Source organism: Schistocerca nitens, chromosome 11, assembly GCF_023898315.1.
Source record: "Schistocerca nitens isolate TAMUIC-IGC-003100 chromosome 11, iqSchNite1.1, whole genome shotgun sequence".
Lineage (NCBI taxonomy): Eukaryota > Metazoa > Arthropoda > Insecta > Orthoptera > Acrididae > Schistocerca > Schistocerca nitens.
In genome coordinates, this window is record NC_064624.1 from 70,587,174 (window position 1) to 70,715,316 (window position 128,143).

A 128,143-nucleotide genomic window follows, 5' to 3' on the forward strand; every position below is an offset into this window, starting at 1 on the left:
TGGTCTATTACCGACTCTGTTAGCAGCGCAAATGCAACACTCAATGAACGTGCAAACTTCTATCCTCTTACCCATCAATGCGGTGGTGATACAGTAAAGCGCCAAAGAAACTGGTATAGACATGCGTATTCAAATGCAGAGACATGTAAACAGGCAGAATACGGCGCCTAAATAACACAACTAGTGTCTGGCGCAATTGCTTAGATTGGTTACTGCTGCTACAACGGCAGATTATCAAGATTTAAGCGAGTTTGAACGTCGTGTTATAGTCGGCGCACGAGCGATGGGACACAGAATCTCTGAGGTAGTGATCAAGTGGGGATTTTCCCGTACGACCATTTCACAGGTGTACTGTGAATATCAGGTATCTGGTAAAACATCAAATCTCCGATATCGCTGCGGCCGGAAAAAAGATCCTGCAAGAACGGGACCGATGACGACTGAAGAGAATCGTTGACCAATGACGACTGAAGAGAATCGTCGACGTGACAAAGGTGCAACTCTTGACAAATTGCTGCAGATCAATGCTGGGCCACCACAAGTATCAGCGTGCGAACCATTCAGCGAAACACCATCCATATGGGCTTTTGGAGCTGAAGGCCTACTCGTGTACCTTCGATGACTGCACAACACAAACCATTACCCCTCACCTGATCCCATCGACACCGACATTGAACTGTTGATGACTGAAAACTGTTGCCTGGTCGGACGAGTCTCTTTTAAAATTGTACCGAGCAGATGGATGTGTACGGGTATCGAGACGACCTCATGAATGCATGGACCTTCATGTCAGCAGGGGACTGTATAAGCTGGTGGAGGATGCTCTGTAATGGTGTGGGGGGTTTGGAATTGGAGTGATATGGGAGCCCCCTCCCCCCACCCCGATATGTCTTGACACAACTCTGACTGATGACATGTACGTATGCATCCTGTCTGTTCCACTGCATGCATTCATGTCCATTGTGCACTCCGACGAACTTGGGCAATTCCAGCAGGACAATTCTACACCCCATACGCCCAGAATTGCTAGATTGGCTCCGGGAACACTCTTATGAGTGTAAACACTTCCGCTGGCCACAAAACTGCCCAGACGTGAACATCATTGAGCATATTTGGGATGCCTTGTAAAGTGCTGTTCAGAAGAGATCTCCACCCCCTGGTACGTTTACGGATTTATGGACAGCCCTGCAGGATTCACGGTATCAGCTCCCTCCAGCAATACTTCAAACATTAGTGGGGTCCATGCCACGTCGTGTTGCGGCACCTTTGTGTGCTCGCGGGGGCGCTACACGATATTAGGCCGGTGTACCAGGTTTTTTGGTTCTGAAGTGCATGACGTCATAAACACCGAAATGCATGAAAAACATGCTTTTGGTTAATGTAGCGCTCAGATTCCCCTGGCTGTCTTACCTAGTGTTTCATAATGACGCGACGTATATACCTTGAGTATAATTTCAAATGTTTTCTAAATTTTTTTGTCACTTACGTGCTTACAGCCGGATATTTGACATATTAACTCACTTGCAATGTAATGGGAAGCTTAAAGCTGTTTTATACATGGATGTGGATTCTTTAAAGAATCGGAGGTTTGGTGGTTACACACTAAGACAGACAAACTGGGCTGAAGTGCCTCACAACACGTTTCACCCATACATGTGATCTCACGAGGTTGTCTATGTTCAGCTTGGAAAATGGACTCGATAAGCAACCTGAGGTATCAGTATTCAGTATCTAACCTGCATAACACTGTGTGCGTGTTGTATGAGTGTCGGTTTCACTGTCATTTAAGCCCTCAACAGATTGTTACATGGCAAACGTAAAACTAATAACATTTGGATGAGCTAACTGACTGCGTATTTGAATATGAAAAAGTACAGTAACAAATGAACCTGTAACAACGAATACCTAAGCTATCTGACTGCGTTTTTGAACAAGAATTTGCAAGTGATAGAGAATCTGGCTTTTGAAACGGAATTTACTGGATTAGAGTACATGACATGTTGAGGTGTGTCAGTGTCTCTGTTTGCGCCCTGAGTTTGATCTCACCCCTATAGATGACTGCCTTTTTCCATGTGGTTTACAGAAATTCGCAGCAGCAGTGGGTGCAGCTCATTGTCACTAAGAATCAATTTAATAAAACTGAGTTTGCTTGGGTTTTGTTAACTGCTAAATAACTTGCAAAAAGGGATTTCACAAATTAAGTCTATTTAAAAAGTTTAGAAATCATTGTGACCAATAACAGACAGTGACAACTAAATATCAATAATGGCTGAGTGCCAGATTAACGAATTATTTCGATTTCAAAGTTACATTAACATTTAATAATCACAGCATATTTATTAATTAGATGTGAAGAATAATTATTATTATTCGAGGGATAAGGAGGTTTCTTTTTAACTCACAGGAAAAACGTGGGATTATTGCAAACTCGGTCTAACAATCAGGAGCCTAGCCCTGCAATTATGCTTTACGCTATGCTTGTGAATTTTACCCTGAATTCCATCTTCAAGCGTAGTTAAGCCATCTAAATCTCTCCTGGCTATGTAAATGAAAGGGCAGCGTGACACGTCTTCTGTCTCCGAGCTCTCCACCGACACTACTACTTCCACTCCCGCAGACACACCTCGTCTCACAACAATGCTTAGAATCGCGCTCCCGTGTTTCGCCCTCACATTGTTACTATCGATATCTGAGTGCTTATTTATTTCCAATATTACACGACGCAAAGAATAGCGTTAAGTTGGCTATATTGTTTTCAATGTAATGGAGAGTTCTGACACACTTCTTACAGCTTGTGGTTGTTCTGGCATTTGGTTGTTTTGATGAGCACAGGTGGCTCAGTCGTCCAAGTATTGTGCATAATTTGGAAATAAATGGGCCGAAGACCCGAAAGCCCACCATTGTTTCACTAACAGTCACAACAAGGCCCACAGAACGGAAACTACATATCTATTGGCTCTAATGGTTCAAATGGCTCTGAGCACTATGGGACTTAACATCTTAGGTCATCAGTCCCGTAGAACTTAGAACTACTTAAACCTAACTAACCTAAGGACATCACACACATCCATACCCGAGGCAGGATTCGAACCTGCGACCGTAGCAGTCGCGCAGTTCCGGACTGAGCGCCTAGAACCGCGAGACCACTGCGGCCGGCACAGATCTATTCACTGAACACATATGTCATCAGTTGCTAAACGATATATTGACCACGAACTGTTTACAATTGCCGCAAAAGGGATCGACTTAGGAAACAAGAGCAGGTGGCATTTGCAGATGGACAGTCGTCTTGGACGTTGCTGTGGCCATCAGTACATGGCAGAAGATCATTAAAAAACGTCGCGTCTCTCCAAAGTTATGACTGAATGAACAGCTTTGTCATGTGCCCCATGGAAACGCCAGTAAAGACACACACACACACACACACACACACACAGGACGATCAAATGGTGAGTGGTCTGCTGTCCCACACTCGACCATGTCAGATTTGGGCTTCTCTGACTAATCAAAAGAATATGTACTGATTTGTAGCCCACACAGTGAGACTGGTAGGTGAATGTAGACAGAAAATACCGGAGACACAACAAAATTTTGGTCGAGACTGGAGCACTGTATTTCAGTGAATAATTCTGGTAAGACGGTAAAACCTGGAAGGCTGGTTGGACTGATTACATTGTAAGATGGCAAGAACTATGCCCCTTACATGAAGTCATTAAAGATCACCTAACTCACGTTGAGTACACAGTAGGGCTGAACAAAAATGACTGACAAGGCACAATGCAACTTGTAGAGGGTATAGTATTGATGTATTGGAATAATTAATGTCGGGTGATGGTTTTAAAGTAATTCACACGACATGAAAACTTTGTGGAAACGCGTCGATTTACTGGAGGCTAGTTTATCCCTGGGAAGTATAGAGAGTTGACCGTAGCCGGCTGGGGAGCAGTGAAGGGAAACGACAATAGGCAGCTTGGGGTGGCTCAAGCTCTGAGAAAGCTGTAATGGGGTGCAGCCGCCAGCTGCCTTAAGATGAGTGACAGTGAGTGGGTGGTTGATCCCATGCTGGTGTACTAGGAAGCAGACGTGGAACTTGTACGCCTGTTGATAAATGTCCGTCGTCCCGTTTTCAGTGAAACATGCAAGAAAGCAACGCAAAGCTATGGTGGAGCGGTCAACAGAGGCCAAAATATGCGTGTTCATGACTATAGCAACTTCACACTGAATTCACACTCTGCAGAGTCTGAAGTAAATCAGGTGAAGAGCGACAGAATGAAATACGCCGGCCTCCGATGGGAACATAGGACCAAGGAGTTTGAAGTACTCTTCTGGGAGTCAGAAGTCCGAAAAAATTGGTGTTTTGTGCAGACACTAACCTTGATGGGTGGCCTGGGAGGAGCTAAATAGCAGAAGTTGAGAGGAAGGGAAATTTTGTGGGCATTTGTTCACTTCCCAGAGCAGGCATTGGTTGGCGCTGGGAAGCGACGCATAATTAACGCGAGTTGCGCTGCAATTGGCGTAAGTGACTTTTCTGGGGGGGAAACAGAGGCGAAGAATGGACTGGGTGAAGTCTCTGTAGTGGTCCTCCGTTCCCAGCTTGCCTAGAGTGCGGACGTGGCGTGCTTTACTCAGCTTGCCTGAGAGAAAGTGAGCATCTCTGCAGTTAGCAAATAGAACGATTGAGCTTGGAGATAGAAAGTTTTGGTTCAGCTATGTACTCAGCAAGATAGCTAGGAGGGAATAGACGAGCACAGCCTTGCAGCACCACGATGCGAGCCGATGTCCTCACAACGACGCTTCCCCGCCACGCTGAATTCGGTGATATTTCACCCGCTCCGGCTTGAATTAGGCCACATTAATTTGTTGGATCACGTCGGCAAAGTTTCCATGAGGATTTCATGGGCCGTGTATTAGGGAATTCTTCTCGCACTTCGCATTACGCCTGCGTCAGTCGATAGGAATTAATTTTGATTTATCATGCTTTACTCCACGTAAATGCAATTTATTACCACTGCCTGATAGGAGGGTCATGTAATGTGATGATGGAAGATTGGGAGTTAAAATAAATTTGTGCTAATCGACTGCATCTGTTTTCAATCAAGTAGTTGAAATCCCAAGTCATTTCCTTAATTAATTTTATGTTCAACCTTTGCATCTGGTGTTCAATTGCTGAATATAACATCAATGTGCACCCCTTTTTAATTAAAAGTGATCAATTCTGAATCAATTAATAAACACTGCCACTGCAGTTCAATCTGGAGTCACAGGGCCTTATTACTTTCTTTACGTTATCCGATATTGCGGCAGTTTTGCACTCTCTGTTGATCTGTTAGTCAATTAGCTGGGGTGAACACACACCAAAACCAGATAAGTGACAGGTGGTGTGTTACATATGGCAGACCCATGCCAGGATACGATACTTCGGGTTTTGTTAGGAAGTAGTCTTGAAAAAGGAAATTTTTCCACATGATCCATTACTTAGCAAATTTTAATTGAAACACGAGTAGCACTAGTTACAATAAGTTACATTGTCTTCTTCATGTGCTATCCTTTCAAATTGATATTTATAGGTGCCTGTGCAATGTATTTGTGATTTGTTGGAGTACTTATGATGTGCAGTGCCGTAATCAGCCGATGCTGAGCACACAGAACACAATCATTGGTACTAGCCGCTTTGGGGGAATGCTTCTTCAACTGTTTGTCAGGTCACTGCTCACACCCAGTGTATCAATTTGTGTCCTGATATATGTTTTGCGTTACCTAATTATTGAGAGTTAGGGGTACCTTGGTTCTGAGTTTTCGTGTAACATAAAAGTGCAATTGATAACGAGGGGAAAAGCCAAGACAACGGCAGAATATAATCAGTTTGTTACTCGGGAGAACATGGGTGATAGTGGGGAAAGCTCTACCGATGAGCGTGACGAACGAGAGCTGCAACTTCGTGAAACTGTGTCTCACTACTGGTTTAGTCCGCTGAATAGCAAGGACGTTGATTCAGGCAGTGATACTGAGGGCTCGGGGAACGCAGGGAGTACAGGATTAATCCATAAGTATGGAAGATCCAGCCTAAGAAGCCAGAGTGTGTTGGAACAAAACGGTGTCCGACCATTATCATACGATTCATTCTCAAGTGATCCGACGGGGGCGCGGATATGATACTTGTCTAGGTATCGAAGGGTCCCTCAGAACAGAGGAGAAGAGTCGCATTTTCAACCACAAAAGGACGAGGATCAAAATGCGGCTACTCTCAAAATCATTACGGACCTGTTGCAACAGATGCAAACGGTGAACTTAGAGCAGAGCGCCAACCTTAATGCTGAAATTAAAAAGGCGAATACGGAGCTGAAAGAGCAGAGCGCCAACCTTAATACCGAAATTAAAAAGGCGAATTCGGAGCTGAAAGACAACCTTAATGCCGAAATTAAAAAGGCGAATTCGGAGCTGAACTATAGGCTCACAGAAGTTCATAGGGAAGTAAAAGAGGAGGTAAAGAATCTCGGCGTCAAAATAGAAAAAGAGATTGCCATCATCAAACGAATGGCAATTGAAGCCAAATTAATTGCGAAAGGTGCAAGGAAAATAGCGAGAGAAACTCGGGACTCCACGCAAAGCACGGCAAAAGTAGGAAAGGTCATGTTATCAAGGCTACAGAACCGGATAAAACGTGCTGAAGAAAAGCAACAAGAGCAACCGGACATAGGGTCTAACGAGATGTTGAAAGAGGAGGTGGCGATATTAAAAAGAAATTTAGAGGACGAGGTAAAACGTCTCATTACAGAGACATCAGGAAAGGAGAAGTGTGTAATTACTGCGTCGACTGAACCGTCACTTGTCGGAACACAGATAAGTGCTTCACGGTGTGACAAAGTTGACACTATAAGCAACGGGAGCCACGCCTTGATTCACAGCTCTGAGGCAACGACCGAGGTAAACACGGACGGCGCGCAGCAGTCCAGTGAGCACAATTGCTGTCGGCTGATTAGATGTACCGAACAACTGTCCAACATACAGTGGGGGAAGAGATGACGTTAGCGTGTCGGAACGAATTAGCCCACGTCCCGAAGTTCATACGAATCGTAACAACGGTCGAAATGATAACTGGAATGATGACTGGTTTGACTACAAGCATTTTGTATCAGTCCGAAAGTTCCATCACTACAAGTACGAAGGTAATAGGTTGCATCCAAACACCTTTATGGGACAATTCGAGATATCTTTGCCCCCACACTGGCCATCGATGTACCAGCTGGATTTTGTGTGCTCCCATATGGAGGGCGCGACGGCTGAGTACATGAGAAATGTAGCGAAGACGAGCGTCTCGTTCGAAGAATTCAAAAATTCCTTCTTGGGCAAGTATTGGTCTAAAGAAACCCAAGAAAGGATCAAACTAGAAATTATTATGTCCAGAGATATGGAAGGGGCAGGGTACCGGAGTCCGGTCAAATTTTTAGAAAATATGACAAAAAGGAACCAGTACCTAGACAACCCGTGTAGCAGTGCGGAAATCATCAGATTATACTACATGAAACTTCTCATCTCGTATCAACAATCATTTGCCGGTCGTTGTGGTAGCGATACTGAGGTATTTAAGGGCATTTTGCGCGAACTGGAATTCGCATTTCAAGAGGAACAGGCGTGGGAGAAACGCCGACAGCGTGAACAAAATAACAACCGCCGCAATAACGGACCCCAGTTGGATAGTAGCCCAGTACCGAACTACAACGGCCAGAATCAAGATAAGAGTAATGGAAACTCGAAAAGAGGGTACACGGAAGAAGAGCGACACTCTCCGGTGCAACACAATAAATCACAAAGGACTTGGGGCGGTAATCAGCAATCGGGAAGGAACAGGATTAATGGTTACCAAAATAACAACCAGGAAGAGGTCGAAGTGCGCCCTCCGAAGCCCGGTCCATCCCACCTTAACAGGCAGGATTACGAATGACTAGACCAGAGTGCGGACGTAGTAAATATAGGCTTAGAATAAGGATTTTTTCTTAAGTCTTGTTTGTTTGTGTATGTACTGATCTTAGTGGTAGAATGTCTCGTTTAAATGTGCCTATATTTTGTGTTTTTATTATTAATAATGATATCTCGCTTCTCGACGCTGAGAAAGTGAAGTGCACTAGATTATTTTGTAAAAACACATGATTAAGGAATGGAAAACAAGTATTTCTGGGCGTACCCTTAGAAAAAGATAGGTTAGGAACTCTGTAAATTACAGGAAGGTTCACCATAATTGTATTTCCGTCCTTGGAGAACATATTTAAGGTGGCCAGTCCCATAGGTCGTTACGAGGACGCACCGATGCATCTCGTATGACCCTGAATACGTAAGAGATGGACAGCTATGCGCAGTTGCGTGAATTAGCGCACCCAGTGAACAGGATGCAATTAATACGCCAGAACTACTTGTTGATACCAAGGTAATGTAACAACTGCGTGTGTGAGCAGTGAGTTATATTTGTGTTGTGTGATTATGACATTGCTAATCCAAAACATGTTCACAGGCATTATAAAGCCATTCGTGACAAAAGGAGAAAACGGGAAGAAAACAGAGGGAAGAAGAGGTGTCGCAATAGAACACAATAAAGGACGCTATCCAAACTTTCAACAAAAATCTTGATAAGACTGACACATGTCTAAGTTTGTTGTGTTTTATTCATGTTCGCTGGCACAATAAGAGGGACGTCTCCCAAATAGGGAATTCAGAAGAAAAAAAACAAGATTAGAGATAAAAAGTAGTAAATAGTAGATATATAGTCGGGTTGACCAACATCGTGTCAGTCGTAGGAATTGGTAGTTAGAAATGGTGGTGGGATCCTGTCCAGATAATCTTGATTCCGTATCCCTTGATTGTGTGTGTGTGTCAACGACTGTGAAGCAAGTTGTCATGTACATTTTTATGTTTATGTATAAAAAAGTTCTGTTACATTTCTATTTTAATTGATCCTGAAGTTGATTTACAAACAAGTAAAATTATTCCTTTTGTAATGAAATAAGTTCACTGTCTTCAATCAAACGTTAAAAAAATTATGGTACTGATGGTTAAACATGAGCACTTTCCATGTACTAAAACTAGCTGTCTTAGTGCGTTAAGGTGGCGTAACTGAGCAAGAGGGAGTTGAAGCTACGACGCCTGGCACACCACACACGAGCTGACAAGGAACGAGGACGACAGCAATGAGGGGACCACAGCTGACGGTGGTGATGGCATGCAGACCACGCCCTGAATCGACGGGGACGGTGGTCAACTCAGCAGCCAAGCTGTATTTGTTGCTCGCCACGTCAGGTGGAACGACAGCCCAGCTGACCTTTTGTGCCTAATGACACCAACTTTGAGGGCCTGAGCTAAAACGTCTATAGAAGGAGCAATGACCTGTGGCTGAGCAGCGAGAGGTCACCGATCATAGATGCACTGATGGGGTCTTGTGCCTGTCGGACAGGATGTCAACAACAAGCTCTTAGGTGAGAGCCATCCTGCCTCAAGAAGATGCGGGTGCATGTGGCGCCATTTCGGTAATCGACGTTGCTCTCTTCTCAGCTGTCAGCCATCCCCCAACTTGCTAGTCAGAATTAATGTCACTTCCGTTCCTGCAAGAAACTTGTGCCGTGTGTGTGTGTGTGTGTGTGTGTGTGTCAGTGTGGATTCAAATGAATAACATGCGCCTCAACGAACGTAAAGTACTCATTTGTTCTGTTTATGAATTATGTTATAAGAAGGTTATGATTTTATAAATGTACCATTTGTTAAAATGTCATATATTTGTCATGCCATGACTCTTTGTGTTACAATAAGATTTCATACTTACACCATGTTACAAATACACAACAGTGGTTGCTCAGTATGCAAAAGGTACATGTGTGTACACAATCCAGACACTGGACTAGGCCAGACCTTGTTGAATTTTGTAAAGATGACACTTACACCGTGCACTATATAAACGTCCAGAGACAGTGAGACATACAAAAAAAAAACTTTATTTATAAAATGTCAAACGGGCGTTCACATATATTAACAAAGGGACAAGGGAAATAAACTCCTCCATGATAATTGAACTACAAGGACGGGTCAATAGCATAGAGCAACACCTATTAAGCCCACACTTTATAATGATAATTGTATCTTCTCATGTACAAAGAAAGTAACAGAAGATTATAGATGTCAGCTGTTCACGAATTACTGGGCACTGGGATCGTTACAAAGACAATGGGATTTCCTAAACTGCATTGAAAGGCTCGTTCTCAAATGTCGTCGGATTACTGCCCAAGAAACTAGAAAGCCGAATTTCGTTTTCTACTTGGTGAAAGATGAACAGAAGATTCGTGTACGCAAAACATTTATGATAAACGCTTTGGAATAATTGAGAGGCCAATCCGTACCGTTATCGAAGTGAAAAGGACTGGGACTGGGGTGGCACCTGTGGACGAAAGGGGACAACGTGGAAAACACTGTAAGACTGATCGAGAAAACCGGCCGCTGTGGCCGAGCGGTTCTAGGCACTTCAGTCTTGAACCGCGCGACCACTACGGTCGCAGGTTCGAATCCTGCCTCGAGCATGGATGTATGTGATGTCGTTAGGTTCTAAGTTCTAAGGTGTTGATGACCTCAGATATTAAGTCCCACAGTGCTCAGAGCCATTTGAACCATTTTGATCCAGAAATCTTGGAGGCAGTTAGGAATAACATAAACTCAATTCCCCATGTTGTGAGTCACTATGCAAAAGAAGTGACACAACAAGAGTATTCAGATGGTGGCTTACCCACCGCAGAAATGCACAGAAATTACTCTTCAGAGCGATCATACCTAACCTGCCAGCTACAAATTATGACGCCTACACGCATATATTCGATACCGAATTTAACATCGGATTTTTTGTTCCGTGATTCGCAGAAATCATGTAACAAAATGTTTGTGTTGTAAAAATCACATTGATTAAAATGTCATTCTCTTCTATTTCAGATACATGATTGCAACGTACTTGTGTGCAGTACAAAGGCTGGATTCTGGTCACACCCAGAACGAGGGAGACGGAGTTCACAGCACCACTGAGAGAGCAGTTAAGAGTGCTAAGAAGTCAGAGCCAGTCTATGTATCCGATCAGTACATATCAGTCATCAGAAATGCAAAAAAGAATGGAAGTACGCTACATCTCAGAGAAATGGGTTTTTCAGAGTTCAGTGACATTAAAGCTTTGCAGCCGGCCGTTATGGCTGAGCGGTTCTAGGCGCTTCAGTCCGGAACCGCGCTGCTTCTATGGTCGAAGGTTCGAATTCTGCCTCAGGCATGGATGTGTGTGATGTCCTTTGGTTAGTTACGTTTAAGTAGTTCTAAGTGTAGGAGACTGGTGACCTCAGATGATGTCCCATAGTGCTCAGAGCCATTTGAACCATTTGAAGCTTTGCATGATGAGATAGCTCTTTACATGGCCAAGGACGTTGACGGGAGTATTTTCAAAGTGTCCGAAATTAAATTATTTCGACGAGAAAATGGAAGTGATGTGTTTCAATATAAGAACAGTTACAAACAGTCCGAGTGGGGACAAGTTCAGTTCAAAGGGAGAAACAGGCGTTTAACAGGGAATGTAGATGGGAGTAATCTGGATCTGAAACCTGCTTATACTACAAAAATGACCCTCTCGGGAAACAAAATTCAAGAGTTAGACAATTTGGTTAACAGCAACATCATTGCTAATTCTTACAAGGCCTACTATGATTCTTTTTCCACATAAATGTAATTTGTTGCTTGTATGACATTTGGAAGTTCTTCATTTCACTTAGTGTGTTATTTTATGTCGGTTATAAGATGCAAATAATAAAAATGATAATAAAACAGTGAAGCTGTTAACAGCACTTACAGCATGATTCTGCCGAACTGAAGGGACTTGTGCCGACTGAAAAATGGCGCACAACAATCCTGAATGAAATGCCGAGCAAATCCGAGTGACAAGACGATCCTTGGCTTACACGTGGCATGCACACACTGCACGTGTGAAGTTTGGCACGCCGCGGCCGGCCCTGCCCTAGATAAAAGCTTCCAGGTGACGGCTGTAGACGGCAGCACACTTCATACTCAGCTATTTAATGATGTGTACCACGTGCTACTCAGTTACGCTGTGTGGCAGCGGGTCTTTGGTTTATCAGATGCTTTTGACACTGAAAGAAAGGTGGTTAAGGAATACTTCAATGAAGACGACGCAAATACTAAAACTGTAAATTTTCAAAACTATTATGTTCAGTAACAAATACTATATTTACTATTTTAAGAGCACACTGAAAATCAGTAAGCATCGCTAAGTATGAAGAATTCAGACTACTCCGACACGAAAGAATAGTCATGTAACCAACTCTCACTTCAACAGAAACTAAGACACTGGTGATGTAGGCAATACTTTCGGTGGGGAATTAAAAGGCTTACACGGAACATTAAAATTAAAGAAATTGGTAAGCTGATTTGGGAAATTACTCCTGATAATTTCGGGAAGGTCCTCGCCTCTGACCGCTGAATACAAGTAGTGAAGCGATACTATCAGTAGCCATACCATTTTATTTGCCACTGAACAACAGAATCATTAGTATTATAAGAAGTCCACAACAAAACTATGTTTCATTTTTTAAATAAACGGCTTGACCAGCTCACATCTTGCTGTTGCCATTCATAAATGATAATTACGTACATTCCTCTCTAGAAGAACAAATGACTAACCTCCGACTGCGGTATTGGTTCCAATCAAGCACCTGCTTCCCATCTCCACAATAAGCTACTGTCTGCTAGTAATAGAAGACGTAAATGAGCAGTTTTTGAGAAATACAAGGTGTATCCTGAAAGTAAGCTCCGATACTGTCACAGAAAAACAAATCATCACTAAGCATAATATATTTACAAGAATATTTACAGTTTCACTGGTTATTTCTCACTATATTCATCACCACAGATGAGAGGTTTTCCTAACAGTTCCCCATCAGCTGTATACCCATGCCTCAGGATTCAGCCCCAAACTCCAGTCTGCACCTCAGCTTCGTTGTGGTGGAGGAGATTAAGATCACCGTGGGTGTGATCGGATCTATAGGGTGGATGGTAGAAGATCTCCAATCCGAAATGATTCAACACATTTCATGCGGTGTTGGCCCAAGCTTTGTGCCTCTTGTTAACATCACATATCTCTTGTTCTGGACCACGCACGTTTTCAATGCCTGACAATATCCATCAGCATTTAAGGTTACCCCTCGCTGTTTCTGGGTCTTCACAAGTGAACCTCTATGCCGCCAATCATTGGATTCTCGTATTGTTTCAGGTTTGGTATGCGACACCCATGTTTCATCTCCAGTGACAACATGGTGGAGAAACCAGTCAACTTTCGCTGAATAGTGTTGTAGGTATACCAATGCTCCGGCCTGTCTTTTATTTTTGTGTTTATCTTCCAGTGGCCTTGGCACCATCTTGCACACAGTCTACGAAAACCAATTCAGTGGGAGACAATTTCGTGCAACAGCGAGCGAGACGTTTTGGGTATTGACGAGAGAATTCAGTAAATTTGAAGCGCCGATTCTGTAAAATTCCTTGCCGCACACATTTCCACCTGCACTGGTGTCACCAGGCACAGCCGACCACCGACCACTGAGGTCTTCTTCATGAATACTGGTTCGTCCTTCCGCGAACTGCCTGCACCATTTTCTGACCACACTGTCGCTCATAGTGCCGTGTCTGCGCACGTAGCACAACTAGCGATCAATCTCTGCAGGAGTGTGCTTCCGAGAGTGCGGAAATCGGATAACTGCACGAACCTCGCACTTGGTGGGAGACGGTGTCAGGGCAGCCATTTTATCCTAGCACTGTGCGGTAACCACCGTCATCACAACAAAAAATCTACACTGCATTATTCCTACGCATTTCCTCTCTAGTCCATCCCCATAACATGACTCAAGCCATCTCAGGACGTGATTGGAGCTCACTTTATGTAAGCACCTCATAACATCTCTTACAATGGAGCCAGTCCCAGTTTGAATCTGACTGTGTCCACGTCTTCTCTTGTTGTTCTTCTTCCCGGTTCTTCCAGTTTTTTGTAGGGGACATATTAACTTTAAAAGACTAATACTGACACATCTACGACTTCACTCATTTTCTCATTTACTGCCATTATCAATTCTTAGTTTTAATTTCATTTTAATTTGTTTTAAAACAGCTTCTTATTCTGCTTTTTCAGCATCATTTGCCAAACACAAGAACATATGACCGTAGCAGCTTTCAAAGGCAAAGATTTAAATCTCTGCACCGTGTGGCTAATATCAAATCCCACTCATGTCATTCTGACTTCAGGAATGTACTTAGCCGCACTTCAGTACTTAATAAATGACCTGATATAGCTGACAGGCAACGCTGGACTTGATTTCTACTGTGAACTCAGACGAATCAAGAGATAACACACCACAGAGATGTCCTCAGTTGACAAATAATCTGACTTAGAGATAAGTTGGCAGTTTTTGAGGGTCTCTTAATTTTTGAACTTTCTATATTCTTTTATTGGTAATTGATGTTATGTATTCTTTCCCTTTCAGACAGCAAATATGCACTGTGGTTCTAAGTTTAATAGGGGTTAACGAATTACAGACCTTGGATGCAAGCGTGTACTGATTCAAATCAATGAGAAAAATGGAAAATTTGTGGCAGACTAGGATTTGTACCCGGCTCTGCAGCTTATAGGTAGATTCTCAGATCAGTAAACCTTCCTGATGCGCTGGTCATTGCTACTGCACGATTTAACCTATGCCTACTGTCCAACACAAATATTCAACTTAGCCACATACTATTAATGTAGTACCCCTTCCCCATTATCAACATTACTCGCGGCATTTGGCCGATTCCCGTAAGAGTTCCAGCGTATTGTGTGTCTACACTGAGGAGATTATTGGCCATCTCATCTTAATTACATATTTACTGAAGAGGCAAAGAAACAGGTACATCTACCTAATATAATGTAGGGCGAGCTCTCGAAAGTGCCGCAACACGACATGGCATGGACTCGACTGATGTGTGAAGTAGTTCTGGAGGGAACTGACACCGTGAGTCCTGCAGGGCTGTCCATAAATCCCTAAGAGTATCTGGGAGTGGAGATCTCTTCGGAACATCTTGTCTGGTGAGTTTGGTGGCCAGCGGAATCATTTAAACTCATAAGAGTGTCCCTGGAGCAACTCTGTAGCAATTCTCCACGTGTGGGGTGTCGCATTGTCCTGTTGGAATTGCCCAAGTCCGTCGGAATGCACAATGGACATGAATGGATGCAGGCGTTCAGATACAATGCTTAGCTACGTGTCGCCTGTCAGAATCGTATCTAGATGTATCAGGCGTCCCATATAACTCCAAGCGCACACGCCCCACCTTTACAGAGCCTTCACCAGCTTCAACATTCCCCTGGTGACAGGCAAAGGCCGGTGGTTGTGGCCGAGCGGTTCAAGAAGCTTCAGTCTGGAACCGCGAGACCGCTGCAATCGCTGGTTCGAATCCTGCCTCGGGCTTGGATGTGTGTGATGTCCTTAGGTTAGTTAGGTTTAAGTAGTTCTAGGGGACTGATTATCTCAGACGTGAAGTCCTATTGTGCTCAGAGCCATTTGAACCATCTTGACAGGCAGGGTCCATAGATTCATGAGGCTATCTTTATACCCGTACATGTCCATCCGCTCCATACAATTTGAAACTAGACTCGTCCAACCAGGTAATACGTTTCCACTCATCAACAGTGCAATGTCAGTGCTGATAGTTCCAGGTGAGGTGTGAAACTGTGTCGCACAGTCATCAAGAGTACACGACTGGGCCTTCGGCTCCAAAAGCTCATATCAAAAATGTTTTGTTGAATGGTTGGCACGCTGACACGTGCTGATGGCCCAGCATTGAAATCCGCAGCAATTTGCGCAAGAGCTGCACTTGTATCATATTCAACGATTCTCTTCAGTCGTTGTTGGTACCATTCTTGCGGGATCTTTTTCCGGCCACAGCGATGTCGGAGATTTGAAGTTTCACCGGATTCCTGATATTCACGATAAACTCGTGAAGTGGTCGCAAGGGGAATTGCCCACTTCATTACTACCTCAGAGGGCTGTGTCCCCATCGCTCGTGAGCCGACTATAGCTCCACGCTCAAACTCACTTAAATCTCGATAACCTGCCATTGTAGCAGCAGTAACCGATCTAACGACTGCATCAGACACTTGCTGCCTTATATTGCCGTTGCCGACCTCTGCTTGTTTACATATCTCTGCGTTTGAATACGCACGCCTATACCAACTGCTTTGTCGCTTCCGTGTATATGTGGTGTCTGTTCTGCCGGACATGTGCGAAAGAACAGGCACCATATGTCATTTAACAGGTGTTTCTGTCAAACTAACATAAATATTTCAAATAACGACGTGATACCAGCAAATTCGGTAATATGAGTTATGGTATTTCCCTCAGTAGTAGGCATGAAGTGAGTGATAAAGGCTCCTCCTATTAAATGCGTTTGTGCTTTCCATGTGGACTCTGTGGTTTTTATCAATGGCCACCCAGTCGTTCCTGTCTCGAGCGTCAATATGATCAGTGCCTTCCATTCCATATCTACGTGTGCACTTCGTAAGTCGCTTACGGTGTGTGGCGGAGGTTATCTCTGCTACCTCTATCATTGTTTGCTCCCGTCGCCTGTTCCATTCGTGAACGGTGCGTGGGCAGAATGGCTTTCTATAAACATTCGCATGAGCCCTGATGTCTCTGATTTTCTGGTCGTGCTAAGTTACATGTGGGAGGAAGTGATAAGTTTCCCGTCTCTTCTATGATCGCGCGCTCTCGGACTTCCAACAGGAGCCCTCTCCATGGAGCAAAGCTCCTGCCTTGTAACGACTGCCACTACTGTTTGCTGAGAATCTCTGTAAGATTCTCGCAGCGACTGAACAATCCCGTGGCAAAACGCGTAGCCCTTCATCGAATCTTCTCCGTCTCTTTCACTCATATTTGCCTGTGACTCTCGTACGCTTGGGTCGATGCTCCGCTGTCGCGCTCTGCGTGTTTGCGTTAGCCAAAACGAACAATAGTTAGTTGACTATAAGATTTCTTCCAGATTTCCTCTGTCAGCAGTTCATCGCACAACCCTTTTCCATTTCTTGATTAAAAAATGTTTGTCTATACAATTTATTATTAAATGTTTGATAAAAAATACCACTGAGATAGCTTTTAGTTTAGTAGTGGAAACTAATTAAAGAAAAACAGCACACTTCCAGTGGACTTGCAGATCTGAAAAAAGCGTCTGAGAGTGTAGAGTCAATACCTAAGGAAATTTAGGAACAGGGTGACTATATCAAACAAAGCCGTCACAACTTCTGAACAGATTATGCGGGGCAAGATGGGAATTAGTATGCGTATGCATGGTTTGGTTTAGCGAGTAAGCCCACATTTGATTGTGTTCGTCAACAAGAAAAACTGTGGATTTGTGGGGCTGAGAATCCGCATTGTCTGACACATGGCTTATGTAAGTCGAGAAAACTGGGGTCCTTCTGTAGTGTCTTCCGGCACCACACAGTGGGACATAGGTTTCTACTGAGCTGTCGCTCTCTGTATCAGGTCTGTTAAAAATTTTCCCGAACATTTGTAATTTAGGACCGATCCTGTGTTGGAGCGAATTGGGTTGTCATCCCTGAACACCCCTGCGTTTAACGTGTAACTGCTGGAAGTTTCATTGCTACATGTACGTTGGTTGTGGTTTAGTGCTGCAGTGAGTAGAAAGTTGTGCCGTACAGTGTGCGAATTTCGTGTTGGGAGAGTTAGAGGAGCCACGCGTCTGCATTAAGTTTTACGTGAAACTCAAAGAAACCTTTGAAGAGACACACGAAATGATTAGGGAAGGCAACGATGATGAGTAGTTAAGCCGTAATCGGCGTTACGAATGGTCCATAATGTTTAAAAACGGCTGGACGGAAGATGAGCCTCGTTCAGGACGCCCTTCGACGTCTACCGACGACGAACACTTCAGTGACGTGAACGAAATCGTACCTGTCAATAGAAGACTGATTGTCCGAGAGATTGCAGAAGAATGTAGCGTTTCAGTTGGATCGTGTCACGAAATCCTGATACAACATCTTGGAATGCTTCTTGTTGCCGCCAAGTTCGTCCCACGGCTCATGAGTGAAGAGAAAAACATGTGTACCTTGCAACCTTTGAAGAGCTTTTCTTTTTCACAGATGAGAACGAGGTGTGCTTTAAGAGAATCATGTGACAGGAGTTTATTGTTATGATGCTGAGACCAAGGGATGACTGGATGGTGTCGAAGGAAACATCAGGGTCCTACGAATCAGAGGATGGAGAAGGAAAGTAAACGAGAGGGCACGATGGAAGCAAATTGCTGAGAAGTCTAAGGCCCATGCAGCTTTCTGAAGGCACAAAAAGAATTTAAATGGTTTTGCAGCCTCATCAAATGCATGTCTCAGGTTTCTGTAGTTAAGAGTTTATGTAATGAGAACTGTGCTGATTTTTCAACAGACTCTGTTAATAAGTTATGTTGGTAAGTAATTAATTATTGATTCTTCTCTCAGAAGTGTAACTTGTATGTAAAAAGTGTGTTTGGAAGTATCCCTTACAAACTTCAAGGACTTGTAGAGGTGAGTGAGTTCATAATATCTTGAATAGGAAGCCACATCTGGAAAAATACAATTTCTCTTCTATTACAGTTTCATTTCAGATGTTTAACTTATCCACTTCTACTTGACGAATTGAATGATTCGTGACACTATATAGTTATCAAGTAACAATTCGAAATGAAACATAACGTGGCACGGATTTATTACTTAAGTACATTTATTTGTATCAGCACTTTAACATTAAATGTTTACGTTATACCGAAACAAGAAAGAACCCAGCATGCTGTACGCACAGAACACTGCTGATGGGTTACAACAGGGGCTTGATGTGGCGACCATCTACGTTGTTACAGATATTGTACCTATGTAGCATGTTCTGGTATGCACTCTCCTTCCCACCTAGTGTCTCTTTAATTTCTAGTGCAGTGACCAGAACTTGTGCCAGCATATCTTCCTCTGAACGTTTAGGCAAGGCTAACAGTTTTGTTCCACATATTGGTCTACTATGAATTTCTATGGTCAACCGAAATTTTATCAGGCTAGAACTGTTCCTATTGCATTACTGGACGAAATAGCCGCTGGAAATAAAGAATTGCAAGCTAGCGGAGCTATTGTTCCCATTGGTTTTTCTTCCAAACTTTCAGGTCGCATTCGCCTCTGCTTCGACTTCAAGTGCATGGTCAACCCACAAACTGTGATTCATACTTACTCCTTACCTCCCTCAGAGGATCTCTTTGATAGATTAGGCGCTGGTCGCTACTATTCAAAAATTGATTTGTGTGATGCGCGTCTTCAAATAACGCTCGATGAAGAATCTCGAAAAGTGTGTAAAGTGAACACTCATTTGGGCTTGTTTAAATATTTGCGTTTGCCTAATGGCAGTGCTTCCACACATGATGTTTTCCAATGTTATTAGGAACAGCAGACTGCTCAAGTGCCAAACTGTTGAAACTATTTGGACGATATTGTAGCAGGTCGTACACCTGAAGAACACACTGCAAATTTGCGTGCTTTGTGTGTTACCTGATGCAGGACTAAAGTGTAGACTGAACAAGTGTGATTCTTTTTTAAACAAAAGTTACAGTATGTTGGTCTTGTCATAAACAGTCAAGGTTTACATCCTCTTCAGTAGCATTTGTTAGTCATACGAGACCTGCCAGTTCCTCGCAATGTCACACAATTGCAGTCAGTTTAAGGGAAGATTAACTATTATTCTCGGTTAATACCGAATGCTGCAGAAATTGGAGCTCTATTAGACCGCTTGCGTCGCAAGAATGTCCCCTTTGTTTGAACAGATAAGCGCCAAGTAGCTTTTCGAGAACTTTAAGACGCGTTGCTCAGTGATCGATGCTTAGTTGACTTTGATCCTGACAAATAAACTGTATTGCTAGTTGACGCTTCCTCTTATGGACTCGGTGCAGTTCTTTCACATACATTTGGTGATAAAGACAGGCCTGTTGCATTCGCATCAAAAGTGTTTTCCAAAGCTCAGTGTAATTATTCACGAATAGAGAGAGGGGCACCGGCTATAGTGCATGGTGTCACCAAATTCCACCACTATTTGTATGGCATGAAATTCTACTTAGTAACATATCACAAGCCTTTGCAGTCGTTGTACCTACTGGCCAAAAATTGCAATGATGAGCTTTGTTGTTGTCTGAATATCAGTACGAGATTGTAAATCTTATGACAGATCAACATGGTAATGCGGACGTACTTTCATGTCTTACGATTGACCCTGATACAGACTTTGATGCTTCTGCAGCATTTTGTTGTCACATCGATGGTCAGGATTCTGAATTGCTTCAACCTTTGCCTCTGAACAGCAGGAAAATTGCACAGGCCACGGAAGCTGATTCAGATTTGGAGATTCTGCTAAACTACATTCGCACAATTTTGCCTCGCTCATTGTATAGCATTAAGACCTCCGTAGCGCGCCAATACTTTGCACGTCGGCATAGGCTCGCTAATAAGCGAGGGGTGATTCTTGTTCAGAATGATAGTGGACTGACACTGGGGGATAATTACGAAACAGAGCGTCGAGACTGTACTCGGGAGGGTATGGACAGCCAAATAGAACAGCGTCACGAATGTGGGGAAATTCGGTCCGCTCCACCATAAAAATTCTCTTCTTGGCCTAAGTCTCAATCACCATGGCAACGTGTGCACATAGATTTTGTGGGATCTTTTTGGTTGCTTGTGGTATACGCTTATAGCAACGGTTTCTCACCTCCTATCGTTCGCCTCCACAAGATGGACCATCGCTGGCGGACACTGCCCCACCTGCTCCACCATCCTCAATATCCGGCGTCGAAGTATGGACGCAGACGGTGGGCGCGAGGCGAGATCGTTCGTCGACTTGGTGCTTGCGTGTATCTCATTTCAGGCCCAGACGGATTGCAGCGCCGACATCTGGATCAAATTCGCCACTGTAATGTGCACAGTGATCGTTGTGTATCTCTTCCACCAGATTTATAGATCCCAAGGACAGTGTGGCCACAACAGCTGTCAAAGGGTGTCGTCACGACACCGCGGGACGACCGCATGGAGACGGAGGCGTCGCCTCCTCCTCTCGTCCTACCCATGGAGCTGGACCCGCAAACGCCGCAACAGATTGCGGCTTCTCCATCTAGTTATGGGTCTCAGGAGTTGGGTGCGTGCCCTTCTGTGCGTTTTCCGGGGGACGTTTGCACCTGAGCGCAGGCCAGATGGCGGGCTACAACTGGAAGCCTGACGTCCGCTGCAGCCACAGTTTCCAGTCCATCGCTGCCTCCACACTCCTGCCTTCCCTCCCGTTGTCGCGCTCCTTATACGACGACGGTCCGTCGTTTTGGGGGGAGGAATGTTATGGCGTAAAGTCGAGCGCCGGCACCCAGTCGGGAACGATAGAGCAGGCAGGGCTGTGAAGAGGACGTCACCCAATATCACGCTGACCGACCTCTGTCTAGGACGACAACGCGACAGCTGCGGCCTTCAGGGGAAGAGAACATGCGCACACTCCCAGCTTGACGCGGCCACTTCTACATCAAAGATTAGTCACATCAAGACCAGTGACTTGGGAATTGTGTATGCTGAAGAGATTTCTGTCTTACATGTCGCCCTTTGCTTGCAGCACTTCCTTGTTGTCAGAGTTAAGTAATGTCATTGATTCATTTCGTAATAAAACTCTTTATTACATTTGCTAGAAGTATTGTCTAGTGATCCGAGAAGGAGGCTTCCTAGGCCGCCGGTATTCGACGGCTTGACAGTTTACAACAAAATTCAGTCTGGAATCGGAACTAATGTGTCGTAAGTACTTTTAATAATACCAATTTTTAACTGCAGACACAAGTTGCTCGACTGTCAGCACATTAGGTACAGAAGTAAATTCAGTGAAAGATCTCAAATGAAGAAGTATTTTAAGTACAGAGGTTATGTGTCGGCAATCTAGACATAAGGAAATTCATCAGAGTTTTATATAAGTTCCACATAGCACCAAACATGCGCCTAAAAAGTATTTTTCAGTAAGAAAATATTGTTGAAAACTGGTGTTCATTAGTAATAGAGAATTATTCAGTTTGTTTTGAATTTTCAGCAAAAGGAGAGTCCCTCTTTGAACTTATGGTAGTCCATAAACACTCTTGGTGTTATGGTACTTGCGTCGTTGTATGTACTATGTAAATTAGGGTGCAAACCAAGACTGGAGGATAAACTTTTCTGTATTCTTTATTTTATAAGTAACAAAGATCACACAGAAGGCTTTTTTTATTTTACTCCAGAGTCGTTTGCACTATATTTAGCTTGATCCTAGGATGTCTATGAGCCACTCGTGGTTGTTCCACTCGGCTAGGTCCAGCGGCGTGTCCCCATCGTAATTCCAGACTTCCCTGTCGGCCCCTGCCTCCAGTAGCGCAATCGCCGCGTCTGCTTGTCCACGCTGTGCCGCATCGTGCAGTGGTGTGTTCCCAGTGTCATCCCTGGCGTTGCAGTCGGCAGAGGATGCCGCCAGCAGCCGCACCACAGCCGCATTGTCATTCCATGCAGCCTGATGCAGAGGTGTGTTCCGCCAGAGGTCCCTGGCGTTGACATCAGCTCCTTCCTCCAGCAGAAGCCTCACCACCTCCACGTGTCCCTTGGCTGCTGCTCCGTGCAGTGCGTTCTGCTGGTTCTCGTCCATCGCCTCCACGTCCGCCCCCACTGCCAGTAACGTTCGCACCTTGCTCACTGACCCCTCCTTAGCTGCCGCAACCAGCATCTTGCCCTTCTCTTCTCCAGAAAGATACCTGCAACAAAAGGAGAATACTTACAAATATCTCCAAACACGCACGTCTGGGGACGAAACACTATGGCAAAAGCAGAACTGTGATGAGTCCCTAAAAGTCAAGAAGGTTACCGCAATGCACTGGTGTCCAAAATTAAAGCAGCTAACTGCGATTTCCCGTCCTAATTCACGATGTAATCATGCAAACTGTCAACAGATGTCTGCACAACCGTGTTCTACACGGAAGTTAGCATTCCAGTCAACGGACAACCACGCCCACGACGAAGTCAGTGCAGCTAGCAATGGGGTAGTGTTTGCTGGGTACTTCCACATTCGCAATCGCTGTAGACACAGTAACAGATGGTGCAGTGTGGTACAGAGAAGGCGCATACCAGGCTCTTCGCAGTGAAAGGCCATTGGAAGAATGGGAGGAGGACAGTCACAATCCGATGTGGCCCGATGGGTTAATGTGAATCGCACTGTTGTTTATCAGATGTGGCGACTGTTTGTAGAGACGGAAACTGTATCTCGAAGACGAGGGTAGACCACGTATGATACGAGAAAGGGAGGACCATTATTTGGTTAAAAGGGCATCACAGTACTGCCTTACTACTGCACGGCACCTGGCACCTCACCTTGCAGGATGCACTGGTGTTGTATCTAGGCAAACGTTATACAGAAGATCTCACCAGAGTGCCACTTATTGTCAGGGGCCCTTTGTTTATGTACCTCTGACACTTCACAGAAATAAATGTATAGAGTGAAGTCGTCAACATCCCACCGAATGGCCGAACAGTGTGCCAATGTTATCTTCACACGTGAGTCCCAAAATGGTCTGGAGAGTGTTTCTCGACGGATTTTCATGTGGAGGGAACGTGGAACAGGATTTCGTTACCAAAATATCGTGCTAAAGGGACTGATATCAGGGAGGTTCTTTAATCGTGTGCTCAGCGATTACGTGGACTAGCTGAACACCTCTTCATGACATTGTATGGGTGAAATGGCAAGGCTTAACTCCTGTAAGGTATCGTGACGAGATCTTGTTACCTCATATGCCGTCGTTGCGAGGTGCTGTGGCCTACACTTCGTATTGATGGACGATACAGGTACGCCTCATAGAGATCAGCTGATTGAAGGTTTCTTGGAAATTGAAGATATTGCACACCTGGGATGGTATGCTCGACCTCCCAATTTGAATCCCATAGAGCATGTCGCGGATACACACCTCTACCATAAAACTTCAGTGAGTTTGTTTTTACTCTGCACGGCGGAGTATACGAGAGGATGTAGAAAAGCGTACATTCAAGGCTACAGCGAAGAGACAAAAGAGAAATACGAAACGTATTGTGGTCTCTATGACGCCAACCCATTCTCCCCATGAACAATGGAGAAGAAGTCATAACAAAAATGATTGAAAATAGAAGACAGAAGTGGTAACACACTGTAGAAAGCATTAACATAACTTACAGTAGTCGGAAAGTGTGGAGACTGCTCAAAAGTTAGATGGTATACCTACAGGTACACCAGGCTTTGTTGGCAGTACAGCAAACCAAATAGCCTTCCAGTAGCTGAAAAACAGTAAAGCGAAACACAGATTGAAGAAAGGGCATGCGAGTAGACTAGATGCTTTCCATGAAGAAAATAATGATACACTCGATCATACATTTGCAATATCAGAAGTGAAAGAAGCAGTCAAAAGTTTAAAGACTGGGAAGGCCGCAGGCCTAGATGATATTAAAAATGAACAGATGATACGTCTTGGTGTCGGCTCTAAATTGTGGCTGTTGGAGTTTATGAACTGCTGTTGGGCAACTGGATGAATTCTTGAAATCTGCAGACAGGCAAAAATAACTGCAGTTCTTAAGCCTGGTAAGGACCCTGAAGATCCTAAGAGTTATCGGCCAATCTCTCTGATGTGCACAACATACAAACTGTTTGATATTAAACAGAGTCAAAGAGCTGATTGAGGGCACCCTAATAAAAGAACAAGCAGGATTTTGGCCTGGCAAATCTTGTACCAGTCAAGCTCTCAGCCTAACCCACTATACTGGAGGTGGGTTTGAGAAAAGACGAACTACAGGAATGGTGTTTATAGATTTTATGGAAGCATATGATACCATCTGTCTCAGAAATCTCATTGCAAAAGTGCAAAAAACAACAAAAAGCCCTGAATTCACTTCTGTACTCAAATCAGTTCTATTTAACAGAAGGTATTTTGTTGAGTTCCAAGGTAACAAGAGCAGATGGTGACTACAAAAGATGGGCTTCCCCAGGGCAGTGTTCTTGCCCCCAGGTTATTCAATATTTATACAAATGATCAGCCTATTAGTCCCTGCTCAAGATCTTTTATTTATGCTGGTGATAGGGCAATAGCAGCTCAGGCATAAAACTACAAGGTTATTGAGGAAATACTAGCTGAGAACCTGGAAAATCTGACCAACTATTACAAAGAAAACCAGTTGAAACCCAATCCAAGTAGGACCCAAACTTGTCTATTCCATCTTAACATCAGAGAGACGAAGCAAGAACTGAATGTTTGGTGGAATGACAGAAGGTTAAAACACTGTCCTCTCCCAGTGTACGTGGGAGTTACTCTTGATAGGACACTGTCATTCAAGAGGCACATTGAGAAGAGCAAGGCAGAAATCCAATCACGGAATAACTTACTTGGCAAGCTAACATCAAAATGTCGAGCTAATCCAAAAGTTTTTCGCACCACCGCAATGGCACTCTGTTACTCTGTTGCTGAGTTTGCAAGTCCTGTTTGGGAGCAATGATGCCACACAAACAAGCAGGACACTGTCCTGAACCAGATGTGGAGACATATTACTGGATGTCTTAAGACAACAAGAGTAGAACACCTACAATCCTTGTCAGGAATTGCTCTGCCAAATGTCCGACGTTCAATACAGAGCAGAACTGAACGAACAAAACAGGTTCAAAATCAAGTCATCCGCTCCATGGGTACCAAATGTTACCTAAATGCCTTACGTCAAGAAGTAGTTTTCTCCACTCAACCCAACCACTCACAGGTTCACCAAAAACTTCTAGAAAAAGATTGTGGCAGGAACAACAAGAATATGCACACGATTCTGAGGAAGTGCTGCCTTCAGGTGCGGAACTTGAGTGGGAGAGATGGAAAACCGTGAACAGGCTTTGTTCAGGAATGGACAGATGTAACAGAAACCTGCACAAGTGGGGAATTAGTGAAAGTGCTTTGTGTCCGTGTGGGAACATCCAGACGATGTCCGTTAGTAAACCACCCTAGAGCATGCACGGCCCAGGACCTGATGGCGTGCACCAGAGTAGCAAGGCATATGTGGACTTCTGGAAGAATGACATGTGAAACAAAGACTGTATAAAATTTTATTATACTGTATATAGGTTTCCATGAATTTTATTTTATAAATTAGCATTGTAATATTGTAAATTTTATAGAGGACAAATTATTCTATAATGTGTGGATTTATTGTAAATTGTTTATAGTATGCATACGAAATATATGTAGTAGTGAGACGGGTTTCATCACTCAAGCATCCACCAACAATTCCATATGACTTGCGAGTAGCTCTGCAGGGGAAACGGTGTTATTGCCTCCACATGAGGTTGATGACATCATTCACAGCTTGCCTTGTCGATGTCAGGGTTCTATGAGCCAGAGGTGGTCACAGCCTATGCTGAGCACATTATCCAGTTGTTGGATTGTGTTTGCAAATCTGTTACCTTGGAAAAAACCAAGAACATTTTTCTCTACCTTTATGCATATTGTAGTTTTTTTATGTTCATTGTTCTTAACATTTTTCCTACTTCACTATCACCTGTTTGTACTTTTTTATGGCAAAATAAACGCAACCTCGCAATATTTCCGTTTGTTGCTTTAATTCTGGACACCAGTATACATCGAATTTAATGCGCTTTTCGTACCATTAAAATTTCTAGGCAGTCTGGATCTTGGCTTTGTGAACACACTAAAGACCTAACAGCATTTATATACAGTGTTAAGGTTCTTACGGTCTTCAGTCGAGAGACAGCTTTGATGCAACTCTCCATGCTACTCTACTGTGTGCTAGTTTCTTCGTCTCCAAGTAACCACTGCAAACTACATCCTTCTGAATCTGTTCTGTGTATTCATTTCTTGGTCTCTGACTACGATTTTTAGCATCCACACTGCAATCCAGTACTATATTTGATATCCCTTGATTCCTCAGAACATGTCCTAGCAACCGATCCCTGCTTCAAGTTGTGTCACAAATTCCTCTTCTCCCCAATTCTGTTCGGTACTTTCTCATCAGTTATATTAGCTACCCACATAATCCTCTGCAGTGTTCTGTAGCACCACATTTCGAAAGCTTCTATTCCCTTCTTGTGTAGACTATTTATCGCCCAAGTTTCACTTCCATTCATGGCTACACTGCATACAAATACTTTCAGAAACGACCTCCTGACACTTAAATCTGTACTCGCCGTTACAGAATTTCTCTTCATCAGAAACTCTTTCCTTGTGATTTCCATTCCACAGTTTATATCATCTCTGTTTCGTACATCAGTTACTTTGCTCCCTAAATAGCAAAATTCATTTACTACTTTAAGCGTTTCATTTCGTAATGTAATTCCCTCAGCATGAACTAATTTAACTTGTCTCTATTCCACTATCGTCGTTTTGCTTTTGTTGATGTTCATCTTATATCCTCCTTGCAAGACACTGTCCATTTTGTTCAGCTGCTATTCTAGGTCCTTTTCTGTCCCTGACAAAATTACAATGTCATCAGACAACGTCAATCTTTTCATTTCTTTTAATTCCTACTGCAAATATTTCTTTTGTTTCCTTTACCGCTTGCTCAAAATACGGATTGAATAACATTGGGGACAAGCTACACAACCGGATCAAAACTATCTAGACACCTTTATCTAATATGTGACTGACCAACAAATGTAATGAAAGGACGATCCGCCAGTATAAAAGGAGGCAGAGGCACATGTGTTGTCAGCAGAGAACCAGAAATAGCAGAATGGGTTCATCAGGGAGGTTCAGTAGTTTCGAATGTGCACTAAACACTGGATGTCACCTGAGTAACAAATGTACCAGTAATATTTCGACCATGGATGAGTGGAAACGAATGGTCCGGACATGTGAATCACCGATGGAAGGTTCTGTTTTTGGTTAATGACTGTTACCTGCCATTTTGTGTAATGCCAGAAGTGAAGGAGTGAGGAGATGGCGTTACATTATGGGGATATATCCATGCTGTTATTCCCCTATTGAGCTTAACACTAAATTCGGTAGCATGTAAATCACGTTTTCCAGCTTTATGTACTGCATACAATACAGTAACGTTGTTGGTATTAGCAAGACATTGCTCCTTGTAATAAATCATTAGCTATTACGCGAGAGTTTGTGGACAACATTCCATGACTGTACTATTCTGCCCTGAATTCCGAGCTGAATCCTATGTAACTGCTTTGGGGATGAGTTAGAAGCTGACTTCGCTGCAGATTGAAGAGTCCAACTTTGAGGAAGAATGGGTTCTCATTTCTCCACTGAAGTTCAGACCCATTACTGAAAGTTTCCTCAGCAGAGTCAAAGCCTTCATAGAGATGAAACTTTGACACATCCCTTATTAATGTTCACTAATGAGTGTCCAGATACTGCCGATGTAACTGAATGTCTACTGAGAAACAGGCCATGTTATTTGCATGTGACAGCAACACCTACATTTTGATGTTACAAACTGTGTGTTGCAGCCTCGGGAATAATATGTAGAACTTTCTTTGTGAACTAAAGGCAATTAAGTACAAATATATTCTATTAATCTGTCAAATGAGATTATTTTAACCAGTAGTTTTCTAATTGGTTTGATGTGGCCTGACACGAATTCCTCTCTTGCACCAACCTTCATCTCATATAGCACTTACACACTACATCCTCAATTAACTCCTCGACGTATTCCAACTGTCTTCCGACTGAAGAGAAAGACACTCTTCAGTCTTTACACTCTACATCTCCTTCGTCTTGTCAGTATTTCCCCATGTCACTGATTCTGCAGAGTACCCGCCTCATTCCATATCCAACAAGTCCACCTAATTTTCAACACTTTTCTCTAGCACCACATCTCAGACGCTCGAAGTCTCCTTAGTCACGGTGTTTTGCCACTGTCTACGATTCAGTATCATACAAAGTAGTTCTCCAAACATAGATTCTCATAAATTTCTTCCTCAAATTATGACCTATGTTTCATAGCAGTAGAATTATGTTGGCTAGTTGTACCAATTTTGCCTTTGCTAGTATGCTTTTTATGTCCTTCTTGTTATGTATATCATGGGTTATTTTCCTTACAGATTTCCTTAATATTGTCTACTTCATGACCACTAATTTAAATGTAAAAAATTCCGATATCTGCTGCTTCTCATTAGAAATTTATTTCCGTGGTTCATTCTCAATTAATATTCCTTACTCATCAGACTCTCCATTCATTTCAACAGATCCCATAATTCGTCACTTTCTCTGAGGACAGCAATGTCATCAACAAAAATTTCATTGGCATTCTTTCACCGTGAATTTGAATCCCATCCTAGAATCTTTATTACATTTCCATCATAGCTTCTTCGGTGAATATATTGAATAGTAGGGGCAAAAGACTGCACCCTGTTTTACACACTTTTAATCTGAGTACTTTATCTTTATTTTCGAGTCTTATTCTTCAATCTTGGTTCTTGTACATGTTGTAACCCACCTGTCTTTCCCTGTAACTTAGTTATATTTACGTAAGACTTTCGAAGCTCCTGCAGAATTTTATATTGTCGAACGCTTTTTCTAGGTAAAAAACTTTTGACTGTATTTTGACTTTTCGTCAGCATTGGTTCCATTATCAATTACAACTTACGAACTGCCTCTCTGGCGCCATTACCTTTCCTAAAGCTGACAGTTTTTTAATTTTCTGTTCCATTCTTATTTGCATCATTCTCATCAGCAGCTCGGATGTATGAGTTCCAAAGATGATTGTGCTGTTGTTTTCACAGTTATCTGCCATGGCTACCTTTGGAGATATGTGGATGATATTTTTTCTGAAAGTGTGACGGTACATTGCCACTCTCATAGGTTCTACACTCGAACTTGGATAGTCGTTGGGGTGACACTTTCCCCTATGAACTCAGTAGTCATGATGAAATTTTATGTATCCTTTTAGCTTTATTTGTTGTAAAATAGACCAGAGCTCTTTTAAATATTGCCTCTAATAGTACATCTTCTATATCTTCCACGCCAACACAGATTGCTTCCTCTACCATGTCATCAGAAAAGTTCCTCCTTCATAGAGGCTGTCAATGTAATCTTTCCATTTATTTGCTCTCTCTTCTGGCGTTGGGAATGGAATTCCCATGGTAATTATTGTTTTCACTTTTCTATATTCTGTGTCAGTCCTTCAAATGGCTCTGAGCACTATGGGACACAACATCTATGGTCATCAGTCTCCTAGAACTTAGAACTACTTAAACCTAACTAACCTAAGGACATCACACAACACCCAGCCATCACGAGGCAGAGAAAATCCCTGACCCCGCCGGGAATCGAACCCGTGAACCCGGGCGTGGGAAGCGAGAACGCTACCGCACGACCACGAGATGCGGGCGTCAGTCCTTCCTACGACTGTTTGTTTACAGTTTTGTCTTAAGTTTTCTACAGTTATTTGGCCTTGGCTACCTAGAACATCGTACATATGTCATTCCTAAATGAGTCACATCGAGGTGACAAGTTGTGCAAAAGCGATGTTAACATACACAGATAGCGGTAGTAATGTGTACACAAGATATAAAAGGGCAGTGCATTGGTGGAGCTATCATATGTAATCAGGTGATTCATGTGAAACGTTTCCGACACACAGCGAGAATTAACACTTTTCACACCGAACTGTAGTTTGAGCTAGAAGCATTAGACATTACATTTCGGAAATCGTTAAGGAATTCAATATTCCAAGATCCACAGTGGCAAGAGTGTGCCGAGAATACAAAATTTGAAGCATTGCCTTTCACCACGGTCAGTGCTGTGGCTGACAGCCTTCACATAACGACCTAAAGCAGTGGCGCCTGCATAAATGGGTCAGTGCTAAGGCAGAAGCAACACTGCGTGAAACAACCGCAGAAATCAATGCAGAATGTACTATCGACGTATCTTTTTGGAAGTGCGGCGAAATTTTGCGTCAATGGGCTGCGGCACAAGATGACCAGTGCAAGTGCATTTACTAACAGTATGTTATCACCAGCAGAAGGGCTATGAGCACTATGCGACTTGACTTCTAAGGTGATCAGTCGCCTATAACTCAGAACTAATTAAACCTAACTAATCTAAGGACATCACACACATACATGCCCGAGGCAGGATTCGAACCTGCGACCGTACCGGTTGCTCGGTTCCAGACTGTAGCGCCTAGAACCGCACGGCCACTCCGGCCGGCTATCACCTGCAGCTCCTGGTCTCATAACCATATTGGTTGAATCCTAGACGACTGGAAAAGGGTGGCCTGGTCAGATAAATCTCGGATTGAGTTAGTGAGAGCTGATGGTAGTATTCGAGTGTGGTGTTGACCGCGAGAGGCTACAGTCCCGAATTGCCAACAAGGCGCTGTGCAAAATGGTGTTGGCTCGATAATGGCGTGGGTTTTGTTTACACGGAATGGGCAGGGTCCTCTGGTCCAACTGAGCCTATCATTGAATGCAGACAGTTATCTTTTGCTACTTGGAGACCATTTTCAGCCATTTGTGGACTTCATGTTCTCAAATAACGATATCATGTCGGTGGGCCAGAACTGTTCGTGACTCGTTTGGCGAACATTGTGGACCACTCGAATAAATGATCTGACCAGTCAGATCGCGCAACATGAATCCCATGGAACATTTATGGGACATAATCGAGAGGTCAGTTCGTGCACAAAGTCCTGCACCAACAACGCTTTAGCAGTTGTGGGTGGCTACAGGGGCAGCATGGCATATTATTTGTACAGGGGACTTCCAACAACTTCTTGGGTCCCCACCACCTCGAGATCTTGCTCTAGGTTGGGCACAAGGAGATGTGACATGATATCAGCAGGTATCCCACGACTCTTGCCACCTCAGTGAATGTAGCTGTCTTCCTGTCTTTCTCTGAACACTTTTATACTTTCTTCTTTCATCGATCAGTTGTATTTTTGTTTCTTTGTTACCTAAAGTTTCTTTGAAGTTGGCTTCCCTTTATCTGTGTTAGTCTGTCCACAGTCTGTGATTTTAGGTTCTAGATATGTCCTCTCCTCCTGAACTGAACAGTCCACTGTGATATTCCTTCCCGCAATATCCATATCGTTGGTAAACTTTAAGTTTCATTTCTCAGTACTGCAATATGCTACATCCTTCTACTCTGATTCTTCTGGTCGACTCTCTTAAACCTCACTCTACTCTTCATAATTACTAAATCTATGTTCATCTGGGTACGCCTTACATTCCAATATCTGATTTCGGAATCTCTGTCTCACTATGATGGAATCCAGCTGGAATCTTCCAGTGTCTCTCGGTCTTTTCCAAGCTAATTTTTTCCTCACATGATTGCTGAACAGAGTATTTTGTTATTGCCATCTCAATTTCAATGCAGAAATCAATTAGACTTTCACCCCTCTCATCCCTATGCCAAGCCCATATACCCCATGACCCTTTCTTATTTTCTTTCCCCTGCAACTGCATTTCAATTGCATACCTCCTCTCTTTTCTCTTTTTGCTTGTGTCGTTACCATGTGTACCTGAACTATCGTTGTTGGCGTTCGTTTGATTTCGAATCTGGTGAGAAAAACTCTGCCATAGAGCTGTTCACAGTAGCCCACTCTCTCTCGTACTTCCTATGCATAATGAATCCTACTCCCATTACAGCATTTTCTGCTGCTGTTGATTTTATCCCAATGTGTCTTATGACAAATCCTTAGCCTTCTTCTGTTTCACTTCAATGACCCCCACCGTATCTAGACTGGGGCCTTTGCACTTCCGTTTTTATACTCCCTAGCTTTCTAATTACGATCAAACTTCTAAATTCAAAGCTCCAAGTCGCAGAAGGTTAGCCCTTCCTAAATTATTCCGTCTCTTTTCCATTGTCACTTCGACCTTGGTAGTCCACTCCCAGAGATCCCAAAGGGTAACTTGTCTGGAATCTTTTCTCACTGCAGATTGCATCAAGACAGTTTCCCTGTTAACGACGTATGTCCTATGGATACACGTTAGGTGGTTTTAATTTATTCGATTCCATTGCCTTCTGCATCCTCTCGTCATTGATCATTACTAACTCTTCTCCCTTTTAAGGGCAGTTTCCCACCCCAAGGGAAAGGGAGTGCCTTGAAGCTCTGTCGTTCCTCCACCCTATTTGACAAGGCCTTTGTCAGGAAAATGGCGACTTTTTATGCTGGACATCTTTGCTGACACTGCTGTTAATTTTTGTTCAGAGGTTAAGCAGTGCCTGTGCTGGAACCTGGGACACAGAAAATTTTGACCACTAGTCAATGGCGCACTCCTAAGCCATTGGTATATAAAAGCAGACACTGTCCCAACGTTTATAAGAATAACGTATAAAAAGTGAAGTATGCCGTTCAAGAACTTTTTGAGATTTTGGTAACATTGTTAACAACGTCTTTTACTTTCGAAATAGTACAGCACCAAGAAAAAGCAGTGCGACATAAACGAAAGTTGGTAGGTGTGTTTCTAAATCTGGAATATTATGTATTTTCAAATTTCAATGCAGTTGCTCAAGAGTGGCGATAGTAGCACCACTACGAGGAAGCCAATCAGGCTTGCTTTAAAAACACGCTGTAACGGGCTTGAGCGTTAGTTACCTTTGAGCCTGGACGCAGTGTGTTGATGTAGGGCAAAAATGCCTTTGAGGCGACAAAGACGCTGTTAATAACATCTCATAGAGACTAAGCGAAGTCTGTACTAGGGCTACGAGATTCTGGTTGTTCCTTCCGTGATGTAGAAATATTTCACAGTAATGTACCCACTATATATGCCTGTTGGCAGCGGTGATTAGAAGAATATCCGGTCGCAAGAAGACTTGGTTCCAGACGGCCACGTGGCACTACTGAGAGGGAAGACCATCCTGTTCTGCGTATTACTCTGGCGCATTGTAATACGTCTCCAGCAGCTGTTTGAGCAGCAGTTATCACCAGGTAACACAATGAACTCTTACAAATCGGTTACTTTAAAGACAGCTCCGAACCAGGTGCCGTGTAGCATGCGTTTCACTGATCCCAAACCACCAGCCTCGGTGCCAGTAATGGCCATGCTTTGATTAGGCCAGTTGGGGGCCTACAACCAGCCTTTCTGTGTGTTAACACACTGGACCTACACCTGGAGTTATGGTCTGTGGTGCGATTTCGTATGACAGCAGGAACATTCCCATGGCTATCCCACACACCTTGTCTGTTTCAATCTGGTGATTCGACCCGTTCTGCTGCCATTAACGAACAGGATTCCAGGGGTAGATTTTCAACAGGATAACGCTCGCTCACTTACCGCTCTTGTAACCCAACATGTTCTATAGAGTGTTGACAAGGCTCTTGGCATTCTCAATCATCAGGTCTTTTTCCAGTCGAGCAGATATCATCATACAGTAACTCCAGCATCATTCACCAACAGCATTAACCGTCCCTGTACTGACCAACCAGATGCATTAGGCATCGAACTCCATTTTAAATACTGATATCTGATACTTGAGCAACACAATCCATACATGTTTGCATGCCTGCATTCGACCTTTTGGAAGTGCTCCACAATTTCACGTGTCCAGTGGCTTATCTCGCACTTACATTAACTTGCGATCCTGCAATGTTAATCAGTTAAATATGTTACCCTGGCAAATCTATTCCCGACGTTTCACTGTTCCATATTAACAAATTTTTGGTTTTGTGATTCTTATAAATCCGTGTATTTATGACTGTAAACTATTTTTGATTAAAGCTGTTCTCGCTTTTAGTCTTCCAAAGCCTGTATTTATGTAGGACCTCTTACTAGTCACCACAGACGTCTGATGCCGAAGAAAAAAGGAAGCGTAGGCTCTCTTTCGCCCTGTACATTGTTATTCACATTACTACCATGTTACGCACGATCTGCTCTCCAGGCTGGTTTTCTTAACTCACTCTCGACAAACTTTTCACTCCATTATCGAGTATTGTCTTAATATGTTTCATTTCCTGCTCTTAATAGTTTATTTCCTCATGCTGATGTTTCTCTGTCGCTTTTTAGCCAGCTTTCTCCTCTTTTCGTATTAGTCTTTTTATGCAGAAATATTTTTCCCTTTCCATGTCTTGTCTCTTATTCAACAACAATAATTTATTTTCAAATTTTTTCAGGTCCTTTTCTACTGAGATTCTGCTAATTTTATATATAGTTCGTGTAACATAATTTACAGACTTTGCCTGAGATCATATACATTAATTATTTTTGATTATGCTGCATCATCTTACATTGATGAGTTTCTGGTTTATCTACAAAGTATTCTTCGTTGTGCTCTCTATCTTTAGTCTTTCCTGTTACACTTACTTCTCGTTGGTTGTCTTCTTATGTCAAATGGCTGATGCAATTTGTATACGACAAATTGGGTAAATACCTATCAGGCTCTCTATCTTATAAAATTTCAGCCTACATTCTCTGTAGCTTTCTATATTATCAGACCCATGGATGAAGTTTTGTTGACTGCCTGTGTGCATAAAGCTTTTAGACTGGGAAAAGTATTTTGAGAAGTATTTGCTCAATTTGTGGACCACTCGAGTAAATGATTTGACCACCTGGATCGCCAGACATCGTACATCTGTGGCTGACCATAATAGGTAATTAAAGCCCGAAATCCTTGAATCACTGGGAGAGAATAAGTTTTCTTAAGTCCACTGAAACATTACTGATCCCATTGTCATTGTTAAAATACCTGGTAGGGATCCCTGTTTTCTCTTGAATAGGTACAGACTCCTCTATTGCCCAATAACTTGTTGGATTCTGCTCCGATTAATTGTAAAGGCACATTGAATACTCTGAATTGCCACTTTTGGGCCTGTTGACTACAAGCATCAACTGAACTGTGTCTTGCAACAATATCAGTTCACTATCAGATAGGATTTCTATTTCACAAAGCGACAGTAAAACATCGGTGACTACCACTATAGATCAATGATTTCGAAGAAGAAAAGTGAAGTGATGACGAATTTACGCTGAAACTGGTCTGTGATGAATAAAAAGAAAAACTTCTGTCACTTCGCCTGTAAAACTCCCTGAGCTACAGAAGGTTTTACAGCTGTCGATATACGGCTACTGTGTCCATCTCCACTCAACCATGCCCACACAATAGGATTGACCTGATTTTTATTGATCCAAAATGGCCGCCTTTATCACTTGGACACCGACTGGTCCGACTTCCACTTTTGTAGAAGCTCATGTTGCCACGAATGATTTCCAAAAACTGCCAATACCCGTTGTCAAATACGTCTCTCGTATTGGGATAAGCCACGGATCTCAGCTCATTTAACTCCCCCAGCTGCGGTGTTACCACACACTCCGTGAGAGAATTTCTCATTATGCCGCTGGGACAATAATCGTGGAAATGAAAGTGAAGGGTTGTTCCCTACATGGGTAATTCATGAGATAGGAAACAATGTACGTCTACGTCTACGAGATTACTTTGCTATTCACAATAAAGCGCCTCGCGGAGGGTTCAATGAACCACCTTCAAGCTGTGTCTCTACCGTTCCGCTCTTAAACGGCGCGCGGGAACAATGAGTACTTAAATTTTTCAGTGCAAGATCTCTTATTTTATCGTGATGATCATTTCTCCCTATTTAGGTGGGTGCCAACAGAATGTTTTCGCAATCGGAGGAAGGAAACTGGTAGTTGAATTTAATGATAAGATCCCGTCGCAATTAAAATCGCGTTTGTTTTAATGATTGTCAATCCAATTCACGTATCATGTCCGTGGCACTATCTCCACTACTTCGCGGTAATAAAGAATGAGCTGCGCCTCTTTAAACTTTTTCGATGTCATCCGTCAGTGCCACCTGATACGGATCCTATACATCACAGCAATACTCCAGGATAGGATGGACAAGAGTGGTGTAAGCAGCCTCTTTAGCAGACCTGTTCCACCTTTTAAGTGTTCTGCCAATGATTCGCAGTCTTTCGTTTGCTCTACCCACAACAATATCTACGTGATCAGTCCAGTGTAGGTCATTTGTAATTGTAATCCCTAAGTATTTAATTGAATTTACAGCCTTCAGGTTCGTGACACTTATCACGTAATCGAAATTTTGTGGATTTCTTTTAGTACTCGTGTGAATAACTTCATACTTTTCTTTGTTCAGGGTCAATTGCCACTAATATAGACCAGGAACGATAGAGGGCCTGTAACAATTCCTTGGGGAACGCTGGATATTTCATCTGTTTTACTCGATGTCTTTCTGACAGTAAATCACGAATCCAGTCGCGCAACTGAGGCAATATTCAATAGGCACGCAGTTTAGCTAGGAGACGCTTTTGAGGAAATGTGTCGAAAGGCTTCTGTAAATCTAAAAATATAGAATCATTTTGGCATCCCCTGTCCATAGCAATCATGACTTCACAAGTATAAAGACCTAGTTATGTTCCACACGAACGATATAATTTAAGCCCTTGATGATAATGTGCCAATACACCGTTTTCTTCGAGGTAATTCATAATGTTCAGTCACAGCATATGTTCCAAAACCCTACTGTAAATCGACGTTAGTGATATGAGCCAGTAATTCAGCGGATTACTCGTATTTCCCTTTTTGGGTATTGGTGTGACAAGAATAATTTTCCAGTCTTTAGGTGCGGATATATCTGTGAGCGAGCTGATGTATGTAATTGCTAAATATGGAACTTTTGTGACAGCATATTCTGATAGGAATCTGACAGATATACAATCTGGATTGGAGGCCCTGCCTTTATTAAGTGATTTAAGCTACTTTGCTACACCGAGGATATCTGCTTCTATGTGTCTCACTTTGAAGTTATTCTTGATAGGAATTCAGGAATATTTATTTCTTCTAATTTGGTCAAGACATTTCGGAAAAATATGTATAATAACTCTGCTTTAGTGGCACTGTCACCAGTGACTTCACTATTGTTATCACACAGTGAAGGTTATTGACTGCTCCTTTCCACTAGTGTGCTTAATGTATTACCAGAATATCTTAGGGCTTTCTGAGAGATTACTAGGCAGAGATTTCGCTGAAAACTGAAATTGCTCCCAACACACCAGCACAGTCGTTGTTTTTGGGGAATTGTTTAGTGTTATCTTACACAAGTCAGCTGTGTTACGAAATGAAAACGAGTCATGCAACAAACCTGTAGAAGGGTGTATAGATTCCCTTATATCCTTTCCTCGTCAAACGTCACAATTAATGAAACGAAAAACTTTATACTAGACCTACAACTTCTGCTTCGTCAAAAACGTAAAATAGCGACATTGGATTTCTTGACTTTATCACTTGGCTAACTGCCCAACATGTCGAACTGTGATTGTGGACAGTCTACACGTAAAGTGACTGAACTCACCGCAGGAGAGAGACGGCGGCGTCATCAGGCTGTGGAGCGGCCTGGGGAGAGGTGGGGGGCGCAGGTGTGGCTGGCCTCCGGCCGTCGTCGCTGTGGCCACTGTGCGGCTGCGGGGAGGGGCCGGTCCTGCTCTCTCCAGCGCTTGGCGTGCTGCACAGGAGGAACACTGCTTCCAAAAGGGTTTTCACATCGAGTCCAGTGGTCAGATTACCACAGACTGTACAGCTGAGGTACTGTCCACACACAGATAATAGAACACACACTGCCAACGACAGTAGTGGCCCACATAAGACGAATGACAGCATTCAGGTAATCATATATCATCCTTCTCCTCATTTTCTCATACCTGTAGCCTAGCATATTACACAATATTTGGTAAAAATAAATATAAGATGTGTACAAAGCTCAACAACTGTGCTTACAACACCCATTGGTCAACATAATTTCAATAGACAACAGCGTAAATCACAAAGAAATTTGAATGACAGTAACCCTTAAATGCACTTAATGTGGTACTACCGACATGAGATGGTGTTTGTAGCTTGTATGTTAAGGGGGTTGGACGTCAAACGGACCGACTTGGAGCAGAAGAGGCACCACAAGATACTAAATTCTACTGTCTATATTTTTAGAAGTATATTCATAGAATTTTTGTGAGCATGACCAGTGGAAGTTCAAAAACATAACGAAATAAATTTTTTTTACATGTGAAATTTTATAATTTTTTCACTTACTATTGGCTGCATTTTTTTCTATAGGTACACTTTTCTTCATAAGTAAGAGAGATTCTTCGATGAATTTTGCACAGCATACAATCCATACATAAAGGTGTATGAAATTCTAGAATTTATTTAATTTTCAAGAAAATGAATGACCTGTTACATTTTGAACTTCATGTTTAGAAAAAAATCAAATTTTATAGTTAATTATCTCAAAATTTACCACAGTTTTTAATAGAGATGGAAAATTCTAGAGTTTTGCATTAAGGAGTTTGTGTTTAATAAGGATACCAAGTTGGAAAAGGAATGGCATATTTATTTTGGGTGTTACATGTATCTGAGAACAGAAATTTGTGTTTTGCAGAAAATGGCCATTAAAGTTTCTGGCTGCATTTGGCATCATTTAGAACTGTCCAGCACCACAAATAGGTTTTTTTCCATTTTTATATCTGTTTTCGTCTTTTCCACATTCCTATGATTCACTCTTTCCGAATTTATCACTTCCAAAAATGATTTATGTGCTTTCACTACATGCTGTCTGTTTATTGCATATAAAGCTTTGATGCAGTTCACTTTGCCCTTGATTCCCATTTTCTCTAAAATACATATCCGGCTTTACACACTATCATTAAAACATGTAACTGCATCATAAACACCAACAGCAAGTACATCTCTTCCACACAAAAATTGGTTTTTGGCATCTTTTCCATGCACATTCATTAAAGCTTTCATTGGGGTTTGGGTGCCGCCATCAAGACATTTCTTCTACGTCAATAGTCCCTTATTACACGTATGACCATCTCTGGCGCTAATATAAACATTCGAATTCAGCGAAATACACGTATGTATGACAGCAGACGTCTGTGGTAAGGGGTGTAGCGCTTAATCTTGGTACCCGCGGGACCAAATAGCGTGCCTTATAATCACTGAAATATATATGTTTTATACATCAAACTTTTCAGGAAGATGTACTCTACAAAACAGACATATTTTCGAAAAGTCGATTTTTTGTTAAATTTTTGACATCCTACCCGCTTAGGAGACAGGAATCCGACTATAGGGGGAAGAAATTGGAGATAGGTATCTAAAAATCTCTTTGGTTTCTCTTGTCGCTGTTGTCAGAATGATGCGAAAATAAACCCAGAACACGAAGAAATGGGATATAAATCAAGAAGGGGATGAATTATGCCAGTGATATGATGTTGTGCAAGGTTGTTAGGTTGTGGGATGTCGCTTCCGAACATTATTGATGGCCCAAAACAACACAGGGACCGCAACGCTCTCGTGACGCGATGGCACATGGGGAATGGCTCCAGTTCCGCCCTGGGGCCACGACGACGACAGCCTTCGTCAACCGCCCCAGGCAACGCGTCGCCCCCTGGGTGAACGGCAGACAGCCTGGCGGCTGCATCGGGGTCACCACTGGGTGAGGCGAATGCCGCGCCGAAAACTGGGGTCGACCTCAATGTCTGTGTACAGCGAGAGAAACTCGACAGCGCCGAACTGCGCCTTTGCCAAGCAGTCACAGGCAACTGAGGCGTAAGGTATTTATGGTATAATGAAAAACTTGATCTATGAATACTAGAAGTAGACATATAACATGTAGGGATTAATTCTTATCACTTTACGGTTCCATCAAGTCGTTAGAATTCCACGAGCCTTAGACAGAGTGCTCGTACGCCATTGCCGAGTAATAGCTGCTCTGCGGGTTTTTCTGTATGTTGGTATTTTAATGCCTCACAAGGAGGTGACAAAATAGCCAAATACAGTATGTCTCCAAGGCATAATGTCGTTGGTAAATGTTGCATAATATGAAACGAATGAGGTACGACAGAAGACAGTTACCGAATTTTCAGATGTTTAAGTGAATATTGCCCACGCATGGGGAATAGAAAGAAACGCTTGTTGCTTACTTTCATTTTCCTTGCATAAAATTGCACGATAGATCGTCATGTGGTCGAATGAGTCATTTTAGATGCAAATTGCCAGTTAATTTATACGACTATTTGTACTCTAAACATCACCATACAATTACTATTCTTTTTCCCTAAAATGGTAACAAGAAACACAGATTGAGTTATCAGTTCCCACCCATACCTTTTTACACATTACAAACATAGAAAGTCTTCTACAGAGTAGGAGTGCTCAAGCAGAAACTTTTTCAATTTATTTCCAAATTTTACCATACTGCCTGTTAAACATTTTATATCACAGGGTAAGTGGTCAAAAGTTTTTGTTCAAACCTTAATGGCAACCTAAAGAAAACCTTAATGTTCAGTAATGAATGTAATTTTTTCTTCTATTATTGTAATCATGTACCTCATGGTTCCTTTTGAACTGTAGTAGATTGATTACAACAAGCTTCATGAGGGAATAAATATACTGTGAAGCGGTAGTCAGTAGGCCCAACTCCTTAATCAGATGGCTACAAGACGATCGCGCGTGAGCGCCACATATTATTGTTACAACTCGTTTTTGGGCAATGAAGACCATCTTTCTTAAAGATGATTTACCCCAGAACATTATTCCATATGACATTGCTGAATGAAAAGAAGCAAAATATGTCAACTTACTGATTTATCTCTTTTCAAAATTTGCTGTGATTCTAAGTGCAGATGTAGCGAAACTAAGTTTTTTTACGAGTTCCCAAATTTATGTTTTTCCTATTAAAATTCTCATCAATATGGACACCTAAGAATTTTAAAAGTTTTCACCTTATGTATTACTTCACCACCATGTGTTACACTTATCACTGATGCAGTACCCCCAGAGGTGCAGAACTGTATATAATGTGTCTCTGTGAAATTCAGGGTGAGACACTTTGCAGAAAACCAAACAATGATACTTTTTGAGAACATTGTTTACCATTTCTTCCAGTTCTGTATTAATACTGAGAGTGATAACATTACTGTTGTCATCTGCAAAAAGAACTAATTCTGCTTGCTGTACATTAGATGGTAGATTATTAACATAAATGAGAAACAGTAGTATACCTAAGATTGAGCCTTGGGGAACCCCATATGTGATTTCCACCCTGTCATAATTATGTCCCTGAATTCTGTTGGTTGAGTTACTACTAAATACAGCTTTTTGCAACCTTTTAGTTAGATGTGATAAGATGCATTGGTTGACTACACCATCAACCCTACAAACTTTAGCTAGCAGTATATTATTATTTTCACCATCAAATGCCTTGGATAGGTCACAGAAAATACCCACCGGTGCTGTTTTGTTATTTAATGCTTGTACTATCTGGTGTGTGAACATTTAAATGGCATTCTCAGTAGAGCACCCCTTCTGAAAGGCAAACTGTGATTTGGTGACAATATTATTGTTGCCAAGGTGTGATAATCTTCTACAATACATCACCTTCTCAAAAATGTAGGTAAATGATAGAAGCAGTGAAACAGGTCGGTAGTTGCTGATGTCTCTCTTATCTGTGAAATAAAAGGTGTCACATTCAAATTCAAAGCTGAACACTATTCAGTCTGTGAATCCAAAGAAGAGTGAAGAGACCGATTGAAACAAGTGTACTATTACAAGTCACTGTTTCAGAATTAATAATGCGATACGTGACAGATAAATTGAAGCATACCGAAAAAGCGGTGAGATGTCAATCTGGCTTGTTACACAAACACGCCATCAGCTGCAGTGTAACTGATCAGGGCTTCAAATCTCCATGACAAGTAGACCGGACACCACAGCACGTTTATATAATGCCCGTGAACAGTGTCAGATGTTGTGTGATACTTGTGAAGGATACAGAGACACTTTCTATGCATGCGTTATCTGCAACTGAAATAATTTGGAAGCTGCTCCACTCTTGATCGCGAGTTGCATGGCTGGTCTAATTGTGCAGCAATAAGATTTTGGGGCATTTAGATGTTACAATGTAGCAGTGTTGAGTTGCACATGACCACGAGGGCAGGCATTATCGTTGTCAAGGTTACAGTCTATCACGTCTGGTCAAGACAAGGGAAGAATGCCATATTGCATACTGGGCTCACAGTGACCCCTTTACAACTATGCCTACCATCTGAGACCAAATAATGGTTTTTTATCAGCAATGTGTTATCCTGCACTTTGGTTCAGAGATTCATTTATTAGTTTATTTATTTATTTATGTCATTTTCTCAATACCCTCTCGGGTGGAACAGTGATCATTGCAATTTATAAATAACAGACTCAATAGCCAGAACATTATGATCACCTGCCTATCATCGATTAAACGTGTACTGGCAATAGCAGCGTCACTTCACGAGGAATGACTGCTAGTCAGACACATGCACAGTCGATGTAGGATCAGCAAATGTGCTGTCCATCTGTAGATGGGGAAGGTATGCTATACATCTCAGTTTGAGGGAGGGAATTTTATGATGACCTGAATGCTCATCACGAGCATTTCGGAATGCACGATTTGTTGAGTGTTCGAGGAGTGCTGTGGTGAGTGCCTTCGACATGTGGCGAAACCAAGGTGAAACTATGTGCAGACGTCATGGGGTTGGGTGGCCAGCCCTCATTACATTCTCGAATGTTGTAGGCCGGGCAGACTGGTAAACCGTGACAGATGGTGCAGGCTACAAGTGTGTCTGAACACACAGTGCCCTCAAGACTCCTAACAGTGTGCCTCTGCAGCTGACAACCCATACATTTGCCAATGTTAACACCATGACATCAGCAACTATGGCTGAAATGGGCACATTAGGATCTCCTGGGCACCTATGCTGTGGGACAGAGAGAAACTGGCGCTGGTTCCATTGTGCTCTAGGGAAATTCACCTTGACATTCAAAGGTCCAGTAGAGATTGTTCAAGGCACCATGATGGCCAACGAGCAATATACACTTGTTTCAGACCACATACTCCTCTTCATGAGGATCATGTTTCACGATGGCAGTGGCATTTTTCAACAAGGTAATGCACCATATCACAAGGAATGGAAGTGATGGAGTATTTCGAGGAACAGAGTGGCGAGTTTCAATTAATGTGCTGGTCCCACAACTCACCTGATGGGAATGCGAACGAACACATCTGGGATGTGCCTCGACGTGGCGTAAGAGCTCATTCATCCGGTGAGGAATTATTGGGAATTAGGTGCCTTGTGTGGGCAGTGTGGCGCCAATTCCCTTCCAGACCATGATGCGTCACTGCTGCTATCCGTTACAAAGGTGGACATACCAGGTATTACATAGGTGATTATAATGTTCTGGCTGATGAGTTTTTAGTCCTTAGTAGCAGTTTTCATTTAGTCTACTGGTTACTGGTTTTGGTACAGAGTACCACCTCAGGACATCCTCTGCCATGCTCTCGGGAAACTACTAGGTACCTCAAATATGTCAAGCTTGTTTTTCTCTTATTTCTTTCTTATTTTGAACATTATAATATGGTATGTCTAAAATATAAGATTTTCACTGTCCTTATTTCTGTCTACTAGTATGCTCCAACATTTATATGGATATCGATGTGGTGCTGTACATAGTGGCATTCGTTATTTCAAATCATCTTGCCTAATTTTACTATTTCATTTTACATATTGCTATTAACACTACAATGAGAACTGATACTGTAATTGCAGTAATAAACAATATAACTCTTACAACTATTGAAAGCCTCTATTAATACTATATCACCATGAATTTTCTCTAGAAGCTACAAATACTACTGTTACTGCTATGTTATTACTGGCATTTGTTACTAATATTAACACCAATACAAATACTTATACTGCAGTTACAAAATATAACATTATACAGTATTTACTGACTCAGAGAGAAAGGTTACTAGCTTACTGCCTTGTATAGCTTTGCTCTTTTCATGTACAGTAGTCTAAGGTGGACCCACATACACACGCAATTTATTAGAAGGTTGGCTCAAATAAAAGCAGCCAGAGATTAGAGTTCTATAGTACAAAGCAATACAACAGAGGAAAGTAAATGCAGCACTAAGATGACTATATCAGCTGTTGAAAATGACCACCATTCATCTCTTGATGCTTTTGGGCCCTGGTCGGTAGGTTGCTGAAGGCGGATCGAAGGTTGGATGCTTGAACTGCTGCAGTCTCATCTGGAGTGTTCTGCTGCTGTTCTTGATGACTGTGAGGGTTGTTGTGATTGACTCTGCTCTCGAGGGCTCTCGTGCACTATAATAACACACTGACAGATCAGGTGACAAAGGTGGCCAGGTAGGGCCCCAACCAGGCTGACCTCTGCTAACAACTGTGAATCATGAAATTGTGTATCTGTGATCAAAGGTTCGACTTGCTGTATGACCAGTTGCTCCATCTTCTTGGAAGTAACTGAACACCTTTCCCTCCTCCATTAATGCTGCCACAAATAGCTCCAAAATGTTGGCAATGTGATGGGCCAAAGTCAGCAGCTGATTGAAGAAGGTGAAACCAGTAATGCTGCGTGCAGACATTGCACACCAAAATCCAACCCTATGATCGTGCAAAGGTGTTTCGTGGAAGTTCTGCTGACTCTCTGCTATCCAGGACCTGTGATTCTGTTAGTTGACGTAACAACTCAGCTGAAATTAGTCTCCATCAGACATAAAGAAAAAATCCATGTCCAAGCCATTCATTGTTATCTCAGTGAATGGACATTCACAAATGTGGAGGTGCTTAGGAACATCTGCTGGTTTTAATGCGTGACCAACAGACATGCGATAGGGACATACAGGGTGTTCCATTGATAGTGATCAGGCCAAATATCTCACGAAATAAGCATCAAACGGAAACACTACAAAGAGAGATACTCGTCTAGCTTGAACAGGGGAAACCAGATGGCGCTATGGTTGGCCCGTTAGATGGCGCTGCCATAGGTCAAACGGATATCAACTGCGTATTTTTAAATAGTAATCCACATTTTTTATTACAAGTTAATGTAGTACGTAAAGAAATATCAATGTTTTAGGTGGGCCACTTTTTTCGTTTTGTGATAGATGGCGCTGTAATAGTCACAAACGTACAAGTACGAGGTATCACGTAACATTCCGCCAGTGCGGACGGTATTTGCTTCGTCATGCAGTACCCATCTTAAAATGGACCGTTTACGAATTGTGGGAATGGTCGATATCTTGTTGATATATGGCTATTGTGATCAAAATGCCAAATGGGCGAGTGCTATGAATGCTGCTCGGTATCCTGGACGAAATTATCCAAGTGTCTGGACCGTTCGCCGGATAGTTAGCCTACGTTATTTAAGGAAAGTGTTCAGCCACATGTGAAACGTCAACCACGACCTGCAACAAATGATGATGCCCAAGTAGGTGTTTTAGCTGCTGTCGCGGCTATTCCGCAAATCAGTAGCATACCAATTGCGCGAGAATCGGGAATCTCTAAAACGTCGGTGTTGAGAATGCTACATCAACATCGATTGCACCCGTTCCATATTTCTGTCCACCAGGAATTGCATGGCGACGACTTTGAACGTCTTGTACAGTTCTGCCACTGGGCACAAGAGAAATTACGGGATGATACTACAAGATGTTTCACTGCATTACAGAATGGCGATGTACTTCCAACATTATGGATGTCTGCCACATAGCTCGCGTACGGTTGAAGCGGTATTGAATAGCATACTTCATGACACCCCCCCATGAACCATAGACGTTGCCGTTGGTGGGGAGGCTTGCGTGCCTCAGCGATACAGATAGCCGTACCGTAGGTACAACCACAACGGAGGGGTATCTGTTGAGAGGCCAGACAAACATGTGGTTCCTGAAGAGGGGCAGCAGCCTTTTCAGTAGTTGCAAGGGCAACAGTCTGGATGATTGACTGATCTGGCCTTGTAACAATAACAAAAACGGCCTTGCTGTGCTGCTACTGCGAGCGGCTGAAAGCAAGTAGAAACTACGGCCGTAATTTTTCCCGAGGGCATGCAGCTTTACTATATGATTAAATGATGATGGCGTCCTCTTGGGTAAAATATTCCGGAGGTAAAATAGTCCCCCATTCGGATCTCCGGGCGGGGACTACTCAAGAGGATGTCGTTATCAGGAGAAAGAAAACTGGCGTTCTACGGATTGGAGCGTGGAATGTCAGATCCCTTAATCGGGCAGGTTGGTTAGAAAATTTGAAAAGGGAAATGGATAGGTTAAATTTAGATATAGTGGCAATTAGTGAAGTTCGGTGGCAGGAGGAACAAGACTTCTGGTCAGGTGACTACAGGGTTATAAACACAAAGTCAAATAGGGGTAATGCAGGAGTAGGCTTAATAATGAATAGGAAAATAGGAACGCGGGTAAGCTACTACAAACAGCATAGTGAACGCATTATTGTGGCCAAGATAGATACGAAGCCCACACCTACTACAGTAGTACAAGTTTATATGCCAACTAGCTCTGCAGATGACGAAGAAATTGAAGAAATGTATGATGAAATAAAAGAAATTATTCAGATAGTGAAGGGAGACGAAAATTCAATAGTGATTGGTGACTGGAATTCGAGTGTAGGAAAAGGGAGAGAAGGAAACGTAGTAGGTGAATATGGATTGGGGCTAAGAAATGAAAGAGGAAGCCGCCTGGTAGAATTTTGCACAGAGCACAACTTAATCATAGTTAACACTTGGTTTAAGAATCATGATAGAAGGTTGTATACATGGAAGAACCCTGGAGATACCAAAAGGTATCAGATAGATTATATAATGGTAAGACAGAGATTTAGGAACCAGGTTTTAAATTGTAAGACATTTCCAGGGGCAGATGTGGACTCTGACCACAATCTATTGGTTATGACCTGTAGATTAAAACCGAAGAAACTGCAAAAAGGTGGGAATTTAAGGAGATGGGACCTGGATAAACTGAAAGAACCAGAGGTTGTACAGAGTTTCAGGGAGAGCATAAGGGAACAATTAACAGGAATGGGGGAAAGAAATTCAGTAGAAGAAGAATGGGTAACTCTGAGGGATAAAATAGTGAAGGCAGCAGAGGATCAAATAGGTAAAAAAAAACGAGGGCTAGTAGAAACCCTTGGGTAACAGAAGAAATATTGAATTTAATTGATGAAAGGAGAAAATATAAAAATGCAGTAAATGAAGCAGGCAGAAAGGAATACAAACGTCTCAAAAATGAGATCGACAGGAAGTGTAAAATGGCTAAGCAGGGATGGCTAGAGGACAAATGTGTAGAGGCTTATCTCACTAGGGGTAAGATAGATACTGCCTACAGGAAAATTAAAGAGACCTTTGGAGATAAGAGAACCACTTGTATGAACATCAAGAGCTCAGATGGGAACCCAGTTCTAAGCAAAGAAGGGAAAGCAGAAATGTGGAAGGAGTATATAGAGGGTCTATACAAGGGCGATGTACTTGAGGACAATATTATGGAAACGGAAGAGGATGTAGGTGAAGATGAAATGGGAGATACGATACTGCCTGAAGAGTTTGACAGAGCACTGAAAGACCTAAGTCGAAACAAGGCCCCGGGAGTAGACAACATTCCATTAGAACTACTGATGGCCTTCGGAGAACCAGTCATGACAAAACTCTACCATCTGGTGAGCAAGATGTATGAAACAGGCGAAATACCCACAGACTTCAAGAAGAATATAATAGTTCCAATCCCAAAGAAAGTAGGTGTTGACAGATGTGAAAATTACCGAACTATCAGTTTAATAAGTCACAGCTGCAAAATACTAACGCGAATTCTTTACAGACGAATGGAAAGACTGGTGGAAGCCGACCTCGGGGAAGATCAGTTTGGATTCCGTAGAAATGTTGGAACACGTGAGGCAATACTAACCTTACGACTTATCTTAGAAGAAAGATTAAGAAAAGGCAAACCTACGTTTCTAGCATTTGTAGACTTAGAGAAAGCTTTTGACAATGTTAACTGGAATACTCTCTTTCAAATTCTGAATGTTTCAGGGGTAAAATACAGGGAGCGAAAGGCTATTTACAATTTGTACAGAAGCCAGATGGCAGTTATAAGAGTCGAGCGGCATGAAAGGGAAGCAGTGGTTGGGAAAGGAGTGAGACAGGGTTGTAGCCTCTCCCCGATGTTATTCAATCTGTATATTGAGCAAGCAGTAAAGGAAACAAAAGAAAAATTCGGAGTAGGTATTAAAATTCATGGAGAAGAAGTAAAAACTTTGAGGTTCGCCGATGACATTGTAATTCTGTCCGAGACAGCAAAGGACTTGGAAGAGCAGTTGAACGGAATGGACAGTGTCTTGAAAGGAGGGTATAAGATGAACATCAACAAAAGCAAAACGAGGATAATGGAATGTAGTCAAATTAAATCGGGTGATGCTGAGGGAATTAGATTAGGAAATGAGACAGTTAAAGTAGTAAAGGAGTTTTGCTATTTAGGGAGGAAAATAACTGATGATGGTCGAAGTAGAGAGGATATAAAATGTAGACTGGCAATGGCAAGGAAATCGTTTCTGAAGAAAAGAAATTTGTTAACATTGAGTATAGATTTAAGTGTCAGGAAGTCGTTTCTGAAAGTATTTGTATGGAGTGTAGCCATGTATGGAAGTGAAACATGGACGATAACTAGTTTGGACAAGAAGAGAATAGAAGCTTTCGAGATGTGGTGCTACAGAAGAATGCTGAAGATAAGGTGGGTAGATCACGTAACTAATGGAGAGGTATTGATTAGGTTGGGAAGAAGAGAAGTTTGTGGCACAACTTGACTAGAAGAAGGGATCGGTTGGTAGGACATGTTTTGAGGCATCAAAGAATCACAAATTTAGCATTGGAGAGCAGCGTGGAGGGTAAAAATCGTAGAGGGAGACCAAGAGATGAATACACTAAGCAGATTCCGAAGGATGTAGGTTGCAGTAAGTACTGGGAGATGAAGAAGCTTGCACAAGATAGAGTAGCATGGAGAGCTGCATCAAACCAGTCTCAGGACTGAAGACCTTAACAACAACAACTTCATGACAGGTGGATTGATCGTCGAAGCACTATCCCATGGCCCGCACGTTCACCGGATGTGACGTCCCCGGATTTCTTTCTGTGGGGAAAGTTGATAGATATTTGCTATCGTGATCCACCGACAACGCCTAACAACATGCGTCATCGCATTGTCAATGCATGCGCAAACATTACGGAAGGCGAACTACTCGCTGTTGAGAGGAATGTCGTTACACGTATTGTCAAATGCATTGAGGTTGACGGACATCATTTTGAGCATTTATTGCATTAATGTGGTATTTACAGGTAATCATGCTGTAACAGCATGCGTTTTCAGAAATGATGAGTTCACAAAGGTACATGTATCGCATTGGAGCAACCGCAATAAAATGTTTAAACGTACTTACGTTCTGTATTTTAATTTAAAAAAAAACACCTGTTGCGAACTGTTCAGCTAAAATTGTGAGCCATATGTCTGTGACCATTACAGCGCTATCACAAAGTGAAAAAAGTGGCCTAACTAAAACGTTCATATTGCTTTACGTACTACACGAATATGTAATAAAAAATGGGGGTTCCTATTTAAAAAACACGCAGTTGATATCCGTTTGACCTATGGCAGAGCCATCTAGCGGACCAACCATAGCGCCATCTGGTTTCCCCCTTCAAGCTAGACAAGTTTTTTTCATTTGACGCTTATTTTGTGAGATATTTGGCCCAGTAAATCAATGGACCACCCTGAATATGCAGGTCTGCGTAATCAGTGTGAAATCCTGGTCTCTTGTGACAGGTGTTGGAATGATTTGGTAGGTCTCTGAAACATTTTCTGGCGCACTGCAGCATTGTTCTGTGATGTGCAGGGGAGTTTAGGCATTTTTTTTTTACTGCTTCAAAACAGATCCTGTTTGACATCAATTTCGGATTAAGCGTTGCATGGTACTCGTTGCTCACACTTTATCACCACTAAATTTCGCAGAAAACAACTGACCATACCGTTTCCATGACTTCGTTCTCACATAACTTTTCACAACGAACGCCTGCTGCTCCACTGTGAGTACCATCGCCCCCTTTGCTCAGCTCTACTCACACTGGCACAGCCCGCACAACAATATGAACTGATGTGGATCACGTGGTGGATAACATGGCGTGCATGTCACAGGGTGTGGCTATATGCATATATTCACGTGCAATCGTATTCATTCTCCCAGGCCACTTTCATTTGCTCCACCCTGTACTAACAGAAGTATCTAAGGTCTCTCTAGGTTTGAAGCCAGATTGACCACGCTATCATGTCCGGAAATATCTTACAGCCTCGAAATAGCATTGCAACCAATCAAAGTGTATCACTTGTATTTCACTCATTTTTACAATCTTCTTAGATACACTCGTGGTCAACTCCCTTAACACTTTTGTTATTGGACCAGGCAATCGTAGTAATTTATTGTTTTGTTCACAGTCCCTAAGACCATGAGCATGTCTTCCTCATCCCTGCATTGGTGTCAGAGGCCACTAGCAGATGGGCTATGGAATTATTCAGCCACGTGTAACTGTCATTACTACCAACACAGAAAAGACTTCTATTGGAGTGGTTCTGTCAATATAATGCATAGACTACTCGCATTACAGCAATGAATCACATTTTGTACTGGCCCAGATGAGCATCGTCAGGCACTATGGTGGCGACCTTGGTCGCATTCCTTCTGTTTTCTGGAGACATGCAGCAGTGTTACTTCTGGGGTCATGGTATGTGGATCCACTGGGTATGACCTCGGCTCAAGACTCATAGTGACTGAGGACGCTGTCGGCACAATGGTATGCCACTGCCATCCCATGTCCCTGTTTGCTACCTCTCATGCAACAGTATTGTGACATCAACAATCAACAGGAAAATGCTCACCCACACATGGGATGTATCTCCATAAATTGTCTGCGTGATGATGAAATACCCCCATGTCCCGAAAGACATCCAGATCTAACATGTAGGGTGTCAATCCATCGCAGTGCTAGTAACTGCGATATCAAGGACGAGTTGCAATGGTTATGGCTCACTTTCCCTCAGGAGAAGATAAAATGACTTTAAGATTTACTTCCCAACAGAACCAACGCATGTGTCCAGGTAAGTGTGGTTGCAATGCCAAATTATAAATGGGTTCATACCACTAAGTTCTGTGTAAATTTGACTCGATTTTTCAATGACTGATACAATGTCACATATTGTATCAACATGCGAAGTATCATTTCGTTTCGTCAGCCCTTCCCAATAATTCAGTTCTTGTTGATGCAATGTATATTTAAACATAAACTCTACATCAAACGATGTTCATAGTCTTACGTGGAGGTTATCTTTCCAGTCTTACATGCTTCACTTTTTCCAGACTCTACCTTTCTCTTTTGCAGCTGATAAAGTCCATAAATTTATGTTCATGTATGATACTCATATAGCAATGCACCAGCAACCTACTTCCACATCCATTCCCTTCCAGATTAATTTGGGAGATATATAACCAACAATGAAACTAGAAACTCCATCCACTACATTAATATATACAGAAACTTTGGAAAAGAATTTTAGCTTAGGAAACAATCCCCATACTACCACACTGAATGAACATAATACAAAGAAAGATGTTGATATCGATTAAAACAATAAGTTTACTCTTAACCATTGCCATCTCTGCTTTTTAGAAACTAAAATTCGATTTTTTCGCCATAACACTTCGCTAACGCCACCCTCCTCTAATTTGTTTAAAGATATGCTTATGTAGTGACAGAACTCACGAGATGCCACAGACGGGGTTGAGTGGGGACCTGTGGTCTGCACAGCTGTGGTGAGGGTCCGGCCTCAGTCGCTGTGCTCACTGTGTGGCTGTATATTGGGGGTTGGTCCTGCTGTGTCCAGTGGCTGGCCAAGAGTGCAGATGTAGACTGTTCCGATACATGTATTAAGACAGAGAGCACTTAGCAGCTGTCCATCCACAGATAATGGGACCAATACAGCCAAAGGCAACAGTGGGTCTGCTAATCCACTAAGATAAATGACTTACTAGTGAGACAATCAGTTTGCACGCTGTTTCTCCTGAGTTCCTCATACTAGCAGTTTAACATCCCAAGCTACAGTCACTCAGAAGTTAGATTGGCAAAACTTTTAAATGTACCTAATTTGCTGCTATGTCCATCAGATGGTGTCCGTAGGACATATGCTACAGACTGGGCGGTAGGGGGAACATACGGTAAATATGATGACAGATACTTCTGAAATGCCCGGGGAAGGAAATTCAGAGAAAAATGGAGCACAATATTTGTCATATTACGAAGCCACTGCAGTAAAAATTTAACTTCCATTAAAACCTTTATCACAGAATTGAAACTTCGGCCAATAGATTTATTTGATTCACACAGGCCAATGAGCACCCACACGAAACAGGTGAACATTGAATAGTACCTGACAGGGAGGCTGAACGAGTCTATGAGTATGATCAGTAAAATAAGCAGACACAATAATTGTATAATATATATTTACGCCTAAGTGCTGATCACAGGTTGTCACTGAAATCAAGAATTTTGTTTCGTTACTGTGTTCAGTGTAATGATATTTATCAGACTGTGACTGGTGTGTGTGTGTGTGTTATATTAGTGCTTAATAATTTAAATATAAGTGCAATGCACAGACAAAAGAACTATGCTACATATGCCAGTTGATGGAAGTTTGTATGCAGTGTGATAACCTGTGAAAAAGTTGTGGCTGGTGTTTGGACAATGTGGAATTTACAAGTGGTGCTTATGAAGCAAGTGTTGTGATGGAAAAAGACAAGTATTTCAAGTGCCGTGCAAACCATGCTGCATGTAGCAGTGGTGTTTAATGGCAGTAACTGTTGGGAGATCCGTGTATCAAATGAGAACTACTCAAGATGTGGCAGTTTCTAGTTTTGCCAGTTGTAGTTTTGTTCTGTGTGTGTGTGTGTGTTGGTTAACGTTTGTGATTTCTCATGAAGAAACTGGGCAATGAATTTACCATTGACATAAAAAGAGAGGCTTCATGTATATGCATGTAACGTGGATGGATACTTGTGTGAAGTGGTTGTCATGGCAAGCAATGCAATAGTGTATATAGCTTTACGTAATGAAGAAGATACTGGTTAGGTTTTGTGACACGCACCCGATTTAAGTTAAGAAGTGCGTTTCCCAACTTTCCTTCTAAATAATTCAGATAGATTTACGTATTTAAAGTTAATGTGTAAACAATAGGCATCTTAAAAACATAGCTGTGGCGATAAGCAGTTTCATTCAAACATTAATTTTCGTTTATAATTATGGGATACACTTCTGTAAGAATAAAAATAAATGGGAAATGAATCACTGAGTGTACGGATTATTATCTGAAGGATATGAATTCCAGTTTTTGAAGCAGCTCAGTAAGTAGTGCACAAATATTCAGACATATCTAACAATAAAAGTAATTTATGATAATTACTTGTCACTAGCATTGTAGTGAGTATTTATAATGTGATATGTTGATAACAAAGAATAGAAGGATCTAAAGATCTCTTTCATTTTGACGTGGTTAGCAATGGACCAATAACTGGGACAGGTCAGATAAGGAAACCCCTAAGCTCTAGCAGAAGAAAACACTGCAGGACTAATCTTTACCAAAGCCACAGGGAAAATTAAGCAAAGACTGGTCAGTAGATATTTGACAGACCCTTCTCTAAGAGCCAAGAACGGAGTATTCACACAAAAAGCGCCTTCCTTTGTGTGTTGCACAAGCTAGTGCACTGAAGTATGGAAATATCCCGAGAAACAACAGACTAAAAGTGGGAAGGAAATGTGAAGGAAGACAGAGCTTTATGCGGAACTGCCTGAAGCGGCAGAGTTGTTGTGAAACCCTGTCGCCTTTCTTGTGAGGTGGTCATGTAGTGTTTAAGAATTGTGTTTTTATATCACCTTCTTTAAGAGAAATGTTCCATATATGCTCCGATTGAGAATGATAACATTTTCCTTAGAGCATAGTAAGCTTCAAAAATCTTATTTCTAATACCCCTCGAATACTTCGTTAGAGTTAATGAATTTTGTTACAGAGCTTGTCAGCGAATCCCACATATATATCTAGAATGTAAAAGGGAGATACACAACACAAAAAACTGTTGTACTGATATGGGTGCAGCGACTAATGTGACTGACTACTCCACTACCACGAATATTTCTAGATTTACAGAATGAGAAAATCACGAACTGGGAATTTAAAATACGTTGCTGCCCACCTTGAACTGTGCTGCAACATTCTAAAGTACACTATGTGATCAAAAGTATACAGACACCTGGCTGAAATTGAGTTACAAGTTCGTGGCGTACTCTATGGGTAATGCTAGAATATAATATGGGATCAGCCGACCATTAGCCTTGATGACAGCTCCTACTCACGCAGGCATACGTTGAATCGGGTGCTCGGAGGCTTCTTGGGGAATGGCAGCCCATATTTCATGGAGTGGTGCACTGAGGAGAGGTGTCGTTGTCAGTCGGCAAGGCCTGGCACGAAGTTGGTGTTCCAAAACATCACAAGATGTTCTGTAGGATTCAGGTCAGGGCTCTCTGCAGGCCAGTCCATTACAGGGATGTTTATGCTGTGTAACCACTCCGGCACAGGCTGTGCGTTATGATCAGGTGCTTGATCAGGTTGAAAGATGCAATCTCCGTCCACGAATTGCTCTTCATCATAACTGCCTCCTAATTTTACTGTTGGCACTACATACACTGGCAAATAACGTACACCAAGGATTCGCCACTCCCTGCCATCGGATGGCAACATTTTGTACCGTGATTCTTCACTGTATCCACTACAAGTAGAGTGAAAGTTAGGCGGGAGGTGACAAAACTGGGATTTCATGGTCTAACGGCTGCTCTTAAGCCACACATCACGAAGGTAAATGCCTGGTGTAAGAGGCGAAAGCATTGGACGATTGAGCAGTGGAAAAACGTTGTGTGGAGTGACCAATCATGGTACACAATGTGTCAATCGGATGGCAGGGTGTGGGTATGGCGAATGCCCTGTGAACGCTCTCTGCCAGCATGCGTAGTGCCAACAGTAAAATTCAGAGGCGGTGGTTTTATGATATGGTCGTATTTGTCATGGAAGATGCTTGCACCCCTTGTTGTTTTGCGTGGCACTATCACAGCACAGTCCTACATTCATGTTTTAAGCGCCTTCTTGTTTCCAACTGTTCAAGACCAGTTGGGGGATGGCGATTACATCTTTCAACATGATCGAGCACCTGTTCATAATGCATGGGCTGTGGCCGAGTGGTTGCATGACAGTAGCGTCTTTGTGAAGGACTGGCCCACACAGGGTCCTGACCTGAACGCTACAGAACACATCTGGGATATATTGGAACGCCAGCTTCGTGCCAGGTCTCACCGACCAACATCGATACCTCTCATCAGTGCAGCACTCCATGTAGAATGAGCTGCCATTCCCCAACAGACCATCCAGCACCTGATTGAACGTATGGCTGCGAGAGTGGAAGCTGAGATCAAGGCTAAGGGTGGACCAACACCACACTGAATTCCAGCACTACCGATGGAGGGCTTCATTGAATTTGTAAGTCATATTCATCCAGGCGTCTGGATACATTTGATCACATAGTGTATACAAGAAAATGGATATCAGTAGTAGTGTATTTTACTGCGCATGCACATCTAATTAAACTTTGTGGTGGACATTGTAGGCCTGGCAGTACACACACTTATCGCTGTGTAACGTGGAATTGTGACTTGTCTCACGCTTACCTGGTGTCTGTCGGTGTCTCTGCAATCAGGCGAACCAACTCCACAACAGTTTGTGGGTCGTTGACTACAGCCTCAGCCCAGCCCTGCGTCGCCATCACATGGAGCAAGTGGGCCTTTATAAAGGCGACGGCGGCCTGCTTCAGCCTGTTGGCGGAATGCCTAATCGCGATAACACCTGCAGCTGCCGCAGTCTCGACAGACAGCTGGGCGACCACCTGTTGCTCACAGTGCGCTTTCAGTACCGACAGGCCGTATACGTCGGCGGCGACCAGCAGCTTTGGGGCCATGCTGGGCAGCTGGGGCACCTGCAGGGTGTAGAGGTATGCCAGCACCTGGCGCAGCACAGGGCCCTCTGTGTCCGAGAGTGTGAGCTGGCTGCTGCTGCTGGCTTCTAAGGTGAGACGGCGGAGCATGCCCGCAAACACGGCGCTCCTGGCGGCCAAGACAGCCCTGTGCGCCACCAGCCGCGTGTCCCCGGCCAGCAGAGTCACCACAGCGCCGTCCCCGGCGTCCAGCAGGGCTCCCAGATCCACGGCCGTGGCTTCCTCAGCCTCCTGAACTAGTCCCACTGTCAGCGATTCTGGAACACAGTTTCCCAAATGTTGGAAAAAGTGGGAGTGGCTGTAAGTGCAGAGTTAATCAATGCCACAATTTAAAGGCATTTCTAAAGCTGCTATCAACATAGATTATAGTGTGTGGATGAAGGAAATAATACTTTTGAAAATCTATTACATCTCCTCTTAAAACTTCCGTATTTGCTTGTACAAAATGCCACAGAAGGAATAGAGGCCTCTTTCTACAATTACCTGCTCAAAGTATCAAAATGAATATCTAGCACAAAACTAAGAGCATACATTGTTCAACATCCAGTCCCGATTTCTGCAGTTATTTAAGAAAACAATGATATTTCATGCCTGAAATCTCTATCCCTCTGTCCTTAAGTGCTATACCAGCATGTTTCTCTCTAGGAACTGATACAGGGGATCAAGTAACTGCTGTCACAGTCTGGAATGACTTTCTAGAAACGTGACATAGAGGTGGCAGGCATAGCTAGATGGCAACTTCTGACATATTCCAATATGACAACACCCAAAATTTTGTAGGGTAGTGGTATAACGCCCCCCCCCCTCCCAATGGACAAAATTAAATTTTATGAGGAGTACAAATAACTGTGCCTAATTGCGTTTCGCTCACAATACTAAATTATTTCTAAAAGATCATGTTTATCATGACTATTTTGCAACAATTTGTAGCTATTACATAATTTATCATCAATAAATTTTATTTTCAAATAATAGAAGTAATGAATGACACAATATGGTGCATGCTACAGCTTGTCAAACGAATGTATGAACTTCATCTTCCACACATAATCCTCCTGCTGCACACAATAGTTTTCACTTTGTACCATGATGGAGAAATCGAGACATATAGATCACATATGCTTCAATATCTCATAAAATTTATAGCAAATGACCAGAAATTTCGTCATCACTCACTTCATAATAATAAATGAAAAAATATTAAACTTCAACTCAACACTTACTATGTAATCGCTACTATTGTAGTGTAAGATGTGTACAGTACTTTATTGTTATTATTATTTGTGGCACCTAGTCAGACACAAAGCGTTGGCAAGTTAAAATCGTTCGATTTCTGACACTGCAGAAGTAAGGAGCCCAGCAATCAAGTGATTCAGAAATAGTAAGTAGAGTGCACGAATTTTCACTTGATTGATTTTAAGTAAAGCTGCAGGGTGAGGGTGACGCAAGAGTCAATAGAGATAGAAGTGGTGTAGAGGAAACAAGTGCATAACTTCACTGCAGACAGTTAACTTCCATTTTTGAGTAGTCTTAGACGCAATGAGAAAGGCTACATCATTACAAATAAGAAGTACCAATTGTATAATTACATTAGTCTGAGGTTTAATAAAACATCTACAAAAGCTAAGTATCATTTATGTTTCATCACTTTCAAAATAAAAGTTTTCAAAGGAAATATTCTTCTTAGTGGAGTTTAGTTAATCGCTAAGGATGATGACTTGGTGTGTGTGTTTGGGTGGCTGGGAGGGGAAGGGGGAAGTGGAGCTCTAGCTAGTGTCTGTTTGCACTCTGGGATAATGCTCTCAGAAAGGTTGGGAGCCATTACTGTAGGGGGATATGTCAAAGCCAGTCATAGAGAATATGCCATCTTTTCAATGCACATTCTTTCCATCATTTCGTAATTGATGTCACCCTACCAAATTGTAGCAGATGGTACTGATAACTGACCTTTGTTGTTGTACGTTCTTCATTACAAGCTGTAATTAGCGCTGAAAATAGTCACAGTTCCAGTTACTACATTAGACGATCGGGGTGATCCTTTAAATGACGTTTTAAATTACTATTATTTATTGCAGCTATTTTTTATCAGTTAGCTCTGAAAATCTGAGAAACAAGGAAGCCCTGGGAAAGACAACATTCCATCTGAATTTGTCGAATCTGGAATTATTTAAATTAGAAATCTGTTACATACTCCCTTGTGTAACATATAGGAACAAGGGAAATTGCCCTCAGACTCTAGAGAAACATTATACGATATTTAGTCTTGTCTTAAAATACAAAAATTACCGATGTCTTAGCTTAGTCAATGCCACATCAAATAAAAGCTTTCTCTTTCTTCGAACAATTGACACACGATTATCAGAAAGTCAGTTTGGATTCGGAAAAAAACCGAAGAATCCAAGAAGGAGTAATATCTTTAAACTTAATTTTAAACTGTAAATAAATAGCTTTTGTAGATATACAGGAAATGTTTCATGATGTAAAATGGCCAAATAAAGTTTGAGGTATAGAAGAGAGTAGGAATATGCATAGAGAGTGATATGTTATGTGGAAGCTGTATAAAAAAGGAGAGGACTTCTATTGGAGTGCAGGTTCTACACATATTCATGAATGAATCCGGCAAGATAGTGTACTATAAACAATTACCTTTAATCTATTCAACAAACACGTACTTAGGAAGGGGGAGTAGTGTTACATATAGTATACAGGAGAATAGAGCAGGTATGCATGGCACAGCTGTTTTATCTGAAAGTGAATCCAATCTAGACCCATGCTAGGGCCTCTGGGTGCATCAGAACCAGAATGCACTCCCAAAAGTGCTCCTCCCGGATTAATTTGGATAACGGGATTGAAATCATCTTCAATAACCTTCACATACCGTTCGGTAGTTACCAAAGGAATACCGCACCGATTCTTCCATGAGTGGACATTGCACACCACACAGTCTCCCGTTGAGGGTGAAGTGACATCCCGATCGCCAAATGCTGACTCTCAGTCCCCCAACTCTGCCAATTTCACTTGCTAAAGCATCCATCCAAATAAAAGGGGCCGACAACAACCTGGCGTGTTCGATGGGCATTCTAATTCCCATCGTGTCCCGCGCCTGTGGCATTGGACTGGATGAAGAAGACCCATTGAGTTCCCTCCATGGTCGCCAGATCTAACAGCTACAGACTTTTACTTGTGGGGAACTGTGAAAGATAACGTCTATCGACGTAAGCCACGCACGCTGGAGGAGATTACAGCGACATGTGCAGCGATCTCCACGGTAATAGTGACTGACATAGTTGCGATTAGCCGGCCGCTGTGGCCGAGCGGCTCTTGGCGCTTCAGTCCGGAACCCCGCTGCTGCTACGTTCGCAGGTTAGAATCCTGCCTCTGTCATGGATGTGTGTGATGTCCTTAGGTTAGTTAGGTTTAAGTAGTTCTAAGTTCTAGGGGACTAAGGCCACTACATGTTAAGTCCTATAGTGCTTAGAGAGTTGAGACGACCGGCCGTCGTTCTGCTATGTGTATAGCCGTCGACTGTGAACTTTTTAACACTTGAAGTAACCATATGCTAAGCTAAGGTTGTGCAACATCTGTGATCGATTATTAAACGTAAAATAAACACATAAGTAATACTTTTCGTTCCTTATGGTGTGTCTACATTTTTCTGGCGGACTGTATATGAAGAAGAAAGAAAAAACGTAAATTAGTTACGGAGTTCGGCGTGTACACATTTTATTCAAAATGTAAACGTCACTACATATATTCGGGTTAAGGTTATGACATCTTCGGTGTGACTGCCGTCATAGGCAATGACGTGGCGCAGACGAATAGCGAAATTCTGCGTGACCCGCTGAAGTGTCGGAACATAGATGCTGTCGATGACCTCCTGAATGTTTTCAGCTCAGCAATAGTCTCTGGGCTATTGCTGTACACCTTGACCTTAATACAGCCCCACAAAAAGAAGTCGATGTATTCAGACCTGGAGAACATGGAGGCCTATCGAGGCCCATGCCCGTGCCTCCTGGGTACACCAGAGCCAGAATACGGTCCCCAGAATGCTCCTCCAGAACATCAAACACCTCCCTGCTTCGAAGAGGTCGAACACTATCTTGCATGAATCACATACTATCGAAATGACCGTAACTTTGGATGCTCGTGATGATATCATCTTCCAAAACCTTTACGTACCGTTCGGTAGTCACCAAAAGAATATTGCACTGATTATTCCGTGACTGCACACCACACAGTGCTCCGTTGAGGGTGAAGAGACTTCTCGATCACCGAATGCGCAGTCTCAGTCCTCCAAATGCGTTAATTTCGCTTATTGACGAACACATCCAGGTGGATGTAGGCTTAGCCGCGAAACGAAATCATATTCACATCAAAGTCCTGTTCGTTAATTCTGCAGACAACAGTGTAGGCGAAACACCACTGCTGTTCCATGGCCCTCGAGCTTAAAGGTTGAGAAGCTTGAATTTTGTATGGGAAAAGATGCAGGTCAACAACTACACGTCGCAGTGCCTCCCAGTTGATTCCCAGCTGTTGTGCAGCTCGTCTGATAGATTTCCTGGGGCTGGTTTGAAACACAAGACTTGTCATGTTGATGTTTTCAGTCGATTTCATCCTTTTTGGACGACCGACATTGCGAACACTGTCAGCAAGAGAGCTACCCGTTCTCTCAAACTTTCGAATCATATTATTTATTTTTAGCACACACGGACCGGTTGTCTTCAGCTTGATCTCGGTCGCATCACTTCCTTTGAGCCGCATTTGGGCTACTATTGCTAGCGTAGCAGGCCTCCACAAGTGGTATATGTTCAGGTACATTGTACCGTGACGTTTTCTTGTGCACATGGCCGACAACAACAAGCCGCACGCGCATGCACATACTAATTACCATCATCCCCCGCGGCCAAGCATGCAGTTTGAATGTCATAAAGCAAACCGTTCAGAATCTATGAGGATTTCATTTCATGTAGGTCAATAATTGCACCCTCAAACTTCCTGGTAGATTAAAACTGTGTGCCGGACCGAGACTCGAAATCGGGACCTTTGCCTATCGTGGGCAAGTGCTCTGTCGACTGAGCTACCCAACCACGACTCATGTCCCGTCCTATGGGATTCAGTTCTGCCAGTACCTCGTCTCCTACCTTCCAAATTTCACTAGCACTCCTGCCAGGAAATTTCCTATCAGCCCACACACCACTGCAGAGTGAAAATTTCTGTCGGGAAACATGCCCCAGGCTGTGACTAAGTTACGTCTCCGCAATATCCTTTCTTCTAGGAGTGCTAGTCCTGCAAGATTCACAGAAGAGCTTATGTGAAGTTTGGAAGGTAGGAGACCAGTTCCTAGCAGAAGCCCAGAAGACGGCATGTGAGACCTGCTTGGGTGGCTCAGATGGTGGATCACTTCCCCGCAAAAGGCAAAGGCCCCAAGTTCTTGTCTCGGTCCGGCACACAGTTTTAATCTGCCAGGAAGTTTCATATCAGCGCAGAGTGAAAATTTCAGTTTCGAAGTGTCACCATGTATGAATAAGTTTCCTTCCTGATTTCGATCGTAACCATGTTGTTGTTGTTGTAATGGTCTTCAGTTCAGAGACTGGTTTGATACTGCTCAATCCTGTGTAAGCTCCTACATCTCAAAGTACCGACTGCAATCTACATCCTTCTGAGTCTGCTTAATGTATTCATATCTTAGTCTCCCTCCAAGGTGCTCTCCAGTACTGAATTGGTGAGTACTTGATGCCCCTAAACATGTCCTACCAACAGATGCCTTCTTCTAGTCAATTTGTGCCATAAATTTCTCTTCTCCCCAATTCTATTCAGTACCTCCTCATTAGTTACGTGTTATACCCATATAAAATTCAGCATTCTTCTGGAGCACCACATTTTGAAAGCTTCTATTCTCTTCTTGTCCAAACTACTTATCATCCATGTTTCACTTCCATACATGGCTACACTCAATAGCTTTCGGAAACGACTTCCTGGCACTTAAATCTATACGTGATGTTAACAAATTTCTCTTCTTTTGAAACGCTTTGTCATTTCCAGTCTACATTTTACATCGTCTCTACTTCCACCATCACCAGTTATTTTTCTCTCCATATAGCAAAACTCATCTACTACTTTAAGTGTCTCGTTTGCTGATCTAATTCCCTCAGCCACAACTGATTTAATTCGACTACATCCCATTGTCGTAGTTTCGCTTTTGTTGATGTTTATCTTTTGTCCACCTTCTGTCTGTTCTACTCGACTGCTCTTCCAGGTCCTTTGCTGTCTCTGAGAGAATTCCAATGTCATCGGCAAACCTCATAGCTTTTATATCTCCTTCGGATTTAAATTCCTACTCTGAACTTTACTTTTGTTTTATTTACTGTTTGCTCAATATATAGATTGAATGATATTGGGGTTAGACTAAAACCCCGTCTCACTCCATTCTTAACCACTGTTTCCCTTTCATGCCCCTCGGCTGTTTCAACTGCCATCTGGTTTCTGCACACATTGTAAGTAGCCTTTCACTCGCTGTATTTAACCCCTACCACCTTCAGAATTTGAAATAGAGCATTCCACTCAATATTGTCACAAGCTTTCTCTAAGTCTACAAATGATAGAAACATAGGATTGCCTTTCCTTAATAAACCAAATAACCGTAAACATACGCCAGTGTATTGCCCCTACATCTTTCACCTTAGACAAATACATTTTTTTCAGCTTTGGAAGGCAAGAGTCAATGATGAATGAAAAACAAGTGCAGTACTGTTATGTCGTCCGTCAGTCCCTCCCGATGGGGATCGCACACCACACAGCAACACTCCAGAATAGGACGGACAAGCCTGGTGTAAGCAGTCTCTTTAGTAAAACTGTTGCACCTTCTAAGTGTTCTGCCAATGAATTGCAGTCTTTGGTTTGCTCTACCCACAACATTATCTATGTGATCGTTCCAATTTAGGTTATTTGTAATTGTAATCCCCAAGTATTTAGTTGAATTTACAGTCTTCAGATTTGTGTGACTTATCGCGTAATCGAAATTTAGTGGATTTCTTTTAGTACTCATGTGAATAACTTCACACTTTGCTTTATTTAGGGTCAATTGCCACTTTTTGCACCAAAGATATGTTATCTAAATCATTTTGCAGTTAGTTTTGGTCATCTGAAGACTTAACAAGACGGTAAACGAGAGCATCATTTGCAAACAATCTGAGAGAGCTACTCAGATTGTCTCCTATGTCGTTAATATTCTTCAGAAAAAACGGAGGGAAAAATTTGGAAGTTTGTGGTAAGGTCTTATGGGACCAAACTGCTGAGGTCATCCGTCCCTAAGCTTACTCGCTATTCAATCTAACATAAAGTAACTTACGCTAAGAGTGACAGACAGACCAATGCCCGAGGAAGGACTCGAACCTCCGACGAGCGAGCCGCGCGGAGCGTGACAAGGCGCCCCAAACCGCGCGGCTACCCGGCTCGGGAACTACAGATGGCCTATAACACTTCCTTGGGGAACGCAGGATATTGCTTCTGTTTTAATCGATGACTTTCCATCCATTACTACGGACTGCGATCTTAGAGGAAATAACGAACCCAGCAGCACATTTGAGGCGATTTTCCATAATCATGCAGTTTGGTTAGAAGACGCTTGTGAGGAACGGTGTCGAAAGTCTTCTGGAAATCTAAAGACATGGAATCAATTGGACATCCCCTGTAGATAGCACTCATTACTTCTTGAGTAGTTGTGTTTCGCAACAACGATGTTTTCTGCATCCGTGGTGACTATGTGTCAATAAATCGTTTTCTTCGAGGAAATTGATAGTGTTCGAACACAGTATATGTTCCAAAAGCCTACTACAAATCGACGTTAGTGACGTGGGCCTGTAATTTAGCGGATTACTCCTACTTCCATTTTTTGGTATTGGTGTGACTTGAGCAATTTTCCAGTCTTTAGGTACAGAACTTTCTGTGGGCGGGTGGTTGTTTATAATTCCTAAACATGGAGCTATAGCATCAGCATAATCGGAAGGGATCCTGAGTGGGATACAATCTGGACTGGAAGCCTTACCTTTATTAAGTGATTTAACCTGCTTGCTACACCGTGGATGTCTACTTCTATGTTTCTCACCTTCGCAGTTGTTCTTAATTGGAATTCAGGAATATTTACTTAGTCTTCCTCGGTGAATTAGTTTCGGGAAACGTGTTTAATAAGTCTGCTGTGGTGGCATTGTCATCAATGAGTTCACCGTTATCGGGCAGTGGAATTATTGATTGCGCCTCGCCACTGGTGTGCTTTACGTATGACCTGTCGTTGTCCATTTTCAGTGTCAACTGTCCTCAGTGCCAGTGATAAGCCGCAGAGTCGTACTGCTGCAGGAGGAACACCAGTTTCTGGAGGTGGGCCGTGCGCCAAGTCTAGACCATGGAAAGGGGTTGCCTGGACGAAAAAGGCTCCCTCTTCTGCCTCTCGCTAAAGGGTTAATAAAGGTGGGGTTTGGGTATTTAAGCTGCTGACTCACACCGGCTTACACCTCGGCACTTCTGGGGTGAATACGTATACAGAATCACTGCATACTCACACATATGGAACTTTTGTGCATTGTGTGTTGGCTTTTTCTTTCACACATTTGCAACCACACGGACAACGTTTATATATTCTCTTTGGCAAGTATTTCTGTGGTTGTGTCTCTTTGTACATATATCCTCACACAACTGACAGTGCTTACTCATCAAATGTTGTCGTTGAGGCTGCTCCTTGCCGAGCACAGAGAGCTGTACCTCACTGTGCTCGTCGTATTCCATGCCAAAACAACTTGGTCGCCAAGGAATCAGGGTTGGAAAGATGTTTTGCTCTTAATGCAAGTCCGTCTGGAGACTACACACTCTGTTCCTCGATGCTCAAAAACTTGGTGACGTTTTCACAATTCTTCTCTTACTTTCGTTTCTGTCCCTGTGTGGTCAACAGAGAACAGGCGATTGTTCCAGTGTTTTTCTTTCGTCCGTGAACATTATACTGTTGTGTGCATTTTGTTAATACTCTACGGTTTCTCTATAATATCTGGTCTCATTCCTGAATAACGAAAGACGTCTCTCCTGTATGCATTATACATCTGTTTGTTACCAGATTTTTCTGACACAAAAATTAAAGGTTTCTGAGACACAAATTAAAGATTAATAAGATTAACTTAAATTCTATAGGCACTTCGGTATTTAGCAACCATATATACTTTTTTCAGCTTTTATATGTCTTGTGTACTTCACCATCGTAATTGTACGTAAAAATTGAGTACGCCTGTTACTAGACTTTCATTTTGCTTCTATGCATCCACCCTTCAATACCTTATCTGCTGCCCATAGAAAGGTACAGTGGTATAGTAAAAAACATGGCTGTGACAACTGTGCGACTTGAGATCTGAGGTAATCAGTCTCCTAGACTTAGAACTACTTAAACCTAACTAAGGTAAGGACATCACACACATCCATGCCGGAGCTAGGAGCCGAACCTGCGACCGTAGCAGCAACGCGGCTGCGCACTGAAGCGCCTAGAACCGCTCGGCCACAACGGTCGGCTGGTGTATTCATTTCGGAGCGGAAATAAGATATTACTGAACAATGTATAAATTTAGTGAGCGAGTACTCACGCTAGCTTTCTAAATATGATGTTCACACCCTTATCCCTTACCCAATTAGGGATGTAAGCTTACTGTTAAGCATAACCTAACTCAGGTTTTCTTTATTGTTTTATGATAAAAAATTGGCACCAAAAGAAACACAACTCACGGAAATTTATCTACATGGACGAACATTTAACATAATGAGACGCCAGCTTCTCAACGTCCTTGTCTTGCCCACGTAACCATGTCAAGATGCGGTGAGATAAGACCACAAACCACCATCGACAACCCATGGCGAAGAACGTCAAAGTGTTTTGTGTTCGTGTGCAACATGAATATTTATTAGTGTAAATTTAAGCGATAAGCAAATACCGTGCAATTCACACAAAAAACTCTACGAAAGAGACAAAACCCCTGAACTAACTAAAACATCGTACAAATGTACAGACAGTGATTAGTGTATAAACAATCTACCTTTGATTTTCATGTTAGATTATAAGTTTCTCCCTTTTCATCAAGACTGAGTTTTTAAAGTTAATAATATGGAAGCTAGATCAATGTGTTGTACAGTTACTTTTCAAGAATGAAGGTCACCGCCTGTGCATAGACAGACGGACACAAATAACCGTCGCACCGACGACAATGAACTGAAGCATAATAGTGCGAAAACAAGCATAAACACTTCTATGCGCTTATTTGATACATATTGTGGATATTATGAGGTATATGTTATTTTAATGAATTGAAGAGTGTGATTTTGACAATTTACACTCCTGGAAATGGAAAAAAGAACACATTGACACCGGTGTGTCAGACCCACCATACTTGCTCCGGACACTGCGAGAGGGCTGTACAAGCAATGATCACACGCACGGCACAGCGGACACACCAGGAACCGCGGTGTTGGCCGTCGAATGGCGCTAGCTGCGCAGCATTTGTGCACCGCCGCCGTCAGTGTCAGCCAGTTTGCCGTGGCATACGGAGCTCCATCGCAGTCTTTAACACTGGTAGCATGCCGCGACAGCGTGGACGTGAACCGTATGTGCAGTTGACGGACTTTGAGCGAGGGCGTATAGTGGGCATGCGGGAGGCTGGGTGGACGTACCGCCGAATTGCTCAACACGTGGGGCGTGAGGTCTCCACAGTACATCGATGTTGTCGCCAGTGGTCGGCGGAAGGTGCACGTGCCCGTCGACCTGGGACCGGACCGCAGCGACGCACGGATGCACGCCAAGACCGTAGGATCCTACGCAGTGCCGTAGGGGACCGCACCGCCACTTCCCAGCAAATTAGGGACACTGTTGCTCCTGGGGTATCGGCGAGGACCATTCGCAACCGTCTCCATGAAGCTGGTCTACGGTCCCGCACACCGTTAGGCCGTCTTCCGCTCACGCCCCAACATCGTGCAGCCCGCCTCCAGTGGTGTCGCGACAGGCGTGAATGGAGGGACGAATGGAGACGTGTCGTCTTCAGCGATGAGAGTCGCTTCTGCCTTCGTGCCAATGATGGTCGTATGCGTGTTTGGCGCCGTGCAGGTGAGCGCCCCAATCACGACTGCATACGACCGAGGCACACAGGACCAACACCCGGCATCATGGTGTGGGGAGCGATCTCCTACACTGGCCGTACACCACTGGTGATCGTCGAGGGGACATTGAATAGTGCACGGTACATCCAAACCGTCATCGAACCCATCGTTCTACCATTCCTAGACCGGCAAGGGAACTTGCTGTTCCAACAGGACAATGCACGTCCGCATGTATCCCGTGCCACCCAACGTGCTCTAGAAGGTGTAAGTCAACTACCCTGGCCAGCAAGATCTCCGAATCTGTCCCCCATTGAGCATGTTTGGGACTGGATGAAGCGTCGTCTCAAGCGGTCTGCACGTCCAGCACGAACGCTGGTCCAACTGAGGCGCCAGGTGGAAATGGCATGGCAAGCCGTTCCACAGGACTACATCCAGCATCTCTACGATCGTCTCCATGGGAGAATAGCGGCCTGCATTGCTGCGAAAGGTGGATATACACTGTACTAGTGCCGCCATTGTGCATGCTCTGTTGCCTGTGTCTATGTGCCTGTGGTTCGGTCGGTGTGATCATGTGATGTATCTGACCCCAGGAATGTGTCAATAAAGTTTCCCCTTCCTGGGACAATGAATTCACGGTGTTCTTATTTCAATTTCCAGGAGTGTATATGAATGAATGTACTATGTGCAACTATAACATCACTGGAATTACGTATGGATCACGAGAATCCAGTAGTTCTCCACACGGGAGGCGATGAGATGTATTTTCACACCGCCACATCTCGTCACACAAAACACTGATTTGAGTAAGGAAAGAAACCAAGAGCCATTTATTTGCCATTGTATAATATTTAACTACGTCATTTTGTTGCATGTGGCACTAGCATGTGTGAAAAACGCAGAGTGGTTAATGAATGGACATATTTACGTGATTTGTAAACTTTTCAAACCACTCAAGTTCTGTCATTGTTATTGACGTAAGTGTTAACATGTTATATGTACGTTAAGTCCAAGTTCGTAATTATAGTGTCCGTTACCCTAAATTTGTGTTTGCTTAATCATTTACCTTCTATGTGCCAAGTTTTTTTACACAGCCAACCGTGTCCGACGTGTCATTGTGCGGACAGAACAGTCGAGGCCGACGTTAACATACTGATTATATTCCCCCCTTGTAATATTCTTCAAACCCAGTTTTAAACTGGTCCTTAGGTACATTTTCAGTGCGAGTGACATCTGGTAATTTCTTAGCAAACCTTACTTCTCCTACCGCACATCGCTCGCAGAAAGCCCCACTGTTCGACAACACATAATCAATGAGGAAGTACGAACAGAAATCGAGAGAACAGATACTGGTAGCAAAACCTAATTAGAAGAAGGAATCTGTTGATAGGACACACACTGAGACATCGTTGTTGTTGTTGTTGTGGTCTTCAGTCATGAGACTGGTTTGATTCAGCTCTCCATGCTACTCTATCCTGTGCAAGCTTCTTCATCTCCCAGTACGTACTGCAGCCTACATCTCTCTGTGCTTAGTATATTCATCTCTTGGTCTCCCTCTACGATTTTTACCCTCCACGCTGCCCTCAATATTAAATTGGTGTTCCTTGATGCCTCAGAACATGTCCTACCAACCGATCCCTTCTCCTAGTCAAGTTGTGCCACAAACTCCTCTTCTCCCAAATTCTATTCAGTACCTCCTCATTAGTTATGTGATCTGTCCAGCATTCTTCTGAAGCACTAAATGTCGAAAACTTCTCTTCTTGTCCAAACTATTTATCGACCATGTTTCAATTCCATACATGGCTACACTCCATACAAATACCTTCAGAAACGACTTCCTGACACTTATATCAATTCTAGATGTTAACAAATCTATCTTCTTCACAAACGCTTTCCTTGCCATTGCCAGTCTACATTTTATATCCTTCCTACTTTGACCATCATCAGTTATTTTGCTCCCCAAATAGCAAAACTCCTTTACTACTTTAACTGTCTCATTTCCTAATCTAATTCCCTCAGCATCACCCGACTTAATTCGACTACATTCCATTATCGTCGTTTTGCTTTTGTTGCTGTTCATCTTATACCCTCCATTGAAGACACTGTCCATTCCATTCAACTGCTCTTCCAAGTACTTTGCTGTCTCTGACAGAATTACAATGTCATCGGCGAACCTCAAAGTTTTTATTTCTTCTCCATGGATTTTAATACCTACTCCGAATTTTTCTTTTGTTTCCTTCACTGCTTGCTCAATATACAGATTGAATAACATCGGGGAGAGACTACAACCCTGTCTCACTCCCTTCCCAACCACTGCTTCCCTTTCATGTCCCTCGACTCTTATAACTGCCATCTGGTTTCTGTACAAATTGTAAATAGCCTTTCGCTCCCTGTATTTTACCCCTGCCACCTTCCGAAATTGAAAGAGAGTGTTCCGGTCAACATTGTCAAAAGCTTTCTCTAAGTCTACAAATGCTAGAAATGTATGTTTGCCCTTCCTTAATCTAGCTTCTAAGATAAGTCGTAGGGTCTGTATTGCCTCACGTGTTCCAACGGAATCCAAACTGATCTTCCCCAAGGTCGGCTTCTACCAGTTTTTCCATTCGTCTGTAAAGAATTCGCATTAGTATTTTGCAGCCGTGACTTATTAAACTGATAGTAATTTTCACATCTGCCAACGCCTGCTTTCTTTGGGATTGGAATTATTATATTCTTCTTGGAGTCTGAGGGTATTTCGCCTGTCTCATAGATTTTGCTCACCAGGTGGTAGAGTTTTACCAGGACTGGCTCTCCCAAGGCCGTCAGTAGTTCTAATAGAATGTTGTCTACTCCTGGAGCCTTGTTTCGACTCAGGTCTTTCAATGCTCTATCACACTCTTCACGCAGTATGATATCTCCCATTTCATCTACATCTACATCCTCTTCCGTTTCTATAACATTGCCCTCAAGTACATCGTCCTTGTATAGACCCTCTATATACCCCTTCCACCTTTCTGCCTTCCCTTCTTTGCTTAGAACTGGGTTGCCATTTGAGCTCTTGATATTCATACAAGTGGTTCTCTTCTCTCCAAAGGTCTCTTTAATTTTCCTGTAGGCAGTATCTATCTTACCCCTAGTGAGATAAGCCTCTACATCCTTACATTTGTCCTCTGGCCATGCCTGCTTAGCCATTTTGCACTTCCTGTCGATCTCATTTTTGAGATGTTTGTATTCCTTTTTGCCTGTTTCATTTACTGAATTTTTATATTTTCTCCTTTCCAATTAAATTCAATATTTCTTCTGTCACCCAAGGATTTCTGCTAGCCCTGGTCTTTTTACCTACTTGATCCTCTGCTGCCTTCACTACTTCATCCCTCAAAGCTACCCATTCTTCTTCTACTGTATTTCTTTCCCCCATTCTTCTCAATTGTTCCCTTATGCTCTCCCTGAAACTCTGTACAACCTCTGGTTCTTTCAGTTTATCCCGGTCCCATCTCCTTAGATTCCCACCTTTTTGCAGTTACTTCAGTTTTAATCTGCAGTTCATAACCAATAGATTGTGGTCAGAGCCCACATCTGCCCCTGGAAATGTCTACAATTTAAAACCTGGTTCCTAAACCTCTGTCTTACCATTATATAATCTTTCTGAAACCTGTCAGTATCTCCAGGCTTCTTCCATGTATACAACCTTCTTTTATGATTAAGTTGTGCTCTGTGCAAAATTCCACCAGACGGCTTCCTCTTTCATTTCTTAACCCCAATCCATATTCACCTACTACGTTTCCTTCTCTTCATACTATCGAATTCCTGTCTCCCATGACTATTAAATTTTCGTCTCCCTACACTATATGAATAATTTCTTTTATCTCATCATACATTTCTTCAACTTCTTCGTCATCTGCAGAGCTAGTAGGCATATAAACTTGCACTACTGTAGTAGGCGTGGGCTTCGTGTCTATCTTGGCCACAACAATGCGTTCGCTGTGCTGTTTGTAATAGCTTACCCGCATTCCTATTGCTTTATTCATTATTAAACCTACTCCTGCATTACCCCTATTTGAGTTTGTATTTATAACCCTGTATCCACCTGACCAAAAGTCTTGTTCCTCTTGCCACTGAACTTCGGTAATTCCCACTATATCCAATTTTAACCTATCCATTTCCCTCTTTAAATTTGCTAACCTACCTGCCAGATTAAGGGATCTGACATTCCACGCTCCAATCTGTAGAACGCCAGTTTTCTTTCTCCTGATAACGACGTCCTCCTGAGTAGTCCCCGCCTGGAGATCCGAATGGGGGACTATTTAACCTCCGGAATATTTTACCCAAGAGGACGCCATCATCATTTATCCATACAGTAAAGCTGCATTTCCTCGGGAGAAAATTACGGCCGTAGTTTCCCTTTTCTTTCAGCCGTTCGCAGTACCAGCACAGCAAGGCCGTTTTGGTTAGTGTTACAAGTCAGATCAGTCAATCATCCAGACTGTTGCCCCTGCAACTACTGAGACATCAGGAGAACACTAATTTAGTACTGGGGGGAAGCGCGGTAGGTGACGGGAGGGGGGGGAGGATTTAAGTCATACAGGGAGACCAAGTAATGAATACAGCAAACAGGTTGAGAAGGATGTAGGTTGCCGCAGTTACTTGGAGACGAAGAGACTTGCACAGGATGGAGTAGCACGGAGAGTTGTGTGAAATCAGTCTTTGTATTCAAGACCATAATAACAACAACATTACTATTATTTCTGTTGGAGGGTAACATTTGCTTTTTTATACTATTTGTCACAAATGGGATATGTGGTGCCTGGATGCAGTATAATTTCAATAGTTGTAGACAGTTGCTTTTTATAGCATACAAATATTAGAAATCTGTGCAAGGGTACATCACTAATCCTGTAATTGTTACATGACTTAAATTTGCTTCAGCACTTAGCATGAGAACCCTGAAACAGGTCCATCAGTAGACTCAGATGAGGGTTGTACATATTAGTCACAACACGATATGAGAAACACTATTAAATATCTATACATGACATTATAAACACTTCAGACCTGCACAATCATCATTAAGCTTGCCCTTCAAGCCTGGTAAGCAGTCACTGCTGTGAATTATCTTAGTTTTTACAGATAACTGTTACACCGCACTAAGATTTTAATACGGGCAGTCTTTAAGTTGAATATTTCAAATCTTTTCTTGGCAATTACACTTTAATCAAACATCAACTATCCTTGTATGAAAAATACGTGGAGTACGTCAAAACTTGGCCTGACTGAATACTTATAGTGTCAACTATGTAAGTATGCTATTTAGGTTTTTATGTTGGTAACGCTATGTAGCGCTATTGTAGTGTTGGGCAATTGGCTGTTGGAGGTCAGCCGCCAGCAGTGGTGGATGTGGGGAGTTTTGACAGCGGATGATCTGGACGTGTGTCCTTCAGAGAGAGTAAATTTGTAAGACCGGATGTCATGAACTGATATATATATATATATATATATATATATATATATATATATATATATATATATATATATATATATATATATATATAATGACTTTTGAACACTATTAAGGTAAATACATTGTTTGTTCTCTATCAAAATCTTTCATTTGCTAACTATGCCTATCAGTAGTTAGTTCCTTCAGTAGTTAGAATCTTTTATTCAGCTGGCAGTATTGGTGCACGCTGTATTGCAGTAGTTCTAATAACGAAAATTCTTGTGAGTTAAGTGATTCATAAAAGGTATAGGTTATTGTTAGTCAGGGCCATTCTTTTGTAGGGATTATTGAAAGTCAGATTGCGTTGCGCTAAAAATATTGTGTGTCAGTTTAAGCACAGTAAAATATTGTGTGACAGTTTAAGCACAGTCATTTATATTTTTTCTAAGGGGACGTTTCAACTATTCCACACAAGTTATTGTTTTTTTTATGGGAGGTAATTAGTTTTCAGCTCAATGCTAGGATTATTGCAGCACTTGGAATAGGACCTTGTTTAAGTAAATGATTGTGCATTAAATAAGAGTGTCCAACCGATTGTTTAGGGAACAGAAACTTATTATTCATTAACAGAACAGATAACTGGTCAGTGCAATTAGTCGGTACTCAAATGATTCTGTGAGATGCAGGTGGTGGCAGTGTCGATCTTATGTGGCTATTCAAAAAAGGTCCCAAAAATATCCGTGGCTCTTGCTGTATAACGAAATCAGAAAATTCTCCTTGGCACGGTATCTCAGTGGTAACCAGTGTCAGAGGTATGACGGTCAACTTTGTTTTTTTAAATGGGATTCTGTAGTTTGGTATTTATTTTCTGAAAACGGTTATCGAGCCGAATCCAATGATGTGTAACAGTAAGGTCTTTGAAGGTCAAAGAAGGTCACAAAGGTGGCTTGAACGTCCATTTACAGAAGGTGTTCGAAGTGGTGACCATCGGTATCAATGCATTACTGCAATCTTCTTATCATGGACTGAGTGGTATTCCTTACCACTCATAGAAGCACATACTCTGTCAACTCTCTCTCGTATATCATGCAAATAGTAAATAGTCGCCGAATGTGGTATATCTAGCTAACGCGCCTTTCACATGCAAACACCATTCGACGGTTTCGCAATAGAACACTAACAGGGACGGTAAGACTAGTATCGTCGAATCAAGCGAACGTGAATGATGTGTTCCTTCGAAGAACAAGTCGATATGCTTCTCATTTAAGGAGAGTGCCAACGAAGTTCAGTGACAGCTAGAGACCTATATGCTGAAAGATATCCTCAACGTACCCAGCCTATACGTCGTACCTTTACATATGTGTATGATACATTGAGACAAACTGGATCTTTAACGTATCGGAAGCATATCGGGCAAAGGTAAGCTACTAACGAGGAAACGGAAATTGGTACTCTTGCTACTGTGGTTTGAAATCCTTGTGTTAGTTCACGTCAAATCACAAGGGAATCTGGTATGAGCCAGGGGGATGACACATTTATTAATTAGATTTCATTTACTGACGAGGCTACATTTACGAACCACGGAAATGGTAATTTGAATAACGTGCATTATTGGGCAACTGAAAATCCATATTGGCTGTGGCAAGTAGCACACCCAAAGCCGTGGTCGGTGGATGTGTGGTATCGAAGGAAATCTTAATGGTAGGAAGTACACCACATTCCTGCAAGAAACAGTAGGTCTGTTATTGGAAGAAATACCTTTAGGAACGAGAGACAGATTGTGGTATCAACACGATGGGCGTCCAGCACATTTTTCGCTGATGTCTAGAAATGAGTTTCCGAGACAATTCCCAAATTGTTGGATTGGACGCAGAGGAGATGTGTCGTTGTCGGTTCATTCGCCAGACCTGACACCTCTGAATTTTTTTCTTGTGGGGTTTCATAAAAGACATTGTTAATAAAGACGTCCCAACTACACCTGAGATATGCAAGAGAGAAATGTCAGAGCTGATGCTTTGATAAGTGACGATGTGATAAAGAATACCACTCAGTCCATCATTAGAAGGTTGGAGCAATTCGAACACCTTCTGTAAATCGATGTTCATGCCACCTTTGTGATCCTCGTTGACCTTCAAAGAACTTCCTGTTACACATCACTGGATTCGTCTCGATAAGTACCCAACTGTAGCATGTTATTTAAAAAAGGACAAAGTAAACCTTCATATCTCTGACACGACCCCACCTAGCAACAAAAAACCAACGTCACATTATGGCCCCCCTTGGCCCATGCGATTTTTCTCCCACAAACGTTTCAGGTCTTGTCATACTTTTCAAGTTATTCTTGGTGGCAATAGTTAGTGACTCACCCTGTAGACACTCGACCGCGCAACTGTGCCGTGGGGGGGTGGGGGTGGGGGGGGGCGTTGGGGGGGTGAGGGGGTAGGAGGGGTCGAGGGATGGCACTGACAGTGTTCTGCACTGAGCCAACAGCAGAAAGGGATCTGAACCCGGTACCTCACAGTCTGAGACAGTATTAGAGAGTTGGCACAGAGCCTTTTAATAATAGTGGGCCGCTCTTCTGCTGCTAATGGTCAGCTGCATTGGTGTCAAGAATGAAGCTGTTAGGGTGGCAGTATTACCAGGACAGTGTCAGAAGGATCGGCGATCTGTGAGGTTAACTGAGAATGACAACCATCGTGAAGGTGTGGCTAGCGAAAGATGTAAAACTCTGGCGGACGTCACACTATACGCTCCTCCTCTACGATAACTACGTTACAACTACCAAAGGACTTATAAGAACGTGTAGAGTGCGAATAGTCAAACTCGCCCTTTCAACACAGTCAATGCACGATCTTGGGGAGCACACCATAAAGTAATCGCTAGAGAGTTCCCTTGAAACTGTCGTGTGGGGTTCTCAAGAATGCGTGACAGCAAATTTTCACGTAAGCCAGAATAGTAGGATCCACAATGGACTGAAAAATCGGCCATTGATTAACGGAGATATTACTTACAATATAGCTCTTAATTTAAGCCACTATCCACTGAATTTAGATGCTTAAGAAAAAGGGAAGTTATTTCTCAAACAAATCTTACAGATTCTGTTCAATAACCCCATCAACTCTGTTAATCTACGTGTACATCTGCATCCATACTCTGCAAACCGCTCTGAAGCGCAAGGCAGAGGGTACTTCTTACTGTATCAGTTATCAGGGCTTTTTCACATTCCACTCACATATGGAACTTGGGTATGATTGTTTAAATTGCCTGTGTGCGTCCTGTAAGTCTGCTAATTTCATTCTCACCATACCTGTGAGAGAGATATGTAGCATATTCCTAGATTCGAGGTGTAAAGAAGCTTCTTGAAATTTCCAAAGTGGGCTTTTTCGGAATACTATCCGTCTATCTTCAAAGTATGCCAGCTCAGTTTCTTCATGGATCAAAGAAGCATTGACTGTTCTTGTTGCTCTTCTCTACATCTTTACAATACCTGCTGCCAGTCCTATTTGATATGGCTCCCACACACTACAGCAACATTCTTGGTATCATCACATGAGACAATTGTAAACAGTCATCTCTGTGGACTGATTCCATCACCCTAGTATTCTACCAATGAACCAAAGCCTTCCACCTGTCTTATCTCCAATTGAGGGCACATGATCGTTCCGTTTCATGTCCCAAATTGTAACGCCCAGAGATCTGTATGAATTAACTGGTGCCAGCTGTACTCTTTCATTGGTGAGTATAATTTTTGTCAAGATCCTACTAAATGTTTGTGCATAATTCTTCAGATAGTACATCATTATAGATAACTGCATCATCGGTGAAAATTTTAAAACCATTAAATTGCTGCAAGACCATTAATATGCAACAGGAACTGCGAGTCCCAATACACTTACATTGTACACACCAGTTTTTCTACATTGAAGGTAACATGCTGAGTCCTCCCTACCAAATAAATCATCAGTTAACTCACAAATTTCGTATCATACCCCATGTAATCTTACTTTTGGTAATAAGTGTGGTTATGGTAGTGAGTCAAATGATTTTATCGAAAATCCTAAATTACTGCATTTACCTTACTGCCTTGACTACGGCTTTAACGATGCCATGAAGGAAATGTGACAGTTTTCCAAATACGTACTGACTGGCAATGAGGTCCTTCTATTCAAGGAACCTCATTACGTTTGAGCTGAGAATATGTTGAAGAATCCTATAACAAATGGATGGCAAGGATATTGCATGGTATTTTTGTGGTGACTCCTGATGCTCTCCTATTAGATGCGTGTCTCCTCGAACTTCTTCCAACTACTGGGCACTGTTATTTGTGCTAGAGATTTACAATAGATTTTGGATAAGAGAGGGGCTAACTCAGGCGAAAGTTCGGTGAAGGGTCTGATAGATATTCCATGACCCTCTGGAGCCTTGTTAAATCTCAGCTGTTTCCCAACACTAGTGACACTAATTCTACATCTGTATCTGTCACCGTCACAAATTGGAGCAATACCCCACAGTACCATTTCTAGAGAAACATTTTAGGATACTCATTCGAAATTTCTGATTTTGATTTGCTACTCTTAATTGCTGTCATTACCCAGTTCACAAGTGTCTGACACTAACGTTGGTACCAGCTTTACATAATACCGGTATTTTCTTGGTTTTGTGAGAGATCCTTCCTATTCTGTTACAGTATTCTTAGTAGGAGTCAAATTATGAAAAATCCAGGATGGAACGTAACAATATTACGAAAAGGAAAGATGCAACTCACTACAGAGCGTAAATGCTGAGTTGCAGACAGGCACGACAAAAAACTCTCAGAATTAAAGCTTTTGTCCAATAAGGCCTTCATCAACATTAGACATGCACACACACACACACACACACACACACACACACACACACACACACACACACACACACACAAACGCACGCAACACACACACTACTGAAGTCTCAAGCAACTGAAACCACATTGTGAGCAGCAGCACGAGTGCATGGTGGGAGTGGCGACTGGGTGTGGGGAGAGGAGGAAGCTGTGGCAGGGAGGGAGCAGCAGGATGGTAGGGTGGTGGACAGTGAAGTGCTACAGGTTAGACAGAAAGTAGTGGAGAGGTGGGGAGGGAGGGGAAGTAGCAGAAACGTAGACAAATAAAAATGGGGGTGGCGGTGGAATGACGTCTGTGTAGCGCTGGGGTGGGAACAGGGCACCTTGCTGGATGGGTGAGGACAGTGACTAACAAAGTAGGACGCCAGGTGGGTTGTGGGAACCTTTGTTAGTCACTGTTCTCACCCATCCAGCTCCTTCCCCATTCCCATTCCATCACTACATAACCGTCATTTCACCACCAAAGACAGTCTTTCTATTTATCTCATTTTCTGATACTTCCCTCCTCCTCCCCAACCATCACCTTACCACCATCTAACATGCAGCACTTCACTGTCCGCCACCCCCACATACTACCCCTACCCTCCCCACTCCAACCTCATCTTTACCCCCACCCTGTGGCCACTATCATCATGCAGTGTTGCTGCTGCTTGCAGTGTGGTTTCAGTTGCCTGAGAGTGCAGTCATGTGTGTGAGTTGCGTTTGCGTGAATGCATATACGTGTGTGTGTGTGTGCTTGTTGTCTATTGTTGACTGCAGCTTTAATGACCAAAAGCTTTAATTATGAGAGTCCTTTTGTTGTGCCTATCTTCGAGTCGGTAGTCTGAGTAGGTTAGACGAAATTCTCTTTCATCAGCCAAATACATCTCATTTAGCATCTTCCTACATGTAGCGCCACGTTTTGCCTAGCATTCATTGACCAGTTGTCTCTTTTTCTTTAGATGTTTCTTTAAAATGACTCCAGACTGTGGAGTGTCCCTCTTATCATGAACTGCTCTATATATGTACAAAGTGCACAGCTGACTGTTCTTGTAAACCTGAACCACAATTTTTCTACATGTTTTTCTCCAGAGTTACATATTTCGAGTTTTGTATTCAAATAGGTCACAACTGCTTCTATATCTAACTTCCTGGCAGATTAAAACTTCCTGGCAGATTAAAACTGTGTGCCGGACAGAGCTCCTATATCTGGGTTGCTGAACATATATGTATTCTGCTACTTGTTTCAGTTGCCATTTGTACGTTGTAAATCATTGTTGCTTCATGGTCATTGAAACTAGTTTCTGTGTGAGATTCCTCAAAGAGGTATGGTCATTTTGAAACTATCACATGCAATATCACTAGTGGGCTCCCAAACAGTCTGTTTTAGGTAATTCTCAGACAACTCATTTAGAGGTGTTTCACCAGACGTCTTGTCACCCCCACCTCTGTCATTTTCTCAATCGATTGCTGCACAATTAGCATCTACTTCAACAATGAGAGTGTGACTTGGAAACTTGTGTAACAGTGCTTCCGTTTTCTCTATAATTTTTGGTTGCATCTGGAGTATATCTAGAAGTTGACAGAGGGACCTGATTCCAAATTAATGATACTGAGTCTTTCCCAGACAGCCTCACACGCAGTTTATGTTTCTGTTTTGGTTGGTACAATTTGTTTGTGACCTGGGACAAATGCCCTACTATCTCCATGTATATTTTCGATACATGCTGAAATTTTTATCAGTATCTCGCTGCTGTCAGTTCCGCGTTTCCACCAGCCTTCTGTACCGGGTATTATGTGAGCTCTACTGGGCCAGCTTCAAATCTGGCACGTTGTTATCAGTGCTTCAGAAGTTAATCACTTGAATTGCAATACTTTCGTCAGTATGAGACTCTTCTTTGGAACTATTACTGACACTTCCAGGTCCCTATCGTTATCTGGACTGGATGGAGAGTAGTCCAATCTGAAAACCGTTGTGTACACTCGGCACCCAAACAGCCACCTGAGCAGCAGTCTTTCATGTGTACCAAACACCTGACCCATTTAAGGTGTTCATAGAGTACTCAACCCCTTCATGCAAATCCAAGATATTTCAGGCTGCTTTGTCACAGAACCTTCGAACTCTGAGTCAGTAGTTCCATTCGATTCAGAATGTGGGGTGCACGCCCAGTTTTGCACTGCAGTAAATTGTGAATCTCACTGAAATTAGATGAGTGAGACCACCATTCTCAGCTTTCTCTGGCAGCTGAATGATCCAAGTGTGGCCACAGAGAACAATCAGCAGCCGGTAGCACCACGTTCCCTCAGCAGTTGACGAAATGACCTCTTCGGTAGGCTGAATAAGGCTCCCAGCCATCGACAGTGAGTACACTTAGTGTTCCCTCACATCGTTTTCTGCATTTCCCTAATGGATACACTCACTTGCAGTACATTTGAACTTGATACTGTTAACAGATGCTATCCTTTTGTCTATTCCTCTTCTGGACACTGCACATACCATATTACTCAACAACTGAAGTCAGTCTCACTGACTCAGTTTTGATTTCAGTGGAAGTCTGCACCTCCTATTTGTTGGTTAGGGTGATAGGTACCGCGTGCTGAGTCCTCCCTGGTCCCCGCTCTACTGTCCATGCAGCCTAGTCCTACCACTGACAGACCGCTTACAGTCAAGTGGATGGGCGGTGACAGATCATGTATTTCCTGCAGAAACTGCTGACAGCCAAGTGGATCATGTACTTCCTGTAAAAGCTGCTGACAGCCAAGTGGCTGAGCGGTGATAGATCATGTACTTCCTGTAGAAGCTGATGACAGCCAAGTGGATCAGTGGGGACAGATCATGTACTCCGCGTAGAAGTGACAGCAGGAGATAGTAACAGGTATCTGTGGTATATCTGATACATGACTGCTGGTAACTCTCCAGAAACACCCATATACAGCAGCTTCCAAGCGACTGATCTTGACTTGTGAACGTCAGCTAACTCTTCCCACGTTCGAAGACGGTGTTCACAGTAAGGCTGCAGTGTGGCTGGTGTAATGTTTTACAGAACAGTAAACAAGTATCATTGAAGTAAGCCTGCAAGTTCATTTTTATGTTGTGGACCAGTTAATCTCCAAGTATAGCTAGTTACCGTTAAGATCTGAAGCAGTCCGTACGCAAATCGATGTTTCCTTTATATCGTCTATAAACGCTACTTGTAGTCGAAAACCAAATGAAAATTATCCTTAGTTTACAGTAAATGCAGACAATGGGATACATGTTACTTACAACAAGCGCTAAACAAACACTGATTTTCTACGACACATGTACTACACATCACTGGTAACTTGTGAAAATTTTTTAAAATTTACATTTATTCACTTTGATAAACAATTAAACATGAGATAAATGTTTCTTTGCATGAGGCTGCTACTCCGGTAATTTTTATGGAGGATAAATGTTGATCGCAATTGATGTTACAGCAGAAAATACGTTTCTGGTGGTACACAGCGTACGAAAACGGAATATAATGCAACTCGAGCAGGATTTTAATACAGTTAACACGAAATATGTTTAAAATTGATGTGAAGTTTTAGGAGGTGACTCTTAGAGGAGAATTTGTCTGTCATATCTGATTTTACTTGGACACGAGGGAAATAGAGGAAGTCGGTTTGTATACGAAATTATGAGTAAATAGCCATGGGAACTGTCGGATTCTCCAGTTCAGCTGGTTTCGTGTCACATTTTGAACTTGCGTGTCAAAGAGGAACTCTGCAACATCAGTATGTCTCTAAAAAGAAAAAAAAAAGAAGGGTACGGTGTGGAACATAACACAGCTAAATGTGCGTCATTAAACGTTGGTGAAAATTCTACCGACACGTTCCTCAGACAGATTACTTTTATCACTGTAAGGGTCTGTGGAATATACAAGATGATTTTTTTAACCATGTACAAACTCTAGTGATTGATCAATGAGAGGATAAGGAACAAAAAATGTCTGATGATGCCCAGAAGTGCATGATCCGTATGCCAGAGACCATTTATTCAATCATACTTTGTTACAGAAGCTGCAGCTACAGTTACAGTATGCATGATATCCTCATAGAGTGTGGTACTGTTTCTCGCACATCATGACCTAGGATGCAGGAAATCGTGAAAGACGTACCCGAGATGATCAGACACTACAGTTGGAAGAAAATGTAATCAGCAGTGTGGAAGGCGACCGCCATCTCAGTAGCAGGCAGTGGACCGGCCTGTACAGGGTAAGCCAGACGACTGTGTGGGACATTCTCCATGACGACTGTTACTACCGTTATCACTTACAGTGTGTACAGGGCGTACTAGCGACAGACTTTCCACATAGGGAACAGTTCTGCCACTGATTTGTTCACCAGGCAACCACGATTCCGGGATCTGTGTTATCCATCCTGTTCACAGATGACGGCACCTTTACGTGGAGTGGTATCTTCAACTCTCGTAACAGGTATCTGTGGGATGGTATGCAGAACACCCATGGTGTATGGTGACAGCGAATCATCAGCATCGGTGCAGCCGGAATGTGTGGGCCGGGATAATTGGCGGCCGTATTTTGGGACCAGCCTTCCTTCCACATCGCCTAATAGGCCTGAACTATCGGCATTTCTTGCGGGCGTCTTTCTGGATGAAGTGCTATTGATGATTCTAATGGTTATGTGGCTGCTACACTTTGCCGTTAACGCCCAGACGGATCTCAATCGTGTCTTCCCTGGTTAATGGATTGGAGAAGGTGGTCCAGTTGCATGGCCTGCTCGTTCACCGCATCTCAATCCGTGCGATTTCTGGTTATGGGGCGAGCTCAAGAAGTATCCTGCACGTGTAGCCAATTACAGATGTGGAGACACTGGAGCAGCGTATTCATCCTGCCTATGACGCTGTTATGGTGCAGCCTGGCCGGTGTGAGACAGAGCACGCTACGGCGCGTATGCACGCATGCGTTGAGGCACATGGAAAGCATTTTCGGTACATACTGTAACTGTCACTGCGCGGTGCAGCGAGCGTTAGGCCGCAGTCTTTGTAACAGTGTATGATTGAATAAATGGTCTCTAGCGTGGAAATCATTCATATCCGGACGTAAGTTCGTTAGACCTTTCTTGTTCTGTATCCTCTCATCAATGAATCCCTAGAGTCTGTACGCGGTGGTAAAAACCATCCTGTATACGCAACATGATGACCAAATGGCATTCCAACTGGAGCTTTCTACAAAACTAAAAGCAATGATACAGCGATACGCAATGACGTTGAATAGTTCGCTCTCAGTAGTCTTGTGACTGCACCGTTACCCAAAGCAGTTATCCCAACAAGTTCATTCCGGCGTGTACCACGGGTAGGTCACGCCCGACTCTTCCAGTTATACTGCTGGGAAGAAAGTAGCGTGTGACGTACGTATGGCCTATCATCGAGGAGCAATGTACAGTACTGATACAAGTTTGTGTGACCCTTGGACGAGACAATTATTTTACATCGTCTATCGCTGTTTTAAAAACAAAAGCTCGATATTTTAAGTAGCAATCTAGTGTGTTTGAATACGACCGCCACCCCACGGTGCCGGCGTGGACTTCTCAGACCACCAGATAAGACTGCCGTGATTAAATATAATAGCACCAAATGATCCACGTGGACCATCAGGTGTCTGTAGTAGTAACGGATCAAACACTTACCTGAGTTGCCGGTTGTTAAACTATGTACGGTGGCTTCTGTATAGGATTCGGAAACAGAAATTCGTAAAAATCTCAATGAAAAAGTTAAACATATTGTTCATTACTTCACAAAAATTGTTATCCGTTATCATACCCAGACTCCTATGAATCGAAGAAAGTAAAATTTTTTACCTGTAACAGAAACTGGGTGACTGCAGCCAGTAGATACGACTACCGCCACAAAAATGCGGACGAACCAACTAAAGCCTCTGCAGAACATGGCAGAAGGTCTCAGGTGTCGAGCAAGGTAAAGAACTTTTCCCTCAGAATAACTTCACCAAACTTGTAGTCTGCTGAACAACCTGAAATTTTACGAACAAGTGTAACCACAAAACACATTTTTTACCAATACCTGTATAGTAAATAAAGTGGCGTAAAGTAATATGGATTACACCGTTTTACAAGGTGGATGCCACTCCGTTGTTCCGAATATACAGGGTGATTCACGAAGGTATGCAAATATTTTAATTTGTTATTTCACAACTAAAACTAAAGTAAAAAGTTCATATAAACATAGGTCCGCAAATGTATAGTTATGGAGTTACGGCTAATAAAAGATTTTGCTTGAAATGGAGCAACTTCCTCAATATGAAGCCATCGAATATCAGTACGAGGTTTAAGTAAAGCCCGATTTCCATTTATTTTGTTGTTCTTGGTCTGGTGAATCTAATAAAACATGTCCCAACGTGTATCTGCAGTAGTTTTCCAGAAGATCCTGAGAAGCAAAGACATAATTACCTAAAATTTTTTATTTATTTACTACTTCGCCTTTTTTTTCAAAAAAAATTCCAGACAACTGCGCTCTAAGAAACACAGTGTGTATCAAAAATTACCATCCGATTACAAAAGTTATAACAATTATTTTATTTGAGATAAGTTCGTAAACAGCTTAGTGCTGAAAATAGAAAATTCTCGAGTTTTACTTGGTTTCCGCTAGGTAGCAGCATTCTGCGCCCATTTCAGTTCTAGTAAAAATGTTGTCGGGACAACAGGGAGCGTTTCGTGTTACACGTTTTGCGCAGTGCTGGTCAGTAATAGCAGTTCATCGTGACTTTCGTAATATGTATGGTGTGGATACGCCTACAGAACAGAGCATTAGATGATGGCATGAACAATTCCGAGAAACAGGTTGGTTGTGTGAAAGAAAATCGCCGGGGCGTCCCCGAGTGTCTGGCACAGACGTCAAACGTATCCGCAATAGTTTCACAAGGAGTCCGCAGAAGTCCGTATGACACCTCAACATGCCCCAAACGTCCATCTGACGTGTGTCGCATCGACGTTTACGCACGAAACCATACAAAATTCAGCTAATGCAAGCTGTTAGTGAAGGTGACAAACAACAATGTGTTGAGTTCTGTAATTTCGTTCTCAGGAAGATGGAGGATGACAGTTGTCTTCCACGCTTCGTGTTTAGTGACGAGGAAACATTCTGTTTAAATGGAAATGTGAACCGTTATAATGTGAGAATATGGGGTACGGAAGAACCACATGAAGTTTTACGACATGAGAAAGATTCACCAAAATTTAATGTATTTTGTGTAGTTTCACAGGAAAAGGTGTAAGGTCCACGTTTCTTTTCCGAGAACACTGCTACGGGAAGCTCATACGTTGATATGCTTCAGAACTTTCTTTTTCCACAATTGGAGACTGATTCGAACGACTTCATTTCCCGACAAGGTGGGGCACCGCCACACTGGCATCTGAAGGAGCGGGAATTTTGAAATCAAATGATTACCGAAAGATGGATCGGTCGCACTGAACCAAATGATTCAGCCTTACATTACTGACCTTCAAGCTAACAGGACCTGACTGTATGTGATTATTTCTTGTGGGGGTTTATAAAAGATTCTGTTTGTGTGCCTCCATTACGAACAACAATGAATCAACTTAGACATCACATAACAGCAGCTGTGGAAGCTGTAACTCAAGACATGCTCGCTGTAGTGTGGGAAAAATTTTAATATCGCATTGACATATGCTGTACTGCTCAAGACGGGTATATTACACACCTATGAAAAAGTATGAAAAAAAAAGTTTTTTCTGTTTCCCATTCCCGATCATCAAAAAACAAAATTCGTGGTATATGTTTATTAGTTTCAGAAATATAGACGTGCCAAATATAATGATTGTTTATGAAATACCCTGTATAACGTTGGCAACTGAGTGCTGACTCGAACAGGGGCGATCTCCTAAACACGATATCACGAAAACAAAGATATCACAGAGATGTTGGTGAAGAAATGAGCCCACCGCAAGATCGATCAAAATGTTATGATAATTATAACAAAACGTAGGAATACTTTTCCTGACGAATATTGTGACAGGCCATTGATAATTAATAACTAACATGCTCTTCGGGCTGATGTGTCAAATGAAAGCTATAGACGTTCGTAAACACTACAAAAGTAATATTTCACGTATTTAACTTGCTCTATTTTGTAGCAGTACGGTTGTGTAAATGTGCCAATACTCTGAACTTGCCGCAGCTGCACGTAATAAAGAGGTAGTTTGAGTTATTTAGTTGCATACGTAATCATAATTGATGGTGATACCCTAGTTAATGTTGAATGCTATTTCAGCCTAGGTTTACTGATTGATGAAAATGGGCGTTAGTGAAAATACTAAATAAAAAAGTAAAAGATGCATTTTATGTAACGTCTTAGAGAATAAATGAACAAATGGCAGATGGGCGCTCCTCTTACACGAGCGATACATAATCCTACTTCTTTAAGTAGCATAATTCTTGTGTGTACAGAACAACTTACTTGAATATGATTTACATTTTTGTTAATACCTTATGCAATGTTACAGTTCTCATATTTTGAGTGGCCACAAAATGACCGTGATATGTAAGGATATTTTTAATTTAATTATTTTGAATTTAATGTAAAGTACGTACGTAGGACAGGCTTAAATGTGAACATTGCTCAGAGTTAAAGGTCGTGTCCGCGATACGTGACGCCACAGAGTGGGCGAGAGTAACTGCGCGTGTTGTCTTTGCTTCTTTCGTTTCTTTCGTTCTATGGTGTTTTGTCGTTCGAGTTTCGGCAATTTGCTGTCTTGGAAGGTCGTTCCGGTAAATCTGAAGAGAGATCTGCTCTGCAATATAGCCGTGCGATTTAGCGCGAACTATTTCTGGGTGTGGAATGTGGGTTTCCCTTAATTTACTGAGCTCTGCCCCACACTTTCACTTCGTGAAGGATTTGAAGTACCCTAAACACAGTCAGATAATTTATTTTGGAGCACTTGTTGGAACTTTAGCTTCGTACTTGTGAGAATGAAGACAGAAGTGAACTTATAGGTTGACAATTATTCAAGTATATGAAATAAAATCGCCATAACTTATCAACGGTTTGCGTTAAAAGTGCACGGTTGGCAGATGAACATGATGGGGATTAGTATGTGCATGCGTTTGGTTTGGTCTAGCGATGAAGCACACTTTAATTTTCACGGGTTCGTCGATAAGCAAACCTGGCTCATTGATGGACTGGGAATCCGCATTCAGCGATAAAGAAATCTCTAAACCCTCAACGGGTCACGTAGCAGTCGGTGCGATACTCCTTTGGTGACTATCAAAAGGTACGTGAAGTTTTAGAAAAATGATATCATCCCCAATATCCAAAGTGACCCTGAATTCGACAAGATGTGGTTCATGCAAGACGGAGCTCACACCACCGAAATAGGAGAGTGTTTGATGCCCTGGAGGAGCATTTTGGCGACCGCATGCTGGCTCTGGGATACCCAGGGGCCCCTGGTATGGACCTCGACTGACAGCCATATTGTACGGATCTGAACACATGCGATTCCTTTTTGTGGCGCTATATGAAAGATACGATGTACATCAAGAACGACAAGATCATTCCTTAGCTGAAAACAGCCATTCAGGAGGTCATCGACAGCATCGATGTTGCGACACTTCAGCGTGTCCTGCAGGATTTCGCTACTCGTTTGCACCACACCATCGCCAATGATGGCAGGCGTATCGAACATGTCATGAGCTAAATTCGAATATTTATAGTGGCGTTTACGTGTCTAGTAAAGTGCGTGCACGCCTGGTAGTTTGTGACCAACTTATGATTTTTCTCATATAGTTCAGTAATTGTCACCTTGTAGATTATTTTGCTACAGCTGTTGTTATTGGTCGTATGTGATGAAGAGCAGTGAACGATGTTTGGTATCGTGTTCTGTAAAGGAACAAAGTTTCTTGAAATGTTTGTACAAAGTAGTATGGTATTCTGCCTTAAAGAAGGTGTTGTCGTTGGTTAAGCCTCTTTCACTTTTTTGCAGTGTATAAATAATTCAAAAGCCAAGATCACATAAATACTGTTTACTGGGTAACTGTTTACTGTGTAACCTTTGTGCCATCATCGGATCTGAATCTACATAGCTTGACATTTGTAATCCATTTTTATTTAACGATACATGAGGCAGACCAGCTGATATAAAATCATTGTCACAAAAAAATTAAAACCATCTGCTCTCATTGTCATTCTTTTCCATCAGAAATGTAAAACCGAAGTCACAATATAAAACTACATATCTGATGGAAAAGAATGACCATGAGAGCAGTTTTTTTTTTTTTTTTTTTTTGACAATGGTTTTATATCAGCTGCTCTGCCTCATTTATCGTTATATCCAAATGGTTTATAAATGTTAAGCTACAATCAGATCCTATGATGGCACCTGTAGTGTGTTGAAACCGGTTATCCAGTAAACAGTAATTAAGCGGTCTTGGCTTTTGAATTATTTCTCTTCCACTTTCGTCTGTCCATTGCCAGTCTTTTCACTTCTGGATATTTGTCTCCTTTGATATTGTCCTGCATTTGATATAATTTTGTTCCTCTTTCCCTTTTTCCCTCCACCATTCCTTCTATTCCTTCCTTCAATAAACAGTCCCTCCTCAAACAATGTCCAATCCAGTTCAGTTTTCTCTTTCTTATGACTTTCATCATGTTTCTTTCTTCTCCAACTCTTCTCAATACTTCTTCATTCCTTACTCGGCCTTCCAATTTCACTTTTTCCGTTCTTCTCCATATCCACTTCACTAGTGCCTCCACCTCTCATCTTCCTTCCTCGATGTCCAGGTCTCCGCACTCCACAGTGAAATGCTCCAGGTGTAACATTTGGGAAGTCTTTTCCTCAGATCTTTGTTCAGTGGTCCGCAAAGTAATTTCTGTTTCCTCTTGAATCCTTCTTTTGCCATTGCAATTCTTTTCCTAATTTCCATACATATCATCCATAATTATACTTCCCAAGTAATTGAACTCATTCACTTGCTCAATTTCCTCATACCCTATCTTCATATGGCATTTTCTCCCCTTTCCTTCAGTTACCATGCATTTCGTTTTCTTGTTATTAATCTTCATTCCGTATCTTTCTAATTTTGTGTTTAGGTCATCTAACATTTGTTCCATCTCTCTTGCACTCTCTGCCCCCACAACTATGTTGTATGCAAATCTTATACTGCTTTGATAAAAAAAGATCTGCATGCACATGTTTTGCGTCTATGCTGCACTTCTGCACTTTATTTATGATTATTTGTTAATGGCATTGCTATGAATCCACACTGAAGTGAGATCACCATTCACTGATATTTCATTAATAACAATAAACATTCATGAACGTTGAACTGTAATGCTATTGCGTTAGTTAACGTTATTACCCGTACTGCTTTATTTGTACCAGTCATTTATCAGTACTTCACCAAACAGCCCATAAATTGTTAGAAAGAAAAATCATTTCTCATCTGCACACCAGTGCATTAAAACGTCAGTGTACGACCAACCTCTGTGACACATAAAGGCGAGCCAGCCCGTAGTACAGGTCTGATGTTCTGGCCTTGCGGCGTCCAGACACCGCTGCCAGAAGATATGGAGGAGACTCATTTGTAAATAAAATGTACAGTTTAGAGTTTGGACATCGAACAGGAAATTTTTTATACGTAAATTCACGAATTCTTTAGAAAGTAAGGAAACATAAACATTTTTATTTTCAGCACAGAACTTAATAACTGGAAAAATAAATTATTTAACGAAGCCATTCTATTCTACTTTTTGCAAGTCCTGTAAACAAAAGACAATAAACTGCATGATTCAACGAATTTGAAAGTTAAAATCTATATGCTGACTTCACACAAAATCCCTTTTTTTTTCCTTCTGTTAAACCAGCTAAAGTACTAAAGCCATATGTCCTGACACTACGGACTACAATGGCGTCGAAATGAGGTATAAAAGCTGACATAGTAAACCTTGATTCCAAATAAACGTCCACTGGACAGAGAAATAACTGAAATCACTCTACAGAGGAATAGCCACGGGACCTGACAGAATGTCAGTACATTTCTATGTAGAGTATGCAAAAGAATTTTCTCCTCTTGTAGAAGCAATGTATCGTATATCATTTCAGGGGCGAAGCGTTGTAGATTTGGAATTCTCTCTTTAGAGTTTCTAATTGTATTAGGGATAAATAAGGAACTGTAACGTTATCTACAACTTGTACAGAAACTGGACTGCAATTATAAGTGTCAAAGAACATGAAACGGTAGCTTTGAAGCCTACAGCGTACGTAATTAAATCGACACATTGATCGTCCTGTGAAGAAACCAAGGACAAATTGATAAAGGAAAAAAAAACTAATGTAGAAGAAATGTAAAATTTAAGGCTATCAGACGAAATATTAATTATGTCAGAGACAGCAAATGATTTGAAAGATCAGTTGAACATAATGGATATAGGCCTGAGAAGAGGTTGTAAAATGAACATCAATAAAAGTGTGACCATAATTCTGAAATTTCGTCGAATTAGATGAGGTGACAAGTAGAGAATTAAGTTAGGAAATGAGTCACTAAGAATAGTTGCAAAACTTTGTTATTCAGACAGGAAAAGGACTGTTGATTCCCGCTGTAGATGCTATATAAAATGCAGATTGGAACATCATGAAAGGAATTGCTAAAAAGGAGGAATCTATTAAGAGCCGATATCAGTTTAAGTGTTAGTTAATGGTATCTGCTACGAGTGCAGCCGAGAGTGGAAGTGAAACGTGGATGATAAATAGTTCAGACAAGAATATAATAGTAGATTTTGAAATGTGGTGCAACGGAGAACGTTGGAGGTTAGATGGGTAGACAGAATAACAGATAATGAGTTACTGAATCAAACTGCAAGAAAAAGAACTTTACGTCACAACTTGAATAAAAGAAGAAATCCGTTGATAGGACATATCATGATACATAACATAGGAAAGTGTGGGAGGTAAGAGTTTCGGAAGGAAATCTAATACTGAATACTGTAAGCAGACCTAAACGAATGTAGGTTAGAGGAGTTATCCCGAGATGCAGAGTTTTGCACAGGAGATATAAGCGTGGAGAGCAGCATCGAAGCAGTCAGTATTCGGAATAACGACCACGGCTACAGCTCAGTGATGCTGTGAAGTGGATTAATGTGGGTTTAGTGACAGCACTGATATCAGACGACCTTGCACATGTTGCCTCTGGTGGCTGCCAGCATTATCAATAGATTGGGCTTCGCTAGGCGTGCCCTACACCTAAACAGAACTGGGACGAGAAGATTGGTACAGCTGATCCATGAACATAGAGCAGGTGGACCTCGGGCAATAAGATGCGTTGTGAATCACCTCATGACACTGGCAGCAGAAATAGGTCTTTGCTAGGATAAATCCATACAACAGGTTTCCCTGCCTAAATACTATCTGCAACAATTTAAAAAATTCTCAATCAATCACACTTAAGACAGATTCAAACACATCTTCTGCATGTCGTAAGGAAAAAGAAACCATTGATAAAAGCAATACAGGACACATCACAAACTTAACAATCATTCATATAAACATGCATTAGATACAAAATTAAATGTAAAAATTTTAAGCTGAGTTTAGTCGTTGAACTGCACAGTACTGAGCGTTTGTCAAGAGACACAAAAAAATCGAATATGCAGTATTGTCGTTGCATGGAAGGACACTCTTATTGTATGACTACTTCAAATGGCGGAGGGTCACGTATATATTTCAGAAAAGGATCATAGTTTGAAGCAGGAACGGCCTTAGTAAGGTAAGTGAAGAAAAACTCTCTGATCTGTAGACTATTGAATAAACAGGACCACATAACGCCAGGGAATTAATCAGTGTGGGTTTGTGTCAATCTCCTGGAGAGAGTGTGGACATTTTTCTCAATAAATTAACATAAGTATTAGCAAAAATCGCAAGTAAAATAGTCTACATGTTGTTGTGTAAAGACATAAACATATTCACAGGTATCATAAATGAAACTAGTAGCATCCTCACAAATATCGTTCAGAATTTTGGGATATCCCTGTTGGTCAATAATACAGCAATGGTTACTACAATACCGGCATCAGTGATTGAGCATGTGGCCAAAAGTATGGACAGGGAAAAGTGTGACATAGCTGTACAAGATCTTGGTCTATCAGAGCGTTTCTGTCAAATAACAGTAAAAACGGGTATGGAGAATTCTCTAAATTGCAAGTTTATGGAACACAATTATCAGAAATCATAATACAAGATTTTCCAAAAGAACCAACAAACCAAACTTGGGATGAAGTGTATTGAAAAACGAATGAAAATGTAAAATCGTCTGAATTCTCAACACTTAAATTCGATTTTCAAAAGACCTTTTGAAAAACATCTAAATCAGTAAAAAATGTCTCACAAAAACCAATGGATAACAGCAGTTGTTAAGCAGTACTTCCAAATCTTGTGTACCTCGGTTACATTAAAAACAATCATAATGAACCAGAATTATTAAATCTTTAACGCAGTTGCTAAAAGATTTACAAAACGTTGCTAACTGCTGCAAAAAGTCATAAGTACAATTTTCTTGCTACATCATCAGAGCAAGAAGCTAGTAAAACTATGCATAAGTAAAATGTAAAAGGTCAGTAGGATTAGGTGAAGTAACAATGTGTATACTGAAACACTGCGCAGAGAATGTACAAGCTCTCTTGACAAACATGACAGACGAATTCTTCACATCAGGGAAATTTCCAGAATGTTTAAAACGGGCAAGAGGTGTACCCCTACAAAAAATAGGTAAGCAGAATGTATACGTATGTAGAAAATTAGTGGCCCATTTCTCTGTTGTAACTATTCTCGAAAATGATATAAACACTTACGAAAGACGGATTAATCAGTTACATGAATAAATACAAGGTTTAAGTGAATCATTGCTGTATTTCGAAGTAGTATGATTACAGACCCCCCCCCCACCATGAACCATGGACCTTGCCGTTGGTGGGGAGGTTTGCGTGCCTCAGTGATACAGATAGTGGTACCATAGGTGCAACCTTAATGGAGGGGTATCTGTGGAAAGGCCAGCCAAACGTGTGGTTCCTGAAGAGGGGCAGCAGCCTTTTGAGTTGTTGCAAGAGTCTAGATGATTGACTGACCTGGCCTTGTAGCACTAGCCAGAACGGCCTTGCTGTGCTGGTACTGCGAATGGCTGAAAGCAAGGGGAAACGGGAAACTCCAGCGGAATTTTTTCCCGAGGGCTTGCAGCTTTACTGTATGTTTAAATGCTGATGACGTCCTCTTGGGTAAAATATTCCAGAGGCAAAATAGTCCCCCATTCGGATCTCTGGGCGGGGACTACTAAAGAGGACGTTGTTACCAGGAGAAAGAAAACTGGCGTTCTAGGGATCAGAGCGTGGAATGTCAGATCCCTTAATCGGGCGGGTAGGTTAGAAAATTAAAAAAGGGAAATGGATAGGTTAAAGTTATACACAGTGGGAATTAATGAAGTTCGGTGGCAGGAGGAAAAAGACTTCTGGTGAGGTAAATACTGGGTTATAAACAAAAAAACACTTGGGGGTAGTGCAGGAGTAGGTTTATTGATGAACAAAAAATAGGAGCGCGGTAAGCTACTTTTAACAGCTTAGTGAACACATTATTGTAGCCACGATATACACGAAGCCCACGCCTACCACAGCAGTACAAGTTTATATGCCAACTAGCTCCCCAGACGACGAAGTGATTAAAGAAATCTATGATGAGATAAAAGAATTTATTTAGATAGTGAAGGGAGACGAAAATTCAATAGTCATGGGGGACTGGAATTCGACAGTAGAAAAGGGAAGATAAGGAAAAGTAATAGGTGAACATGGAATGAGGGTAAGGAAAGAAACAGGAAACCGCCTCGTAGAATTTTGCACAGAGCATAACTTAATCGTAGCTAACACTTGCTTTATGAATCATGAAAGAAGATTATATACGTGGAAGAGGCCTGGAGACACTGAAAGGTTTCAGATAGATTATGTAATGGTAAGACAGAGATTTAGGAACCAGGCTTTAAATTGCCAGCCATTTCCATGGGCTGATGTGGACTCTGGCCACAGTCTATTGGTTATGAACCATAGCTTAAAACTGAAGAAATGGCAAAACGCTAGGAATTCAAGGAGATGGGACCTGGTTAAACTGAAAGAACCAGAGGTTGCAGAGAGTTTCAGAGAGAGCATTAGGGAACAACTGATTACAATGGGGAAAAGAAATATAGTAGGAGATAAATGGGTAGCTTTCAGAGACGAAATATTAAAGGCAGGAGAGGATCAAGTAGATAAAAATACGAGGGCTAGTAGAAATCCTTGGGTAACAGAAGAGATATTGAATTTAATTGATGACAGGAGAAAATATAAAATACAGTAAATGAAGCTGGCAAAAAAGAATACAACCCTCTCGGAAATTGGGGATATGACATTGCGTGAAGATTTTGGCAGAGCATATAAAGACCTAAGTGGAAACAAGGCTCCAGGAGTAGACAATATACCATTAGAACTACTGATAGCCTTGGGTGAGCGAGCCCTGCCAAAACTCTACCATCTGATGAGCAAGATGTATAACACAGGCTAAATACCCTCAGACTTCAAGAAGAATGTAATCCCAAAAAAAGTAGGTGTTGACAGGTGTGAAAATTACCGAAGTATCAGTTTAATAAATCGCAGCTGCAATATGCTAACACTAATTCATTGCAAACGAATGGAAATACAGGTAGAAGGCGACCTCTGGGAAAATAGGTTTGGATTCTGTACAAATGTTGGAACACAAGAGCCAATACAGACATTACAACTTATCTTAGTAGATAGATTAAGGAAAGGTTAACATACGTTTCTAGCATCTGTAGACTTAGAGAAAGATTTTGCCAATGTTGACTGGGATAATATCTTTCAAATTCTGAGGGTGGCAGGGTTAGAATAGCGAAAGGCTATATGCAATTTTATAGAACTCAGATGACAGTTGTAAGAACACTACGCAAGCAGTAAAGAAAACAAAAGAAAAATTCGGAGTAGGAATTAAAATCTATGGCGAACATATAAATACATAAGGCTTGCTAATGACACTGTAATTCTGTCAGAGACAGCAAAGGACCTGGAAGAGAAGTTGAACTGAATGGGCAGTGTCTTGAAAGGAGGGTATGATATGAATATCCGTGAAAGCAAAACGAGGATAATGGTATGTAATTGAATTAAATCGGGTGATTCTGAGGGAATTAGATAAGGAAATGAGACTCTTAAAGTAGTAAAAGAGTTTTGCTATTTGGGGAACAAAATAATTTATGCAGGTCGAAGTAGAGAGGACATAAAATGTAGACTGGCGATGGCAAGGAAAGCGTTTCTGCAGAAGAGAAATTTGTTAACACTGAGTATAGATTTAAATGTGAGGAAGTCGTTTCTGAAAGTATTTGTGTGGAGTGTAGCCATGTATGGAAGTGAAACATGGACGAAAAATAGTTTAGACAAGTAGGGAATAGAAGCTTTCAAATGTGTTGCTACAGGAGAATGCTGGGGATTAGATGGGTAGACCACATCACTAATGAGGAGGTATTGAACAGAATTGGGGAGACGAGAAATTTGTGGCACAGTTTGACTAGAGAGGATCAGTTGGCGGAACATGTTCTGAGACATCAAGGGATCAACAATTTATTATTGGAGGGTAGCGTGGAGGGTAAAAATTGTAGAGGGAGACCAAGAGATGAATGCACTAAGCACATTCAGATGGATGTAAGTTGCAGTTGGTACTTGGAGATTAAAACTGGCAGATTAAAACTGTTTGCCGGACCGAGACTTCCTGGAGTGCTAGTTCTGCAAGGTTCGCAGGAGAGCTTCTGTGGGGTTTGAAAAGTAGGTGACGAGGTACTGGCGGAAGTAAAGATGTGAGCAGGGGGCGTGAGTGGTTTTTGGGTAGCTCAGATGGTAGAGCACTCGTCCGCGAAAGGCAAAGGTCCAGAGTTCGAGTCTTGGTCCGGCACACGGTTTTAATATGACGAAGTTGTTTTAAACGGACAAGTGTAGAACATTGCTTCGTGGCGGATGTTTGGCCACCGGAGTTGCTGAACCCGAGGGAGCGTAAAAATTAGTTCCACAGTGTGCTAGCTTGTGTGGCAACAGTTATAATTGTTGGTCCATATTTAAATCTCCACATCAGCAAACTGTTTCGTTGGATTCTGGGCACAAGATTAATTACTGACGAGACTTGGCAGCTTTTAGCATGCCTCATTTATGTGTTTTCGGGGAGCCTTCCACCTTTTGGCTCTGAGCACTATGTGACTTAACTTCTGAGGTCATCAGTCGCCTAGAACTCAGAACTACCGAAACCTAACCAACCTAAAGGACATAACACCCATCCATGCCCGAGGCAGGATTCGAACCTGCGACCGTAGCAGTCGCGCGGTTCCGTACTGAGCGCCTAGAACCGCACGGCCACTCCGGCCAGCCCTTCCACCTTTGGACCGTATGTTTTTGTTAAATAATATATGTAGCCATTAACTCGCCAGTTTGAACGGAGAGCTTTGTCATGATTTCGGGAAATGCATTAAAACTTGGAACTGTCTCACGGACCGACCATTATAGCGTTCAAGTGATGTCATATTCCGCAAATAATTCACTTGGCTAAGTTACATGGAAAACGTAATTAGTATAAGCTCTTATTGCAGCCGTTGCTTGTCTAGAATGTCTCCATATGGTTGATTAAGACATTTTGATTATATTATTTATGAAACTAGTGTATCGTTTGATATTGGTTACTGTGTCATGAATTTCTTTCACTGGAAGCCTGGTATATATTCGTTATTGTTGTGGTCTTCAGTCCAGAGACTGGTTTGATGCAGCTCTCCATGCTACTCTATCCTGTGCAAGCTTCTTCATCTCCCAGTACCTACTGCAACCTACATCCTTCTGAATCTGCTTAGTGTATTCATCTCTTGGTCTTCCTCTACGATCTTTACCCTCCACACTGCCCTCCAGTACTAAATTGGTTATCCCATGATGCCTCAGAACATCTCCTGCCAACCGATCCTTTCTAGTCAAACTGTGCCACAAATTTCTCGTCTCCCCAATTCTGTTCAGTACCTCCTCATTAGTTATGTGGTCTACCCATCTAATCTTCAGCATTCTTCTGTAGCAACACATTTGAAAGCTTCTGTTCTTTTTTTGTCTAAACTATTTATCGTCCAAGTTTCACTTACATACATGGCTATACTCCACACAAATACTTTCAGAAACGACTTCCTCACATTTAAGTCTATACCAGAAGTTAATAAATTTCCCTTCTTCAGAAATGCTTTCCTTGCCAATGCTAATCTGCATTTTATATCCTCTCTACTTCGACCATCATCTGTTATTTTGCTCTTTTCCTAATCTTATTCCCTCAGAATCACCATATTTAATTCAACTACATTTCATTATCGTCGTTTTGTTTTTGTTGTTGTTCATATTATATCCTCCCTTCAAGACACTGTCCATTCCGTTCGACTCCTCTAGCAGGCCCTTTGCTGCCTCTGACAGAATTATAATGACATCGACGATCCTCAAAATTTGTATTTCTAGTCCATGTATTCTAATTCCTACTCCGAATTTTCCTTTTGTTTCCCTTACTGCTTGCTCAATATACAGATTGAATAACAGCGGGGATAGGCTACAACCCTGTCTCACTCCTTTCCGAACCATTGTTTCCCTTTCATGCCTGTCAATTCATATAGCTGCCATCGGGTATCTGCACAAACTGTAAATAGCCTTTCGCTATTCTATCCCTTCCACCTTCAAAATTTGAAAGAGAGTATTCCAGTCAACATTGTCATAAGCTTTCTCTAAGTCTACGAATCCTGGAAACATAGGTTTGCCTTTCCTTAATCTATCTTCTAAGATAAGTTGTAGGGTTAGTATTGCCTCACGAGTTCCAACATATCTACGGAATCCAAACTTATTTTCCCCGAGGTCGGCTTGTACTTGTGTTTCCATTCGTCTGTAAAGAATTCTTTTTAGTATTTTGCAGCTGTGACTTATTAAACTGTCGGGTCGGTAATTATCACATCTGTCAACACCTTCTTTCTTTGGGATTGGAATTATTGTATTCTTCTTGAAGTCTGAGGGTATTTTGCCTGTCTCATACATCTTGCTCAGCAGATGGTAGAGCCTTGTCAGGGCTGTCTCTCCCAAGGCTATCAGTAGTTCTATTTGAAGGGTGTCTACTCATGGGGCCTTGTTTCGACGTAGATATTTCAGTGCTCTTTCAGACTCTTCACGTAGTATCATATCTCCCATTTCATCTTCATCTACATGCTCTTCCATTTTCTGAATATTATCCTCAAGTGCATCGCCCTTGTATAGACCCTGTACATAGTCCTTACACCTTTCTACTTTCCGTTCTTTGCTTCAAACTGGGTTTCCATCTGAGGTCTTGATATTCATACAACTGGTTCTCTTTTCTCCAAAGGTCTCTTTAACTATCCTGTAGGCACCATCTATCTTATCCCTAGTGATATATGTCTCTACATCCTTACATTTCTCCTCTAGCTGCCCTTCCATAGCCATTTTGCACTTCTTGCCGATATAATTTTTGAGACATTATATTCCTTTTTGCCTGCTTCCTTACTGCATTTTTATATTTTCTCCTTCACATCAGTTAAATTCAATATTTCTTCTGTTACCCATTGATTTCTTCTAGCCCTCGTCTTTTTACCTACCCGATCCTGTGCTGCCTTTACTATTTCATCTCTGAAAGCTACCCACTCTTCATCTACTGTATTTCTTTCCCCTATTCATGTCAGTCGTTCCCTAATGCTCTACCTGAAACTCTCTACAACCTCTGGTTCTGTCAGTTTACCCAGGACCCGTCTCCTTAAACTCCCAACTTTTTGCAGTCTCTTCAGTTTTAATCTACAGTTCATAGCAAATAGATTGTGGTCAGAGTCCACATCTGCCCCTGGAAATGTCTTACAATTTAAAACCTCGTTGGTAATTCTCTGTCTTACCATTGTATAATCTATCTGAGACCTTCCAGTATCTCCAGGCCTCTTCCTTGTATACGACATTCTTTCATGATTCTTGAACCAAGTGTTAGCTATGATTAAGTTATGCTCTGTGCAAAATTCTACCAGGTGGCTTCCCCTTTCATTCCTTATCCCCATTCCATATTCACCCACTACTTTTCCTTCTCTTCCTTTTCGTACTGTCGAATTCCAGTAACCCATGACTATCAAATTTTCGTCTTCCTTCACTATCTACATAATTTCTTTTATCTCATCATACATTTCATCAATCTCTTCATCCTCTGCGGAGCTAGTTGGCATAAAAACTTATACTACTGTGGTAGGCGTGGGCTTCGTGTCTATCTTGGCCACAGTAATGCGTTCACTATGATGTTTGTAGTAAATTACCCGCGTTTCAAATTTTTTAGTCATTATTAAATCTACTCCTGCATTAACCTTATTAGATTTTGTTTTGATAACCCTGTAGTCACTTGACCAGAAGTCTTGTTCCTCCTGTTACCGAACTTCACTCATTCCCACTATATCTAACTTTAACCTATCCATTTCCCTTTTTAAATTTTCTAACCATCCTGCCCAATTAGGGATCTGACACTCCACGCTCCGATCCGTAGAACGGCAGTTTTCATTCTCTTGATAACGATGGCCTCCTGAGTTGTCCCCACCCGGAGATCCAAATGGGGGACTATTTTACCTCCGGAATATTTTACCCAAGAGGACGCCATCATCATTTAACCATACAATAAAGCTGCATGCCCTTGGGAAGAATTATGGCTGTAGTTCCCTTGTTTTCATATACATTTAATTTCACTTAATGATTCCTTCGTTTTTTGACAAATAATTTCATTCTGTTTGAATTTAACTAAATGTCTGTCTCGGTGAAAGTTCGAAGCAACCTCTGCTGTTGCTCTGTGAAGTATGAGTAATCTTGCTAGATGACCTCAGAGTAATAAGTATCTTTAAATTTTGTGATCATGTAACATGCATAATTGTTTAATGATCGACTTCTGTAATTTTTCTAGATGTCGACTTTGTTTGATGAATACGTATTGTGTGCTAGATTGTTTCATTTGGCCACCCGCTCCTTACCCATCCAACCGAGTTCCCTGCTGCCTGAAGTATTGTACGCAAGGGATAAACCGAATGAGGTAGCACTGTCTTTAACCAACTGGCCTGATATTCGGGAGGGAGGATCGTCCGCTCTTCATTCTCCCACCATAATTTAGATTTTCGTGGTATCCGTAAATCATCTCAGGTAACTGCTAGGTTTATTCCTACTATAAGGCCGCGGGTGACTATTTGTCACACTCTTGCCATTCTAAACCTATAAGCCTGTAAATGTCTCTGTATGTGAATTACCTTAATTTATCGTTCCCAGATTGTAATACCAAGATGTGTCCGATATGCCTGTAAACAGTGATCTACTAACAAAAAACTACTACTACTGCTAACACCATTACTACAACAAATACACACAAATGCCAAAGTACGCTTACATGCCTGGTCAATACATGCATGGCAGTGTGATCACGTGTTGTTACCTCATTTCATCCTCAGTTTATCAACATTCAGACGTACAGTTTTCAGTCCTTCCTGTCTTTCTACAGATAATGGCCGACATATCATAGTCGCTAAGTTGAACGTCATACAGCTATAACTGCTGTAACCAAGTCCGTACTTAGTGTCTGAGCTAAGAGGAACTAATTTTATGGATGGGGAATGTGCTGAGAAAACGATGCACAATTTATTACGACGAGAAACTAAAAAATTATGAAAAACAGTTTTTCAGTACCACATTTTCTCCCTCATAACCTGATTACGGTGTGGGGCCGACCCTCAACCGTGTCAGTCTCTGCTATAGCGATTCTGGTTACTTCTTCAAAGTGGGAACAAACCCAGTACAGGCGCAATAGATTTATTTCTATTTTAATCTGGTGCTGAGTTATTAAGTCTGTATCTAATCATTTAATGACTGGGGCCATACTTCCTGACAGACTTCAGTGAAGTGTGGAAACAGAGATCTCCAAAAATGCAGATGCCGGCCGTTGTGGCCGTGCGGTTCTAGGCGCTTCAGTCTGGAACCGCGTGACCGCTACGGTCGCAGGTTCGAATCCTGCCTCGGGCATGGATGTGTGTGATGTCCTTAGGTTGATTAGGTATAAGTAGTTCTAAGTTCTAGGGGACTGATGACCTCAGATGTTAAGTCCCATAGTGCTCAGAGCCATTTGAACCATTTTGAAAAATGCAGATAATCGAAGCTTGTTACAAACCTATTAGAGTCCTTCAATTCTTTTCACAACTGTATGAGAATGTGGCTCGGATACAATACTGATTTGTGTGACTGACCACAACTTCTTAACAGCCGCTCAGTTTGCCTTTCGCAAAAATTTGTGTATCGAGAAAACACTACCGAATCTCAGAAACTGAACGATTGGCGAGGTAAGCAAAATTAAAGATCTCGCTGTATATTTTCTGAAGTTACCAAAGTCTTTGACTGTGAGGGCGACAAAGTTATACAGGGAAATCAATTAGATGTAGTATTAAATGGCATCCTTTCTCCATTGGTGAAGTCTGACCTACATAACAGTAATCGTAGGGTGTCGCCGGAATGAAACTGACCTCGGAATGGGGGAAAATGGCATGCGAGGTCCCATAAAGACATCGGTAAAAGGCACACTCTTGCTGTAAATCCTCATAAAACTATGTCGCCTTCCAGCGACTTTAAAGTGAGGTTTCAGACAAGCAATAATTACCTGCTGCCAACAGAAGTATGCATTTCAGATCTTAAACTAAATTAAACGCAGTGTGTATAAAATTCCTATTGCTTCGTGCGTCAAAGAGAATACTTTAGTCCGAAATGAGAATATTAACCTGTGCAAATATTTTTAAGACGAAAGCGAGTTAGATGAACCAGGGATGTGGTTATGTAAAGGTGGGCCGAAGGAGAGTCTTGTTTTATTAGTAGGGAAAGTAATGATTTTACTCAGAAGAGTTTAGTAATAGTCGGAGGGAAAAGAACTATAGCACGCAGGCAGTGGAAGTAGTTTGAGCACTCAGGGACTAAGGAAGAGGTAAAGTAGCCAGCAAAGTAACACAGCAGCACTGTCGCATTAAAATACAGAATTGTGTGGAGAGACCATTATTCGTTTCGAAATTATCGACAGAGAAGTCAGAAGACAGAAGGAAAGAGAAATGGTCCAAGAACTCAAATTTCACCTGTGTATCGACGGAAACGATATAATATTATGAAGAAAAAGTGTGGAGACAAGGGAAGTACGAGAAGGAACCAATAGTTATTACAGATCACGGGTATACGTTACACTAAGAGAGAATGTGTGAGAAATAAAAGAGTTATTTCGTCTGAGAAATAGAGTGAGACTTTGAACTACAGCAATTGTTGATATAAAACTTGAGAGTGTACCGACTTGGTGCTTGAGCGAATGGGAAGTAATAAACTGATTAAGTATTGCACAAATTATTTTATGTCAGGACCAAAACACATGTTCTCAAAAGTGTGACATCAAATAAAGTGACGCCATCCAACTTCAGTGACGGACTGCAGATTTTACGGCAACATGTGTTAACGAAACTGAAATTTTACAGACACCGTGTCATGTTGACGATGTTGTTGATATGAGAAGAGATAAAAAACATTAAGAGGCTTCCGATGAGGGGAGCGCAGGAGACATGCAAATTGGTCTCCCCATTCGATCTAGTGACTGGGATATGTGGCATCGTGTACGTCACGTACTTGCACAGATAAGGCTGCAGGCGTTCCAATTAGTCGTCGTTTCGAACACCTATTGTTGTGCACAACGTTGTTGAGTAAACTTCTGGAATCAGCCTGCACATAAACTGAACATCCAGCTTTCCTCCATGTTGTTACTTAGTTTAGTGAAAACATTTATGAACCCAGAGCATCTGAATTTCTTCCTGCTGGCAAACAGATGTTACATACATTACCACTCTGTAGAAGTGTTCCGGCAACTGTCGCCTGAAACGTCCTCGCAGATCAAAACTATGTGCCGGACCAAGACTCGAACTCGGGAACTTTGCCTTTCGCGGGAAAGTGCTCCGCCAGGAAGTTTCATCTTGGGCACACTCAGGTGCGTAGTGAAAACTTCTACATCTACATCTACATACATACTCCGCAATCCCCCATACGGTGCGTGGTGGAGGGTACTTCGTACCACAACTAGCATCTTCTCTGTTTCACTCCCAAACAGAATGAGGGAAAAATGACTGCCTATATGCCTCTGTACGAGCCCTAATCTCTCTTTTCTTATCTTTGTGGTCTTTCCGCGAAATGTAAGTTGGCGTCAGTAAAATTGTACTGCAGTCAGCCTCAAATGCTGGTTCTCTAAATTTCCTCAGTAGCGATTCACGAAAAGAACGCTTCCTTTCCTCTAGAGACTCCTACCCGTGTTCCTGAAGCATTTCCGTAACACTCGCGTGATGATCAAACCCACCAGTAACAAATATAGCAACCCGTCTCTGAATTGCTTCTATGTCCTCCCTCAATCCGACCTGACAGGGATCCCAAGCGCTTGAACATTACTCAAGAATAGGTCGTATTAGTGTTTTATAAGCGGACTCCTTTACAGATGAACCACATCTTCCCAAAATTCTACCAATGAACCGAAGACGACTATCCGCCTTCCCCACAACTGCCGTTACATGCTTGTCCCACTTCATTGCGGAAGCCTCGCCTGCTTCAGTTGTCATTTAAATCCGACAAGTATACATGAAAAGCAACATTCGTTCTGAAACCACTTTCAAAACCATGCAACTCGGGACAATAAAAACTACTGCTACTAGCACCATTATTTCCATTGTGCTGTATGAATCAGTATTTACCAAAGATCATAGCTGAGAGGAGACAATACAGGAGTTCATAATAAGAGCTGTCACTGCTACAGGCAGAGGAAAATAGTTGGGAAAAGAGAAAAACAGCTCGGTCTCACTTTAGTTTTTCCCCGTTTTCATACCTGCCGCTTTTAAGTGTGGACAACACTGAGAACAGGAGATTGAGGGAAGTTACACTTTACGTTGTGGAAGGAGTATGTGGAGACTCACCAGACACGTCGGGCGCCGCGGCAGCCAGTGCAGTGGTGGTCGGCAGCGAGACTCGCCTCTTGTCCTGGACTGGGCTGCCGCCTCCCACCCACTCTGTCCGCAGTTTTCCTCGAGACCCCCCCACCTCCACCACCCCTTCTCCCTCCCCACTCCGCACCGCCAAAGATAACCCTTGCATAGGTCTGACATTCGAAGTATTTTTCCCGTCTCATCTTAATCTAAGCACTAAGAAATCTTGATCTTACGCAAACCCAGTAAGTGAATTCAAGTCGCGTATTGTGTCATCCAGTGGCCATACTGGCATCGTAATGCAAAGTGATGCATTCGGTATTTCTAAAATGTTTCACCGCGAAGTGCGGTCCCTCCTTTCAATCATCGCACGAACACCGAAACTGCAGAGACTGAGATGAGCGATTGCGGAACAGAGTGGCTGGAACCTCTGACTAGTAGAAAGCCACGTGGGCCACATCAGATGCTGTTCGTTCCCAGCCTCTGCCCACTGCATTCTCACAGCGACGTACTTGCCCACCACGAGGTGTTTATTTTAGTGGCCTTTCCCTCTCCTTCTCCGAGGTACGCACACTGGACAGAACATTATTCGCCCTCTGGAGGCGCCTCGCACTCGCCGTCAGCACTACGTCCAGCCATGACAGTGGTCCCGATCCAGCGATGCGCCATATGATTGATGACCAGATTTGTAGAGCTACAAAATTGAGAAGATCTCGACTGCTACATTTCACTCGCTCTTCCAAACGGTCCCTGCCCGTCTCTATATCCTTCCATTTGTAGGAGAAGGCGTTCGCGCCCGAAGGTGTAAAAAGATGTCGATAATCTTGTGATTGAGGGGGGAAACCACACGAGGAAGCTGTTTGACATCGAATTTTCGAGATTCTTTTGGGGTAGGAAGATTTAATTAGAATTTTAAGCAATTTTTATATCACTTACTTCATATTTCGAACAGTTTTTGTGATTTTTTTCAATAATTTCAGCCAAAATTAACAAACTTAGGCTGTGATGTCCTCTGAAGGTTGTGAGTATAGTTCTCCAATTGTGTGCAGTGCAGCCATTCCGATTTTCATCAGATATCAAAAAGGTTTTGATTTTACATTAATAGCTTGTTTTCTAAGAATATGAAGCTCAGTGCAGATGAAAATAATGAATATTAAAATGTCTGCTGGCGTTGGAAGAATTTATTTCGATTTTCAGGATTGTTTTTCTCTAATTAAGCAAAGAAAAATACTCTTAAAACCATGATATCATCTCACACGGTGGTTCAAATATTTCATAATTTTATAAAGAATCATACTATCAAATTTCGTAATGATAGGTTCTGTACTTTTTGAGTTAGACTGCACGCAAGTGTAGAAAAAGTCATTTCGAGATAAACGCGTTTGAAAAATAAATTCTCGCAAACTAGAAATTCAAGGAAGTTAACAATAATGTAAAATTCTTTCCGATCAATCTGCAATTCCAGCAGCATATAATAACCCTTCCTCTTCCTCAGCAGTACTTGCAGCAGTACTTTCCTAGTTTTCCGACCTTCTCTCGATTCCAATCAACTAAGTGTAAAATACTATGACCCGATAAAAATGCACCTATTCCATTACTTGAGATATGTGCGTGAATAATATACTGATGGAAAGAGAAAACAAAGTTTTACATGGTTCTCGCCAAGTAGCAGTAGTGTGCACCCACTTCAGTACTAGTAAAGACAACAAAGAGCGTTTTGTGTTCTACGTTTTGTGCAGTGCGGGACGGTAATAGCTGTTCAGCGTGACTTTCGTACTGGGTATGGTGTGGATCCAGCTACAGCACAGAGCATTAGACGATGGCACGAACAATTGCGAGAAACAGGTTGTTTGTGTAAAGGCGAATCGCCGGACCGTGCCCGAGTGTGTGACACAGACGACGAAAGCATCCGCCATAGTTTCACAAGGAGTCCGCAGAAATCCGTTCGCCGTGCAGCTCGACAAGTCAACATGTTCCCGATTTCCGTCTGGCGTGTGTTGCGTCGACGTTTGTGCTCGATACAATACAAAATTCAGCTAATGCAAGCTCTTCGTGAATGTGACAGGCAGCAACGTGTGGAGTTCTGTAATTTCGTTCTCAGCCAGATGGAGGGTGACAGTTTTCTCCCGCCCTTAGTGTTAAGTGACGAGGCAACATTCCACTTAATGCAGAGGTGGACCATAATGCTGCGGGAGTATGGAGTACGGAAGAACCATATGAAGTTGTACAACATGAGAGGGATTCTCCAAAATTTAATGTGTGTTGTGCAGTTTCACACGAAAAGGTGTACGGTCCGTGTTTCTTTGTCGAGAACTCTGTTACAGGAAGCACATATCTCCATATGTTTGTGAGTGTTACTGTCCCACAGTTGGAGACTGATTCGAACGACAACAGGAAGGGGCACCGCCACACTTGCAATTGGAAGTGCGGGAATTTTTAAATCAAAGGATTACTGAACGATGGATCGATCGCAATGGACCAAATGATTCACCCTTACATTACTGGCATCCAGGTCTACGGTCCTTACTGTATGTGATTATTTCTTATGGGGGTTTATAAAAGACTGTGTTTATTTGCCTCCTCTACCAACAACAATGAGTGAACTGAGACATCGCATGACAGCAGCTGTGGAGGCTGTAACTCAGGACATGCTAGCAGCAGTGAGGAGCAGTTTGAATATCGGAATGACAGTTGCCATTCATGTCAAGGGAAGCATATTGAACACCTGCGAAATGGTATGAAAAAACCTTTTTGAGTTTCCCGTTAATGATAAAAGAAAATTCATTGTACGAGGGTCATTAAGTAAGTAATGCCCCACATTATTTTGAAAAGTCCGTTAATGTACAAAGACAAATGTCCCTGTAGATGCTTCACATTTTATGTTTGTTTTGTGCCCGGTGAAGTTTCGAACCGTTCTGGCAGATGGCAGATCCGTAGTACAGCGTCAAAATGGCGTCTACATACGAATCACGTTACAAGCAGCGTGCTGTTATTGAATTCTTGTGTGCAGAAAAACGAACCGCGGTGGATATCCATAAACGTTTGTGCACAGTGTATGGCGATGTTGCAGTTGATAGGAGTACAGCTGGTCATGCGTGAAGAGAGTTACAGCCTCAGGAAATCCAGAAACAGAACCCCGTGATCAGCCACGCTCGGGACGTCCTGTCGCAGCCACTGCTCCGGACATTCTGAGTGGTGCGGAAGCCATTACTCGTGCCGACCGGCGCAACACAACTCAGCAGTGGCCTCTACAGTTGTCGCTCAGCACTGGAAGTGCGTCTGCAGTGATCGAGACTCTCAGATATGCAAAGAGGTGCTGACAATGGGTTCCACGAATGCTCACAGCGGACCACAAGATTGAAAGAAAAGCCATTTCATCTGAAGTTCGGAGACCGACGGAAGGACCTTTCTGTCAAGGATCGTTACCAGTGACGAAAGCAGGGTGCGCCACTTGGCGCCGGAAACAAAAAGGCCGTCGATGGAGTGGCATCATCCTCATTCACCACAAAAGAAGAAATTCAGGACAACCCTCTCTGCCGGAAAAGTCATGACGGCAGTATTCTGGGACTGTGATGGCGTCATTCTGGTAGATGTGATGCCATGGGAGTCAACCATCAATTCATTGGCATACGTGAAGACTCTGAATAAACTCAAGAACCGTTTTTGACATGTTCGATCAGACAAGAAACCAGCAGAAATCTTGATCCAACACGATAATGCACGCCCGCACATAAGTGAGTACCCAGGAACACACCGCCAAACTGCGTTGTACATCATTGCGGCATCCATCCTACCGTCCAGACCTGCCCCCCCCCCCACTTCCATCTCTTTGGGCCGCTTGAAGATTTTCTCTGATGATGACGAAAGTGACAGTTATGCAGTCAAAACATGGCTACGCCCTCAGGACAAGAGCTTTTACCAGCGGGGAGTACATGCTCTTCCACAACATTGGGGTACAGCCAAAGATCGTGATGGAGACTACGTAGAAAAATAGGACATGAACAAGACATGTTGATGTATATTGTCAGAAAATTCTGAGTCTTAACAATATATACGTTCTGAGGAAAAAATGTGGGGCATTACTTAATGAACCAACCTCCTATATCTTTGTTAGTTTCAAAAATGTAGACGTGCCAAATCGGATGATTCTTTTTCATACACCCTGTATAATGAAAACGGCGGTATAATTTGACGTGAACTGTATATTAAACATATCATAAAATGTGCATACAGAGAGTGACTTTACGTCTTTTTCCTCATGTGTAGCCCCCTTCTTCGCAGTTTGTTTGTTGCTCAGCTGCACTGGTGAGTAATTACTTCTCAGAAAAGAAAAAATAAACCTTGATAGCGACTGCTGGCGGTCGAGGTCACAGGTTCACAAGCGATATGCGGCGCCTCGCCTTCGCTGAGTCGGCGGCTCCCTACGTCACACCGACAGAGCGCGGTGCACTGGAGAGGCTGTTTCAGTTCGCAGAGTTGCAACATGGCGAGCGAGGCAGGAACGTAGTGGAACCCATCCTCCTCCCCCCACCACCTCGAGTGTTTGTGATATGACGTAAAAAATTTAAAAAGGTTAGATTATTCAAACATATGTTCATTTTGAACTGCGCATCTCTCTCGAGGGTTTGATGTATAAAATATATATTTTCGAGGATTTGTAAGACAAGTTATTCGGTCTTAAGTATGCCAAACTGGAGTGCCACGCTTCTTCAAACAGCATTCGTCTATCACACGTCACTGTATTTTGCTCTGTGGAATTCGATCGTGTATATTTTGCAGTGGAAGGCATCAAACGTATATTCAGGGCAGTGGAATTGAAATTGTCCTGTAGTGTCTTTCCTGCTCCTAGTCATTCGGTTTCACATCCTGCCTCCTACTAAGGAAGAAAAAAAAAACAGTAAAAACAACAGACCATCAAAACAATACACATCTCTTTAATCCTTATGTCCCAGAATTTTCTTGTCTCTAATCTTGCTACAGATTTACATGGTGAGCTTTCCTTCCTGTGAAAGAATCTACTACGTCATCAAAGTCCGTCAAACGGTCTGCTATATGCAAAATCAAGATGTCGTCTTCTACTACTGTAAAAACTGTTAATACGCGTAGTACTCAAGACTTGTGTGGTTTTTCGACTTGATTATGTCTATTTTTCCACTGTCTGTTAGATAAATTGAACTGGCCTTCCTAATATTGCTGCAATTGTAGCACACACCAAATAAGTGAGACTGTTTTCGCACAAATGATCATTTTTATTTACCTCGCTTACGTAAGTAACATGACAGCATAATTCACGAAGTATCAATATCAAATGCCTATTAGGCCTACTACAAGCGGAAAGTTTTATATTAAGAAATAGTATCACGTTTCGTTCATGAGATCGAAAAATAGTAGTACCATATCTTTTATATAAATTTGCAGTCGTCATATTCTTCCACATAATTTGTGTGGTGTAGCCGTTTCCTCTCCTTCCTCGTTCTAACAAGAATCTTTTCATCAAAAATTCTGTAAGTATTCCTTCCATTGTGAAAGCTTATTCTCTGCTTAATTTCAGTAACCCTGCCAGCACCACAGGTTTATTCCCCGTTCAGGCGTCATTACGTATTCGTACGACTCGTTTTCCACTCTCTACCGAGAACAGACCCTAATGCGACTGCTAACTGGGGAGTGTACAACTGGTAATGTAGCGATCTGCCAAAAATTTTCTGTCAAAATTTCCATTTATTGGATAAGCGCAGAAATACACTCCTGGAAATTGATATAAGAACACCGTGAATTCATTGTCCCAGGAAGGGGAAACTTTATTGACACATTCCTGGGGTCAGATACATCACATGATCACACTGACAGAACCACAGGCACATAGACACAGGCAACAGAGCATGCACAATGTCGGCACTAGTACAGTGTATATCCACCTTTCGCAGCAATGCAGGCTGCTATTCTCCCATGGAGACGATCGTAGAGATGCTGGATGTAGTCCTGTGGAACGGCTTGCCATGCCATTTCCACCTGGCGCCTCAGTTGGACCAGCGTTCGTGCTGGACGTGCAGACCGCGTGAGACGACGCTTCATCCAGTCCCAAACATACTCAATGGGGGACAGGTCCGGAGATCTTGCTGGCCAGGGCAGTTGACTTACACCTTCTAGAGCACGTTGGGTGGCACGGGATACATGCGGACGTGTATTGTCCTGTTGGAACAGCAAGTTCCCTTGCCGGTCTAGGAATGGTAGAACGATGGGTTCGATGACGGTTTGGATGTACCGTGCACTATTCAGTGTCCCCTCGACGATCACCAGTGGTGTACGGCCAGTGTAGGAGATCGCTCTCCACACCATGATGCCGGGTGTTGGACCTGTGTGCCTCGGTCGTATGCAGTCCTGATTGTGGCGCTCACCTGCACGGCCTCAAACACGCATACGACCATCATTGGCACCAAGGCAGAAGCGACTCTCATCGCTGAAGACGACACGTCTCCATTCGTCCCTCCATTCACGCCTGTCGCGACACCACTGGAGGCGGGCTGCACGATGTTGGGGCGTGAGCGGAAGACGGCCTAACGGTGTGCAGGACCGTAGCCCAGCTTCATGGAGACGGTTGCGAATGGTCCTCGCCGATACCCCAGGAGCAACACTGTCCCTAATTTGCTGGGAAGTGGCGGTGCGGTCCCCTACGGCACTGCGTAGGATCATACGGTCTTGGCGTGCATCCGTGCGTAGCTGCGGTCCGGTCCCAGGTCGACGGGCACGTGCACCTTCCGCCGACCACTGGCGACAACATCGATGTACTGTGGAGACCTCACGCCCCACGTGTTGAGCAATTCGACGGTACGTCCACCCGGCCTCCCGCATGCCCACTATACGCCCTCGCTCAAAGTCCGTCAACTGCACATACGGTTCACGTCCACGCTGTCGGGGCATGCTACCAGTGTTAAAGACTGCGATGGAGCTCCGTATGCCACGGCAAACTGGCTGACACTGACGGCGGCGGTGCACAAATGCTGCGCAGCTAGCGCCATTCGACGGCCAACACCGCGGTTCCTGGTGTGTCCGCTGTGCCGTGCCTGTGATCATTGCTTGTACAGCCCTCTCGCAGTGTCCGGAGCAAGTATGGTGGGTCTGACACACCAGTGTCAATGTGTTCTTTTTTCCATTTCCAGGAGTGTATAATATGTAATCCGTCTTACCAGTTATTTCCACTCTGATAGTCTGAATTTATGGATTTAACTAATAAAATAACGCTGATAATTCGCACTGGCAATCAACCACGTAAACAAACTGCAAATAGCATTCACCCGTTCGGGTTTATTCGGCTCAGCTCGTATAGCACCGTCCTCTGTTTTTATTTCTAGACGCCAGAGATTTCCCTGGTAGAGATATCACTTAGACTATGTATACATGCGAAAACAACTTATGATTCTTTCAGATACCAACTTATAATGTGTTCAAAAATATCCAGAAAACAACTTAGATGCATTTCAAAATCATATGAATTATTGATAGACAACATGCACTGGATGCTCAGGCGACATGTGAAACAAGGTTTCTTTCTTCAAGAATATGAACTTGACGCCCTGTGAAATTGCCGCTCTGGGCAGGTACTCCTGTCTGCCCCCCCCCCCCCCACCCCGCCCGGCCAAAACCGGGCCTTAACTATTCTCGTCGAGCCGTCCTCAGGTGCGTGCAGTGTATGTTGATATTTTTCACGTTAGGTTCAAATGGCTGTGAGTACTATGGGACTTAACATCTGAGGTCATCAGTCCCCTAGAACTTAGATCTACTTAAACCTAACTAAGGACATCACACACATCCATGCCCGAGGCAGGATTCGAACCTGCGACCGTAGCGGTCGCGTGGCTCCAGACTGTAGCGCCTAGAACCGCTCGGCCACACCGACCGGCTTTCACGTTAGATCGTTCATAGTCATGTGAATTAACGAGTTTTATGAGACTATTAGCCTTGATTTTTTTTTAAACGGCGTTGTCATTGGTAGGGTGTGTGAATCATGTACTGGTTTTAGTTCTATGCTTGTCCTTCCTTTTGTTCGATGGATCAGAGCTGGCAATCTGAAGGTTATGTCACCTCACGTTATCTTTTGAAGATAACACGGAGAAAACGAGTGTTCTTACTGTCAGTGGCGTGCTGTTGAAAATTCCAGTGGCAGGAAGATGAAGAACAACGCTGAATCCTGAACAAGAAGGACCTGTTTATCGTAGGTCGCATGGAGCAACCAAGCGTAGCTAGCGACTGAAAAGAAGCGCAGGTCATTTTCATTTCGACGAAGGTTCATAAGACCGAGGTAAATAATAATACGCCTGTATCGTTGACATCAACCAAGAATTACGGAATATGAACTACGCTCACGGAAGCCTACTGTATAAAAATCAACATGGATTCCATGTATAGAGATCTTGGGACACTCAGCTCGCTGTGTTCTTCCATGAGGCCCACTACGGTGTATACACCGGTGGCCATGTTTGTGACGTTTTCCTTGACTTCAGGGAAGCATCCGACACAGCTACACACTGCCGTTAGTGATAAAGCAAAATCGACGCTGTTATTGTGGGAGACCAAACACTTCCTATCTCAGACTGCACGAGCGTCTTTATAGCATCTGAAGTGTGCTGCTGAGCATTGCCATGAAGAGGGTCACTGCCCAATGGCAGGGTTCCTCTTCGCTTGTTCTGGACTGCCCCTTAAGGTCGATTTTCTCGAATCGCCTTATCCAACCAGTGAACAAGGAAATCGGCTGTCATTCGCTTCCTTCCCTGACCGCCTGAAGCATGGACATCCTGCTTCAAAGATCTTGCATGTCTGCCACTCCTTGCTATCCCACGTGAGGGTTGTGTTACATGGGCCGCATGAGATCAGGCGGAGTCCCTCAGCATAAAGAAATCGAACTGCAGCACACACTTCTCACCTGGAGCGTGTCTCTATTGCTTACGCCACCAGTGGCTGCTCATTTTGTGCTCAGAGCTGGAAAGTGCGACGAGGCGTGACCAGAGACACTGCACAGCACAGCAAAGTTGCCTGGAGTCCATTTGACAATGAAATCCAACAAATAACCAGCATTTCTCCTGAAATATGCGCAACCACCCTTCTGGTCCTAAACAGCAGTGAACGAAAAAAAGGAAAAATAAAACCAAGTGCAGAAAAATCGTCCAAAGAAATCTTAAAGCGATTTTGTACAAGCTTCAGTTATTACTGCTTACATTGATCAAAATTATGTTTGCTTCTAGATTTACGGCAGCATCAGGCCTAGGATGTATAGTTGCTGTTTCGTCCGTACATTGGCCGTGAAATGCACTCTCCAACATTTGGTTTTCAACACAGCTTGGAACGCACAAATTGGTGTTACACTTTTGCCAGTGTGATAAACTCGGCCTTACAATATATCAGGTACGGTTTTAGTGAGAGGGAAAATATCTGCGAAAGTATGTCGAATGAGGGAAACTAATATCTTGAATCGTGATTTCAAATCCATGAGCAGAATTACAGGCTTCATCGTTCTACTTATCTAGAGCTATATTGTCGTTGAAAAGTTAAGCTAACTGTCTGCGATATGAGGATTTCACCAAACTATATGCTGTACTGCACCATACGGCTCATGCTCAAGGCATTCGTTTGTTTAATTTCTCCTATAGAGCTCAAGTGAATTAGGTTCAGGTGGAATGGAAGGAACGAGACCATTTAAAGTGAGGAAACTATTACTGCACTTACCTCTGACAAGACTAGCAACAGCACTGAATTCAGATGATGAGCGAAACGGTGACCCAACATTGCATTAGAAGACGTGTCCACACAAATGACCGACAATAACTGCAGCTCCGTCGTAGCTCTGAGAATGTTCATTACCTTTAAAAAAAATCTTTGTTCGACTTCAGCAACAGCTGTGACCTAGCGAAGTATTGGGAAGACATACAAGAAAAACTGAGGCAAAATTCGATTTACATGTCCCTTTCTGTATTTTATGCGTGAGCGTCTCTGAAACAGAAGTATTCAGTTCATTCTGTGTTAGATTTTAGACTCCTGCAAGCACACCAAAAAGCTTCCAAATTTTGCTTAAACTTTTTATTTGTTGTATTCACAGAAAAGAAATTCAGCAGTCCAGCGTTAAACCAGCTTCTGTATAGTAGAACATCTTGAAAGTCTCCTGCGATGTATGATTCAGGTGTAGGTTACTCAGTGTTATGTTCTTCTCCTGTTGCGAACTACGGGCACAAAAACTGTGCCGCAGAGTCCCACGCACATACTAGAGCAGCCCTGCTTGAGGTTCCAAGGTTTCACCGCCTAGTTGTGGCTGCACGGGGTAGCCGCGCGGTCTAGGACGCGTTTCTACGGTTCGGGCGGTTACCCCCGTCGGAGGTTCGAGCCCTCTCATGGGCGTGGGTGTGTTTTTCTTAGCGTAACTTACTTTAAGTTAGGTTAAGTAGTGCGTAAGCCTAGGGACCATTGACCTCAGCAGTTTGGTCCCATAGGAACCTACCACCACCACCGCTTGCCTGTCGTCCCGTGGATCGGTGCTTAGTTACTATTTTTTCTAAGAATCATAAAGAAAATAGCATTAATCGAAATCTGTTGTATAACATCGAATGTGATTTTACCGAATATTATGTCCGCCCCCTGTAGCTCAGTGACCAGCGCGAAAAAAGGGCAATCCGAAGGGCCCGGGTTCGATTCCCGGTGGGGTCGGAGATTTTTCTCCGCTCGGGGACTGGGTTTTGTGTTGTCCTAATCATCACCATTTCATCCCCATCGACTCGCAGGTCGCCGAAGTGGCGTCAGCTCGAAAGACCAGCATCCGGCGAACGGTCTACCCGATGGGAGGCCCTAGCCACACGACATTTATATGGAATATTATATTATTCAGTATGTATAGCGAGCAAGCAGTAAAGCAAACGAAAGAAAAATTCGGATTAGGAATTAAAATCCATGGAGAAGAAATAAGACATTCAGGTTCGCCGATGACATTGTAGTTCTGTCAGAGACAGCATAGTAACAGGAAGAGCAGCTGAACGGAATGGACAGTGTCTTGAAAGGAGGATATAAGATGAGTATCAACGAAAGTAAAACGAAGTTAATGGAATGTAGTCGAATTAAATCGGGTGATGCTGAGGGAATTACATTAGGAAATGAGACACTTAAAGTAGTCCGCCGGCCTGTGTGGCCGTGCAGTTCTAGGCGCTTCAGTCTGGAATGACCGCTACTGTCGCAGGTTCGAATACTCCCTCGGGCATGGAAGTGTGTGATGTCCTTATGTTTGTTAGGTTTAAGTAGTTCTGCGTTCTAGGGGACAGATGACCTCAGAAGATAAGTCCTATAGTGCTCAGAGCCATTTGAACCATTTAAAGTAGTCCATGAGTTTTTCTATAATGGAGGCAAAATAAGTGATGATGGTCCAAGCAAAGAGGATATAAAATCTAGACTTTCAACGGCAAGGAAAGCGTTTCTGAAGAAGAGAAATTTGTTAACATCGAGTATAGAATTAAGTGTCGTGAAGTCTTTTCTGAAAGTAGTTGTATGGAGTTTAGCTATGTATGGAAGTGAAACATGGACGAAAAATAGTTTGGACAAGCAGAGAATAGAAGCTTTAAAATATGGTGCTACAGAAGAATGCTGAAGATTAGATGGATAGATCACATAACTAATGAGGAGATACTGAATAGAATTGGGGAGAAGAGTAATTTGTTCCATAAGCTGACTAGCTGAAGTGATCGGTTGGTAGGCCATGTTCTGAGCCATTAAGGGATCATGAATTTAGTATTTGAGGGCAGCGTGGAGGGTAAAAATCGTAGAGGGAGACCATGAGATAAATACACTAAGCTGATTCAGAAGGATGTGGGTTGCAGTAGGTACTGGGAGATGAAGAAGCTTGTACAGGACAGAGTAGCACGGAGAGCCACATCAATCCAGTCACTGGACTGAAGATCACAACAATAACAACAATACCGAATTTCTTAAACTATCTAAGGAGTCATATTAAATTCTAATTATCGTTTTGGCTTCACCTTTGTTCAGAATTTTAAGGTGATGGGGTGTTGGTAAGTTCCTCTGGGATCAAACTGATGATGTCATCGGTCCTTATTTTTACACACTACTTAACCTAACTTAAACTAACTTACGCTATGGACAGCACACACACCCATGCCCGAGGGAGGACTCGAACCTCCGACGGGGGGAGCCGCGTGAACCGTGACTAGACGCCTGAGACCGCGCGGTGTAGCAGCTTCTCCAAGGTCCATACCTTATGTCACTTACAGAGTTAATCATGTGTGTTCCTTGTCATATTGCATACCGTCAACAAATATTTTGTTAATTGCTGTTCTTCCTGGTGTAGCGATTTTAGAGGACGGCAGTCAATATTCCGAAGCAGAAGTTGCCTTGCCATCTGGGCAAGCGAGAACATGGCTACTGTGCATCGAGTATACTTTTCACCTAAAACAAGTTAGCCATAATAAGCATTGCCAAAACTGGGGTTTAATGTCTCTTGCTTCAGGGAGAGAGGGCCGTATCTAATTCAGTGGGCAGGCTGTAGAGCTAAACTTAACGACCTGCAGTAAACCCTAGTGCCAGCAGCCTCGCCGCAGTGGTGACACCGGTTCCCGTCAGATCACTGAAGATGAGCACTGTCTGGCTGGGCTAGCACTTGGATAGGTGACCATACGATCGGCTGATTGGTGTTGCCAAGGGGGCTGCACTCAGGCCTTGTGAGGCAAACTGAGGAGCTACTTGACTGAGAAGTAGCAGCTCCAGTCTCGTAAACTGACGTACGGTCGGGAGAGCTGAGTGCTGACCACATGCCCCTCCATATCCGTATTCAGTGACGCATGTAGGCTTACGGTGACACGGCGGCCGGTCGTTACAGTTGGACCTTCATGGCCTGTTCGGACGGAGTACAGTTTTAGTTTATAACAATCCCTATTGTGTGTCGAGGGAACATAGATGTGTGGAGAATACATACATACTTTATTAAATATTCTGCCGTCTTTTGACGCTGCAGGATCAGGAAGAAAAGCTATTAACAAAATATTACTAGTTATCTTCACTTTTCTGAGCGCCTGCAGCTTTGTTGAAATGTGTGTGAAATCTTATGGGACTTAACTACTAAAGTCATCAGTCCCTAAGCTTACACACTATGTAACCCAAATTATCCCAAGGACAAAGACACACACACACACACATGCCCGAGGGAGGACTCGAACCTCAACCGGGACCAGCCGCACAGTCCATGACTGCAGCGCCTGAGACTGATCGGCTAATCCCCCGCGGCGCCCGCAGCTTTGCTGTATCGTTAAATAATGAGGGCACACTGTCGGGTAAAATGTTATGGAGGTATGGTAGTCCTCCATGAGGATCTCTGGGCAGGGGAAACTCGGGAGGATGTCCTCAACAGAAAAAAAAAAAAAAAAAAACGAAACTGGCGTTCTAGAGGTCACAGAGGGGAATACGTTAGCCGTTTAGGTTGGTTAGAGAATTTAAAAAAGAAAATGAACAGGTTCAATTTAGATGCAGTGGGAGTAGTGAAGTGTGGTAGGACGAAGGACAGGACTTCTGGTGAAGTCAATATAGCTTTACCAATACAAAGTCAAATGGGGTGATGTAGATGCAGGTCTAACAATGAAGAAGAAAACAGAAACGTGGCTAACGCACTGTAAACAGCGCAGAGAATGCACTATCATGGCGAAGATAAACAGGAAGCTAAAACCAACCAAAGCAGTACCAGTTTTATACGTCAACCAACTTCGCAAATGATACATAAAATGAAACAATTTAATATGAAATAAATGAAATTATTCATAAGTTAACGGAGAGTAAAATTTAATTTTGGTAGAGGACTGGTATTCGAGTGTAGGAAAAGAAAGAGAAAAAAAATTCACAATGTGATCAAAAGTACCCGGACACCAGCAAAGACATACGTTTTTGGTGCATTGTGCTGCAACGTACTACCAGGTCCTCTATACCAGCGACCACAGTAGTCATTAACCATCGTGAGAGAGCAGAATGGGGCGCTCTGCAGAACTCACAGACTACGAATGTGGTCAGGTGATTGGGGTGCCACTTGTGTCATACGTCTGTACGCTAGATTTCCCCATACCTAAACATCCCTAGATCCACTGTTACAGATTTGATAGTGAAGTGGAAACGAAGAGGGAGACGTACAGCACAAGAGCGTACAGGCCGACCTCGTCTGTTGACTGACAGAGAGCGCCAACAGTTGAAGAGGGTCGTAATGTGTAATAGGCAAACGTTTATCCAGATCATTACACAGGAATTCCTAACTGCATCAAGATCGACTGAAAGTACTACGACAGGTATGTGAGAAGTGAGTGAAACTTGGATTTCGTGGTCGAGCGGCTGCTCATAAGCCACACATCACGCCGGTAAATACCAAACGACGCCTCGCTTCCTGTAAGGAGCGTAAACACTCGACGATTGAACAATGGAAAAACGCTGTGTGGAGTGACGAATCACAGGACAGTTTGGCAATCCGATGGCGGGGTGTGGTATGTCGAATGCGAAGTGAACGTCTTTTGCCAGCGTGTGTCGTACCAACAGTAAAATTCAGAGGGCCAACAGTAAACTTGTACACGTGTTAGTTGTAAATAAGCTGGAAAACAGTAACACTAGACAGAGTGGTGGACGAGTATACTCCCATATCTTGTTAAGCTGGTTTCTCAGACCCCAGGTTCCATACCTCAAATTGTTCAGTGGAGCAATCTCTATGTCCTGTTGAATTTTTGTTCGATCTTACGGAAACACCCGGTATGTAATGTTAACAGTATCGGTCCTTTGACATGTCCTTCTGATGCGAATGAAATCACCTTTCCACCTGACTATGTAGTTCCTTTAAGAGCAGCGTGCTGAAATCTGTCCTCAGGGAAGGCTTGAGCCTGGCCCCCTGACCGGCGACGTCTTGTTTCCTCAGCAAACGGAGAGCCGGCACTGTCCCGAGTGACTTCCTGAAGTCAGTAAACTAGGAGGAATCAAGCTGGCCGCCGATGTCTACAGCGCTCTGACACTCAAGGAGAGTACGTGATACGTGAGCATAAAACTTGTTACATAACTCAACAGCAGCTTGACGTCAGCAATGATTGCTTCTAATTTCCTTCCTGGAAAATGTCATGAATTGTGCTTTTTTCATTTACTTCGTTGCTCCACTTGTTCTTGTTTTAAAGCTGTTCTTTTGGTTTTTGCCATTCGAATTTTCGTTAGAACGCCAACAGGAAATGAACTCTCCTTTACTTCGTGTTATCTGGTCGCAAAACGGCACGCTCTGGTGAAGGCGAGGCCCGCGCTATCGCTGGCGACCCCTACGCTGTTGACCCGCGACGCGTCCAGGGAGCGCCTGAGTGTTTTCATGGTGGACAGTCACTCATCAGTGCAGCTGGCCAGTGGTTTCAAGCAAGCTGCGAAACCACAACTAAATAATTCGACTGTCATTCCACGACGAAAGGAGTTCCACAAAACCTTAAAAAACAATTGTATCTTAATGTCTGACGATGTGTTCATTGCACTGGTACGATTTCACGTTGTTACATTTCATTTCTCTCATTCTATTAAGTCCATTCATTTCAGATAATTTATTTTACTCAAATATGATATATTATATTTATTTTTCTCATATTAATTGCAAATATATATGGATTTTGGGAAGATCAGCTATTAACATTACCATATCTACAGCATTTATTGCAAAATTACAAAAAGTATTAATTGCATCATATATACTGAAGGAGCTGAAGATACTGGTACTCCTGCCTATTTTCATAGAGGGCCTCAGCGAACACGCAGAAGTGCCACAACTCGACGTGTCATGGACTCCACTATTGTCTGAAGTAGTGCTGACCCCATGAATCCTGCAGAGCTGTCCATAAATCCGTAAGGGTACGAACGGGTGGTAAGTTTTTCTGAACAGCACACTGCAAGCCATCCCACATATGCTCAGTAATATTCATGTCTGGGGAGTTTTGTGGCCAGCGGAAGTGTTTAAACTCATAAGAGTGTTCCTGCAGCCACTCTGTAGCAATTCTGAACCTGTGGTGGTGTCGCATTGTCCTGCTAGAAATGCCCAAGTGCGTCGGAATGCACAATGGACAGAAATGAATGCAGGTGATCATACAAGATGCTTACATACGTGTCACCTGTCAGAGCCGTATCTATACGTATCAGGAGTCCCATATCACTCCAACAGCACACGCCCCACACCATTATAGAACAGTGAACAGACCTCTGCTGACATGCAGGGCCCATGGATTCATGAGGCGCCGTCTAGACGCTAGATACAATATCAAACGTGACTCGTCCGACCAGTCAACATGTTTCCAGTCATCAACAGTCAATATCAGTGTTGACAGGCCCAGGCGAAATATCCTCAGACCACTGGAAGAATGTGAGAGTTCCTATTTCACATAATGCAGATGCTCACAAGTGAAAATTCTACAGACCCACAAATTTAGTGAGGTACAGTCGTCATATGTTCAGACGAATTATTTATGGAAGAATGCAAAAAGTGACAAAAAACCCATGTCAGGGGAGATAAGCATATGCTCCAAGGAAATGCAGGCATACACCAGACTGCACTTACCCTGCAAGTTTCTCTAGAACAGAAAGGCAAACATTTTGTTATAGCGTTTGTAGATTTAGGGAAATTTTTTGACAATGTTGATTGAAATACCTGTTCGAGTTCTCAAAGACACTGAGATGAAATATACACTCTGTGATCCAACATATCCGGACGTCCCCAAAAACGCGCGTTTTTCATATTAGGTGCATTGTGCTGTCACCTATTGCCAGGTACTCCATACCTTCGACCTCAATAGTCATTAGAGAGCAGACTGGGGAGCTCCGCGGAACTTCCGAACTTCGAATGTGGTCAGGTGATAGCGTGTCACTTGTGTCACACGTCTGTTCTCGAGATTACCACACACCTAAACATCCCTAGGTCCACTGTTTCCCATGTGATACTGAAGTGGAAACGTGGAGGGACTCGTAAAGCACAAAAGCATACAGGCCGACCTCGTCTATTGAGTTACAAAGACTGACGACAGTTTAAGAGGGTCGTAATGTGTAATAGGCAGACATCTTTCCAGACCATCACACAGGGATTCCAAACTGCATCAGGATCCACTTCAAGTAGTATAACAGTTAGCCGGGAGGTGAGAAAACTTGGATTTCAGGGTCGAGCGGCTGCTCATAAGACACACATCACGCCGGTAAATGACTAACGACGTCTCACTTGGTTTAAGGAGCGTAAACATTAAATAGTGGGAAAACGCTGTGTGGAGTGACGAATCACCGTACACAATGTGAAGATCCGATGGCAGGGTGTGGGAATGGCGAATGCCCCGTGAACGACATCTGCCAGCATGTGTAGTGCGGTGGTGTTGCGGTGTGGTGGGTTTTCCTTGGAGGGGGCTTGCACCCCTAGTTGTTTAGCGTGGCACTATCACAGCACAGGACTAAATTGATGTTTTAAGCACCGTCTTGCTTCACATTGTTGAAGAACCAATTCGGGATGGTGATTGCATCCTTGAACAAGATCGAGTACCCGTTCATAATTGACGGCCTGTGGCGGATTGGTTACACGACAAGAACCGGGATGAAGTGGCTTGCACATAGCCCTGTCCTGAATCCTATAGAGCACCGTCGAGATGTTTTGGAACGCTGACTTCGTACCAGGCCTCAGCGATCGACATCGACACCTCTCCTCGGTGCAGCACTCTGTGAAGGATGAACTGCTGTTCCCCAAGAAACCTTCTAGCACCTAATTGAAGGTATGCCCGCGAAAGTGTAAGCTGTCATCAAGGCTAAGGGGGGGGGGGGGCAACACCAAAAGGAATTCCAGCATTACCGATGGAGGGCGCCGCGAACTTGTAAGTCATTATGAACCGGGTGTCTGGATAGTTTTGATCAGATACTGTACGTAGTGAAAGGTTATTCACATTAAGTACAGAAACAAGAAGGTGGTTATAAGTGTCGAGAATGGAGAGAGACGGGATTGTAAACAATCGCCGCTTCTATTGAGTCTGTACGTGGAGCAAGCTTTGAAGTAAAATCAGGAGATATTTTGGAAGGTAATTAAAGTTCAGGGTAAAAAAAATAAAAACATTTAAGTATGGTTACGACATCCTAATGTTATAAGGCTTGCGAAGGACTTGGAAGAGCACTTGGAATAAATGGATAGCGACTTGATATATTATAAGATGAACATCGAGATTAGTAATCGACGACAATTAAGTGTGGCAGAATTACATGAGGCAGTGCCATGGTAATTCGATTAGGAAATGAGACACTAAAAGTAGTAGATGACTTTTACTGTTTGGATAGCAAAATAATTGATGAAGACTGTAGTGCAGAGGATATAGAGTGTAGAGTGACAATAGCAAGGAAAGCTATACTGAAGAAGTGTCTGTTAAGGTGTAATATCAGTTTAAGTGTTAGGGAGTATGACATGTAGGTATTTGTTTGGCAGTAAATCGTGGATGATTAGCAGATCAGACAAGAAGTGAAGCTTTTACAGCACGGTTCTATTTTAAAAAATGTTGAAGGTACGATGGACTGAATAACAAATGAAGAAGACAGAAGAGACAGACAAAAATTTGTACCTAGGCAGGGATTTGAAATGAGGATCCTGCGCACCACGGAAAAGCAGTAACCACTGCGCCACGCTGGCACAATGGCTTTGCACAACTCCACAGACTATCCTAGAGCACCTCCCTCCGCAAACCAAATCCATATTCACACCTGAGGCCGTTTGGTAGGAATGGGAATTTTAATTGAACATTGAGGCATGCAAGGGTAGTGCACACTGTTCTTGAAACCCACTGTAGCAGGGTGGCGTACTAACCAGCACAGCTGCCTAGTGTGCAGGACACACAGGTTCAGATCCTGGCCTTGGTATGAATTTTCATTCATCTCTCCAGTCTACATATATCTGATGTTTCAGACTTGAAGAGATCTCTGGAACCATATACTTTCATTTGATTAAGTGAGGAAGTACTTAAATGAATTGGGGAAAAGCAAATTTATGACGCAACTTGACTAAAGGAAGAAACTAGTTGATAGGAGATGTCTTGATGCAATAATGAATTGTCAATTTCATTGTGTAAAGATACGTGGGCAGTGGGGGTAAGAGTTGTGGAAGGAGACCGAGGCTTGAGTAGAGTAGGTACGTTGAAATCAATATAGATTGCTGTAGTTATACAGGAATTAAAAGACCGATGACCTCATCGGAAACAATCAACGGAAGTTGTATAATGATTGTAAGGTAGGACTAAAACTTGAATAAAGGTGGCTGATTTGAGTGTATACCAAAGCGGACTGCCCAACGTGTCTTAACGCTCACTCCATGTAATGCGACGTGGGAACAGTGATCGTAACAAGCAAGACGAGTGTCACACCTCGTTAACGACAGCAGGCATCAAACCTATTATTGATTGCTGCTGTCACTGTATGCATGGCCATTTCGACAAGTTTGCGAGTGAACTTTGCTGAGAGAACCGTATACACTGGACATTTAGCGTTGGTAGCCAGCAGCACACGAGACAGCTCGTCTTCAGCTGTGCCAGACAGCACAGGAACTGGGCAGTGGGCGGCTGGAGGTGTGCCGTTTGGCCCGACGTATCACAGGTCTGCTCCCTCGTCAAGTGACGCGAGGCCCTGAGTGCACCGAAGAAGCAACGAGGCGTCCTGCCCGGTACGTGTGGAGGCTGCAGTTCACGCTGGAAGCGGCTCAGTCAGCTTTCGCGGTGTTTCGTGTACCGTTACTCAGGCCCGTTCATTCAGGTTACCGTGAACGTGAACCATCGTGTGTACTTTCGTACATTCTCGGTGTCCAGGTGTTGCCGTTACTGAGCCGTGATTTCCTGCGATGCTCTTGGCAGGGTAGATTCTCGGTCGAAGCTACGCTCTTTGCGGCGTCCAGGTTGGCCAGCGCCCTCTAATTGGGACGGCCGCGGCTCGCGAGGAGTGGCGGCGGCAGTGAGAGGGGGAAGGAGGCAGCGCGCTCCGTGAACTGCGGGGACGCACCGTGTTGACACTCCGGCGCCTGGGTCTGGCGGAAGCAGTCACCGGCCAACACGGGCTCTGTTTGAGAGCCGGGTCTGTCTGGAATCCTGAGCAGAGCGCCGGAGCTTACCCTGGCGTGCAAGTTAACGGCGAGCTTCTGGACTAACTGTAAATGCTGAGACACTTGTAGAACTTTTGGATGTCATTGCTCCGTGTAGCCTCTTTGATTTCCGCTAGTCATTCCTTAAACCACTTGGATGTGGGATACTTGGTATTGCAATTCCGTCTAACTGCACTGTCCACTGGTTCTGTTGCTTTGCAAGTGTGGCCGATATTCGGCGATTCCTTTTATTACTATTATTATTAATACGTTAAGTCGTCAATTTTATGAGTCAAAGCTTATTCTCTGTATAAAACTCGAGCCGCCAATTTAAATTGGAATTGCCAACTTCATTGTCGTTGGCAACTGTAATAGTAACAACTTTGCATCTTCAAATGGCGCTTTGCTTTTTAACGATGTGTGCGGATTGTCTGATCATTATCACCTTGAACTAGTTGTGGTTTAAAAATTTATCAAGTGAAATTTGACGTCATTGGAGACTGTGTAATGAACTATTGCTTTAACAGTAACTGGGATTGGCACACTATAACGTTTAACATCCCGTCCAGCGTTTGGCGCTACCCAGTACTTGGCTGTTGGTTTTAGGATTTTAGTGAACTATTAATACTGGGTTTGTGTGATCTTGATGCCGTTATTGGTGTGCGCAGGCCCTCCTGCCTGCTGGTGTCACTTTAGCTCTCGAGCACGGAATTGAGACGCGCAGCCGATGTGAACGCCAAACGTCGAGAGGGTGCCGATTGCTGTATAGATCTTTCAGGCTACCGTGACATCATATTGGCGAATGTTTTCCATAATAGTTAATTCTCGTGTTTATGAGACCTTGCTATTTGAGTATTTGTTTTGAAAGCAAATAGCTTTTACAAATTGTAATTTTTCATATTCACAAGTGATTAGTGAGCTCAGAACTGTAGTTATGATACAGTTACATTTGTGTAAAGTAATTTTTTATTAATTTAAAGTTGTGGCCATGAGGCTGTTTCTCATTAAAATTATGTTTAGAATTATTCTCATTGCTTTTATACAATTGAATAAGGGGTGTAGATCATCCCAATTTGCAAATGCTAATTAAGCATTGTGTTGTTAACAGTGCTCTGTTTTAATTAACGTCGTGAGAATAAATTTTTGTGTCCACAAATGAGGCCAACATTCCACTCCAGAAGCCCATGTGCCCTGCTTACTGTTCTACCACCTTACCACTCACTTCTGCACTTCCTGATGAGCATGCTGTAGACACTCCCATTTCGATAGATTACAACAGCCACATTCACAGGACTGAATGGATACGTTCCCCTCTTGACAAACGCTCAGGAACCCGATCACATCTTAATAGCCCCACTAAATCTATCGATCTTAGTCCCATAGAAATGCGAGTCTGCGAGTTCCTGGAACAGCGTGTGATCGCAGCTCACCCCCGACTAGTAGCTCGACAGATGTAGTCGTCATCTGGTGCATATCATATGAAATCCGTGTATTTCCTTCGTAGCCGAATGGAGCCCGCTGTCAAGGGTACACGCAGTGTTGACGGTATTTGCATCCTCATGGCGTGCTTCAGGGGATGGACTGGAACGGGCTCTGATGTGAGCACCCTGCGGTGAGCAGGTACCTGGAAGATGCAGCGAAGTCAGAATGAGCAGCAGAACGGTTGCCATAATTATCTCGTGCCCTTGAGGTCAGTGCTGCGAGGCGTTGCGCAAGAATACTTCCAACGTCGGACGCCGAGAAAGTTTGAACAGGAAGCGCTGGAGGAGTGGGGGGGGGGGGCAAGGGATGAGAGGGGGAGGGGTTCTGGAGCGGAGGGCAGACTGCGGACAGAGTAGTCCGGCAGTGCCCAAGATAAGGATAAAAGGCGGTCTTCGCGACAGCCCACTACACTGGCTGCAGCGGCACAGAACAGAACTCACACATCTGGTAAGTATGTGTTTCTTCCAGCACTGTGCGATGTGCTGTGCGTATCACTTTCCTCAACTTGACGGTCTCCTGTTCTCAATGTTGTCCTCCTTAATATCGGTATTTGTGAAAACGCGACCAGCTAGAGGTGGTACCGAGTTTTAACACAATTTTCTCAAATGTTTCTACGACCTCTAGCGCAACAACTCTTGATATGCATTCCGGTATCGATTCCCGTCAACTTCGCATTTCAGCAGCTACTGATTATTACGGCACGGTCGACGTAATCGCGCCACTGGTCACACTAACTATTGTTACATGTTGTGTGCCGCAGAAACAGGTTCCCGAGCGCATGCTACTTTCGATACAAACTTGTTAGATCCGACAACTGAAGGAGTACAGATCTGCTGGAATACTGTCGTACAGTCCTCATATACAGGGTGATTCACGAAGATATGCAAATGTTTAGTTACGGAGTTATGGCTAGTAAAAATTTTGCCTGAAATTTAGCAACTTCGCTAATATGAAGATATCGCAAAACTGAATGAGATTAAAGTAAAGCACGATTCCCATTTATTTTGTTGTTATTGGTCTGATGTCCCAGGTGTGTATCTACAATTGTTTTCCGGAATATCCAGAGAAGCAAAGGCGTCATTTCGTGAAATTTGAAATTTATTAACTACTTGGCCTAATTTGTTTTTTTTTTAAATTCCAGACAATTGCAGAAAGTTTTCAACAGAAGTTGTAGAGAATTTAATTTTGGAAAAATTGTGGTAAAAGCGTTAACTGCAACTGTATGAATGTGTCACATAATCTGCTTTTATTTATACCACAGCACACGTGAATTCGTGTTAAACCGAAAAAAAACGAAGCTCACTGTTAAGAAACTTGTACAAAGTACATAAAATTTCGCAATACAATCACAATCACAATAAATGTTCAAAAACGTCTCCACCGAATTCAGTGCATTTAGCTGCACGTGTATGAACAGATTTTGTTGCTCATTTCAGTTTCACAGACTTGTTCATAATTTCGTCAATTGCATTCATAATGCAACCAAGTAGTGCCTCACGTTTATTGACTTTGTCATCATAATCTATGCCTTTCATCCATCCCCATAAAAGAAAATCCATTGGTGTTAAATCGGGCAATCTGGGTGGCCACAGACGTGTAGCACCACGACCAACCCATTTCTGGGGAAAATGTTCATTTAAATGTGCAGTATCTGCGCTGGTGAAATGTGGAGCCGCGCCGTCATATTGAAAATACATCTGCAGTCGCGTAGCAAGCGGAATATCTTCGGGCAAGTGGGGCATTTCTTCTTGAAGGAATTGTAAGTACGACATGCCACTTTGACGTCCTGGGAAAATGAATGGTCCAATAAAGTGAGTGTTGATTATACCAGACAACAAATTTATGCTAATTCGCTGCTGTAAATTGCGCTGCACTGTTGCTTGTGGGTTTCCTTCAGACCATACGTACTCGTTAAAAGAATTGTTTATACTATCTCGAGTAAACAGTGCCTCATCAATAAATAAAACGTATTTGTGTAACTGTCGATTAGTTTTTAACCAGTTGCAAAACTCCA

At 42.7% G+C, this 128,143-nt stretch overlaps 1 protein-coding gene across 1 annotated transcript; it reads right to left on the reverse strand.

Annotated features, from left to right (window-relative positions):
• Window positions 1-22,279: 22,279 nt before the first annotated feature.
• LOC126212649 (ankyrin-2-like) lies at window positions 22,280-104,712 on the reverse strand. Its single transcript, XM_049940074.1, has 4 exons — window positions 104,535-104,712; window positions 56,746-57,325; window positions 38,393-38,542; window positions 22,280-22,854 (listed from the first exon to the last, which is right to left on the reverse strand). The coding sequence occupies exons 1-4, from the start codon at window positions 104,710-104,712 to the stop codon at window positions 22,368-22,370; spliced, it is 1,395 nt and encodes a 464-aa protein (XP_049796031.1). The 3' UTR covers window positions 22,280-22,367.
• Window positions 104,713-128,143: the final 23,431 nt, after the last annotated feature.

What these genes read in the sequence shown, in the direction of transcription:
- LOC126212649 (XM_049940074.1), bottom strand. Translation starts at nt 104,712, where the DNA reads ATGCAAGGGTTATCTTTGGCGGTGCGGAGTGGGGAGGGAGAAGGGGTG. An exon ending in CGCGGCGCCCGACGTGTCTG is followed by an intron (nt 57,326 to 104,534) that starts GTGAGTCTCCAC and finishes ACTGTGTTCCAG; the next exon opens with AATCGCTGACAGTGGGACTA. An exon ending in GAGACACCGACAGACACCAG is followed by an intron (nt 38,543 to 56,745) that starts GTAAGCGTGAGA and finishes CCTCCTGTGCAG; the next exon opens with CACGCCAAGCGCTGGAGAGA.